Below are 137,662 nucleotides of genomic sequence, written 5' to 3'. Positions count from 1 at the left end.
AATTCATTTTGGGGGGGGTAAATTGTTATTCAAACAGTATAAATGCCATGCATCCCTCAGTCCATTTCATTACATGCATGGCGAAGACTTGCAGACCTTACAGTTGTCCAGATGACGATCACTGACATCTGGCTGTTGGATGCTGCATTGAAGCATATTCATGGAAAACTGACTGGAAGGGAAAACTGTAGTAGGAAAAGCTGCACAAGCAACAGATATAGTCACAGCATTAAGAAGATCGTCGAGCAAAGCCAATTCAAGACCTTGGGAAAGCTTCACAATGAGCATAGTAAGGCTGGAGTAAGTGCATCAAGAGCCTCCATGCTCAGACATCTTCAGGAAATGGGCTACAACTGTTGCATTCCTAGTTATCAAGAAAGAGACAACATCTGAAGAACCTTACCTGGGCTTAGGAGAAAAATAACTGGACTTTGCTCAGTGGAAAAGTAATTTCATTTAGGTCCCAGGGATTGTAGGAAGAATGCAGAGATAGATGCAAGGAGAAGAATGCATGATTAGAATCCATGTTGTTTAAAGCCCAGTATGATGCTTTCATATTTAGTGATGATTTGGGGTGCCCTGTCATTTGCTGGTATTGGTCCACTGTGTTTTATCAAGTCCAAAGTAAATGCAGCTGACTACCAGAATATTTTAGAGCAATTTATGCTTCCATCTGCTGACAAGCTTTATGGAGAGGATTTAGGTTACCAGCAGGATGTAACACCCAAAGGATCTGTTGCTAGACACCACAGCACACACCTGGAGGCCCTGCAGAGCCACACCATGAGGGGGCAGAGCTGCCCAGGAAGCAGGCCAACAACACAATATTGGTCACCATATTTTGACTGTTATGGCTGATCAGCGTTACAGCAAGGATTTTGAACGAACTGACTGTTTTTACCAGATGTTTTATTCAACATATTCCTTACCAAACAATCTTTATAGGATAATCGGTTACAGTTTTGTTTAGCATTTATGGTATGTTAAAGAAAAGGAGTCAAAGTTATAAGCATGAAAAAACAAGTAATTGAAGAACTGTTTTAAGCCTTCTTTTATTTTATTTTTGACTAGCAGAAGAGGTGACTGTGTAATGATATACACATCATTAATGTTTACATTGTATCTTTAGTCAACAGGATTAAAATATATTTTTTTCTTTATCTAAGTTTTAAACTCAAAGTGAAAACTTCAAAAAAGATAGTGTCGAAAGAAATCAGACAGCTGATTCCACTGTGACTTTTCATGTTTGAGATAAATTACTCTCAGAGTAGCGTATCTCCAGCTTGGTAAATACATTTAGCAATTACCACTCCACAGCATACATATTAGCAGAATATAATATTTCTGGCCATGTGGTCATAATGTTGTATCATCACTCAAATTAATGATTTATTAATTCATTGTGTGTAATTTGTCAAATGCAGTATGAAGGCAGCATTAGGAACTAACAGCACAAGTATATGAATGTGGCACAGAAATACGAATGGGATTTTTTAAACATCTCATCACTACTTGGTTGAGAGCAGTTTCTGTGGTCAAAAACTGACACTGATAAAGCAGAAAAATTAACAGCTATAATCTATAAATATATGCCTTCACTTCACTGTACAATTTTTAAAAGTCTGGAATTTGCATGTTAGGAAAAAAATAAACAGTTCACCACCCAAATCATATGTGATAAGTGGTGGTCCCGTTTCATTTTATGGACACGCAAAGTACACAGGATACAAAAAGTGATTATATATTTTTCCAGCGCCTCTGCAGGCTCATAAAATTGGCAATGAGTACAGAAAACTCATTTAAGTCTACAATCAATAACCAGTAAATGCATGCACATACTAAACTTATATTGTATAGTTTGGATTTGCAGATAGATCTTCATGGTGTATTAACTGTTATTAACTGATAGTTTGAAAAAAATATAAAGATTGTAAAAATACTGGGATAATTAACTGCAACTTAAACACAAAAAGTCTTTCAATTTCTTTAACTGTCTTCATCTTCCTCATCATCACTGTACTCCACCTCTTCTGTTCCGTTTGCCTCGTTAACATCAAGTAGTCCAGAGAAAAAGTCGCCCGCTCCGCCAAATGCTTTATTGCTAAGTGCCTTGAGACGTCCATCTTTTTTCTTCTGCTGTCGATAATCGCTAACTCTCATCGCAGAGAGTCCTGAAATGTCCCAGAACTTGATTAGCTGGTCATGAGCACAGCTGGCAAGAAAGCGTTTGTCCCACGAACAAGCAATTTCTTCAATAGGTTCACCGATGTGCTGCCCCACACTGCCAACAACGCGATTGGGCAAGATATTCACAGCTCTGCAGAGGAGGTAAGGCAGAAAAAACTAAATCCAAATGTATTGATATGTGCACAATTTTGGACATGCAACATAATTTAATTAAAACAATAACATTTGGTCTTGTAAAAAAGGGGCGCCACATAGCAATGTGCTGTAATTCCTATTGTGTTTAGCCAATTTGGATGTAAATACCTTCACATTACAGTTTGAAAGCACTTTGCGCTCATATTCATTATTCAATATACTGTGTTAGATACAGTAGCTAAAATAAGTAAATAAGTTCTTTAATGTCCAGACCTTGCTTTAGACTTAATATATTAATAAAATGTTTCTTAAATGCATCATAAAATGCATCTGCACTTATATTTTCACTGTTAAGACACTTTGCTCCACACTTGACCTTCACAGGCATGATGTCCCATGAAAACCAAACCTCTTCCTTTACCATTTGGGAAAAAAAAAAAACCTCAATATATGGGAGCATGTTTTTTCTTTTCATATTTATTTGGCTGTCACCACCTTAGCATAGTAAGTAATCAATATTACACATCCCAGTGCTTTTTTTGATAAGATCAGTTTATATTCTTTGTATTGAGCTTCAAAAAAAAAAGAGATTCTCTGCCTTGTGAATCTGTTTCTCTATGGTTCCCATTTCTCACTGGGCAAATCTGCCTGAGAGTGAATCACAGATGAGAAAGCGAAAGAGTAGATTGGATAAAGATTAAGTTTTATCTTAAAATGACTCGAGCGTGTTAAAATTCACTTATACAGTACCACTTCAGTGCTGTTATTTGTTAGATTTTCTAATTAATATCTATTGATGCAGGTGTTTGTTTACATTGAGCAAGTAGCTTATTAAATCCGGCACATAACTGTTTATAACATCGAGTTAACTCAACATTTTGATTCTAGTGCACAACAATGCTCTCTAAGGTCGTGTTTTAACACAACCTCACCATGGACTTCCACATTACTGATTTTTGTTACTGTCATGGTTTTGGAACATATGAGACAACTGTCTGGTTTTAAATTAAAATTGTGAATAAACACACATTGATCTGTCGATTCATCTTTAAAGGTTTTGTTTTCAGTTTAATTTTTTTGGGTAAGACATGCTGTGTTGCACATTGAACAGTGAACAGACAGAACCTTTCGTTTACTTCTATAGATAAATGAAGCCAATAAGAAAAAAATCTGTGCAATACTAAGTCCTCCACCCCCCTTTACTGCTTCCACAGGGGATTTAAGAGAGCAAGTTCTAGCATGGTGCTGCTAATCATCAGCCCTTGATTAATCAATAATCAACAGGTGTGCAGACCTCTATAAAATCAGAAGTTTTGGCAGTTTGCTGATCTGGAGCATTCAGGTGTGTCAACACAATGCCAAGAGGGAAAGACAAGACAAGACAGCAATTGTCTTGGAGAAGCAATTGTTGCTGCACATCAATCTGGAAAGGGTTATAAAACAATTTTTAAACAATATGGAGTTCAACATTCTACAGATAAAAAGATTATGGAAAGAAATTCAAGACAGCTGCCAATCTTCCCAAGAGTGGCAATGTGCAGTGCTCAGAGAAATACAAGAAAACCCAAGAGTTACATCTCAGACCCTACAGGCCTCACTGAGCATGTTAAAAGTTCAGTATGCTTGACAGCACAAGAACACTGAACAAGTACAGTTTGTTTGGAAGGGTTGCCAGGAGAAAGCCTCTTCTGTCTAAAAAGAAATGATGGAAGCATGACTGAGGTTTGCAAAAAAAATATCTGATCATGATGGTTTTAATGTTTAGCAAAAACCAAACACAGCGTTACAGCAGAAACACCTCATACCCACTGTCAAGCACAGCAGTGGAGGGGTGCTGATTTGGGCTTGTTTTTGCACCCACAGGACATGAGCACCTTGCAGTCACCTGCCACAACCAAAAACTCTGCTGTTTAGAAGAGTATTCTGGAGGCAAATTTAAATTCTAAAACTTGATCAAAATTGGGTCATGCAGCAGGATTTACTTTGGGAAGCCAAAGATACTAAACTTTATTATTATTTCTTAGCATCACCGATCACTGGAACTAACACAAAATACTATTTTCACAGCATCCATGTCGTGGATCTTCCAAAGCATATTTCCAAAGCATCCATGTGGTGTGGTCTTCTTCTAGTCATAAATTTTTGTCAGAATCAATCAAGTCCCGACACATCGCTCTAAATCAAGAGGTGTTTTTTGGATACACTAGTTGCTAACAAAAAAATTGGGGGATGTTAAACTTAACAAAATAGTTTAGACATGAAAAGATGACTTTACCAGAGCTAAAAAATAATAATAATAATAATAGAAAAAGTTGAGTAACTTTGGCTTCCCATCCCAGAAAAATAATAAAATAAAGTACAATATTATGACTATTTATTATTATTATTATTTTTTTTTTAACCTTGCATGTCCCCTTACCTGATGACTCCATCCATTGAGGCAGTACACAATATGCTGTCGGTAACTGGTACTATGCAGTCCACAGACTCTGCCTGGAGGGCAAATCGATCACTAGTTGCTCCAAATCCGTTCCAGTTAAAAATGTAGAGCATCCCTTCACTGGAGCCACACACCACTTTTCTCCCACGCTGTAATTAATGAATAGACTTAGACAGGTGAAGTTACCATACAGTATTTGTTTCCTCTTAAACATGATCATCATGTTAGCATTATGCTGATGTTTAGGTAATGTTTTTGGTAGGTGATGTTTTTCTGACCTTCCAGCAGACTTAATAGGTTTTGTTCTTGTTTCACACTTAAATGCTTAAAACATTTATGTAACTAAAAATAAAAAAGTTAGCGCATTTTTTAAATGTTTTTTTTTTGTTTAATTACGGAGTGGTGACATTTTGATGAAAAATTTATAAGCTATGTGTGTAGGTTACCTTCATGATGGACACAGAAGTGAGATCCCCATCCTGGATTTCAGAGAGCAGTTCAAATCTTCTTCTCTTTAAATTGAACACACCCATAGTTCCATCACCGCTATCAACCCAGAAAATAGGCAAAATCAACATGGGAAAGAGAATTAGTGGAGAATTTTGGTGGATAATATTTTGTCTAGAAATATTATCAAACACTACTTAATCACTTTTTTTTTAAACATGATAATGAACACATTTGTAAAAATAAATCAACTATCAATGTCTACTTGCTATAAATAAAATTGTCCACACAAACATTTGTATTTGACTATACACTTACAATTACTGATTTAACAGGTATTCATAGTCAAAGAGACATATGGACTGAGAAAACTTAGAGATTTAGCATATTTACATAAATTACGCAAACACCTAAGTAACGTAGATTTATCCATAACTTCTAAAAATGCAGTAGTGTAGTGCATCGACATACAGTGAAACCTCGGATTGCGAGTAACACGGTTTGCGAGTTTTTCACAAGACGAGTGAAAGTTTTTTTCAAGTTTTTTTTTTACTTGAAAAACGAGCAGGGCTTGGTTTACAAGTACAGAGTATCGTGTATCACGCATGCGCTTCTTGTTTTAATGCCGAGCGTCACATGATCACAATTGAGACGGGTTTTTCTCTCTGTTGCGCTGCAGAAGTGGGTAATCGTCTCCCCTGCTGGGTCTCTCACTGGTATAATTAACATCCGTGCGAGCATTTTATCCCTCAGCCTGTCCTTATGTGTGTGAACTGGCACGGTGTCAAATTACGCGCACATACACACACACACAACAACAGACCCAAACACACACTTAGTGCCTGCGCGCATAAACGGAAACACTTATCTGTCTAGATTTACTTTTACTATTTTTTTAAAGGTAAAGTGCTGGTTAATTTGTTTTATTTTTACTTCATAATTTGTGTTAATTATTTTTATGTATTTATTTTTTTGGGCTGAAGAACGAAAATGAATTTCTATTATTTCTTATGGAAAAATTTTATTTGGTTTACAAGTGTTTTGGAATACGAGCCCGGTTCTGGAACAAATTATGCTCCACTGTAGTTTAAAACCTCCTATTTCTGCCTTAAGAGACTTATTTAGCTGTGATTGGCCGTCACCAACATTCATGCGAACATAAAAACAATGCATCCAAACTTTTTGTAAATTTTAAAAGTAATGTTTGATTTTAAGCAAACAACTAAAGCACAACTTTACTAAGAGATGACCCAGTCTATTTTTAAGGTGTATACATTAATCTTTGAGCTTGATACCTGGATGTAAGTAAAGTCCTCTTTGCTGAATCAACAGCTATGTCACTGATGAAGTCTTCGTGGTGTTTCAGGGACATGAATGAAGTGCCTTTTCTCATATCCCACACTTTGACAGTGCCCTCATCATCCCCAGTGGCGAACAAATTCTCATCAATTAATAGCAAAGCATTAACAGGCTTGCTAAACAAAAAAAAATAATCAAATCAGTTTTCAGCAAGAGCTCTCAATGTACAGTATCACCCCATCACCCAATTTTTTTTTTGTTTGCTTTAGAAAGCTTTGAATCATAGTTTTACGTGTCAATCATTACCAAGTTTGTAAAATCCTGTTTTGTTTTGAGAGAAAGCATGCTCAAAGAAAAGTGGCAAAGAAGACACGAAGTGACATTATAAAGTAATTTGCATATTCCCAAATTCATTGTGATTACCAATTACAAATTAGGGTATATGGGACAGCAAAATTTTGTAAATGCATCCAATAGAATAGAACACAATACAGTTAATCAGAATAGATCGCACAATTATAGATTATAATTTATTTTTTATAAAAATATCTCAGCCTAGCCATTTTTTACATGCAATGCAAGGACATAATATCATAAGTAATATAAGTTTTAGACAAAAAAACTTTCGTATATTAAGTTTTGTTCAGTAAGTTAGTTAATTAGATGCCAGCATGTTAGAACTGATTGGCACGTAGCAGCCATATTGTTCATATAACTTAAAATGGGAGAAACTCTCGAGTCATTTAACACCAGCTTAGCTTCACTGAAGCTACTGCAATTTGGTGCAATTCGGTTCTGAATAAATAAATTGCAAACTTGGGGTCAAAATGGCAAACTTGGAAACAAAATGTGGTAGTTACAAAACTTAATAGATTAGTTTTGCTTCTTGGCCCATGATTATTGAGATATCTGCTGAAATTAAAACTCACCACTGTCAGGTTGATCAGGCTTGTTTCTAATACCTAAGTACACAGTGGTACAACAACCCGTTGACCAAGTTTAATGCTTTTAAGCTTTAGGTTTTGGTCTACAGTATTTGTTAAGGAGGAGAAGAAAGAAGAAGATCCTAATAATTATTGCAATGTTCCAGGGTGCTTGGACCCCCTAATTATAATAATAGTACAAAAACCTATCAAAAATTAGGTCAACAAAATTAATTAAGGATAGAGAATCTTATAATACAAACGTTAAAGCTTAGTCAACTTTATCTGTCCTGTCCTGATATCCTTTCTGCATCTTTGGTGACTACACAGCTAAAAAAATTGTGCTTTGCACACAAGAAGAAAAATCCTCAACATCAAATTTCCTACTAACAATTACTGTATATAGGAATCAAAGTATGGTTTGTGTGTCACATCACAAACACATAGAGACATATTAAAGGAATAGTTTGGGTTTTTAAACGTCTGCCTTAAATCAAAATTCCTTTTATCAGCATATGTTTTGGGGAAAGAGTGTTAAATTTGTACTAAATACACCAAAGTTATGAACGATACTTGATTTAGCTTAGTGGGACTATGGAATCTTTATACAAATTTCAGTTGAACTTTGGAAACTATTTTTCAAACTTAAATGTACTTAAATGCACCTCAATTTTGATTTAAGACAGACTTGAAAAACCTGAACTATCCCTTTTAGTGTAAATTGTAAGTGTAAGATGGTGTTCTGGGAACACCCCCGGGAGCACTTTAACTGCTTGTCACATCTCATGTAATTATAATAATAATACAGATTCACATATTTTTGTAATGTACAGATTCAGCAAATAAGGTAATACCTGTGAGCTTTAGGAATTCTCTTAGAAAGTTTTCCAGCCTCTACATCCATAATGTGAACAGCCTTGTCTTTGGACACACTGAACAGTTCTGGTGAGAGGGAAACATAAAGGAACAAATCCATAGTATGGTACAGCATAGCACACAAAGATTAACAAAGCTTCTACTAACAGACTAACTTTCTCCATCACTTGAAAAGGCGACTTTTCTGCAGGACTTAAGGTGATGTCCAGATGACCACAGCTCTTTGTTCTCCCCGTCATTGCAAGAGTATCTGTACCTGCAATGTAGGAAGGAGTATTTAAGTTTTGTAAATACTTTCATTCAATTCTAGCAGTTTAATGTTAATCAAAAGAGAAAATGTAACTTCATTAACAAAACAGTTTTGTACATGGCAGTATATCAGTACAGTATTTAGCATGCACCACTTCTCTTGGAGGTAAAAAGGGAGTTCTGAAAGACCTCTACAAAGGTTCTTTAAACAGTTCCTCTTACTTAAAAGCTCATTCACAGTTAAAATTTAGGGTTAAGAAATCCATAATTACTGTAATCCATACAATCATCTATTAAAGCTTTGTTTTTCAGCTCTGGTCCTGGAGGATCACCTGATGTGTTTTCTCTGCTGCCAGCACACATGATTTAACTAATTAACAACTTTTTTCTGAATAGAGGTGAGTGTGGTAAAGCAGAGTGAACACTTAAATATGCAGGAGGTACTCCAGGAACAGGGTTAAGCAGTTAGAGTTCTCTTTCATGTTGGCTAAACTGCACTTGCAAAAAAATTGCCAAAGAAATGTTCCAGAAATAGCACAAGTTGATTTAAAAAGAAACCTACAAATATATATCTCCATCAATGTCTCCAGCAGCAAGGATATTTTCTTTAGGATGGAATGCCAGTGAATTAATGATTGCCTCTTGCTTAATGTCTTCTGGAGTCTCTCGGATCTTCTGCGTTTGAGGTTTTGATGTTTCTTCCTAATAGGGCAAAGAAGATCAATAAGTCAATTATAAGACAAATGCTTTTAATCTTAAAGCTCAGAAACTGAGTAGGACAAACTGCCAATTTTTAAAACATGTAAACATTCAACACAGGACAGTAAAAGAGAAACAAGTATAATATTTATTATACCACAATTTCAAAATTCAGTCCAGTGTTAAATAGTAGGAGATTAAGCCTTTAAACTTAACATGAAAGCTTATAATATTTTACTTACCAAATCATAATTTAGCATATTAAATGAGTTCAGTAGGTAACATATCTTGGAGATTTGACCACTTACATTTTCATTCTCACTCACTTATCCTGAATTCATTGTCGTGGATGGCCTGGAGCCTATCCCAGGAGAATTAAGGCACGAGGCATGGTACACCCTGAACAGGGTGCCAATCCATCGTGGGGCACACACACAAATACACATTCACACACCTGCAGGTCTTTGAACTGTGGGAGGAAACCGGAGTACTCAGAGGAAACACACCAAGCACAGGGTGTTTGTTTATTTTATCTTTTTGCAAATTCAACCTGAGAATCTGCATGAGTGTGTTCCTGGAACTCACCTGGAACAGTACTGCTAGAGCATGGTGTCAGCAACACTAAGGTCATGGATATATTATCTGCATGTTCTAGAAGTCATTTCGGTGAAAGTGTCTGCTGAATGAATAACTCTATAAATCTAGGAGAGTGTTGTTGATTATAACACATTAGAGGCTACGGCTATCATTCTCATTATAACAATTTCTTTTTTTTTTTTTTTTTTTTACAGCTAACCATTAGCCATATAAAGCTATGCCATGTTTGGGGAAGAAGTTTCTCATTTCAACTTTACAACAATTGAATTTTTCTGATTAGCTTGAGAGCTAAAGGTCACTAGTTGCTAACCACTGAAGACTAATCTTGCCATTTTTAAGAGCTAAAAAACTGCTAGAATAGCCATTGTCATCAATGCTAATTAGCTACTCAACACCGACAGAAGCCAACCTGTGAGCTAACATTTTGTCCCTGAAGAAACCAAAAGCGCCTACAATGGGCACATGAGCATCAGATGTAGACCAAGGAACAATGGAAGACGGTGGCCCGGTCTGATGAATCTTTTACATCATGTGGATGGACGGGCAAGCGGGCAGACGTACTGTGATACTAATGTTTGGCTGGCAAACCTTGGGTCCTGCCAATCACATGGATTGACCTACCTAAACATACAGTGCCACCTACCGAAACATTGTTACTGACCAAGTAACAACCATCCAAGAACAGATTGGTGACAAACAATGCCATTTCCACACATGGCGCACCTTGCCATATGGTACAAGAGGTTTGGGGAGTAAAACATCAAAATTTGGGTCCATGACCAGGAAACTCCACAGACCTCAATCCAATTGAGAACTTGTGGTCAATCTACATGAGGCGGGTTGACAAAACCCCACAAATTTAAACTCTGATTATGCAGGATGAGGCAGGATGTGACCCAGAAGTTGATTGGCAGGAGTGCTGGAGTAAATTGCAGAAGTCTAAAAAATGAAGGGGCAACACTGCAAATATTGACTCTTTGCATAAACGAATGTAATCGGCATTAAGGACCTTTGACACTCAGGAATAGCTTGTAATCTTACTTCGGTATGCCATAGTAACATCTGACATAAAGATAGCACAGAAGCAGCAGACTTTGTGAAAATTAATATTTGTGTCATTCTCAAAACATTTGGCCATGACTGTAGAGCAGTTTGAGACACGCTTGTGTCTATATCTGTGATCAATATTGCGAAACGTAAATATCCTGCAGACTTACACAGCAAAGAGCGGACATTACAATGTTGTTAAGAATTAATGTTAATAACTTACTGTAGTTTCTAAATCACTGAGTATTTCTTCCTCTGATGAAATCTCGTGTTTTAGTGCGGCAGCCGCCATCTTGGATGTAGGCTAAAATAATAAACTTCCAGGTTAAAGGTCTTCAATCTACGGTGGCCCGGAGGACTCGCGGATATCAAATGTCCACGAGAAAGAATTCGTTAATTTCAATGTTTGATTTGAGGTTTAATATTGAAAATTATATAATAATATAATATTAATATATAATATTTCACCCTTTCGTGGCAACCACAAAATAATTTATTAAAGAGAAATAAACCGTTGCTCTATAAGTAAGGTAATATTTAGTCATAAATGCCATACAGACATGTCTATGCAAGGATAACACTAAACATATTTTTGAATAATGTGGCATTAAAAATACATACAGTACTACAGGCTGTAAAAATACATACAGTACTACAGTAGGCTGAATCTCCCACTGTCTGAGTGTACTTAGGTTTTGGCCACTAGATGTCACTCTTACACAGTCGCAGTGTGGGCCAGGTACAGGCTGCTTGTTACAGGAGCGTGAACAGCACAGCAAAGCACTGGAAATAGATATAAATACATTTATTTTGATTTACAAGCGCTGTTCAAGTCAAACCGGGATTTGTGATCAAATTTCTTGTGAATGAAGGAGTAAAACTGATTAACATTTACAGAAGATTTCAAATAGAGCACATATGAGACTCTTAGCTGCAGTCAAACATCTGAATGGTGCAAATATTTTAAAGAAGGCCATGCTTCTTAAATGACAATCCTGGACAAGGTGACTTAAAGACCAGTGCAGTCCTTCTCATGGACATTCTACGAGTGGCCTTCACCTCGGCCTGTAAAATCGATGGGTAACTTGTCACCAACTTGTGGAAGAGATGCATCGTTCTGTGGTGATGGTACACATTCACAAACACCACTTGCACATCACAGGAACTCGGCTGGGAGTTACTGCCACATCCGCGCTCCAAGCCATTTTCCACATGTTTGGGCCATTAAAGAAATTCCTGTGAGGGCAGCATTTCAGACATGATACAAGCAGTCCAGTCATTGCTCCGGTGTACTAAAAAAACCTTTCTACCTTGATGGAATCCAAGAACTAATAAAACGCTAGAATAAGTGCTTGGTGTAGCAGGGGATTATATAGAGAAATAGTGTTTTTACTTTTATCATTGTGTTCTCTTAATCTGCACTATCAAAAGTCCTGGTTTGACTTGAAGGCTCCTTGTACATAACCATTCTTCAGACTGATCTGTTATTCATTAGGAGGTGGTAAGACCCTCTTCTGGGGGGTAATATATATATACACACACATACAAAACCTCTGTATAGAGTTACTCCATTATCTGTGTTAACCATTTTACAGCGTACAGCGTTCTCAACAAGAGGTAATTCCAAGGTTTTTTTTTTTAAGGTAAAGCTGTGGATCTGTTCTCACTCTCACTTTCAGGTCCTGTTTCTATTGCACTCTTAGGCAGAATAAATCTTCAGGATAGTTATTTTGTGGAGTAGTGATACTGTGTCATAGAATCAGTGTGAAACCTTTTAAGCAATCCCATGGGCTTCTCATTCAGAAGACCCATTGTGTGTCGAAAAAGAGTGTAATTTCACAAAATTTTTACTCAATTTTAATCTGATTACTGATCTTTGCTATGGATACTAGCATGTCTTGAAGAAAAGTCAGGAACTGATTAGAATATAATTATAAACAAACATGTTGAATATCGCCGCGTAGCCCTCACCTCAGTAGTGATCAAGTGCTTTGAGCGGCTGGTCAGAGACTTCATCATTTTTTCACTACCGGACCCATTGGACCTGTTACAGTTTGCTTACCGCCCGAACCGCTCAACAGATGATGCCATGTCTCATCTCCTCCATACATCTTTCACTTACCTGGACACTCGGAAGGGGAATTATGTTAAAATGCACTTCATCGACTACAGCTCAGCATTTAATACCATAATTCCCTCCACACTCCACCAAGCTGGAGCACCTGGGACTCAGCTCATCTACAGTACTGTATGTGTCAGTGGATCTCCAATTTTCTAACTGGCAGACCACAGGCAGCAAGGACATGTCTCAGCCTCCCTCACTCTCAGCACTGGAGCCCCCCAGAGTTGTGTTCTGAGCCCCCTGCTGTACTCTCTGTACACATACGACTGCGTGGCCACTACCAACTCCACCACCATCATCAAGTTTGCTGATGACACCGTCGTGGTGGGCTTGATCACGAACAATGATAAAGGAGATTGGAAATCTGGAGAAATGGTGCCAGAGGAACAATCTCCTCCTGAACGTCAGCAAGACAAAGGAGCTGATTGTGGATTTTAGTGCAAAGCAGGAGAGGAACCTCTATCATCAACAGGAGCCGAGTGGTAAAAGTGGACAGCTTCAGATACCTCGGTGTTCACATCACGCAGGACCTGTCATGGTCCTGTCACATTAACACCGTGGTGAAAAAAGCCCAGGAATTTCTCACTCCTGAGCTCAGGAATTTCTACTCCTGCACCATAGAGAGCATTCTGACTGAAAACATCACGACCTTGTTCGGAAACAGCACCATGCAGGAAAGATGAGCTCTGCAGAGGGTGGTGCGATCAGCTGAGCAGATCATCCGCACCTCGCTTCCTGACCTGAACTCAATCTACAGCAAGCGGTGCTGGACCAAGGCCAGGAAGATTGTGAAGGACCTCAGCCACCCCAGCAATGGACTGTTCTTTCTATTGAGGTCTAAAAAGCGATTCCGCTACCTGAAGGCCAACACAGAGAGACTGAGGAGGAGCTTCTTCCCGCAGGCGATAAGGTCTCTCAACCATAACACCACACAGGACTAATAGCTTTTTCTAAAACATCCACAATCATGACATTGGCTCTTGCACTCATCCTGGACACTCATGGACACTTATGGACACATTCATGCACACTTCGTATTTATGTTTCATACTTGGATTATGCACACAAGTCACTTTAATAATAAGTACTTTCATGCATAGTTCACTCCCCAGTCCTTTTTCATTATTTAAAAAAAAAATCATTTTTTCTATATTTTTTCCATTGAACAGATTATTTTATTTGTACAGAAATATTTTTTACTTTATTTTCCGAGCTAAATTTTATTTTCTATTTTATTTCTTTTTTATTCATATCTATTTCTTATAAATAAGCTTTTACTTTTAAGGTCACTGGTGGTTGTGTAAGCATTTCACTGCATATCGTACTGTGATGCAAGAGTTTAGAGCATTAAAATGTGATACAGAGGCTGTAAAATGTACAGTGTGATGTATAGTGTAAAGATGAACATACTGTAAAACACAGGTTGTAAATAATAAATACAAAAATAAAGCGACATGGTTCTCAGATCAAATTGACCGGTTTACGATTTTAATACATAAAATAAAAACATTTCCATCTCATAAACTTATAAATCCTGTCTTATTTTATGTAAAGAACAGTTGATGGTGATACAACATGATGGTGGTACAACATGTTTGACTGTAGACAGTAACACTGGTGTTCCAGCAGCTTCCAGTTTATGGCAGGAACAGTTGATGGTTCCTGCCATACCTTTTACAGTAAACCAATTTCCTCTTAGTTGACTGTGAGTCACAGACCTACACAAGTAGCTACACCTTTTAATAACTTGTACTTCTAGACAATTATTCAAACTGATTTTGGAATCTGCAATTGTTATATATGCTTAATTGGGAGCCTTGCCAGTGTGTGATAATGGGGAAGCCTCAGACATCAAACTGGCAATTGGTTTTTCAGATATGTCAGGGAGAACAAGAGTTATTATTACTTTTTAAAATGTATAAGTTTACCACGACCAAAATAAGGGAATGACGTCTCAAACTGAGCTTTTTTTTGTTTTTTGTTTTATTTTTGGTCATAGAAACAACTGAAAACAACCAGAAAAAACACGTGAGCTGCGCTATATCTTTGGGTATGTTGCCCATTTTTAAAAGTGTTTGTATGTTTGTATAGTGGGTTAAAATAAAGAAGAATTCAGTTTATCATATTGCCTAGGCTGTACTAAAAAAAAAAGGATATGTCACTCTATACTGCACAATCCTGAGCCCTATATATGTTTAAAAAGCTAACGATCCTGTTTGACAGTCATTCTCCCCCAGAAAAAGACAAGTATTGCCTTGAAATTCACACTCATGATTAGGATATGTAAACCTTTAACTGCCACTGTAATCCCTGTTAGCAAATGGTTTTCTTCACCCATAGTAATACTAATAAGATGACTAGTTATTACAAAACTTGGTCATGTAACACTGCTAGCAGACATTAGGACTTGCCAGAGTTGTTGCTAATTTCAGTTAGTTGGCTCAGTGTAATTTTGAAAGCTAGAGGCGGGAATCAAACCCTCAACCTTGGGAGCGCAAGGCCACAGTGCTAACCACTCCGCGACAATAGCCTGCGCACAAGGACTTTGGACACGAGCCTTGGTACACCGTGAACAGGGTGCCAAACCATCGCAGGACAACAAAAAAATCACAAGAAAACAGCCTTTTTACTAGTTTATTGCTTTCACTCTATTCAAGATTAAATAGACACATGCACAGACTTTGTGCATGTGTCTTAAAAGTTCGCTCTTTTTTGGGTAATGGGGCTTACTGAATGCTAAAGAAACACAATATTATAATGTAGAATCATAAAGTCTCACCTACTGCTTCAACCCACTTTCTTGACCACCTTGATTCTTGACCACACATATCCAGTCTGCCTTGGGCTGCATACCCACATCATTGCTTCAGTCACTCTGGGACTCCTTAATTATTCCTTAACGTGTAGAATTAAGGATATGGTTATCCCAAATCACATATATTTGCCTTCAAGTAGCCAATATGGGTGGCTGCATACAACCAAATTTGGAGAAGTCTTAATGTGGTTCTTTATAAAGGCCATGAAACCAGACAAAAGTGAAAAAGAAACTACCACTACAACCTGTGGCCTTTGTCTTATTAGTAGCTCCTTGTTCGCTGCATAGACACATTTAAAAATATGTAAAAATAAATAAATAAATAATAAATTTTTTTTTTGAAAACCATGATATTATGCAATTACATTACATTCTGATGCAGAGCACATATCTGTATACAAACATCGGTCGTTTTCCATTTGATTTGTGTTTACGTGAAAAAAACTTAAATATTAAGTGAATTTCATTTAAAGTATCCACCTCAGTATAAGATCAAAGTAAAACCGTGTGAAATTCAAATGTTCCATATACTGTGAGTATGTGTGTTAGTAAAGCCTGCTCTGAATATATTAATTTGAACTTTGCACAGATTACTGAATTCTAAATACACTTTCCTTAATCAAATACTGTACAGAATGTTCTCCTGCTACTGTTATGTTTATCATTGGTTACTTTCTCTTAATATGTATCTGTAAGCAACGATCCTTCTAACAACAGTTTCTGGTTGATTTTAATTTAGTCATTCTTTTCATCATAGTTAGTGAACTCCAGACATCACCCTTAAAATCAAAATATTTTATTTGCTTTAACAGTGAAGATAAATGCTGGATGTATTCCTATAGCCTAATGGTATCATTTAAACCATAATGCATCTCATTAAGGCAAAACGGCTGTATACCAGCATCCTCAATGTCCCCTTCCAAACACAACACGTGTGCATCCCTGAAGGCTTTTGGTGCTGAACGCTCCCACAGTGAGAGGAAGTGTGGCCCCTTCTAGGTGTCTTGCCTCTAGCACTTACTGCCCTTTTACGTTTGAATGTCAAGTCTCTCCACGCATAAAATGAATTCCCAATGATACAATTCCCAATAAGAGCTTGGCAAATTCCTGACAAAAATATGCTCACTTAGTCTAGGAAATGATACTTAAATGGTGAATTTTACAAAATTTTGTTTATTCATCTTTAAGGGTTTTGTTGGAAATAGGCACTGTTCGGGCTGTCTCTTTTAAAAATACTGTTGAAAAGTCTGTTAGAGTTTCTGCTTTTGTACGAGTTACTGTGAAGCTGTTCTATAATTTTATACTTTAAAATAGCTGCTACAGCATTGTTTGCTTGAGTACGTAAAGGTGTTTTTCTTTAAAGTAGCTTTGTTTTCAGCTTGGGCATTACAGACACACACCAATACATACACACATACATCATCTCCCATAATAATAAAACCATTAGCATTTAAACCACCTACTGTACATTTTAGGGGTACCCTTGTGTCTTTGAGTCACTCTGGCCCCTCTGGGTGTGGCTCATCTACCTTAACTTTAGGTTAATATGTTGGGCTTTTTGAGATGCCGTTCTTCTGAGGTGACAGTATATATGGGTGGGTTCCTAATATGTTACAAAAGTGCTGTAAATTAAAAACTGAAAATTTCAAAAGTTTTCAAGACTTTCTCTTTCTTTATCTTCCACCGAGGAGGCCTAACAAATTGTCTAGTATTATGTTACCAATGTTAGGATTTATGAAATGCTTACAAATGCTTAAAAGCACAGCGTGGCCATGCTTGACAAATTACTACCAATAAATTGTCTAATGTTCAGTTTGTAGAAAATAGTGTATTATATTACAATCTACACTGGAATGCAGCCAATTGGTTACATGTCACAAGCACAAATCTCACTTAATGCACAATAACATTTTAAGAACACACAACAATGTGAATCAGGAACAAAACAAGCATTATTTATTTACCAACATTTCATTTTAAGGTAGGTGGCTTTTTAGCTGCATGCTCTTAGATATTTATTCCAACACTGGTCAGGGCCAAAGCAATATTCTCAGGTACACAGACCTGTTCATATCAGATAAGGGATGTGTGTCTTCTACATTATATACTGTATGTATATAACAAAGTCTTACATCAGGTATTGAGAAATAACAGAAATCCATTTTTTTGCTTTTAAATATTTTTTTGCAGCAGAATGGAAACATACTAGTAATAAAATACTAGTACATCCTCCACCCCCTCCTCCATCTTACTTCAAAGAAGACCAAGGCCAGAACAGTGTTACATACTGTACAAGTTGAAACACTTCTCTTTTGAAATGCTAGATTCCTGCATAGTCTATGTTTGCATTTAAGCATTTTATTTTTTTGTTGTTGCTTAAAATAAATGCTAAATTATGCAAGAATGTAGATCCCAGGCCAGAAGATGACAGTCACTTGTGTAAGATTTAACAAACAGTCATTTTTATTAGGAACTATTCCCCAGTGGCAGGCTTTGATTATCACATTCAGTTATAATATCCTGACTAGCACTATCTGTCCCCTCTGCAGGTTCGGAGCTACATGATTGTTGCTCGTTTTTCTGAGGCCCATCCTTTCCCTCGATAACCTCCCCTTCTTTGTGACTGTCACTCTCAAAGGTGGTGCTTTCTCCTTGATCGTTGTCATATATGATGTCCTCAGGGTTAGGAGCAGGCGGACAGAACTCCTCATCAGGTAGCAACTGATGAAACACTGATTCAGCCTACAAACACAAAAATACAGATAAAAGAGTCTGTATTAAAAACAAGAAAACTATAAATAATTTATTAAAAACAGTTCTTGTTTGAAAGGGTACACATATTGTACAGTACAAACCTTGTCTTCATAGGAACAATATTTAGAAACATAAATTAACCAAGCAACACATGACTAAGAGTTTCTTTTTTGATACAGTTTGTAAAATCACAACATGATATAAATTTAAATCTACAACATATAACCATATCAAGTCAAATCAAGTGGCTTTTATTGTAATTTTAACCATAGACACCTGATACAGTACACAGTGAAATGAAACAACGTTTCTTCAACGTTCTCAGCTGTCCTACAGCTGTCCACATTATGCACTGTAGGGTTTTGCAACACGAGAGAGTGCAGCTCCCAAACCAGGCAACATATTACATGACAGACCAGTTTTCAGATGAAAACAAACAAACAAACAAACAAACAAAAAAATAACGTAGGTTCCTAGATTTGGCAAAATAGAAATAAGCAAGTGTGACAAAGTTATAAGAAGAACTCTAGCATATTTTACAGCACACACAGTAAATCTTAAACCTACACGCTCTTCTTTGGAACCAGGTCCAAACAACAACCCTTTGCACATTGTGCAAATTTACTGGGTTGATTTGCATAAGTACATTAAAACAAACAGCAGTCATCTCTTTTCCTGTCCAAGATATCCAACTGCTGGGAATTATGTATCGATCAGTTCCCACTGACTAAAAAGTCCTGCACCTTGGCTAAATTCTTACCATTCTTTAATAGACATAGTTTGTTAAGCAGTGTGAAAGATGAGAAAAAATAACAATTTCAACTGGAAGGAAGTCATTTAAAGTAATTGCAAGCATAAATATCAGAGCACTCGTATATCAAAGCGAATGTCCCTATAAGAAATAAAGGAAACTCTGATGATTCATTCCACAACCCCAAAATAATCATATAAAAATAATTAATACAAAATGTATAGTAAAAATAAATTAACCTGCAACCATATACATACATACACGAGCCAGAGAGGAAAGGAGTTACTGTGTACGACTAGAACGACTTTCAGACATACATATACACACATGCACACCACTTTACCAAAAGAGACTATTACTCACACAAGCGCATAAACACACACAAAATAAAAAATTTTTTATGTATATACATGTGGTTATATTGTTACAGTAAACAGTACACGCGTGCACGGATGTTGACTATACAAGTGATACACGCACGCACGCACAAGCGCCGAGACTGAGCATGAGAGATAATTACCCCCAATACCGCTTGTATTTCAAGACCTTGCTCGTTTACCGAGTTTAAATGTATATACAAAGGTACTCGCAATCCAAGGTTTCTGTATTGCATTGTGTATCACTTTGTGATTTTTTTTTAATGGGTATAGCATGTGTATGTTGATGCAGAAAAAAGGCTCCACATTATAACCCTAACTCGATACTGTGCATAAATGTCCCACTGAGTGGGAGGACAAAAACAGAAAAAATTGGAATAACATTAATGTGATGCGTTTTATTGTTTCTTTTCCAACTTTTATCAACCTAGGTGTCTTAGCATGTCAAAAAGCTATTTAATCACTCATTTCGGACTCACCAAATTAATAGAGTAATCACTGCCCAAGCCGTCATCAGGGCCTGTGCACACATGGACGTTACTTGGCAGATTGTAGCTGCTTTTGTCAAGGCCAGATGTATCCCGGATGTTGAAGTACAGCACCCACAATACCACAGGCTTCTCTGATCCTGCACAAATCACAATCAAGAAGACTACATTGAGTGACCAGAGACACAGAATGTTGATCGTGTTAAATATTTCTCACCCATCAGATCCTGTAAACTTGCTTAAGAAAAAGGCACAGTTCTGCTCCTAGCCTCCATGTAATTTAATGGAGCAGTAGGCCAGAGTCCATATCTGGCTAATAAATACATAAGTGTCTGAATAGATGCATGTTTGGTGTGTATCAAGTTGAAAGTGTAAAGAGGTCACACAGTATTGTTACCTTTTAATTACACAAGAACCTCCAAACCAAAGAAAAAATTGAGTGTTAGAGAAAAAAAAAAAGGTGTCCGTCTAAAATGTCAGCATGGTCATTACACCAAAGGTCACAAAGTTATGATGCATTGTCCTTTTCTTGCCCAGAGTGGCCTGATGATTTGCTTACTCATTAAAGGTGGTAAATCTATGGCTACAACTAGTTTAAAGTTTTGTGACTGAATGTGAGCAATATGAGGCATAAAAAAATATGAACAAATTTACATGCAAAAAATTAACAAATTTATATGCACGCAGATGTAAGAAAAGGGAATCATAAACACAAACAGGGACGTCATAAAAAAACGATTTCAAAATATTTTTAAAAGTAAATCAGTATTCCCAGCTTGTTAATTAATAATACACACAATTTGTAAGTTAATCTGTGTGGTCTGGGTAATAAGTAGGGAATAACACACTACAAACACACTACATGCTATTATATTACAAATAATGCATGCTCAGGTGCTGTTATGCTAATTACACCTAAACTCATTAGGTAAAATACAAGTTTATGTTGCATACGAAAATTTAAGAAGCACTATGAAGTCCTAGCACAATCCATGTGTCTCCAATAGAATTAGTTCTACCTACATTTTTATTTTACCCATCAGAATTTTTATGCTTTTTATAACAGCTACATTTGCATGTACAGATCTACTTACAACATGAATGAATAAGCATCTGTTTTCCTATTTATCTTTTCTGCCTAACTACTTCTCCTATGCTAGGTTCTTCCTCAAAATCTATTCTGTAGGAATACAGATTGCCTCAATATACAATATTGAGGCATCTTAAGACACAAAGGTCTTAAAATCAGAAGCTCTGGAATAAATCTTGCAAAATATGAGTGTGAGCCAAAGAGTTTCTATACTTCGGTTATATTAAAACTTGTTGACCGCGTCTTATGAGCAGCGTCTCCCCAGTCACAGCTGTGCAGGTGTGAACATGTTACAGTACATCAGTTCATGGTAACTACTGTGTAAGTAAAAATGGATGTGCCATGTGATTTGCACAAAAAAGAGCAGCATGCAGTTTTTGTGTGTGTGACGTTGTATCTGCTGCCAAAACAATTCATGGAAGATGATAAACAGTTTGGATATGTGCAAACAAAATTTGAAGCGATATTCTAAGGAAGATGAATTTTTTTTTAAAGAGAATCATTATTGGTGACAAGACAGAGTATGAGGAAACATCCTCAATCCCAAACAAGAAAAAGTTCAAAAGTCAACCATCAGATTAAAAGTTAATGCCTATAGTTTTCAGGGATTATCCAGGGCCAGTACTGGAACATTATCAGGAAAAAGCTTCAACAATCAGTAATCAAAACAGTACTTGTTACAGTGAGATGCATATTGAAAAGCTGAAAACTAAACTTAGGATTATACACAAAGGACATTGTGATCTTGCATGACCATGCACATCCACACACTTCTGCCCACACTGCCTAAAACTTCCTTTTGAGGAGTCCTGATCTAGCTCCATCTGACCTTTCCACTTTTGGTGACTTGAAAGCAGCCCTATAAGGATGGAGTTTTACTTCTGATTGCACACCACAATCAAAGCTAAAGGGTCCCAACTAAATATTGAAGTGAACTATATTTTATGGAAAGAGAGTGCCCTACTATACTGGGTCTGTCTGGGTTTGACAAAACAAAGAAATTTTGCCACACACATATGATCAGTGTTGGGTGTAATGCATTACAAAGTAGTAAGTACTCTACTTGGATTACTTTTTTTCGTGAAACGTCGGGCGGTCACTTGCGGCGGCTCAGAGAGCCTAAGACCGCTTATCAACTACGCGGTTTTGCGGAGTGGCTGTAAGTACGGTTCATCTTCATTTATTATCATGGGTTTTGGCGCTGTGATTGCGTTTCCATCTTTCTGCACATAAGCCCTCGCGGAAGCCCGTGAGATAGGGGTATTACGTGAGATAGGGGTATTAGTAGTTAACAGATTATGGGCCAAACTTCACTGAGTAATAATGGTAGAATAATTATAATGGTAACTACTCTAACCAGTTACTTTTATCAGAAAGTAACGCTGTAATTTTACAGTAAAAAAAATGTAATTTTGCAATGTAATTAGTTACTTAAAAAAGTAACGTCCCCCAACACTCGATATGATTAAAATTTTATACACAAGAGCAGTCATTTAAAATTCTGATAGGAAATTTACAGTAACATAGTACAGTATTGTAGGAATTAGTGTTCATTTTGTCAGCTATTTTGAATTTTAGACTTAGCTTCAGGATAAATGTCCCTGTTAGTCTTAATCATATTTTGTCAATTTTATCCTATTTTTGTTAAGTCAAATTATAGTCGACTAAAAGTGTTAGCTACAAAACAATAGCAACAGTATGGACAATAGTGTTTTGAACCTTTTTTTATATAAGAATTTACACATTTGGACTGTTGTAGGGATAGCTCATATGAGTCAAAAACATTGTCTAGCCTATTAGCTTATTGGGTTTGGCAACTGTTTAACTATAACTATAACTATTTTACAACATAATTATGTTAACATGTGGTAACATAATTACCACAAAGAGGCTGTAAAACCTTTTTTATGATACGCCTTGATGCGTCTCTTCAGGTTTGTAGTATTTTATCCCAGCAATTGTGTGCCCACACTGTTTCCCCTCTGATATTACTTCATATTGGCTTTTTTTCCTCTCCAGTTCAATATAAAGAAAGTAACCCAAATATCGGCTCTTCTCTTTGGCCACCGTTAGGGAGAAAGCGCTCGCTGCTCCTCCCGCGTGCGTGAGCTCACAGACGCCCCTGATTGGCTGTAGAGCCAATGTAGGAGCACGAAGTACCTCTCATCCCTCCTCTCTGAGAGAGCTCGGCCAATCAGCTCTCTCTAGGCCTCCAGCTGTGAGAGGTTACAGCATCAGGGGTGTCTGTGAACAATAATAGGGCGAGCACTTAACCACTGCGCCACTCGGAGGCCCTAAATTTTTTTTAAACCACATTTTAGTCTTTTTTTTTTTTTTTCAACAATACTGCATGCTGATTTCGGCCACTATTTATTGATATTTGTGACGTCTCGTCATCGGAAAAAAGGTCGTCAACAAACTTTTTCCGTCATTATTTTTATTGATCAAATTAACACTAGTAGGAATTTAATAATACTTATTGTTCTTTACGAAACTGTTCAATACACATATAAAAACTGACAGGAGTCTGTTTCTAACATTAATGCTGAACCATATGTGAGGGAGCTCTAATTTACAACGACAAGTGAGACAACAAGAGAACAAATAAACCCTTAACATTTCAAGGTTTTTTTTTTAATAGTGACAAGTTGATTGTAGTGAAGGATGCTAACAGAACAATATACTGTTTTACGATATACTGTGATATACTTAAAAAATATATATTTGGTACAGAAGGCTTTGTTAACAATTACAGAGGTCAAATGGTTCTTGTAGTTCTTCACCAGGTTTGCACAAACTGCAGGAGGTATTTTGGCCCACTCCTCCATACAGATCTTCTCTAGATCTGTCAGGTTTCGGGGCTGTTGCTGAGCAACAAAAGATCTCTCCAAAGATTTTAGGTCTGGAGACTGGCTAGGCCACTCCAGGACATTGATATGCTTCTTAAGGAGCCACTCCTTGGTTTACCTGGATGTGTGCTTTGGGTCATTGTCATGTTGGAAGACCCAGCCACGACCCAGCTTTAATGCTCTGACTGAGGGAAGGAGGTTTTTGCCCAATATGTCACAATACATGGCCCTGTTCATCCTCTCCTTAATACAGTGCAGTCGTCCTGTCCCCTGTGCAGAGAAACACCCCCAGAGCATGATGCTTCCAGCCCCATGCTTCACTGTAGGTATGGTATTATTGGGATGATACTCAACATTGTTCTTCCTCCAAACACGACAAATGGAGTTAAGACCAAAAAGTTCTACTTTGGTCTCATCTGGCCACAGGACTTTCTCCCATGACTCCTCTGGATCATCCAGATGGTCCCTGGCAAACTTCAGACGAGCCTGGACATGGGCTGACTTAAGCAGGGGAACCTTCTGTGCGATGCAAGATTTTAAACCATGACTTCTTAGTGTATTACTGATTGTAGCATTGGAAATGATGGTTCCAGCTCTCTTCACGGCATTGACCAGCTCCTCCCGTGTAGTTCGGGGATGATTCTTCACCACAAGGAATTCAAATTCAAATTCAAATTTTATTTGTCACATACACAAACATACACAGTACGAAATGTAGTGAAATGCATTATACGACTGCCATTGACCCTAAAAGAGAGTTAAATTTTACAAATAAGAAATAAATATGAATAAAAGAAATACGATAGAAATTAAATTACAAAATTAAATTAAACTAGGAAAAATAGAACTAAAAATAAAAATAGAAATGTGCTATGAAAAAATAGAACTAAAAATAAAAATAGAAATAGGATGTACAAAATAGAAATATACTGTGCAAATTGAAATATACTGTACGGTGTGTGCAAATATGCATGGAACAAAGTGTCTTAGTGCAGAGGTTATTAAAGTGTCTTTGTGCACTGGTCCAGGATGTAAACGTAAAACTGTAAAATGTAGTGTAGTTGTGAAGGTAGGTGTGCAAAGTTATTAAAGTGTCTTTGTGCAATGGAGATCTTCCGTGGGGCCCCAGTCCAAGGGACATTGACAGTCATCATTAGCCTCTTCCATTTTCTGACAATTGCTTCAACAGTTGTTCTATTTTCACCAAGCTGCTTGGCAATTGCCCCGTAGCCCTTTTCAGCTTTGTGAAGGTCTACAATTTTCTCTCTTGTGTCTTTTGACAGCTCTTTGGTTTTGCCCATGTTGCTACTTAGACTTTGGCTGATTGTGGGGTGCACAGGTGTCTTTATGACAGCTAACGACCTCAAATAGGTGCTACTAATTTAAAATCATGAGCAATGTGTAGCTGGACTATTTAAAAGCAAAATAACAGGTCTTTAAGGGTCAGAAATCTGGCTGATAAGAAAGTGATTAAATACTTATTTGACACAGTAATTCACAAGTAAATTGTTAAAAAAAAATCATACAATGTGATTTCTGGATTTTTCTTTTTAGTGTCTCTCACAGTGGAAATGCACCTTTGCTAAAAATTGTAGACACCTCCATGATTTCTAAGTAAGAGAACTTGCAAAATCACAGGGTGATCAAATACTTATTGACCTCACTGTATGTATTTATATACATACATATATGTACATATATACATACATATATATACACACACACACATTTACACACATACATATATACTACCATAGTGTATATACACGTGGACAAAATTATTGGTACCCTTCAGTCACTGAAAGAAAAAAAAAAATCACAATGGTCACAGAAAAAACTTTAATCTATCCGTTCTTTTCACTTGCGTGAGCTTAGAGAGGCCCCTGGCTGCAGGAGGCTACAGCATCACCCAGGAATCAAACTAGCTATTTTAAGATGATCGGGCGGGCAATTTACCCACTAGAGGGCCCATGCTAACAGAATGATGATGTGACTCTCACCTTGTACAAATTCCTCTGTGGAGTTGCTGGGTACATAAAAGAGCCTGGAAACAACAGATGCCAAATCTTCATGAGCTGAGCCTGATGACGAGCAGGTCAGGTGGACCAGATCTGTTAAAACAGCCCACAATTAGGCTAATTAATAAATCTTTATTTTACTCCTATTATACTATTTATAAATACAGTTACAGCAAACCTTGGATTGCGAGCATAATTTATTCTGGACGCATGCATATTTTAAAGCAGTCGTATATCAAAGCTAATTTCCCCCTATAAGAAATAATAGAAACTAAAATGATTCGTTCCACAACCCAAAAATATTCTTATAAATATAAATAAATAAATAAAAAAAAAGTAAAAAAAAAAAAAAAACTGCCTTTTACCATTGAAAGGAATCATGACTAGTGTTATTAGACGATAAAAGAAGCAGGAGCAGGAGGACTACTGTGTAGAACAAATTTCTCACACACGCGCACACACATCTTTAGTAATTTTACTGCAACAGCGGCATGCGTCTTCGCAATCCAAGGTTCCACTGTATATCCTGATGTTCTTACTTGAGCAGTATAATAATTGATTTTCCTAAAAAGTTAACTCTTATTCATTATACAGTTGATATCATGTGGATATAATAGATTTAAAGTTAAACTGTACTTACACTGACTGTGTAAATTGCACCACAGAGAAAACAGTGACTTTCTGATCTTTCTATTTGAACCTTTAAAACTGAGTTTTACATTCCTTCTGCCCATTCATGTCAATTTCTGGAAAGCAATATCTGCTAATTACATTTTCTTCACCGAGATAAAGTTATTGTTTACCCATTCACCCTCTGAAGCAATGGCTGATGATAATATCAGTGTAAAATATGTAACAAAGGAATAACAGTCATCAGAACAGCAATAAGCAGTAATTTACTGGCAATAAGCTTAAGCCATAACATATTCCCCTTTCTTCCAAATTAGCATTTTAAATTTGGAAGAAATTAGCATTTTAAAATAGTCATAATGTTTTGAACCACCCATATAAAAAAAGTATGTAGTACCAATTCACTGTATTGGTTTTAAAAGACCATTTCATATTGAATTAAATAAGGAGCCTTTTCCACATTCCTGAACTGTTCACAGAATTGTCCTGAATTTAAGCTTTTGACAGTTCTTTTTACTTGAGCATTAGCTGTGAAATGATAAGATGCACTTATGAATCACCTCGGACTCCACTTTGAACAATGCCAAACTCATGCTGAGGTGTCATGAAAAGGCAGCAGACCCCCCAGCGGAAAAACTGAAATTTTGGGGGAAAAGGGTAGTCTGAATGCTTAGAAATGTCACAGCGAGAGATTGTAAAAATTGTCATGGTTCAACTATCAACTGTTACACATTAGCTACTACACAGTAATTTTCTGGTAATATCACCGTATGCAGTGTAGTTTCTATTACTGGGAGTAATGGTACAACCATCTGGTTCGGTGCGCCTTGGGATCCGAGTGAATGCAATCTTGCTTTAACTTGTGCTGGGCAAAATTTCTTTGTTAATTCAACTTAATTGAATTAACAGGTACATCACTCATGACTTTGCAAGCAACAGATTCAAAGAACATTTCAAAGATATTTTGTAGTGGTTTAAAAAGTCAAGGTGAACAGGTTGATCAAATTATAATTCAGTATCACATCCTAAACAGGAATTTGCTGGCCCAACTTGCATCATTTCCAACTTTGGTGCACTTGACAGATGAATTGAAAACAATGTTCAGGTTTTGTTAACAACATACAAATCAGCTAACTTGTACAGTATATGTATGTTTCAAAAATACATATCCATTTTCTTTCTCGAAAGGTCAGTATGTTGATGAATCTAAAGCTACAGTATATCTAAAGTATAATAAATTATAATTGTAGATGTTTTTCTTGATTTATTTAGCAGCTATATCACTTCGATGTCACTTCACAAGAAAAAACTTTGATTTGGGAATAAAACAGGACTTCTGTTTCTATATGTATATATTTTCTTTAAGTGCATTCCTTATATGTTGAGGCAATTATGGCAGGTTTGCTATATTTTACAAGTTTATACAAGTTAAATATATTAACCTGTTAAAATCAAAATAAATGAAAAACATATCCGGCATTTTACACTACACTGTACCCAAAAAATACTAAAGTATGGCTTAAGCGTACCATTACACCTCTAGTACTATTAGTCTGCAGAGTTGAACATGTGTACATATGGTGCGATATGTTTTTGGTACTGGTTTTGGATTAGCCTTATAATACAACTTCAAGCATGTCGATGAGTTTGAAAAGTCACTGGTTATTTTTTTCAAACCACATTGCCTCCACCAAGTTCAGCAATATCATGTTAAGTTGTAATGATGCAAGTTCTTAACTTAATTCCAGTAATTTCTTTATTTTTTTCTTTGCTTAATGCATACTCTTCAGTGACTTTCTTTTTGCCAGGCAGTGTATTTATTTATTTAATGAACAGGGATAGATTTAGTCATGGATTTCGTATTTTGTAAAGCACACTAAGTGATATGGCTAATGCATCCGTTCATTATGATTGATAATTCATAAAGATTGCAGGCTACCAACTGCTGACACTATAACAACAGTTACTGGCATGGGTAACAGATTCAATGTTAAGACCATGGCTAATAGCTGTCATGCTGTGTCACTTGCTGTTTCTTAGCTAGTCTCCTGAGAAATCTGTTTCACAATTCAGGTTTTATCCAATTTGAAAATTAAAACCTACAGGCCACAAAGTACATAGAGCTAGTCTTGCTGCCTTGTCCAGAGTCATGCATTATGTTCAACTTACAGGTTCCAGGCATGCACGTCATGGAGGCGGAACTGAGCTCCACCATCCTTACAGCTGGAGAGGAAGGCTCAAGAGGAGGCACTGTAACCAACGAAATCTGCACAATAGACATGCAAAGATAATAAACAGGGCAAATGTTAGAACAAAATACTATTATAACTCAATACCAGACAAAGCTAAGCATTTTGGGTTTGCCAACAGTTTAACAAATACTGAAACCATCCAGAGACAGCTGCACACATGAGGATTAAGAAAAATATCTCCAGGGAATGAGGGAAAATAAACATGAATGAAATGTGAAAACAGCAATAAAGTCTGATGTAACAAATACTGTAATAATAATGTAAGGTGATGTGCAGGTCATGCAGGTCCTCCTTGACTCGCTGATCTAGTCTATGTCTCATGCTAAATTAGCTTAGCAGAGCTTCTCATCTCTTGGTCTGTCTGTGTCTTCTCTGCTAGCAACTTCCAAGACTGTGTTCTGTGAATTTTTGCCAGAAAAAGCCATCGAGAATAAAATACACCTATTTACTGTACTTATGCACTCTATTTATATTTTAATAAATTATTTTAATTAAGATTTTTTCTTTTATTTAAAACCAGCAATTAAATTGAGGCTGGGTTCCTTTTTGAGTGTGATTCTACCTTCTCATTAAGAATAAACTGATGAAATAGGTTTAAATATTTGAAAACAGACAAATAGTGTTCCAACTGTTTTACAGCCACTCAAAAACATGTGAAAGGGTAAGTTAAGCATTGGAGAACAGTTAGGCAGATTGTGAACACAATGTCCCATTAGCACAGTTGAATTTTAAATGTGTAAGTAATGTTATCAACTGTAGGCACAAACACAGCTTCAGAGTTCACTAAAATGTTGGCCACCCTTGAAGTGGTAACATTAGTTTAATTTTACACTCCATTATTGTTTACCTACTGTAGCTAAAAGAGGTTACAATGTGAATTGACGACAAATAAATGCAATTTTAATAACCTTTGATTACCAAAAATACTGCTACGTTAAAGATTTCAATTACCAATTGAATGACTGTAACAACGCAAATTAACGTCAGCAGTGTGAAATCACTTTAACTCATTGTTTAATAAGTTAGATTAAACTGTTTGCACTGCACCGTACATCCAGCATTTATCTGCGATTCACATTTATTTTTAAAGAGGGAAGGAAGTAAAATCTCATGATTTTTGACAATGCTCTGACAGCACTGGTTCATCTTGTTCTTGAGACACTTTTTGCAATTGCACTAGTTAAATACAAAGTACCCTACAGTCATATTGAAACCAAGCATTTTGTAACCAAACTTTTTATTAAAATATTTCAATTTCAAATGACAATTCCACTAAAATAACTTATTTGTCTAATAAACAGTTGCAGTGCAGTGAGCTGGTTTCACTGTAACTGTAGAGGACTTTGTATTTAGGAAAAGTTATAATATTGTATTATTAAATGCTAAAAGAAAATGTGCATTATAGTTAATGAAAAGTAAGTAAAACTAAAATTAGAGTAAAATTAACTAGAACTAACCACAATTAACAGGCTAAAATGTGACTAAGAATAAAACTAAATTAAACTAAGCTGCCAAAAATCATTCCTAATCATAAGTAGTCAGCATTAATATGGCCATATCACATTTGTACAGTATAATAACTGTAAGAGAGCAATCACAAAGCTTAAAATTCATATTTCCTGCTAAACTGTTTTGGATATCACTCTGAAAGGTAGTAAACAAACACTACTAGGATAAAAAAGAAACAATACTACAACAGCAGAGAGAAAAGCAGCCGCTGTTCGTAGTACCTTTCAGTTTCCCATCTTCCATTCATTTTTAAGTTTTATTAGCAGACAACTCAAGCAAAACCTTTGAAAATGTCCATAAATATAAATAAAATAGGATCTATAGAACATACCTGAAATTTAAAAAAATTAAGCTGAAGGCTGGTGTAATAACTTTGAATAAAATAAAACCCTTTCTCCTGTGGAAAGAAATTCTCTATGTACTGTAAGCAGTTACAGGTAATGCAAGATGCATTTTAATGCTCATTTAATGCATCTCGACTGTCCACTTATGATGTGATCACCTACTGTAGGATGCGTTATAATGCCACGTGTGATCGGGGCCAGTAACCATGACCTATAGACAGTACGAATCTTACGATTTTACTTCTGTAGGACCAAAAAATAAATAAATAATGCTTTTATATTAAATGGATGTTATTAATATTCATTAACCCATACAAGTTAAAAAAAATCTATTAGATCAAGTGGACTGACTGCAAAGTGCAGAAATTATATCTCTGGTTAAACCATTAAAATGTGTTGTATGAATATTTTGCTTTGTCAAAAAGTCGTGTTATTTCTTACTTTATTTACATTTAAGTATCAAGTATGGAGTTTGTTTTGTTTCAAAAGTTTTAAATAAAAATAATGACTCCATCTTTAACTTTTTTTTTTTTGCTTTTTTTTGCTGTACTCTTGCCATTTACACATTTTTTAAAGCAACTGAGAAGGTGATATTTACTCTAAATCTCTTGGTCATGGAGTGGGTTTAAGAGTTTAAGATTTAAGAGTTAGCCACCTCCAGCCCATTAATGGTGGATTTGCATCTGGCATGGAGGAACAAATGCTGCAGAGAACACATCAGGGAATTTCTATTGTACTGTAGTTGCGTTACAAAGTTGACACAAAATATAGGGGTAGCTAGAAAACTGTTCATAGATGTGCTTAAAGGTATTGAAGCCATTATCTCTTACTTATGTAAATATCTTAAAAAACTATGGCAATTTTTTATGAAATAAAAATATAATGTACAGTACCATGTAAGCGTTTGCACTTCTGATCAAATGTTCTGTTGCTGTAAACAGTTAATTGAGCAGATGGTGAATTGCATATGGAAATGCAAACCTTCCTCCGATGTGCTTTGGTTTGGAAGCATGGAAGTATGGAAGGAGGAGAAATGGGAGGGAAAGAGAAACATGGGGAAACAGGAAAAATAAATAAAAAAGACAGACAGACTAGCCACATACAGTAAATCTGTTCAAGTACCTGCTGATCAGACTCAGGTAAAATTGACCGGTCTGTAATGACCACTGCTCTGGATATCTGCCTGTAACAAAACACAAAATTCAAATAACAAAGACAAATAACAAAGACAAAATTCAAATAAATTAATTAAAAAAAAGAATTGTTACATATGTTATGTTTACATAATTCAATAAAATGTCTGTCAGTGTGTGTAATAATAATAGATAGATAATAATAGATTGTGTAAAAGAAATGTAAGAGTGAGAGAGAGAGAAATACAGCTGCAGAACATTACTACAAGAAACGTTCAAGTAAAACCACAACTTTAGATTCTGCAAAATAGCAATACATAAAAAAACAACAACTATATATATCATATGTAGACTGTCTGTTTCATGTCTGACATGCTGGGCTCCCAACAATCACTTTAATGGCCCAAACATGTGGAAATGGCAAAGTCAGGACTGTATGGAGATGTGGCAATAACTTCCAGCCGAGTTTCTGTAATGTGCAATTGGTATTCTGAAGGGCGCCAGAACGCACAGCTTGCTGTGTATGGGGCTGCATAACCATAAAGTTAAAATGCCCATGCTGACCCCTGTCCACCACCCAAAGCACTTACAATAGGTACAAAACTATTAGAACTGGATAAAATGCAGCGTAAGAAGGGGGCCTGGTTTGATGAATCACGCGTCCTTTTACATGATCTGGATGGCCAGGTGTATGCAAGATAAAAAAGGCAAGCATACGGCATACAAGCATATATTAACAGATAAGCATTGCACTTAACTTTACTGATATAACCGGCAATTGATTTTAAAATGGCACTTTTAATTGTTCCAGAATTTAACTTGAGGAGCGCACAGAACATACAATAAATTCCACTAAAGAACAGTCAGACACGTTAAATTGTTTCTATCTAATTCACCTGAATTTGGCTTCAAAATTTAATAGGACAATTTACAGAAGTCCTTCATCATTTATGCAAGCAAACTGCTTTTGAAGGTGCAGGTTAATAATTCAGAAGATATGCCACATAGCTGATGTCATCGCACATGGCACATGTCATTGTTTTTGGCAATATTCATTCTGTAGGTTTCAAAGAAAAAAAGACTGTACTAGATACATCTACAAATTACCAGTTACCAGTATCCACTAGACCGAACATCATAATCCCTAAACAAATTCTGACTGATTAGGGCAATATATATGTTACTATGGTACATACACTACGCAGCCTTTTTGAATTGCAGGAAATTAAACTGATTCATACCATTGTTTACTGTCCACAGATGTATGATCAGGTCACATGATAACCAATTTAACAAGTCAATACAGTACATGATTTGTAAATTTGTTCTTGATGATGTTCGAAATTAGCATACGTGAGTAAGAACCCCAGTTTTTCTTAGTGGTCCTGCAAGCCTCCACAGGAATCACATTGTTCGAATCAATGTATGGGCCCAAGTTCCATAGCATCTTGCATGTCTTCAGGGAAAACTGAAACGAGTGACCTTCAAATTAAACTTTTTTTGGATTTTTTCCTGATTTTCTCCCTAATTTAGTCGTGTCCAATTCCTCCTACCGCTCAATCGGGAGGGCTGAAGATTATCACGTTTCCTCCCAACCACGTGACGCCACCCGACCACATCTTTTCGAACTGCCCGCTCACGCATCGTTGGGGGTGGAGTAATGCACTCGGAGGACAGCGCTATCCACTCCTTTCGCTTGCGTGAGCTCACAGACGCCCCTGATTGGCTGTATTAATGTGGGAGCACGAAGTACCCCTCATCCCTTTCCCTGTGAGAGAGCTCGGCCGATTAGCTCTCTCTAGACCTCCGACTGCAAAAGGCTACAGCATCACCATAATCACACACACCTGGGCAAATACTACAAAAGAATTTGCTAGAGGAACAAGATCATCAGTCCCTGCTATGTTACAGGGGTATACAATGTGACTAGAAAAATTCTGCACCAGAAGTTGAGTTCCAAATTACTTGTTGTATGGCAAGGAGTCTTTAAGGTCTTGCAGCAGGTTGGGGATGTTGTCGGAGTTTAGGCTAACACATGCACATCATGTTTGCCACCAAAACACCAAAACGTCCTAAAAGGGGGCAGCCCAGGTGTGGCAATTGTAGTTCCTGAGAGGGCAGAGCTGGGAATAGAGGAAAGTCCCATGGCTCTATGGTCCAATCCATGTGTGGCCCATTTCTCCCTTATCCCTTGTGGTGCTCACGTCTCATCATCACAAAGAACTCAGGTTGCATAGTTGCAACATAAGTTTTCTGATGTGGTTTTTCCTCTACCTGGTCATACTAACCTCACAGAGCACCACATTGAGACAGAAAGGTGTGGTGGTATGCAGCAGTCAATACTGTTTGTCTAGACACAAAAAAATAAAAAATACAGCTGGCCTACACCATGGAGACACAGTATGGTAGTACTCTTTGACACAGAAGTAGTAAGTCTAAGCTATATTTTTCAGAGCACTTTCTGTCAGTTCTGTAGAACTGTTGGTTCCTAAAGTCAATGTTTTTTTTGTTTTTTGCAGCCATGCTGACAATTTCCGAACCTTATCTGTGTAGGCTGACTCATGTCCATTTGTGATGAGGTCAATTACAATGGGCATCATTTGCAAATTCAATTTTGTTGAAGAGATGAGCTAGAGTGCAATCATAGGTGTAGAGGCATATAGTAATGGTCTCAGTCCACAGACTTGTGAAGAGGTGGTGCTGAGTGTGAAAGCAAAAGGTGGGGGCCAAAGCTAATAGTTTATGAATAGTTTTGTAAAGTAGTCCATTAGCCAGATAAAGACTGGTGGTGAAAGGTAAAAGTTAGACAGTTGCTGACTAGTAGGACTGAACTGATAGTATTAAATGCTAAGCAGTAATCTACAGTATGACTATCATCCTTATAGATGAATATCGCTATGGCGAGAGAGTCATCTATGGACCCGATTGCTCGATAAGCAAACTGTTAAGAGTTGAAAGTAAAAGGTAGACTTTTTATACATTGTGAAACTACTACAGTCTCCTGAAGTACTTCATAAACAGTGAAGTTGGTAGTTCAGATCATCACAGTTGTTTTCTTTGTAAGGTGGCTGTTTTTAGACAAGGCAGAATGAATTCTTGTGTTAGAGTAAAATCAAAAAGTATAGTGAAGACTGTGGCAAGCTGATCCACTTATGATCCACTTATGGTTTTCACTGACCTTAGCACATCTTAAAAAAAAAAAAAATGGCTTCTGACAATGAAATATTGCCATTGACAGTCGTGGACAGATGGGCTGTATACCAAAGGAAACTTTATTACGTAGCCCTCAATCCTCTTCGTATAGGTGCCTTAGTCTATTTGAAACTCATCATCATCATGTTGGCTCTGGCTTCACTGTACAGGGCCATGTCATCTGACCTGAAGGCAATGCCACAGTATCTAATGATTTACCGGATTATTTGTCATTCAGGGTTCATATAAAATACCATGATATTTGTCACTAACACCACTAAAATTGTCAACAAAGTTTTTGTATGATTTTGTTTTTTTAAGTCCTGGCATATTTTGGGTATGATGAAAACTATAGTAATTGTAAATAAAGCCATTTGCAGCTTTAAAAAATAGCACCAACTAATTTCTCGTAAAAGTGATGGATTTTAAATTTGTAAGAAAGATGCTCAGTAATGGAGGACTTCGAATGGATGGAGGCTGTTTTCTTAGCCTCCCAATTAGGTCTTCGTTTATGCTTTCTCTCCCTCTGCTGTCTATGCCTCCTACTGTACTAGGCATAATAGTCCAAGAAGAACTTGATGTTCCCACTACATCCACCAGGATATTATGAGTCAGAACAAGAGTCTTTCTGAAGCCGTGTTATCATGTAGTTAAATGTAAAGAATTTTTTTGTGACTAAGAAATAAATAGCTGGACTCAACTTTAAATTCCAACATATAATCACAAACAAATCCTTTCCAAATGCTTTCTAAAACCTTTTCTTGTCTGATGAGCAACCTTTCCACCTTGATTGATATATCTGACTTTTATTACACTTTTAAAATAACTTGTACTAGTAAAGATTTTCATGCTGCTTCTTAAAAAGAAAATAATGTTAAAATTGATAATGCTTTTGTGTCTTTTGTTTAAGCTGAGCTCTATTTAGCCGAACACCCGGGAAAAATATGTGGATAGTGATCTATTGGCAAATTATGGCATACCATATTACTAACATCCATACATCCATACATTCATCCATCCACCTATCTTCTATCTATCTATCCAACCATCTATTTATCCATACATCTACATTTCTATTACAATGTACTGTATCCCACCTTTTTTTATCCTCTCTCTAACAAATACCCACTCTCCCATCCCTAACAAATTTTTAAAATGACAAATTATTTTATTGATTTAATTAACATTAAATTAAAGTTAATTATCTTTTAATTCTACTTAGAGCCAACCTTGGTAAAGAAAAATAATAAACCTGCTTGTTAAAAATACATAAAAAACAATACATAATTCTTCTTTTGTTTCAACTCACTTGTATGTTGTTTGCATTCTCTGCTCATCTCGAAGGTAGCTGTCTTCCACCACAAAATGGCTGCAACTAATTCGCTGTCCATGTGTGTCAATCACAGCTTTACACCTACAAACAACAAAGAATTCATAGGAGATGGACAAATGGTATTGGGTCTGGTCCTACTACTGATGACACTGACATATTAACATTTCAGCAGAAAATATACAGTACACAAAAAAAATCCAAATTTTAATAATGCTATATTATAAATTAAAGTTTTTTTTCTTTAAAAAAAAAAAAAAGGTCAACATTCAAGTTTTGATGTTCTTAAATTTTGTTGATGCAAGTGTATTAGCAAAAGTCCAGGGCAAGTGTGCTGACCTTCCCACTCTTCTGACAGACAAAAAGAGGAAAAACAGCGAACGTAGGGGAATCTGTCAGCTTGTTATGTCAAGAGTTATAAATGTGCTTTATAGGGCTCATTATCCAAACTAATGGGCTAGGGGTGACATCCTTGAAATGGACTTTCACAAAACAATAAAGGGCAAGGTGAGTGACTCAATGCCTGACAAAAAGTGTGGCCATCATTACAAACCTCCCTTCACACAGGACTGAATGCAGTACAGAACCTGTTTAGGAAAATGAAGATTTATTTACAGAGGGGAATTGACGGAGGCTAAAGGCTTCATCAATTGCCAGGAGCTATGGGACATAGGCCACAACTCTGACACACCTGAACTCTCATAGCATAGCGCACACTCCATGATTTTTTTTTCCCTACTGTAGAACTGAATGGTTATCATGGGCACATTGCTTGGTGCACGGTTGTTCATTGGTTATAAGAAAAACAGGTTAGGTTTGTAACCATTTCATGCAAAATGTGCTATGATAGAAATGTCATTGTTCATGTTACTTATCATACTCAGATCTGTAAAAAAACAAAAAAAAAACAGGCAAATTGCTGCTGTAACTGGTCCCAATTAACTATCATCTGACATATTTAAATACCTTGTAATTAGAAAGTAATAACCTAATTACAAGGTAGCTTTCTGTAAGGGTTCAATAATATAAGATCACTTTCCAATTTCCAGATTGAAATTTGGAAATTGTTGTTGAAATGCATTCAAATATATTTTAAAGTTTACTCCATCTCTTCCCAACATTTATTTAAAGTACTAAAAGTTTCACATGACCAGTTCCCACTTTGTATATTATGATGTTCAAAAAGAATTTAAACTGAATCTGAGAGGTAACCATGCTTTTAAGTGATGCAAAGTTTTAAACACCTTTTTTAAAGGTAATATATATGTTGTTAGATACCAAAGTATTTTACACACATCAAAACAAACTACACATGATGCTGGGCAACAAAAGAGGTTAAAAAAAGGTAAAAAAATAATAATATTAATAATAATAAAGTGATAAAAGAAGAATAGACCTTTAAAATACAACAAAAACTGTGACACAGCTGAGAAGCAGGCCCAAACATAACCATCCAACTCAAAAAATGATCAAGCAGACCATCAGCCTCACTAACAAGTTTGGCAGGCAGCTGACTTTCTTTGATGCCAACATGGCAGTTGGGCTCCGAGGTCCCATAATCCTCTGCTGCATTATTAATCTAGGTCTACCCTTTTCAGCTTTATGCCTATAATAAGTCAAGACGTAAGGTGGTAATTTATGATACTGGGGAAATTAAAATCATTGTTCAGCCTGCCAGACACCTTGCCAACTCTTCTTTTTTTCTACTACCGCTTCACCTTCATGGAACCTATTTCCTCTTAGTGATGTATGGCACAAGTAGGGCTGTGCTGACACCCGGGCACCACAGCTGCAGGGCAGCAATCCTCTACAGTGTGCCCTCCGAGTGCATCTTATGGACTGAATTAAAAGGCCTAATGGACATGTTGGTGTGGGACATTCTGAACCCTATGCATGGCACTGACGAGGGAACCAATGGACCAGAAACCACATCCAAACTTTAGCAGTGAGTGCCCCAGGAGAATTATGTCAACTGCATAGTTGCAATGTTCAAGATTTATATCATTAGTTGACTGAATACAGTAAGTCAACAGAACTAAATAAGTGAAAAGTGTGTACAAAATTCAGTGACAAATATGGCACACAATGCAGGAAATGCTTAAAATATTATTTGTGTATACACTGCATACTACATAAATGTATATACAGTGGGGAAAATAATTATTTAATTTTCTGTAGATTGTGCCCACTTACAAAGAAATTAAGGGTCTATAATTTTTTATCATAGGTTTATTTTAAAAAACTGAGACACAGTAACAATCAAAAATAAAAAAAACACATTATATGAATCTCAAAAATGTAGTTGCATTTCAGTAAGTTAAATAAGTATTTGATCCCCTACTATCCAACAATATTTTAGGCTCCCACAGACTGGTTATGTGCTCATGTGGTACATAGATTCATTTATGAATGACAACAACTCATTATTTGTAGAACAGCGATCCATCCACAGAACTCCATCCTTCATTCAAACCTCACCACCATGGGCAAGATAAAAGCTGTCAAAAGACTTCAGGGATGAGGTTGTAGACCTACACAAGGATGGAATGAGCTACAAGAAGATCAGCAAGAAGCTTTATGAGAAGAAATCAACAGAGCAAGTATTCGCAAATGGAAGAAATACAAAATAACCATGAGTTGCTCTGAGTCTTCTATACAAGATTTCACCCTCATCAATGTAGGGATAATGATGAGAAAAGTCAGGGATCAATCCAGAACTCCACAGGAGAAGCTTGTGAATGATATCAAGGCAGTTGGGACCACAAATAACTAGTAATACGATATGTCGCCATGGATATATACAATATATCCCCAAGTTTTCCAATGAACAGACAAGGTTTGGAATAATGTCATGGTCAAATAAGATCAAAATTTAGCTATTCAACCCGACTCGCTTTGTTTGTAGGAAGAAAAATGCTGATTGAGTCCACAAGAAAACCATCCCTACAGTAAAGCGTGGAGGCGCATGCCTTGGGGCTGTTTCTCTGCTAAAAGTACAAGCCTATAAGTTGTTAAAAGGAAATCGCTGCTGGATCTGGATGTGTGTGGATGGACCTCAGCTACTTAACAGAAGAGTTTAAAAAAAAAAAAAAAAATTAAAAAAGAGGAGTACAAGATTTCTTTATGGTGCTGCTGCCCTTTTTGAACAGCATGTGGTCAAATGATGTATATAGTCAGTAGTTAAGTGCTTATGATTTAGCTGTTTAACACTGCTGGTATACAGTCCTGTCTTCATGACACTGGTTGACATACAGGCTTCCTTCAGATGCCAGAGGAATTTTAACAGTGTTTAGAATGTTGTTTCCACTTGTAAGGGTGACTCCAAGGAACGTTAAACTGCACAAAATTGCTGGTTGCCTTATTTCATTTTGATCACATAAGGTAGGAATAATCAAACCTGATCATGCCAAGCATGTGGTAGTATACTACTAATAAACATTTTAACATTTGGGCAAGATATTGTTCTGCTATAGTTATTGGTTTATATAATTTTATTTTTGGTTTGGTTATTTTTGGTTGGTATGCTTGATAACACTATCAAGCATACACAGCAGATCCATACATGAAGTGACACCCATGGTCTTATCAAAGTGTAAAACTTACAATAAAATCAGCTATCTACTGTAATATACCTACTAAATGTTTGTCTAAAAATGTAAAAAACTGGTGGGTATTGGCAGTAGCCATGAATTAATTTTAAGAAGGATAAAGGAAAAAATTTGTAAAAAAAAAAAAAAATGTGTGATTTGTACAGCTCAGCTGCATTAAATGACACGCTCGTTTTTTAGTGGATGTACAGTAACAGCAAAAGGTGTGGTGATGGCACAAGGTTTTTGTTTTAAGGATTCAGTGCACAAATTGGCCAATTTCACCAAAAATAAAATTATATAAACCAATAACTATAGCAGAACAATATCTTGCTCAATAGTTGTGCAACAGCACAAACATACTCACCATGTGTCTCTTTTGCCAATGTGCCATTTGGTACTATAGCTCTGAATGCTTTGCAGTGATTGTACTGACGTTTCTTCCTTCCTTGCATGTCTCTAGCTCAGAAGGCTATACAGTTGGCTTATATTTTATTAGGGGTTTCTGCACTAATTCATTGTTTTTAATATGTGGGAATAGAGTGATCCATGTACATCCTAATAAACTGTCAAATATAATGATCAGCGATAACATTATGACCACTGACAGTTAAAGTGAATAACATTAATTATCTCGTTACAATGGTTCCTGGAAGTGGTTGGGATATATTAGGCAGCAAGTGAACATTTCATCCCTGATGTGTTGGAAGCAGAAAAAATGGGCAAGCATACGGATTTAAGTACCTTTGGCAGGGCCAAATTGTGATGGCTAGACCATGGTTAGATAGTCAAAACTACAGCTCTTGTGGGATGTTCCTGGCCTGCAGTGACTAAGACCTACCAAAAGTGGTCCAAAAAAAGGGAAACCAATAAACTGGCAACAGGCTCATGAGGGCCAAGGCACATTGATTCACAAGGGGAGCAAAGGCTCATGTAGTCTGATCCAATAGCAGAGCTACTCTAACACAAATTACTCTAAAAGCTAATGCTAACGGTGCCAGAACACAGTACATTAGAGTTTGCTGTGCATGTGGCTGTAGCTATAGAGCAACCAGTGTGCCCACAATGATCCATTTCCAAAAGTGCCTACAATAGGCATATGAGCATCAGTACTGGATCACAAAGGAAGAAGGTGGATGGTGGGCATGTGGATCACCTACCTGGGCAAGATATGCACTATGGAATGAAGGCAAGCTGGCAGAGGCAGTGTGATGCTTTGGGTAATGTTCTGCTGGAAGCCTTAGAGCCTGGCATCGCCCGGCTGGACGATGTGGCAAAAATTTATATCACGATATATTTTTTTAATTTTGGTCGATACAATATAATTCCGATATCGATATGGACAATATTGAAAAGCCTCAGGAAAAAACTGCAGAGGACACACACAATGGATGTCTGCAAACTGAAGTCTATAATACCTCCAGGCACCTCCTATTAAAATCATATAACTTTTTTTTTAAATAAAAACAGTACAAAAAACTTTTTATTTGTATTTAGCCTTTACAAACAAAATGTGAAATAAACTATCAAATAAATAAAACTCTCAGGAGTGTGTGTGTGTGTGTGTGTGTGTGTGTGTGTGTGTGTGTGTGTGAGTGAGTGAGTGAGTGAGTGCGCCCACTTTTCGGCTTCGCACACACAGACACACACTCTCTGGCTTACGCACAAACTCCACTCTGTCGCAAAACACGACAGAGGAAAAATGGATCTTTACCCTCTACGAGACTTGCTTTTGCTTTATACGCGCGCTGTACAAACACGCTAACAAACAAAATTAAATATGTTTCACACACGTGGTCACAGTGTTATAGTAAACAGAACACGTGTGCACGAATGTTGATTATACCCGTAAGAGACGAGCACTAAGACCCAGCAGGGGAGGCGATTACCTACAATTCCGCAGCGCAAGAGAAAGAAAAACCGTTGGCTCATATATTCAAACGTATATTGAAATATCGGAAATGTGTAGTATCACTGTTATTGAAAAAATATATATATCGCAATATATATTGATATCGAATTATTGTCCAGCCCTATAAAGAGTTATGGAAACATATTTCCACTTTTGTGCACCAAGCATAACTTATTTTTCATATATCCATTATCCATATTATCTTCTGAAGACCTCTGTAATGCAACACTAATAAATGAAATCTGCCAGCAGAACACCACACTACCTCTTACAGGGTTGTTTATGAGCTTTAGAGTACTTTCTGCTTTCCAGTTAAGGGTCAAATCGGCCATCTTAGCAAAGATTTGGACAGATGAAGTTCAAAGTCAGATGAATTAACAGTTTTATTTTTATATTTTTTAATGGGTGTTTGGTTAAACAATATAACTAAATTATATAAAAATAAATTACCATACACCCACCAAGTGACCTTCAACCAGAATCACAGAAATTAGTATACAGGCAAAACAATTTTTGGGGGAACACAAGGAAATTAATAAGGTAATAAAAGAAAGTGTAAAAAGTGTACCTGGAAATTCTTTTAAAAAAAATAAATAAACCTGATCAACGGTGCACCCGAAAAGTATTCACAGTGCTTCACTTTTTCCACATTTTGTTATGTTACAGCCTTATTCCAAAAACATCCCCACAGCATGATGCTGCCACCACCATGTTTAACTGAAGGAATGGTATTGGCTAACTGATAAGTGGTGCTTAGTTTTCTCCAGACCTGTTGCTAGGCATTTAAGCCAAATAGTCCAATCTTTGTTTCATTAGACCAGAGAATTTTTCTTGGAATCTTGGAAGTCCTTCAGGTGCCTTTTGGCAAACTCCAAGGGGGCTGTCATGTGCCGTTCAAGAAGAAATGGCTCCCATCTGGCCACTCTACCATACAGGCCTGATTGGTGGAATGCTGCAGAGATGGCTGTTCTTCTGGAAGGTACTGCTCTCTCAGAGAAATGCTGGAGCTGTTTAAAAGTGACCATCCCATTCTTGGTTACCTCCCTGACTAAGGCCTTTCTCCCCCGATTGCTCACTTTGGCCAGGCAGTGTGCTCTAGAAAGAGTCCTGGTAGTTCCAAACATCTTCTACTTACTGATGATGGAGGCCACTGTGCTCATTCGGACCTTAAAGGATGCAGAATGTTTTTTTTACCCTTCCCCAGATCTTTCTCTGAGGTCTACAGACAATTCCTTGGACTTTATGGCTTGGCTTATGTTCTGACATGCACTGTTAACTGTGGGACTTATAAACAAGTGTGTGCCTTTCCAAATCATATCCAATCAACTGAATTTACCACAGGTTGACTCCAATCAAGTTGTAAAAGCATCACAAGGATGTTTGGGGGAAACAGGATGCACCTGAGGTCAATTTTGAGTGTCACGGCAAAGGCTATAAGTACTTACAGTACTGTATGTACATCTGATTTGTTTATTTTTAACATTTTTAATACATTTGCAAAGATCTTAAACTAAATGTAATTCATGGTGTAATTATAGGTTATTGTTTGCAGAATCTAAGAAAAATAAGAATAAGTCTGTAACAAAGTGAAGTGAAGCTCTATAAATACTGTACTTTCCAGATAAACTGTACTGTAACTAAATTATGACAACAATAAGCCTTTGACCCTTATTAAAAGCATTTTTGTTGAAGCTTGATGCACATTATAAGTACAGATTAATCAAAGAAGACTCTCAGTTTTGTAAGAGGCACCAATAGAGGGTGTTTTGTCTTTAGATGAAAATCAATTAGTGGAGGTAAGGCCTCAAAAAAACATCTGCATCGCTCATTGCTGGCCCAAGTGGCAGGGCTTGTGATTTGTCTTCTGAAGTCAGATGCTTCAGGGGGCTGCACACTGCTTTCTCCCTGAAAATTAATTAATTCTATATCTATCATTTTAACCCTTCCCTTCCCATCGCATTCACTCTCCTGCACTTTTTCTTAACTCTGTGCTTACTTTTCTTAGCTTTTAATGCTGGGGTCCATCGTAAGTCAAACACGGTATGCTGTTTTTTATAATTTCTAAAAATACAGATTTAAAAAAATATATGTTTTCATATTATTTTGAAATATGCATCGGAACATAGGCAGTGTACCTACTGGATCTCTGAGGAAGTACTTACTTGCCCGACTCCTTGTCCACAACCAGACACTGTACAGAATGCCTCAAACAATAAATGCCTCCAAAAACAGCACACATTCTGTAAAATGAGAAACACACATTTTTAAAAATATAAACACAAACTGTTTTTGAAGTAAAAATTAAAAAATCCATAATTACAATGTAAAATATTCATGACAATCATATTTTAAGAGTACATTTCTAAGTCTTTTGTAAAGGTTTACTAAGTAACAGAACACAACACGTACACGATGCCAACAGTCTCAAATGTTAATGTCTCTTCTTGTAAGTAATTATTATGCCTCAAATAACAATATTAAAATCTTGCTTGTAACAACTCCGTATATTAAACTGGATACAAGTTGTTAAATAAAAGCTATCCAATATTTAAATATATTCCAATTCCAAATTCAATTCCAAAATGTAATGAATTCATCAGTGATAATTTAATATAAATCATTAAAAGATTCAACCACAGACTACTGAATTATAAACAGAAAGATGGATGGATGGATGATCCAGAACATATTGCCTCTACCACCTAGTGGCAGATACATAAAAATGTCACTATAGTCACTTCTCTGCTTCTCTGCTAGTTAACTCAGTATGTGTAAAACGAATTGTATATAAATGGACGAAACAGGCTTTGGAAGTTCCATTTTATAACCACAAAGAGAGGGTATTCAAAAAATGCAGAGAATACAATCCAAAAACAGATGAAAATAGCCCTGTCCCAACAAATTAATCTAAAGGTAGACAGCACATATGTCAGCTATCATCTGGGCATCTCATGTCCTCCACAGATAACCACAGAAGTAGAGAGGGAGTCTCATTGCTGAAATTAAACTGAATTGACAGATGTTTAAGCTGATATTACTCTAATTAACAGCCTAATGTCAGTCATGATGATGGACCTAAGGATGACCAAGGGGAATCTGCCAGCTGCTTCCAGCTGTGATAATGCTGCCAGCACCAACCCCCCCAATCCCCCCCCCCAAACCCCCCGCGCCATCCCCTAGTGTCCCAGCACTTGCCCTGCAAAATCACTTGCCATCATAAGGCTAAATTATCAGTTGTTAAAATCCAGTACCCTCACACTGGCCCCCATCCTTTATAGCCTCTAAATGGTATTTCAGGCCTTATCAAGGTGGGATCAGAAGATGTGATTTTTTTTTAATATGCGAGCAAAACAATGAGGGCCATTAATAGCTAGACACATTGACAGCACACTCACAGATGATTTATGAGTTTGTGTATAATTTGATTATGCTATTAATTCCACTGATTACAGCTGCAGCAAGTGTGGAGAAGGTCACATCCAAAATAAATCTTTGACAGCTCCCCACTTCTCTTCATCTACACCCTCCCCCTTCTCACATAACTCCACTAAACAACTGCCTCCAACTAGTTATTTCTGTAATTAAAAGGTAATGTAACAGGCTGCACAAATAAGCCGCAGGGCTCTTCAGCAACATTATACACGAGCCCAAAATAAATTGAATGGAGCCTTGTAAAGATGGTGGTCGCCTTTTTTTAATCCATAGGAATTTAATAGGATTGATTTTTTAAAACAGATAATGGCTTGGTAGACCCATGGGCTATTAGACAAGACAAATAGTAGTTTGTAAATTGATAAGGCAAAGTGTAAAAGTAAAAGAATAACACCAGATTTATTTGGTATCCCTTAAAAATAGGGGAAAAAAAGATGCAGTTAGTTGTTTTTCTATATATAAATATAAGGTATATTCTTTTATTTCAGTCTTGTCATTGTGTTACAAAATTAGATTGTGATAATGCTTCTTGGTCTAGACAAATGTTGTCAAATGCAGTATTTGCAGTATCATGTCAGGATCAGCAATAAATTACATTGGCACTAAAGACGAAACTAAACCAACAGAATTACTGCTCCCCTGTCAGGTTTGTTAATATTATTAAAATCTAGGTAAGGTGTGGCACTATTCACTAAATTAGAGAGGTAGTGCTTGATGGTTCATAAAAAACAAAGGACAAGACTACTCTCATCAAACACCATCAACGAAGATTACATTCTTTGCTGACACTGGAAAGACAATTATTGCCTTTAATTAATATATTCCCTTTTCCATTAATCTGGCAAAAAGGCAAGTGTGCAAGAGGTTATTTAGAAACAAAAAAGGAAACGCTGTCAAAATTTGAAGGATAATGCACGCAAGGATGACAAAATATTTCATCACTTTATTAGCGGTGGCTGTTCACTGATCTGTGAATAACCTGAGAGAGAGGGAGCTTTATTGAGTTCATGCCATCGTCTGTCCATCCATCATGTGCAAGCAGTTATCAATGTGATGGATAACTCCACCTTCTCTTCTTTGACCTGCCAGTATAACCATATTGGGCTGTTTTTCTGCCCAAACTGGATTGCTATTATTCGGACTGTGTTGGAAAAATGTCTGGGCAGGCAGACTAAATTTAAAGGGATTTTCTGTGTAAGATGTTTGATAAGGTTTTCTTTTCATCTCTTATGTGAGTTTTAAATCACTGGGCTAGTAACTGTCCAACAATCTGGTCTGATTTTTCACATAGTAAACTTGGGCCCTTACTGTATGCATCATTGGTGCAAATGCACAGGTACAGTTTGTGGAAACTGTATAACCGTCACCATGAGCCAGACCATGAGCTTTCCCAAAACTCTCCATAAATATTCATTACTGGTTTTTTTTTTTCATTAATGTTTTACTGTTAAATTTGAACATACGTCTGTTTATACTCAAACGAGTATAAACGAGCTTGTGTGTTAAAGTCTGAGCATCCAAGATAAGTATAAGTGTTCCTGCGGAGTTGAATATTTATTTCTCCTGGCCAACCTACATAACAGAAACAACGGGCAACCGACACCAGTGTAACAGGTCTTCCAAATGTCAAACAACTCAACTACCCACTTTTAGATAAACTGCCAAAAATTAAATCCAGTTATTATGCATATTTGTTTATTTAAATGAAAATAAATTTAACTAATTAAATAAATAAACGTACAAAAATATTAAAAACCTTAAATTAATGTTAGGCCAAATTTACTGAGCAAAAATTTTAATTAAAATATTGTCTTTTGTTTGCTCTTTTCTTTGGGCCAGAGTCCTCCTGCTCCTGTTCAAACTGACAGGAATCTGTCCCCTCTGCTGAATCACCTTGAAGTTCCCCTCCATCTAAACTACCAATTTCACACTACCGCTCTCCAAAGACCCATAGTGCTAAAAGCAGCCACCCAATATACTGCAAAGACATGGACATTTACTTCTGCTTAGTGCTCTGTGTGTGTATTCAAAATTGCATACTGTTTAAGTATTAAATGCTGTCTGATTTATGAATTAGTTAATTTCATCATAAAGGAATTTTTAAGCATTTAAAATAATTTAACAGCATAGGACAGAAGAAAGGAAAAAAGAAGAAAAAAAGAGTAGTCATCATAAAAATCTCTGGGCCATGTTCAACTTAGAAGTCAGACTTATCTCAAAGGTGCAGAGAGTGTCTCACCTGCAAAAGCACTGTGGGATTTCACCTAGGCCATAAAGGGGGAACAGGAAGGGTGTATTTCCATAGCGACCAAGACAACACAAGAAGTGCTGCATAGCCTTCAGGCCACTGTTGGTTGGAGCATCTTGGCTCACCATGGCAATGGAGTACAAAATGAAATGCTGTAGATTCTCTGTTAGGTTCTTATGTTTGAGAAACTCCAAAAATGGCATCTCTGAAAAACCTGGATAAACAGATTAGAATTTTTTTATAACTCGCCTTTTACCTAGTTAAGCTTTAAATTTAGGATTATCAAATATAAATTCCTCATAAAGTCTAAATGCACTAATTTAAAACAGACATGCATTAAAGAAAAATACTACATACAGTGAAACCTTGGATTGCGAGTAACTTGGTCGAGCAAATTTTTCAAATAAAATTTTAACTTAATAAATGAGCGAGGCCTTGAAATACGAACAGTACACACGCACTTTGTCTGCTGAGTGTCACGTGATCACAACTGAGCCAATGGTTCTTCTCTCTGTGGAATTGTGGGTGATTGTCTCCCATGCTCAGTCTCAGTGCGTGAGTCACTTGTGTAGTCAACATCTGTACGCACATGTACTGTTTACTACATCACCAATTTTTTTTAATTTAATGTCTAAGAGTAGTGACTGTTCTTTAGTAACTGTACTACAACCATGGCCTCCAGGAAGAAAAAATGTTTAAAAGGCTGTAGCAGTGTGGGAGACAATTCTAACGGCAATGCAATCCTCAAACATTGCAGTCCTCAAAAATCCTCAAAAGGAGGCAAAAGCAAGTGTTACTAGTAAGATTCCAGTTTGCCGACAGAGACACACTGTCAGAGAGCAGTAATTCCGTTAGAGTGTGTGTGTGTGTGATTGAGTGAGAGAGAGAAAATTGTCCTACATTTAGCCATTTGGCAGACGCTCTTATCCAGAGCGACTTAAATTATTATTTTTTTTATCTCATTATACTTCTGAGCAGTTGAGTGTTAAGGGCCTTGCTCAAGGGCCCAACAGTGGCAACTTGGTGGTTGTGGGGTTTGAACCTGGGACCTTCCGAACCGTAGCCCAATGCCTTAACCACTGAGCTACCACTGTTCTACACAGTGGGCCCCCTCCTCCTTCTCTCGTCTTACAACAGCCATAATTTTTTTCAAAAGGTAAAGTGCAGGTTGATTTGTTATATTTTTACTTTATATTTCATATTTACAATTGTTATATGAACATTTTTGTTGTTGTGGAACAAATCACCTTAGTTTTCTTTATTCATTTTAATGTACAAATGCTTTGAATTATAAGCATGCTTCTGAACGAATGATGCTCACAATCCAAGGTTGAACAGCATTTATTTAATGCTGCTAAATTCTTGAATATGGGTGTTTTAATTCATTTAATTAAACATCCTGGCTCTGACAGCAGTGTCCACTGAAGTCCCGTTGATGAGGTGCATTGATACAGACAGGTTTACAATTGAACCTAAAGTTAACATATGCCTGAGTATTCAATCCCAATTCACACAACCTCCTGTGTTTCTCTACTAGGGAATATACTTAATTTTCTTTACATTTAATTAAAAAATAACAGTTAAAAGATTTATTTCAGCTATTATTTAATATATTTTAATGGGTCAAAGGTTTACATAAAATATGTAAGTACCTAGTGCCCCTGTTTTTTTGACTATTTGAACTTAAAGGTAGAAGACTTTTTTTTTATTGATCAATCATGATAGAAAAACAAAAATTATAAAAGATATATTGTAAAAAAAAATATATTCTGTACATTGCTGACAGATTCACTAAATAATAATAATACTGTATATCTCTTCAGATTTTTTTTTCACTTTTTCGTACTCAGCCTCACAGACAGACAGACAGACAGACAGATTAATTGAGTAACAGAAATGACAGTCATACCTTGAAATTCCTCTTGGTGTTGCTCAAAGTCCAGGCAAAAAGTAAGGAATTTCATCAGCATACGCTTTTCCACCACTGTCAGCTGCTTACTGCCAAATACGTCTGCACGCGAACACGGGACCTTAAGGAGATTTGGACCAGGGGTGGAAGGGGGTGGAGTTGTTTGGGGAGAAGACAGAGGCAATGAGAATCCATAAAACATACAAAGCAGAGTGAAAAATTATCCGTAAAAAAAGGGTGAGTGAGAGGGAATAGAAAGAGAAGGAGAGAGTGAAAAGAGAAATAAGGCAAGGAGAGTGAGAGACTCAGCAAAGGTCACATACTGTAAATAGATAAACTTCTTGCATTAATAATTTTACATTTCTTTACAAAACATCTCTACCAACAATAGAAATAAAATTTGACATCAAGCAGAAATAGTTATTTATATGAGGGGTGTTAAGTCAAACTAAGACTACTGATTGCTGAGAGTAAAAGTTAACTTTATTTCTCTATAAAATCCCCTGCTACACTATTACGCTTGAATACCATCAAGGTAGAATGTTTCAGGACTCCCTGGAACTCCTTCAATGGCTCCAACATGTTGAAATGGATTGGAGCAAGAACAGTACAAGGGATATTGCAAAGCACACTAAGACAAACTCCTGTAAATGGCACAGCGGGCAGTATAAGGTCACACAATGTCCTGCAAAAACAAAACGCCTTTGATAAACAAACCAGGTCGTTTTGTTTGTTTTTTTAATAAAGGAAAGGCCATTAAAGGACTTCCAGGGAGGATGGCATTTCAGACGTGATACAGACAGTCCAATCATGGCTTCGGTGAACTGAGAAAACTTTCTACCTCAATGGTATCCAAGCACTAGTGAAATGCTGGGATAAATGTAATAGTGTAGCAGGGGATTGTATAGAGAAATAAAGTTATCTTTTACTTTTTTTACAGGCAGTCCAATGAAAGCTCCAGTATGCGAGAAATATTTCTACCCTAACGGTATCAAATTACTAATGATAAGGAGATAAGTGCATATAGACAGGGTATTATATAAAAAAATAATTTTTACTCTCATAACTGTGTTCTGTAATTTTGCACAATCAAAAGTCTCAGTTTGACTTGAAAACACCTCGTACAGATGTTAAATATCTGGTGATATTGCTGGACCACTAGTGTCCATTCATACTGAATTTTTTTTTTTTTTTTTTTTAAGCGGTCTAATCTTATTCTTTTTTTTATTTCATTCAACATTATTTTTTTATAGATTTATTATTTTAAACTTTAATTTAGCTAAGTATTCAAAAGTAAAAAAGGTGGCAATAATGTTTAAATGCTTAAAACATAGCTTTAGATTTAGTCTACACTGATTAACCATAGCATTTAATCCTTTGACATGTAAAGAGAATAATATTGATTTTCTCCTTACAGTGGCACTTGTCAAGGCAGCAAGTAATGAATGTGCAAGTGTTGAATGAAGGAAAAAATGGGGAAAATGTAAGGATCCTGAAGAAGGGCCAAAATGTAGATTTCCAAAATTTGGCAATGTTCTGCTGGGAAACATGGGGTCTTGTCATTCATGTGGATGTTACATCGCATCTCCTACCTAAACATTGTTGGTGAGCAGGTACATCACTTCATGGCAACAGTATTTCCTAATGGAAGTGGCCTCTTAGCAGCATAATGCATCCTGCCATACTGTAAACATTGTCCATTTATGGTTTAAGAAAGATAAAAGAGTTCAAAGTGATGACTCTGTCTTAATTTCTCAGATCTCAATTTAATCAACCATCTATGGAATCTTACAAGACACTACAGATCTAGATCTGCTGCCAAATTCTGGTGCCAGATACCACAGCACACCTTCAGAGATCTAGTGGAGTTTAGCCTTGACAAGTCTGGGCTGTTTTGGCAGCACAAGGGAAATTATACAATATTGGGCAGATATTAATATGCTAATTGTCTTTCACCAGAACAAATATATGTACCGATGTCAACAAGCAACTTTCTGCATTAGGCAACAGGCAAAGCTCTTTTTACAAAACATTCCACCCACATACAAACCACCTTTAAATTTAAAGTATCTGTAATTAACCTTAAAAAAATCCATCTTAAGCATTGGTTGTGCATGTAGTTTTTAGCTTACCTGCTCTACTTTGCCATTATGACAGGTCAGGATGCAACTGATGTTCTTGAACTCAGCATAACGACTGACATTGGACTTGATGAGAAGGTCCACCAGTAAGCCACGGGAATACAACAACTGTAATATAGTATTAGATAGTAAGTATTAGATAATCGCTACAATACACACAATAAGTGTGCGCGTGTCTGTGTGCGTGTGTGCTTACGTGAGTGTGTGCAAGCGAAGGTGCGTGTGGTTTATATCCTGATGGTATTACTGCCAAGCCTAACTACAGCAGACTAGAACAATAGAAAGGTATTTGACCCATCATCAAGAGATTAAATCTAAAGGAACCAACACAGGCCAAGAGTCCAAGAGTATGCCATGCGTACTCTTTCAAAGTGGCATATGTTCTCGACACTAACAATGACAGCAACACTTGCCAATCATGAGTAAGTGTGAGCTCAGGCATGCGGAAGGGGCAATTGTTGTTTTTTCTGATTGTGCTACATTACCCTTGATGTGGCACGATCAGCTAGAAAAGGTGTGGTCAGTTGACGTCATGTGCTTTAAAGAATCATGTGAAAGCTTTTGCCCTCCCTGGCTGGTGATGGGAGAGATAGGTGTAAATAAAGATGGGTGTCAAATAGGTATGAATTAGTGCAGATTAACCCAATTCCAAAGAGACGTGTGCATAAGTAAAAGAAGAAATAGTGACCACTTTACAGTATAAGCCTCTGGAGGTGGCGTTAATCAGTTTATTAGGTTTAGGGTCAGCAACATTATGTGGCAATAACATGAACAGCTGATTACTTAAATCTACTGAATGGTACCAGGTTATCACATCAAAGAATTTTTCTTCCCTGATTATCCAGGGCAACAATACCAAAATTTACTGGGCTCAAATTGTAAAAGTGTGGTTCTGGGAGCATGAGAAATCATTTTTCACCACAAGGTCTCGACTTTAACCCAACTAAAAAGTCTTTGGGATTTGCTGAAGAAGGCTTTACAGAGTGGTTCTTCTCAAATTATTAATTATGCATTTTGTACTATACTAGAAACATTTTAATTGAACCACATGAACTAAAATAATATTTAAAGCCAATGTAAGGTGCATAATCTGACATTTGAAACTTTATGTAAATATGTAGTATTTCACCCTACAGAGTGTGAGACACTATTCAGACACTCACCTTAGATACAAGATCGATGTTAAATCTGCGCCCCTCCTTCAGTAGCTTTGCATATGTTATTTTCTTTTTCACTTCTACTGCTTGCTCTTGGCTTCCTATTGGCTGCTCATCTTTTTTGCCTTCCTCTAATTGGCAGGGTTCCTGGCTCTTATACATTTGCTCATTCACACCGAGATTCTTTGTATCAGCATCATCTTGTGCACAAGCACTGAAAGAATCCACATCTTGAGTTTCTGTTTGGCAGTTATCTATCTCCTCAGCTGCTTTGAGCAAGATAGTTTCCACAGGAACCTTCAGTTGCTCCTCGTCCTCAGACTCTTCGCTACAGGAAACAAAACAATCAGAAGGATCAGAATCCTGGGACAGCCATAATTCATCACCCTTGGAGCAGACAGGGTTAAGGACCTTGAACAAGGGCCAGCAACTTGTTGGAGCTGGCCTTAAACCGCCCATCTGTAACTTAGAGTCTTAACCCACTGATCCCCCTGCCTGTTATAGGTATGTGTAATTTTTGAATAATTAAAAAGCTGCAATAGTGCGTCTGAAAATGATAAGCAATAAAATAGAATATCAACTTTAATCATTAGAGACCCAGACTTTATCTTGAAAAAAAAACTTCACTTAGAGCGTATTAGCTTTGTACCTCCAAGTTGAAAATGAGACATTTTCTATTGTTTATTTGTAATTAAAAATTTTTTAAGTTCAGCCTGTACATAAGAAATTATTTATCCACTAGCAATGTCTGCCTATCTATAGTGTCTGTATACTGCCTGTGATTCCAGAGAGAGAGAGAGAGAGAGAGAGAGAGAGAGAGCGCATGAGTGAGTTGAGAGGCTGCAGCTGCGCCTGCCCCCTGCATGAGAATCTCATAGGCATAGAGAATGTAACAAGCGTTAACTCCAAAGGCAACAGCACTCCCGTGCTACTTTTATCTATATCAGAGAAAATGTAGGTGGTAGAGTATTGGCTACATCTGGTGATTCATACTCTACAGTAATTTCACACTGACAAATATAAAATTGGTACCTAATTTTTAAAATTATCTATTTCTAATATTTATTACTACATTTTAGCTAGCCATTGGGCCATTTTATAGAGATTATTCAGTGCATAAGCATCTACTATATTAATAATTAATAAAAAAAGTTATCTTACAAGAAGCAGAAGCAATATGCTCTGATGCTAGAGAGGTCTGACTGGCAGATGTGAAGTGTACTTTACAAAGGCAGGAACCCCCACTGCCTTCATCACAACGCCATCTAGTCAGGCTAAACATCTTTCAGATGTCAAGCAAAACTGGTAGATTAGCCAAATTGTTCACAGCGAGCCAAGTTCAGCATCACCTTATCTCACCAGAAAACACTCATCCGCTCATGACTATTCTGTCTGTATTGCTACTAGACTATGCTGGGCTCCAAAGAAAACATTTCATGTAAGGCCAAGCCCCATCAAAGACATATTGAGAACAATATCCAGCACAACCACAGATCCGATGTGTGCTTTATCCCCAGGGTCACAACATGCCGATGTCATGCTAGTAGTGTAGCAGTAACACAGCCTATCTCAATATTTTATGCTTTTCATGTTTAATGCTTGTTTTGCACCACTGCTTTAGCAAAGCCAGTCAGTCAGAAAATTTTGTATTTGTATTGTATATAAAATTATTGTAGGGTACATGTTAGGAAAACAATGTACAGTGATGTATAATGTAAGTAATCTGCCACCAGATAAGGAAGAAACAGCTTCAATCAGGATCCTAGCTTTGATAGCTAGTGATGGTCAATAGTAAAACAAACAGGTTATTTAAAATTTGTCTACAAATGCATTTAGCCTCTTAATTCTGTCATTAATGTGCACCAGATTTATCTATTTAACTTTTTAAATAAACAAAATGTTCTTCTGGGTGGAGGGTCCAATACACTTCTCCAGGGTCTAAGGTCTACACACCACAGTCAAACAAAAGTCCTGTACGAAACATTGAATACCTTTAACTCCCTCAGGAATTTCTGCATTGTCTGAAAATGTGTGTTTCAGCTCTAAATGTTATCTCAACAAGCTAAAAACAAGCCCAAAAAACAGCAAGCACGACAAGTAAACCTCAGGATTTAGCAAGTCACCAGTTATGGCTACTATCAAGCTGGCAGTCTGGCCTATTTTTTAACTAAATATAAAAAATAAAAAACAAGGGTTTAAGAGATAAAAATAATCCTGTGGGAGGAAACTGGATTACCCGGAAGAAATCCACCAATCCCTCCCTGCACACAGAGATGAGAATCGAGCCTGGCCGGAAATTGAACCCGGACCCTGGAGGTGCAAGACGACAGTGCTAACCACACAACCACTGTGCCGCGACATAACATGCTATACAACAAAAAAAAAAGAAAAAAAAGCTAAAAAAAAAAAAAAGGAGAACCTTTTATAAAATAATACACAAGGACCAGAGGTTCACCGTGCCTCTGGTCCTGCAAGACGCAGATGCAGAAGGTGCACATAGATTCTGAAAACAGTAAAAGTAAACAGACAAATGCTGACATGGCAATCAGTTTTTCTATTCTTTTCTAAACTCTCATATAAGACTGTATAAAGCAAAAAAAATGTGATAATTTATTTATGAATAATAAAACATGTTTTTAAAATCTCCTCTGTGTGCTATAAAACTTTCATTTGCAGTACTGAACTTTGTAGCTTGTTAGCACAAGTGCTACCACTTACATAAGTAAGCATAAAGCCCTGACTCTGCATAATAAAGAAGCTCATTCATCATAAAATACTGCTTATATTACATGAGGTGAAAAACATTTAAAACTTAATCAAGCCCACAGATTCTCCTCTGAAAAAGAAGGTTCTTCATTATCTTGAATCAGGAGAGGCCACATGCATTTTAAAAGGGCCATGCTTCTCCTAATTGCCGTAAGACACAAAACAGTGAACAAAAGTGCAGGTCAACTTCATTACTCAAGCAATCGCAGCATACACCTGAAGTAAACACAGAATTTCAGCAAGCTCGGGTGATAAACAAACGGCATTAATTGAGCAAGGCAAAATCTAGAATCAGTAAATAGAAACTAAATGCTTTGTAATGAACTAGCTTAAACACAGATCAAACATGCTAAAATCTAAATGTGGTTTGAAAGTCCTCATTTTGTGTGTGTGAGCATGTGTGTGTGGTACATTTAAAATGCACAGTCAGTAATAATGTGAACACAAGAATGTACTGTAAGCTTTTAATTGGAGTCCATTGTGCCCATGTTTGCTGTCTGCACTGTGTTCTGGAAAAATGGAAATCAATGCTGATTCCATCCTAGACCTGACAATCGCAGCTAATGTCAAGGTTAAAATAATAATAATACAAGCTAGCATTCATACTCCCATGTTTAAGCAAGCCGAAGCTAGAACTTTCCCCATGTCTTTAAGAACTGAAAGACTCAAACACTTTCAGTTTTTGGTAAATTACAATGCTGATGGCCTGTGAATGTTAAACTGAAACATTACATTGTTTATAAATATGTGTATTACATAGAGTCATACAGCACATTGTATTTAGGCAGCTTTTTAAAGCTTAGCCATGAAAAATTTTGTTCCATTATAACTTACAGCTTTTCTTTCATGACATTTTCATGCAAAGCATTTGCATAGATCACACAAACACTGTTATTATTGAGCTTCATTTATCATTTTAAATGTTATAAATCTATTGAAAAAAATTAAACTCCAAGGCTCATTAAGGCAGCGTTATGTTTTATGTAGCAACAGAGTTTTATTTAGCTTTTTCCATTAAGATATAGACAGCACGATGGCTTAGTGCTTAGCACTGTCGCCTTGCACCTCCAGGGCCTGGGTTCGATTCTCGTCTGGGGTATGTGTGCATAGAGTTTTCATGTTCTCCCTTTGCTTGGTGGGATTCCTCAGAGTACTCCGGTTTCCTCCCACTGTCCAAAGCCATGCAGATTAGGCTAATTGGTGTTCATGAATGTGTGCGTGAATGTTGACCTGGGGGTCCCACCATAGTCATAAAATGGGAATAAACATAATGTTAACACCATTGCCCTCCACGCTTTCTAAATGGATAGATGGATTAAGTTTAAAGAACAATGCTAGTTTTAAGTAAGCCTCAAAGCAAACAAGGCTTGTGTTCAGCTAGCCCAACCCTCTTCCATTAAGGAAGGTCCCCTTTAAAAGATTTAGTATAGACATTGTTAGGACACCAGAATGAAGTACACACTGCTCTGATGTAAATTTCAGCAGAATCTGCAACAAAATACACAGAATTAGTGCCTCATTCAGCATTGTGAAGGCACTCGTGCCAGTTATTTTTCAAGTCAAGTTCCTAAAAGAAATCCCGACAGACCAGGTATTTATTTTACAGTAATAATTAGGGATTACACCGATTTTACCAGTGTTACCATTTCGTAAATAAATGGGCTGGTCGAATAGTTTAATCAAACCTTAAATTTTATTCACGATTAAAAATTTAAATAGGGATGAGTGGCTCAAACCCTTTTTATTTGCAGTACGAGAGGTCGCAAAAGCCTTACTTGTGTTCCCATGTAGGATGTGAAGGAAATTTTCACCTCCACCCAATTGACAAGACCTCACAGAGTTAAGATGAATTTAAGGGTTGACATGGGTATAATCAAGTGATCCTACAGCAATTGGAGCAGTCCCATGGTCTTGGACACCAAGGCTGAAAGGTTGGTCCATTTTGTGCAACGTCTACATTTTATACCTAGCAAATGCTCTACATTAACGAACTGCTTAACTGTATAAAAACTGGACACACCCTCTATGACATCACCCATACAAACAGCAGTTTAAAGCTTAAAATTTGTTGTATTTCTGTTAGGTATTTTAATATGGGGCTCTATGTGTATTGACTTACTTTTGTTTTTGCCCCTTCCTTTTATATAAAGCTGGTTTCACTTAAGGGGTAGTGCCAGATCCTCTTGACTCCAATATCCAGATAAAAAAAAGCTTTTACCACTCTGATTGGGTTATACCAGTGTCAAGCTTAGCATGTGCTTCACCTACATAAAACACTATGACTATGGTGCTATTTACTGTACACAACCACGTTTATTTCATGGGTGCATGAGTGAGGCATCAAATCAACCCACCCTCCATACGAGTAAAGACATGTTTATCTAGACTGACTAGATGATGATGTGCTTATGTTTATAAGGCAGGAGGGAATCATGTCTGGCATAATCAAATACTGCATTTGGGGGTAGAGCACAAAGAGGCATTACAACACTATTCCCACTTATGCCCCAGTACAGAGTACTGTAGTCAAAAAGAAAGAGAAACAATCAGGTTCTTGTAGTTAATTTCAACTTATATGAGTATATGCCCAGACACATTTATGAGATATTGGAAATAATACAGTATACTGATATTTCAAAAAACACTATTTTGGTCATATGCCAAAGGCTGAAGAAAATAAAGTCAGGACGAGACAAAAAAAAAATGAGAGTTTGATTGAAAAAACAATACCTGGCATAAGAGAATACTTCCAGATTGGAGATGGAAGAGTCTACAGAGCTGAGAAAAACCACCTCCTCTTCTTCCGTGATTTGATCGTTCCACCCCTGTTCTGACTTGGTGCTTGGAGTTTCTTGCTGTGCCTAAAGATCAACAAACCAAAACATCATCAGCTGCATATCAAAACATAACCTGAAACATCAAAACTACTTGAGCACAATGTCTCTCTAGAAGTAAGGAATAAAAACCTTGTACTCATCAATCCATGACAGCAGGCCATTGAACGTAAAGCTGGCCCAGTTTCCCCCATAGTAGTTTCTCCTGTAATGCATCAAATACATTTTTTTGTTTAGTTTTGATATGTATTAAAAATGTTCATGCATAGAAACCAATAAAATTCTGTAATGATTAAAGTATTTCAGCAGGGCAGGACTTTTACCATGACTGGTAAAACTGGTTTGTAAAAAATGGTTTTACATGTACATTGTAAAAACATCCCACTTGTGTCTACACTACATTACCTTCATGTAATATTTGAAAGTTTCTCATGACATGATTTTATACTTAACTCTTACATCTCAGCCTGGGAGACAAAACTAAACAAATGATATAATAAAAAGAGTTCCTCCATTATAATACTATTACGAGTAACACCTACAATATACTATGAATAACATATGTTCAGTTCCTTATTATAAGAAACATAGTTTCTAATAAACCAGTGGTTCCTAACTCTACTCCTGGAGGACTTGCCTGGAGGACATTTTCCTGCTGCACCACACACATAACTATTCAAAAATGGCTGTTAATTAGCTGATTAGTTAAAACTGCTAATGCTAAAATATGCAGGGTAGGGAGTCCTCCAGGAGAAGGGTTGGGAACGACTAAAATAGACAACCATATTTGTTAGTACACATTGACTTGGATGCCACCGGTCACAGAACAAACAAAAATCAATATCATATTTTAAAGATACAGCTCTCTGTTTGTAGCTGACACATTCTATAATCAGCTATGTAGAATCTGCTTTTCATGCTAAGGTTTTCCAAGGACTATAAAGGACCTGTCTGACTTTCGGTATAGTGGGCCATCCTATACAGTAGTCTCCTCATACACAGGTTATTTATTGGCAGGAAATGCCAATGAGATCACAGTGGTTGCAACAAATACCATCAGCCTCCAGTCTATTCAGAGCTGTCCTAACCAGCGACAAACTCCAAGACTCCAAGACGTACATCATCCTTGGGTTACATAGAAAAGATGCACCCAACAGTTCAAAACACAGGGTTTGTATAAACTTATTTTGTTGTCTACAAAGCACACAGTTTTTTTTTTTTTCACTAATTCTATATCTGTGTTGGCTAAATAAGCTTTTGTAGACCCTGCCTACTTGTATTCTGAAGAAAACAGAAAACTCTGTAAGGACCTCCAAGAACATGTACTGTATTCCAATTCAACAACCTTCAACTTTTTACTAACACGACTGGTGTTTTTAATATACACTGATTCATCATAACACCACATAAAATTCGCACATGAAGTAATTAATTATAAACTATACACTAGTAAACTGCTGGCAGGATCTCGGGAACCCAAGTCTTATATTTGTTCCATGGGTAAGAAAGGCTGCACAGGCCCAGCAGGCAAAAGGCCCAAAGCCGCTGACGCAGCCTCCAAATCCCCCGGGATTCTAATTCAGTTGCATACCTTTGGGATGCACCAGACAAACAAATCTGATCCATGCAGACAGCCCACAGCACAAAAAGAACCTGCTGCAAACATCCTGGTACAAGACACCATAGTACACTCCCAGAGATCTTAAGGAGTCATGGACTGAGCGGCCAGAGCTCCCCCGGTGAAATTAAACAATATTGGACATAACGTTTTGCCTCCTTCATTGCATTGGGCACATCATAGGGGGAGCTCTGTACAACTGCAACTAAACACGTCCTAGTCTGCATTGACTAATGTCCTATATATGCAGCCACCGATTTCTACTGGTAGCAAAACAGCCCTATTGGTGTAGTGTTCTTGGGTCTGAATGCCTCAAGTTTACTCCTTAAAGCACACTTCTGGTCAGAACTTTCCTAATAGGCTAGTAGATGTCAAGACAGCTGCAAACTTTAGTTGAAGGTGTCAATTTTGGTGCAAGGGCTTTTTTTTCTTGAATGCCAGCCGTTCATTCTGTACTGATATAAACTTTGCTTGACAACAGACAGTGACACTGATGTTCCAACTGCTTCCCGTTCATGGCAGGTTCGTGGGTTGTTCCTGACCGTTTGAACAGTAGGTGACAAACTGTTTGACTCTCCTTCTAAACCTTGGACTATGACTACACCTTACTGTTACTTAAATAAAACTTGTTTGAACTGACTTTGGAATCATCAGTTGCTTATACATCGTCTCTAGAGGCATTCCTGACATGTGTAAATCTAACTTTCTCACATCTGCCCTGAGCCCCCTTTGAACTGTGTGTTTGTCAACCCACTGAAAGCTTTCAAGCAAACGATTTTTATGTTGCACAGAAAAGCTACCAACTGGAGTCAATCATCATCACTGACAGGAGATACCCTGGACTTGAAAATTTAAAAAGTGTTTTTTTTTTTTTTTACAAAATGTACCATTTAAGTGGGTGTATGGATATTATTTGCTATTATTTGTCATTTTTTACAATTTCTACAAAATCTAAAATTTAAATGGGTAAAGGGGTACTATTTGACCCTCTAATTTTGAAGCTGTGGTAATCACACACTCACTCACTGTCTCAGCCTACCCCAGGAGACTTAGGGCACAAGCTAGACACCCTGGACGGGGTGCAAATGCATCAAATGGCACACAAACACACTACAACAAACAATTTGGGAAAGCCAATTAGCCTAATCTTTATGTCTTTTGCCTGAGAAGCAAACTTCATGCACACAGATGGAAGGTGGGAATCAAACCTGGAACCTAGAGATGCAAGGTGACAGCCCAGCTGTGTTCCAAATTCTTGGGACTATTCTCTATTAAAGATGTACTGTATGTTGGGTGTATGGATATTATTTGACCCTGTTTGTTCTCCCCCCAGAAAAAGGACAGGTTAAAGAAATCAGCTAAAGCCCAACATATTCATGGTGAGCGTGAGTAAACTTCAGACTGCACATAGTTTTAAAGAGTCTGACTTACCGGTCTAAGTGTAGAACTCTCTGTCCTACCCGTGAGCATGCAGCAGCAATGACAGATTCAGTAAGGCCTGAAATTAAATAAAGATAGCATGCATTGTCACTGAGTCTCAAGCTCACTCTCCTTTCTGACAAATTACAAAATGAAATGTTTAATTTGAACTTTGCCTTATGTTGCCAACCGGCCAAAGCATTCACAACTGCATGTGACTGTTAGAGACATGGCCAGAATATTGTTTAAAGAGTAAGAAAAATTATTAATGCCTTTATTTATTTCTACTATGAGTGAATAAGTAATTTAAAAGACCTTTGGTACGTCACAATGAAAATAATATTTAACATTCTTATTAAATAAATTATTCTCAATGACAATTTGCTCATACACAACTTACAGACCATCAAATACTCACACCAAACCTGCAGTTTCTTATCATAAAACTGATTAGGCTCACATGGCTAACGATGATATTACAATATTCTACCATGACCAATGATTTTAGACAAATCTTACCAAAAAATAGAATTCTTTTTAATTGAAAGTGTACAACATATTTTAATTTCACTATAATAAAAGTGTATAGTATTCCTACTCAAATAAATACAATTCTGGCATTCTGTAATACTGATACAATTTGAAATGCAAAACACTTAAAAGTACAACCCCTTATAAAGTATGGAAACTCTTACACTCAGATGATAAAACATGCATTAATATGAGTAAAATTTTAATTTGTAAATATTTATCTGTGGCCAAGCCTGAACTTAGCTGTTCTAGCTGATGTACATTTAAGGTCCGTTTCTTTAATTTTTCCAGTCCCATCAAAAATATCTTGTGCTACTTTGACCAAATAAATTATTCATTTATAAGCCAAATGTTAAGTAAGACAGGTTTGTGTATTTGTGTGTGAAAGAGAGCCTTAGTGAAACAACGTGCTGCACACAACTGAACAAATTGATGCCCATTTTAAATAATAAAAGTTACATTAATATGCGCCAGTCACTTGTTATATTGTAAAGGACCGCCACAAATAAGTCATGGTATGGGAAACACTGGATTGTGTTGTAGGAACTGTTTAAATAAGACTTAATCAGATACATTTTATTGTCAGTTTCTCATCAATTATTAATAATTAATCGACTACTGATTTTCAACATGTCCGACTGTCAGTAGGAAAGTATAGTCTGTAGTCTGTAGTCTCATCTAACAGAACAGACAGATGAGGGGGCAGGGCTGTTAGTAAATGGGTCTATTGAACCTACAACAAAAACACCTGTTGACTAACATGACTAACATTGGGCTGGTACAGTACCTACTGTAGCACACAGTCTTTAGCAGCAGATCCTTTAAGTATCGTGCAACACTTATCTAAAGTTTCTTGAAACCCTTTGCTAGGAAAAAATATGATGTCATGTGTTATTTCTTTATGTCTCAGAGAGCTAAATCCGTAGGCGGTGCATTTAAAAAGGGAGCCTTAATCGATGACTGTAAAACAGTGGGAAAAAGATGGCTATTCTTTTGCCTGTTTTTTGCTCCTTTATTGTTGGTTCAGAGACCATTTTGTGGTGCGGACACAATTGTGTAACAAATTTAGACCAGCATTTCTTCTTGTTCTTTTTCAACCTTCCAAACAACTGAACTGAATTTACCTTTTATGTTGACGAGTCTCTTTTGAAATGCCGAACTGAAAGATTTCATAAAACTAAATGCTAGCACATCCTATCACACTGCTAAGCTAAAAAAATCGCCAATTTGCTCTTGTGGCTTTTCTTCTGTGGTAATTAAACTGCCCGATTGTATAACAGAATGCTGATGTAGAACTGTGTAGAATATTTGGCTAAACTGAACACACGTGAGTGAGTTCAGGCTTATAGGGAGAGCACATCACTGTAAAGCAAATGGATGCGCTGGATAAATAAAAAAACAAAAACGTTATTGTGGACTGGAATGCGGCACAATCATTCTCTGATCTTGATTATCTTGTTTTCATAATCCTTGAAATGCAATTAACTGCACAGTCCTACAAGGGGACGTGGAAAACTATTTCGACAGCACATTTCGAGCATCCATGTTTTATCATTAGGGATTTAGGTTACGAATGGGACCCATACTCTGATCTGCACAGATAATTGGTGTTCTCGAAAATGGATAAACATAACTAATTTGTGGTATCAGATTCATGTCTCTTTGCTGAATGAGTATGTGTGGTGCCAGTCACTGAGTCTAAGACACGGTCAAGATGAGCGGGTGGGATTGTCTGTTCCGTTTTTTTTTTTTTATTCGCCTCTAATATCTCTAATAAGCACATGATACAATATATAATTTGATATGATAACTATTGATTTTCTGATCACGATATTCCATTGCAACCCTAATGGGAACACCCGGTTAAAACACATCTGACATCAGATCAAGGAAAGAAAAATATTTCTTAAGTTAATTTGTTTGCCCATATAAACAGCCAGCATGTGAATAAGCTCCTCAGGAGAAAAGCAATGGACTGAGCTGCTTCTGAATGTTGAACCAATATTACAGACATTTTAAAAAATGTAAATAACCTCTTGCCACCATCTTTAATGTAATTTTTCCTGTCTGATATTGATTTTTCCTCCCATTATGTTTGCTTAAGACAAACATTACCTGCTATAAAATACTGGTGCCACACAGAGATGCTTGGCAATAAATAATAGATCACGGCCGGCAGGACTCTGATGACTGAGCAAAGCCCTGAAATGCTTTCAGCGGGAATTGTACGAAATCATAAATCATTCTTCATTTTCAGAGAACATTCCAAAATGCATTCTATCTCTGCACCTTGAAAGTCATTTGGAGCGTTATTTATAGCCAGAGCTGAAAGACAAGGAGAGAAGGACAGAAAGAAGCATGGGAAGCTAGTTTCTTCACTCCTCCGCCCTGTTACTCGTGTTCCTGCTATCCATCTGCTTATTTCACCCAGTCAGGGCTTCCTCTTTTTTATCTGGAAAATGTGTGTTAACAAGGTTAGCTTCATTGCACGAATGAATGAAGTATTGTGCTAAAGGCCATATGTAGAGAAATATTTGTAATTAGCATTAAAGAACAAATGAATAGTCTATCCATCTATAACTGTGCTCTATCCTAACCATGGTAGTAGTAGAGATTACACAAATCCCAAACAGTTACTGGCAATATCATTATTAAATAAAGAAAAACCTTTGGCCCACAAATACTGCTACACCATACTGCTCTTCATAAATCTTGGTTTGTGCAGAGCAGCACTATCAAGCTGGAACAGATTTGGTCCTGTGATTGCCAGGGGGCTTTCAGATCACATGGAAACAACCCATCGTTACATGGACAGTTCAGGATGTTATAACAAGAGAAGACGATACTAACCCCGCAGTTAATAAACAAATTACAAACAATATAGAAAAAAATAAATAAATAAATAAACTTTAAAAAATAAAAACACTAACAATTGACCAGGTGGAGCACATTTAAAATTAAACAGCCTTTAAAGTAAAAACATCAAACAAATAATGCACGAATCTACAGCATATATTCCAGGGTTTGATAGACTTCCCATTAGTGAAGGTACAACAACTATTAAAGTAGACTCAAAGTCCAAGAAACAAGCAAGAGATTAAACCTTACTACGCCGCAACAAAGAATGTAATACTGAGTCCGATGAGGTGTTTAAAAAAAAACTGTCAGAACATGAAGGCCTAGCTTGTCTCCTCTTCTTCCTTCATTTCTAAATGCATTACTAGTATTCATTCTGAACAGTAGATTTTTAAAGATGCTTAAATAAACGTGTGTTAAGTGCCAGTGCTTTAACCTAATTATTCCCTTTAACATCACCCTTTCCTCACCTGCATGGCTAAGCTCTGGGTTTTTTTTTTACCTGCCAACATTTCACAATGAATGATGTAATGCGTGACCCCTCAACTTTTGCACTTTATTTACATCCTAAAGCCATATAAACTACCAGGCCTTGCTGCTGAACCATCGATACACACATGCTCGCACACACATACTGTACACACAGAGCAACCCGCTAAGCTTATTGAACATGTATTCATCCAAGGCCTTAAATATTTCCTCACAGGTTTTCATTGATGGGTTTAAAACACAAATTAAATCCTCTTGCAGGTTATCTGTACAGATGTATCACACACAGACAAGTAAAATTACCCAGCTTTCCACGTCTATGCACTCTTCAACTTGAATGGCATATACCAGGCAGACACATTAAGTCTGTCGAGTACTTGGCTTCCTACATCCTCTGCCATCTCGTCTTTTCTCCGCTTGCAGCACACACTCATCTCTGCCTATCTTGCCCAGATCTCCTCCTTTTAAGCTCTTCCACAAACTTAACCAGTGTTTCATTTAAGTGTTTAAGTAGTGTGGAAGGTGTCAAAAGCACTCCAGTTTACTGTGTGCCAGGTTTGACACGTGCAATCAGTTATTTGGTATTGTTTAAATGTGCTTGGTTTTAAAGTAAGAAAACTAATGTTATAAGAAACTGGGTACATTTAATTAATCATTAAACTTTGTCCTAAAGGATTAAAATTGTAACAAAATTGGAGAAAATGTAATATTGAATAAAATCGTTAAACTTGTACAATCAAATCACTTCGGTATCGTGATAATATCGTATCGGGAGGAGACTGGTGATTCCCATCCCCTCTGTATTAAGCTGTTTATAAAGCACAAAGTGTGTGTGTATATTATATATCTATCTCACCACAAAGTCTGTCAATCAAAAATTATATACAGATACAAATTCCAGCTTGTAATTCATTTTTCATTCATTATTTACAAGTCACACATTACGTCAATAAAAATATATCAATTCAACATCTTTTCATTGATGTCTTGGTGCGTCCCCCTGACAACTGGTCTCAATGTATCTGTTTTAATGAGTCGTGGTAAAATATCCACTAAACATCTACAAAAGTAGTAAGTTGCATATTGACCTGTCTGTACTGAAAATCCTGTGGACTGAAATCATGGCCAGGGTACACTCTTGATTTTTGTTCCATTAACAGTAGACACTATTTGATTCAGTTTAAAGTTGGACACTGTCTTTACTACTTCAAGTCTAAACTGCACAAGATTTATCAATCAGATAAATACTGTGATACTATACTGTGTAGATTAGATACTGTGCGATTTGTTCAATTGTTGATCGTTATTAAAATGTAAAACGAAGAAATATATGAATTCAAAAATTATATTCAAGTACATTACAATAGGTCTTCATATTAAGCTTCTGCTGTCCCATTGAGCTAAATCGAGTTGGATCTTTTAAAGTTATGGTGTAATTAGTACTAATTTAACCTGGCTAGGCATATAGCAGTTAAGAGTACAGCAAATTTGGGTTAGGCGTGCACAACCGTGTGGCAAGGATGCACAGTAATCAGCATTATAAGCATGCGTGTTTCTACACAGCAGTTGCCCGAGGCATAGTAGAAACATACAATGTGGCATGTGTTAAATTTTTTTAATTCAACAAATCAACCATCATTTAGCCTGTAACATCAACAGCTTGTATACAACTACACATGAGATATGAGTCGAAAACTAATCACTATTCGCATGAGCTAATAATTAACAGCAACTCACCTTTCAAATTAAATTGGTTCTATAAACAAATCATTAGTGTGACAGACACTGAACCTTCAGCAGAATATTGCAAAACAACTATGGTCGCACCAGAGGTGGGTAGTAATGGGTTACATTTACTTGAGGTAACTTTCGGCTGCTCCTGACAAGGGGTCGCCACAGCGGAATACCCAGAAAAATCCCCACTATGATACCCACTAAACCAAATTCAAATTTTATTTGTCACATACACAGTACGATATGCAGTGAAATGCTTAGACAACTGCTCGTGACCTTTAAATAAGACTATGAATAGCGAATAAAAATGAAAAATAAAATAAAAGGTAAATTTAACTAGGAAAGAATAAAATAAAATATAAAATTGAAATTAAAATAAAATAACTACAACAAAAATACACAATAGAGAAAATATATAAAGAATATATGAAGAAATATAGAACAATAGGAACAGCTGTACAAGTAGGTATATATTTATGTCATTTTTGTGTGGAATGAAGTTAGAATAAATGGTGGTAAAAAAAATGGTAAAAAAAAAAAAAAAAAAAAAAACTTATAAAAAAATGGCACAGGTTTTACGCCTAACCTCCCATTTTTTCCGGGCTTACTTTTGTTTGTGAAGAATAAACACTATTCTTACTCCGCTATATTCAGCTTCACTCGAGTCTCGACGCTACTTTTCGTACAATTTATTCTACACATTAGATATTCTTTTTTTGTCAGGGAAATGCAGCCGGTGGATCTACTATGTGACTGTGTTCCACCAATCAGATATAGCAACAATAATCACATGACTCTGTTTGACCAATCATCCGCAATAACAATTACCACATGTAGTCACATGACCACACACAAACTGGCAGCATAGCGGGAAAAAAATCTTCAGCCATGGTAGACAGAGAAAAATGGCAGAGGCATCTGTCGCCAATGCTACAACAGAAGAGGAGAAACACCACTGGCCTCATATAACAAACAAAAAACTTTCTTACACACAGTGCAAAAGAACAGCTTCATAATACGGTGTCTTCTCTGTCTGCCAAAATAGACAGACATTTCAGCATATAAAAGCCAGACTTCTAACCTGAGGAAAGGTAAGTTTAGCTGTTTTATTTATTGTTGCAATGTTAACATATATAATTAGCAAATAAGCCATAGGCTAAAATATAAGTTTCTTACATTTGTTCTACTGGTAAAGTTAGACCGCTTGTACATGTTTTAATGTTATTTTCTATGTGCTGAGCCATTTGGAGAGCAACTGAATATACAGTATATCTTACACTGGAAATAGTTTACACTGTTTCACCATACATATGTCACCTACAGTAGGGATTTGTTTTGAAAGCTTTATGTTGTGAAAAAGTGAAATTAGAAAATTTGTGTTTCTTGTTCATTCATTTGCTATTCTGTAAAGACATTTATTTTACTCATTTTATTATTTTATTTCATTACTTGTAAATGCCAGAATTTGTACTTTATTATTTTGTTTGGCTGCCTTTATAATTTAACAAAAAATAAATCAGACATTATTAGTCTTTTTACCAAATACTAATTTACTCTTATTTGAGTAATATTTTGGATGGCTACTTTTCACTTCTACTTGAGTAATATTGTTTTGAAGTACAGCTACTCTTACTTGAGTATAATTTTAGCTACTCCACCCACCTCTATACAGTGATAAATAAAGTGATTCATTAAATGGGAAACAAAGTGACGAGGATCGCACCACATAACACTATTCCAGCCAATCAGCAACAGAGGGTGTGTTCTTGCACATGCTCCAGAGGCTTCATGCACTTTCCTGCTTACCCTGATGCACCATCGTTCTAGAATAGAGTTAATCTGAACTCATCAGTCCACAGAAGAACCTTTTTCTATTGTTTCAAAGTCCAATCTTTATGCTCTCTTATGGACACAGCTGTTTAGTCTCAATGCTGGGAGTTCTGATCAGTGTTGATGTGGAAATGCTTTAACATTTACTATTTGGCACAGCTGCAACTTCAACTGTCATTTTTTTAAACTAATTTGTACAAACCGTTTAAGTGATCTCCATTTAAAAAAATTTTGGACCACATTTCTTCCATGATGCTGTAGATCCAAGTTTATTCGGGCTTATTTATTTATTTATTCACAGTAATGGCAGCATTTAAAAACTCAGCTCCAATATATAAAGTTGAGTCTCATGTTCCACTCAAATTTTATTAAAAACAATGCAACCTATTTATGACTTCATTCGATAAGGAATTTTTTAGTGTTTACAGTTAATTGTTTAAATAATTTTTATTTTACAGCTGACTGAATATTACTCTGAAAACTTCCTCACTACAGATATGCACCATAACATAATCTTTGACACTGTGTAGAAACTGAATAAGATGGACATATATATTTAGGTACAGGGTCACCACCAACCTAGCAACTACCTGGATCTGGTGGCTTTGCATAAATTCCTTTCAAAAGTGGGCCAGAGATCTTACTTTGTGCCCTTACAAACATGGCCTAATGATGTCACTCTTAGCCACATAGGTAGGTCCCCATCTTTTGCTTTCCTCCCTCCCAGTAGCAAAGAACAATGCACCCGTGCACGAGGGAGCAGCTTCAGCTGGCCAGGGGATCTGGCTCCGTTTTCATGCACTCCAAATAAGGACACTACTCAGAATGAGGACAGCATTTCCTGGGGTAGTTACATTAATATATTACGCTGTTTTTCAAACAAGGAGGTTACGTGGGTCCTATAGACATGGACTTGGACATTTGTGATTCCTAAAGTGGATTGTGGAGAATACTAGAGGATTCTTGAAAATAATTAGTGCAGTACATTCTAGCACAGTAAAAACTAGGGCAGGTGAGTGTTGGTCACTCTTGTTAACCTTGTAAAGTAGAGCTGGATAGCATTTGAAAAGAAAATGCAAAATACTTACTACTATGAAACTTAGTTTAAACCTTTATTTTTTAATTTGTGCAAAAAACACAAAAACCCTTACATGTCAATTACCAAGATGTTTTTGTTTGGGGTTAAACTTGGATCTTGGAGCTGTGATGCAGCAAAGACTACCACCAGACCACCATGATTTAAACAAATGAGTGTAATGAGAAAAACTTACATTTCATACTGTAAGTGAGTAAAACATTTTAAATTTTAAATACACTAAAAAAAAAAAAAAAAAGACACCAGCATATGGTCATTACTGGTTTGTTTATACTATAAACATTTTTTTGCCTTTCAAACTTACAGACAAAAATAAATTTTTAGGCACTCATGATTTGGTGAGAAAATGCATATGGGAAAAGATCATTCTAAGCATGCAGTCATTTGAAGCTGTGATTTTATTCCTTGTATTACTAAGAGGTACTCGGGTTTAATACATTGTCTTATCATCTTTAAATATACAGTGAAACCTTGGATTACAAGCATACAGTAATTCGTTCCAGAAGCGGGCTTGTGTTCCAAAACACTCTAAACCAAACTGAATTTTCCCATAAGAAATAAACGAAACTCAAATTATTCGTTCCACAGCCCAAAAAAATTAAAACATAAAAATAATTAACCCAAAATATAAAGTTAAAATAAAACAAATGAATCTGCACTTTACCTTTAAAAAAAACTGCAACAGAGCAGTGTTTGTGTACAGCAGAGAGAAATAGTGTATTTGTGTCTGTAAATGCAAAAGTAGGAGGGGTCTGTCTCTGTGTGTGTGTGTGTGTGTGTGTGTGTGTGTGTGTGTGTATGTGTGTGTATGTATGTGTGTGGCACGGTGTCCAATGACTCGCACACACACAGACACAAAGAGCAGGCTAAGCTTTGAGCAGAGACTAGAGAAAATGGATCTTTAACCTCTCTAATGAGACCTGCTTTTGCTTAACACGCGCGCTGTACACACACATACAGTCATATGTAAAAAAAATATATATGTAAAAAATTTTTTTTTTTTTTTACACGTACATACGTGGTCACAGTGTTATAGTAAACAGTACATGCGTGCACAGATGTTGATTATACCAGTAAGAGGTGCGCACTAAGACCCAGCAGGGTTCCGCAGCGCAAGAGAGAAAAACTATTGGCTTAATTGTAATCACGTGACACTCGGCGTCAAAACAAGAAGCACATGCGTAATACATGATATTCGGTACTCGCAAACCAAGACTTGTTCGTTTTCCAGGTCAAAATTTATTAAAAATCTTTGCTTTTCTTGCGGAATACTCACAAACTGTGTTACTCGCAATCCAAGGTTCCATTGTACTCTTTAAATACAGTCCCTTGCCGTGGATGGAAACTGATTTCTGAAATGATTTGAAAAGTTTCCAATTTTTTTTTTTTTTTTTTTTACAAATATTTGAAAAGTGTGGTGTGCATTAGTTTTCAGTCCCCCTTTACTTTGCAGAACCACCTTGCTCTGCATTTACAGCTGTAGGTCTTTTGAGGTATATCTTTACCAGCTTTAAACATCTAGAAAGTGAAATATTCGTTTTTGCAAAATAGCTCAAGTTCACTCATATTAAATGGAGAGTGTCTGAACAACTATCAAGTCTTGAAACAGATTCTCAATAGATTTTTGTCTGACTGGGCCATTATAACCAATTAAAATGCTTAGACTTTCCACTGTAGCAATGGCTGTATGTTTAGGGTTGTCCTGATGGAAGATGAACCTCCACCCCAGTCTCAAGTCTTTTGCAAACTCTAACAGGTTTTCTTCTAAAATTGCCCTGTATGATGTGCAGTGTTAGTTTTCCACCACACATAGCATTTTGTATTTAGGTCAAAAAGTTACATTTTGGTCTCATCCGACCGAAGCACCTTCTTCCACATGTTTGCAGTTACATCGATGTCTTGGTAGGTCTGCAGTTCTGCCCCTTGAAATGTTCAAAGCTTGGGATTTTTTTATAACCTAACCCTGCTTCGACACAACTTTATCCCTGATCTGTCTTAGTGTACTTGGACTACATGATGCTGTTGTTTGTTCACCAGTTCAATCAATCAAGAATGTAAAATAAAAAATAAAATAATAAACATTTATCCAAAGGGGGCAATTTAAGGCACACGGAGTAGTACAGAAAAACAGTAAACCACTGAACACAACCACTGAACACAACCATTGATGTCACAAAACATCTGCATTCATAAATTACACACAGGTGACTCTACTTACTGGATTTTAGTTAAACAGCTAGAGTAAAAGGAGGTGAATTTTTGTTGTTGTTACTCATTCTCAGTGTCATTATTTTTAACTTAGGAAGTTTAGCCCAGAATAATGTCTAGATAGACAGATAGAAAACAGCTGAAAGTGCTGTTACACCATTATGTGATAGTTATCTGTATGATTATGATGATTAACTGTGGCAAAACACATGTTTAAGGCTCACGTTCATGCTCTAGGACTGGCACTCAGGTAAGAAGCTAACCACAGATCACAGATGAGACTGAATTCTTTTAAATCAATCATAACACAGAAGGCAGAATTTGTTAAGAATTTGTTAAGAATGAACACAATGCTGTACTTCAAAACACAGGTTTTTTTTTTCCTTTAAAAGCCTGCCCTGTTGATCAGGCTCAATCACAGCTGATTCTTTAGTTTATCACTACACTGCCAAGATAGCACGGGCATCTCTGTTCTTGTGCAAACAAAATTTCATCTCAATACTTTGTTATATACCCTTTGAGGATTTAAGTCCCTGGCAGTGCAGTGTGTTACTGATGGTAGCCTTTGTTACTTTGGTCCCAGCTCTTTGCAGGTTATTCACTAGGTCCCCCAAGTAGTGGGATTTTTGCTCACAGTTCTTGTGATCTTTTTGACCCCACGAGGTGAAATCTTGTGTGAAGCCCCAGATCGAGGCAGATTATCAGTGGTCTTGTATGTCTTCTATTTTCTAACAATTGCTCCCACAGTTGATTTCTTTACTCCAAGCTGCTTACCTATTGCAGATTCAGTCTTTCCAGCCTGGTGCAGGTCTACAATTTTGTTTTTGGTGTCCTTTGACAGCTCTTTGGTCTTGACCATAGTGGAGTTTGGAGTGTGACTGAGGTTCTGGACAGGTGTCTTTTATACTGATAACAGATGCCATTAATACAGGTAACAAGTGGAGGACAGAAGAGCATCTTAAAGAAGAAGTTACAGGTCTGTGAGAGCCAGAAATCTTGCTCGTTTGTAAGTGACCAAATACTTATTTTCCACCATAATTTGCAAATAAATTCTTTAAAAATACTACAGTGTGATTTTCTGGGTTTTTTTTTCTTATTTTGTCCCGCATAATTGAGGTATACCTATAATGTAAATTGCAGGCCTCTCTGATTTTTTTAGGTGGAAAAACTTGCACAATTGGTGGCTGACTAAATACTTTTTTGCCCCACTGTGTGTGTGTGTGTGTGTGTGTGTGTGTGTGTGTGTGTATATATATATATATATATATACACAGTGGTGTGGAAAAACTATTTGCCCCCTTCCTGATTTCTTATTCTTTTGCATGTTTGTCACAAAAAATGTTTCTGATCATCAAACACATTTAACTATTAGTCAAAGATAACACAAGTAAACACTAAATGCAGTTTTTAAATGATGGGTTTTATTATTTAGGGAGAAAAAAAATCCAAACCTACATGGCCCTGTGTGAAAAAGTAATTGCCCCCTGAACCTAATAACTGGTTGGGCCACCCTTAGCAGCAATAACTGCAATCAAGCGTTTGCGATAACTCGCAAAGAGTCTTTTACAGCGCTCAGGAGGAATTTTGGCCCACTCATCTTTGCAGAATTGTTGTAATTCAGCTTTATTTTAGGGTTTTCTAGCATGAACCGCCTTTTTAAGGTCATGCCACAACATCTCAATAGGATTCAGGTCAGGACTTTGACTAGGCCACTCCAAAGTCTATATTTTGTTTTTCTTCAGCCATTCAGAGGTGGATTTGCTGGTGTGTTTTGGGTCATTGTCCTGCTGCAGCACCCAAGATCGCTTCAGCTTGAGTTGACGAACTGATGGCCGGACATTCTCCTTCAGGATTTTTTGGTAGACAGTAGAATTCATGGTTCCATCTATCACATCAAGCCTTCCAGGTCCTGAAGCCGCAAAACAACCCCAGACCATCACACTACCACCACCATATTTTACTGTTGGTATGATGTTCTTTTTCTGAAATGCTGTGTTACTTTTATGCCAGATGTAACGGGACACGCACCTTCCAAAAAGTTCAACTTTTGTCTCGTCGGTCCACAAGGTATTTTCCCAAAAGTCTTGGCAATCATTGAGATGTTTTTTAGCAAAATTAAGACGAGCCTTAATGTTCTTTTTGCTTAAAAGTAATTTGCGCCTTGGAAATCTGCCATGCAGGCCGTTTTTGCCCAGTCTCTTTCTTATGGTGGAGTCGTGAACACTGACCTTAATTGAGGCAAGTGAGGCCTGCAGTTCTTTAGATGTTGTCCTGGGGTCTTTTGTGGCCTCTCGGATGAGTTGTCTCTGCGCTCTTGGGGTAATTTTGGCCGGCCGGCCACTCCTGGGAAGGTTCACCACTGTTCCATGTTTTTGCCATTTGTGGATAATGGCTCTCACTGTGGTTCGTTGGAGTCCCAAAGCTTTAGAAATGGCTTTATAACCTTTACCAGACTGATAGATCTCAATTACTTTTGTTCTCATTTGTTCCTGAATTTCTTTGGATCTTGGCATGATGTCTAGCTTTTGAGGTGCTTTTGGTCTACTTCTCTGTGTCAGGTAGCTCCTATTTAAGTGATTTCCTGATTGAAACAGGTGTGGCAGTAATCAGGCCTGGGGGTGACTACAGAAATTGAACTCAGGTGTGATAAACCACAGTTAAGTTATTTTTTAACAAGGGGGGCAATTACTTTTTCACACAGGGCCATGTAGGTTTGGATTTTTTTTTCTCCCTAAATAATAAAAACCATCATTTAAAAACTGCATTTTGTGTTCAATTATGTTATCTTTGACTAATAGCTAACGGTTTTTGATGAGCAGAAACATTTAAGTGTGACAAACATGCAAAAGAATAAGAAATCAGGAAGGGGGCAAATAGTTTTTCACACCACTGTATATATATATATATATATATATATATATATATATATATATAAATATATTAAATATATATATATATATATATAAAAAACACACACACACACACACACACTACACTACCGTTCAAAAGGTTGGGGTCACTTTCTAACTCCATGATTGTTCCATGATTTTTATTTCTTTCTATATGTAAAAGAATTTTGAATGCGTCCAAAAAATGCATTAATCTCCTTTAAACAGTTAATGGTGAGATGTATCTGCTACTTATGCTCTGTAAAGACTTCATAACGCCTCTAATCTGAGGTGCTGTTAATTGGTCATTTTTCAGGCTGATAACTCTAAATGAACTTCTGGTCTGCAGCAGAGGTAGGTTTTGGTCTCGACCGCCTGGGAGGCCTTCATGAGAGCTTCATTATGGTGCCTGACGGATTTTGCAAATGCACTTGACAATACTAATCTTACAAGAACTATTACAGAAAGGCTGACCTCTGTGTCTTGAAATAACAACTAACTGTTGTTTTTGTGGTTGTTACGTAATTACCTAATTCCATATGTGTTATTTTATAGTTTTAAAAACCCCAGTATTGTTGTAGAATGTAGAAAATAAATCACTGAACAAAAACAAAGAAATTTGCAAGTGACCCTAAACTTTTTAACAGTAGTGTGTGTACACACACACAGTAGTTGGTGTTACAATGGCACCTGGACATGGGTGGGATATATTAGGCAATTTTTTTCCATTGGAATCAGAAAAATGGCCAAGCAAAAGTGCTACAAGGAAGGAAAAAGGGAGGGACTGAGTTATGGGCAACCAAGGCTCACTGTTAAACATGTTAATAAAGGCTGGTCTGTGTGGTCCAGTCTGGTCTGATAGAAGAGTAACTGTAGCTCAAATTGCAAAAAAAAAATAATAATAATAATGCTGGTTTCAATAGAAAGGCATCAAATCACCCAGTCCAGTTTTGGTGGCAAAAGGGGTGGGGGCTTACTCAATATTAAACAGGTGGTCATAATGCTAGAACTGATCAGTGTGTTGGATTTTGAAGAAAAAAAAATCCTAAAATATAATTATTGCTACACAAAAGGCAGGGTAGACTCTGAACGGGGTGCCAATCGCAGGGCACCACTGGTCATACAGTCACAGTGTATGTGCAACATGTATGAAACAAAAGATAAATTCCACAAATTGGTAATTTATGCTGCACACCAATCATGATTTAATCCTCACCTAATGTCCGCAAGGGGCGCTAAACTGGAAAGTGGTCCATTAGTGTTAGGACGTGCACTTCGCTATACAGTCACTGATCTAGGCGTGTACTTACACCGCTGGGTACAAGAGAATTAGGTCTCTTTTTTGGATTTTTCCCATTGCTGACAAAATCCGTCCACTCCTACAGGTTTCCTAAAACCGTCCAGCTTCATTATGTGCAGCGAAGAAATGTCTGAACTAACTAGCAAACACAACCCACTTGACGTCACATAATAAAATCTATTACTAGCCAATAAATTAGGATGGTCGCGTTTGACACTTGTCGATTCAATACAAATACCCTGAATTTTTTTGTTTTGTGATGTCGTATCCCACAATGTCACGAAGATCATATTTTCCTCTGTCAGCATCACGTAACATGAATTATTTCGTTTTCTAAATAGCATTAGCATTAGCTAGCAACCCAGTGTAGACATACCGATAACGTAGCGCGTTGTCGTCGGTTTTAGGATTACAACAATATTTATATTAAAAGCACGTGGTATAGATCTTTGGCAAAAATTACAGTGATGTATGTTCACTGAAAACGCTTTCCTACCTGTCCCGAGGATGATAATGTCAAATTCAGATGGGAGGTTGTCGGCTGCCATGGTTTAGCTGAAACAGTCACGTGACACAACAGAGTTACGCGGAAGCCCTCTGTCCCTGATTTAAATGACGTTTAGTTATAAAGCGCAGTTTACACAAAACAGAGCAAAATGATGTACACAAGCTAGAGAAAAAACAAGAAAAAGATTTCAGAAATGTATTCAAATACAAACTCATAAACGTAAAATATAAATGAAAATGCACATCTTGTATTACCATATACCAAACTTCTATCCATAGACCAAAGACACATTACTGTATGATAATAAAGCTGACTAGCTGATGATCTGAAAGACCTTGAGGTAGTGTGGTGGCATCAGTTCTAAATCCAGTTTTTAATCCAGGTAATGTCTTAAAAGCAAACAACATAACCTTCAACTTAATTTGTGGGAGACATGACTGACTGAGTTCTTTGTAAAGAGAGTTAGAATAGTTAATATAAGATACAGAATAAAATGAAGGCACAAATTATATCCATGCCCTTAAATGTTAAAAGCTCGAGGGTGGGAAAAGCTTGTATTTATGACAGATTTCATTTATTTCTCATATTTTAAGTTAAACGTTAAAAACGTGTGAGATTTTATTATATGTTAAAAAATACTTTCACTTTATTTTCACCACAAATAATTTATGCATTTAGTATGGTGGGCTTAAATACTACATCTGTACAGTAAGTAACGGTCCATCCATCTATTTAACTTATCAGATTTAGGGTTTATCTATTATCTATCTATATCTGTCTATCTATCTATCTATCTATCTATCTATCTATCTATCTATATTTTGAGTGTGCAATTGAAATCTACTTCGTAAACGCAATCTCAAACTTTCATTCCATGCATTTTAACCACGTTAAAATATCAGTTAATTTCAAAATTCAACAGATGTCATTGTACATTTTTTAAAACTCACTTATAAGTGTGCAATTAAATTCCACACTAAGTCACAGGCACATCTACTTTTAAAACTCAGTCTGTGATACAAAAGTTTTAAAAGAGATAAATAAATTCTATATTGCAAATTTGATAGCAGCTGTAAAATCATCTATTTAAAAAAAACTTACACAACAGGATGGACAGAACTGAACAAAGTTTTACAGTAGTCACAGACCCGTACCTAGACCAACACTTCAAGAAATTAACAAAAAAAGGCCCTAAATGAGCTCCACAACTGGCCACACAATCCCTACTATAGCAGAATTGTATTCTTGAGGTTTTACATTATTTACAGGATGGGTGAAAATTTACTTTAATATAATATTTAATGGCTATAGAACTTGTAGTATCACTGGAGTCATGATGAAAACAGTCTCTAAATAGACGATAGTAAATAGGATTTCATGTTTCCTACATTATTAGCACATGCATCGGCTACGAGAGACAGCACATGCAACATAAACAAAGATGGTGACCGCTTGACTGTTAAGCAGCATCCATTGCTCTTGTGCAAAGATCTCTTCATACAGTTAAAGAAAGGATTGCAACACTAAGTCCAGAGACAAATAAAAACAAAAAACAATGAATAAATTGTTATGCAAAGCTAATGACCACAGGCTGATGCAAGAAGACGTGGCCGGTGCCAACGCTAAAATTTAAAGATTTTTTTTAACTTCAATTACCAATTTTTAATAGCAAGTTACTTTCCACTCACCCTGTATAAGAAGGAATGGGCAATCCAGAGGTCAGAAGACAAAAGCGTATTCTGGTACAGTATCTGTGTGGAGGGTTAATCAAAAATATTAAGGAGCTCTACACTTACAGAAATTTTTGTCCTGAGCTGCATGGTGTACACAACTGAATAGATCTATTTAGTTGTATAGATAATAAGAAAATAAGAAAGCCGGAATAAATAAAAAAAGCAGAAATAAATACAGGCAGAACATTTATTAATGAAAGAGACTTAGGGGCACTGTCATTCTACTTGTATTTAGTTTCTAATAAGTGAAATCAAGTGGGGTAACTGTCATTCAACAGTTTTTCAAATTTATGTTTAAAATTATCTTCGTTGTGAAAAATACTCTCCCGGTATAAAAGATCAGCGTTTCATGAAAACAGTTCATTCTTATTTAAGTTCAGTTTATAACCTGATATTTGCCAAAAATGCTGTAGTAGCTTGGGAAAAGAAAGTTAAAAGTAGATTACTTGCATGTAATATAAAGTTTTGCTCTATGCCACTTTTTGGTATGCCCAGTATATTATGGTTACCCCATATAGCTACAGTATGTACAGCAGTTCAGTTGCCAGTATGAATGGAAGTGGGGCACCCATGTGATGTTCCACCATGTAAGTTAAATGGTAAGGCTTACAGCTGAGATTTACAAATAGTGAAGCTTAACCGATGAAATAATTTTTTCTCTGAACAGGAAATGCAGTCCCACCATATCAAATGCTTTTTCTGCATCCATAGGGAGGAGACACATTGATTCACATCAGGAGGAGAGTATGTAATATTGTGTAGATCTCAAATATTTAAAAATAAATGGGAATGTTTGACAAATCCTGCTCATAAATCCTTGATCTAAAATTATGACAGTTTTTAGGATGTCCTCAAGCAGACAGACTAAGACTTTGACTAGTATTTTATAACTACTACATTCAGTAAAGATATTGGTCTGTATAAACCATGGTCTTTAGGCTCTCTGTTTTAAAGGCCTGTTAAGTAATCCTATTGCCAGTGGTCCTGCATATTTGACTGCTGGTGTTGGAGATAACAGACTCATTGGACAGTCTACCTAAATTTGGTGATTTTCCAGACTGTAAATGACTGGGAACGCAAAAAACATAGAATTATAAATTCTTAACTTAAAGGTATCATTCATAATGTTATGATCTATTAACCAAGTTATGTTTATTTTGCTTCTCCATTATTCTTCTTGTTATTAAAGGCCTCCCCTTTAGTTAAAATAAAGCATACAGATTTGATCAAATGTAATGTAGACAACCTCGTCATCCACCAGCAGAAGTGGATTAAGTTGGCAGTTTATCCTAGCAGTTCTCCCACTAGGTTGATTTTAATGCTAGCAGTGCATGTCCAATGTAACTATGACTTGATATTCTCTTGACCAAATAAACGAGGGTAATTTACGATCAGTACCAAAGTAATCCATTCTGCTATATGTATGGTGTATGTGGATTAAAAACAACTCAATTCAATTCAGTTTTTACTTATATAGTGCTTTTAACAATGATTATTGTCACAAAGCTGCTTTACAGAATTAAATAAAAATATATAGATAGTATGAAAGTATGAAATGATATACACTACATGTCGTACGTTACATCCTGGACCATTGCACAAAGACACTTTAATAACTTTGCACACCTACCTTCACAACTACACTACATTTTACAGTTTTACGTTTACATCCTGGACCAGTGCACAAAGACACTTTAATAACCTCTGCACTAAGACACTTTGTTCCATGCATATTTGCACACACCGTACAGTATATTTCAATTTGCACAGTATATTTCTATTTTGTACATCCTATTTCTATTTTTATTTTTAGTTCTATTTTTTCATAGCACATTTCTATTTTTATTTTTAGTTCTATTTTTCCTAGTTTAATTTAATTTTGTAATTTAATTTCTATCGTATTTCTTTTATTCATATTTATTTCTTATTTGTAAAATTTAACTCTCTTTTAGGGTCAATGGCAGTCGTATAATGCATTTCACTACATTTCGTACTGTGTATGTTTGTGTATGTGACAAATAAAATTTGAATTTGAATTTGAATTTGATTTGTTTTAGAATATAACATGAACTGATTAGCAAGCTGAGGGTGATGGTGTCAAGGAAAAACTCCCTGAGATGGCAATAGGAAATGGCGGTTCCCATAATTCCTACTACACTTTCTAATCTATGAAGGAGAATACTTCGATCAAAGGTTTTAAAAGCTACACTGAGGTCAAGTTTCACAAGTAAAGAGACACAAACCTGATCAGAGGCCAATAGGAGGTAATTTACTACTTTAACAAGCGCTGTCTCTGTGCTATGAAGAGGTCTAAATTCTGACTTATACAGTTCATGTATGTTATTCCTATGTACCACTAGTCCCTGGTGGTCTAGTGGCTAGGATTCGGCGCTCTCACCGCCGCGGCCCGGGTTCGATTCCTGGTCAGGGAAGTTAAGTTTTTACAAAGCTTAAAATGGCCCAGCACCCACTTACCTCTCTGCGCTAATTACACCACGCACTGCACCACGTTCCCTCCGATCCTCCAGCACTGCTCGCCTCATCCCACCATCTCTCAGGGATCGAGGGCGGCATTCATCCAGCCTCTTTTCTGTTCTGGCACCTAGGTGGTGGAATGAACTTCCTCTAGATGTCCGTACATCAGAGACTTTGACTATCTTTAAACGACGACTCAAGACTCATCTGTTTCTCCAGTACTTGGACTAACCTCCCCCCCCGAAAAAAAAAAAAAAAAAAAAACTCTTCTTAGTTGTGTTGGACTAATGGCACTTAGTTATTAACCTAGTTAACCCAGTGTAAGTATGTATCCAATAATGTAAACATTAAAGCACTTTTTGTAAGTCGCTCTGGATAAGAGCGTCTGCCAAATGCCTAAATGTAAATGTAAATTTAAATGTAGATATGGGCAAAGCAGCAGTGCTAAAACCTTTTTCAGGATCTTGGGGACGTCCTTGCTCAGTGAAGATTTAACTACAAACCCGATTCCAAAAAAGTTGGGACACTGTTTAAATAAAATAATAAAAACAGAATGCAATGATGTGAAAGTTTCACATTTCAATATTTTACTCAAAATACAACATAGATGACATATCAAATGTTTAAAACTAAGAAAATGTACCATTTTAATACAGTAAGTTGATTTTAAATTTCATGGCCTCAACACATCTCAAAAAAGTTGGGACAAGGCCATGTTTACCACTGTGTGGAATCCCCCCTTCTTTTTATAACAGTCTGCAAACATCTGGGGACTGAGGAGACAAGTTGCTCAAGTTTAGGAATAGGAATGTTGTCCCATTCTTGTCTAATACTGGTTTCTAGTTGTTCAACTGTCTTAGGTCTTCTTTGTCGCATCTTCCTCTTTATGATGCACCAAATGTTTTCTATAGGTGAAAGATCTGGACTTCAGGCGGGCCATTTCAGTACCTAGATCCTTCTCCTACGCAGCCATGATGTTGTAATTTATGCAGTATGTGGTCTGGCAATGTCATGTTGGAAAATGCAAGGTCTTCCCTAAAAGAGACAAACGTCTGGATGGGAGCATATGTTGTTCTAGAACTTGGATATACCTTTAGCATTGATGGTGCCTTTTCAGATGTGTAAGCTGCCCATGCCACACGCACTCATGCAACCCCATACCATCAGAGATGCAAGACAAGTCAAGTCGGTTTTTTTTGTCACATCACGTTACTGGTACACTGGTCCCGTACATGTGAGTGAAATTCTTATGTGCAAGCTACACAAGCATTAGTGGTGAACAATTATAAGAATAAATATACATATGGATAATACAGTAGTATAAATATTGTGTAAGTATTATAAAAAAAATAATAATAATAATAAAAAAGTACAAGTATATATATATACACATACAGAATACACACACGTATACACGTCTATATATATACATACATATATCTACATATACCCATACACACACGATTGTGGGAGTGTGTCTACTTGTGTATAAATGTATAAGGAATGCCGCAATGAATGTTGTGCAAAAAGGCAATTATGTGCAGTATGGAGTGCATAAAGTGGCTTAGTGACTATAAAGTGACAGTGTGAAAGTGGCAGTGTAGTGTCTATGGAGACCTAATGGTCAGTGTTCAGCAGTCTGATGGCCTGATGATAGAAGCTGTCCTTCAGCCTGCTGGTTCGGGACCGGATGCTTCCATACCTCCTGCCTGACAGGAGCAGTTTAAATAGGTGGTTACTGGGGTGACTGGAGTCTTTGATGATCCTCCTCGCTTTCCTCAGGCACCGCTTCCTGTAGATGTCCTGGAGGGAGGGAAGCTCACCTCCAATTATCCTTTCGAAACACCGCACCACTCTCTGCAGAGCTTTGCGGTTGTAGGCGGTGCTGTTGCCGTACCAGGTCGTGATGGATCCAGTGAGGATGCTCTCGATGGCACAGCGGTAGAAGGTCCTAAGTATGCGGGGGCTCATGCCAAATCTCTTTAGTCTCCTGAGAAAGAAGAGTCGCTGCTGCGCCTTCTTCACTGTTTTGTCAGTATGAACTGACCATGTGAGATCCTCTGCTATGTGAACACCTAGGAAGCGGAAGCTGCTCACTCTCTCCACAGCAGCGCCGTTGATGATGATGGGGGAATGTGCACCTCTACACCTCCGGAAGTCCACTATCAACTCTTTGGTCTTCCCGACATTGAGGGAGAGATGATTCTCCTGGCACAAATGTGTCAGGGCACTGACCTCCTTCCTGTATGCCGTCTCATCACCGTTGGTAATAAGACCCACCACTGTTGTGTCGTCCGCAAACTTCACAATGATGTTGGAGCTGCTGATGGCCATGCAGTCGTATGTGTAGAGTGAGTACAGTAGAGGGCTCAGTACACACCCTTGTGGAGCACCCGTGTTCATTGTGACGGGGGATGAGGTGATACTGCCCAGTCTGACCATCTGTCGTCTGTCGGACAGGAAGTTGAGAATCCAGCTGCAGAGAGAGCTGCTCAATCCTAGATCTTGTAGTTTCCTGTCCAGCTTCGAGGGAACGATGGTGTTAAATGCAGAGCTATAATCTACTAGCAGCATTCTCACATATGTATCTTTCTTCTCCAAGTGGGTGAGAGCAGTATGTAGAGTCAGGGCTATGGCGTCATCAGTGGACCTGTTGTGGCGGTATGCAAATTGTAGAGGGTCCAGTGAGTCCGGCAGCGCAGAGCAGATTTTTAGCAGAAGTTCCTGACCAGCCTTTCAAAGCATTTGCTCACGATGGGGGTCAGGGCTACTGGTTGCCAGTCGTTTAGGGATGTGATGGTGGAGGATTTGGGTACAGAGATGATGGTGGCCATCTTGAAGCAGGCTGGGACTACAGACAGAGAGAGGGAGAGGTTGAAGATGTTCATGAACACTTCAGCCAGCTGAGCCGCGCATGATTTAAGGACACGGCCGGGGATTCCGTCAGGACCAGCGGCTTTGCATGCGTTCACCTGTCTGAAGCATTTCCTTACATCCTCTTCAGACACCGTGTGCGCACTGACGTCGTCCATGATGCGTTCGCTGTGCAGTCTTGTGTTGTTCCCTGTGTCGAATCTAGCGTAAAATATGTTTAGATCCTAACACCTGTTAGATCCTGTGCTGGTTTTCTCTCTGAAGTCCGTAATTGTATTCAGTCCCTGCCACATTCTTTTAGGATCATCAAATTGTTGTTCCACTTTGTCCCTGTACTTACGTTTCGCAGACTTAATAGTCTTCCGAAGTTGATAGGTGGCGTGTTTATATTCCAATGTGTTAGCAGAGGCAAAGGCAGAGTTCCGTGCTGCCAGTGCCATGCGAACATCACTGTTTATCCATGGTTTCTGGTTTGGATAAATTCTTACTGTTTTGGATGGTACAACATCATCTACACATTTTCTGATAAATCCGCAGACTGAGTCTGCATATTCATCAATGTTTTTTTAACTGACCACTGATAACAACTTGGGTTCTCCTTGTCCTCTTCAGTCCAGATGACATGGCATAGCTCTCATAAAATCCAAAATGAGCCAATACTTGGCATGACATTTCAAAATGTCATTAAGACAAATCTATATTCTATTCTGAACAAAATATCAAAAATTTGAAACTTCCACTTAATTGCATTCTGTTTTTATCCACAATTTGTACAGTGCCACATTTTTTGGAATCGGGTTTGTATTTTTTAACAAATAAAATATATTGGAGTTCAGTTATTTCTGGCATAATTGTTTGAACAAATGTATGGGTACAGAATCTACTATTTCGCAAAAGAGATAAGTGAAATGAGTTCAGTCTTTTAAAGTGGAGTTAAATATTCTAGATTCTGATCTAGTTAGTTAATCACCTGCATCAATGTTTATTAAATGTCTGGTTTTAAAGCCTGAATTTTTTTGCCTAATATTTACAATTTTGTTATTGGAAAATTTTATTATTATTTATTATTTATGAAGTCCTCACTACTGCATGTTATTGATGTGGAGATTTCTGCAGTGGCCTTATTTTTGGTTAATTTTGCTACAGTATTATATAAGAAACTAGGATTATTTTTGTTGTATTCTATAAGAGTAAAGAGATACATTGATCTAGCAACACTAAGAGCTTTGCTCACCTTCCATGCTATTTAAAATACTAACAATTAAGTTTGACTCCATTTACATGCTAGGTTTCAAGCAGTCTGTTTTAAAGTGCATGTGTGATCGGTATACCAGGGAGCAATTTTTTTTTCTCTAATGTCTAATGTTTTTTTAAACTGGAGATACATTCTGCATACAGTCGCCTGATCGAGTTCTGTGGGGTCAGACGGTGATCCAATCATAGTTGATAACTCTGATAACTCTGAGAGATTACTGATAAAGCTCTGTACAGTATTAATGTTATGTATGTAATGTTGTATAAAAACTCTTTAGTTATCTTAACGTTTGTTTAAAGCAGTAGCGCGGCAGTATACGTACATTATTACAACACACTTTAAATTAGATAAAATAGTGATCTGCGATATCTTTGGACTGTGGAATTGTCACTATATTTTCTATATTTAATCCAAAGGTTAGTATTAAATCTAAAGTATGACTAGCCTTATGAATGGGTCCTACTACACACTGGTTTACTCCTACTGCGTGCAGAATGGACTTATGTGAATAAGGGAAATCAATATTTAAGTCTCCAGCAGTTAATGCTTTATCTACAGAAATGACCAGGTTTGAGAGGAAATCCGTAAATTAATTAATCAAATAAATGCAGAATACAGCCCTGTGTCTGATAATAATAATTAGCAGAATCGACTGAGCAAACTATGCCTGATATGTTAATATAGAGAACATCAAATGCAATAAATTTGTGTGTATGGTGGTCAGATTATCATTATAAATAATTGCAATACCCCTCCCCCATAAGAATATTCCCTCATACTGGGATGGAAAAATGGCCATATGTCCAAGATTCAACATTCTCAAAAAATTTTTTAAGATTAATATTCAATTATTTGTCACTTTACAGTACAGTAAATTGATTTTTTTTTTTACATGTACCAGTTAAGGGCCTTGCTCAGGGACTCAACAGTGGCCACTTGGCATTGTTTGGGCTTTAAACCCTGGATCTTTAGATCAGTAACCCAGTAACACACAGTATTAACCATTTAAGCATTTAGGTTTAAAAGAAGATCTGTCCATATGAACAACCAAACTGCAGTTGAAGTCTGATATAGAGAAATATGAGTTTAAAGCTGCAGAGCATTAATATTATCCAATATTACCTTAATGTTGTTAAGCTGGCTATTCTGGTCTATGGTGGAGTTTAAGAAGATACACATCTCTTGTCTTCGCCGAAAATGTGAAGCGTAAAACAAGGTCTATTGACTCCCATACTTACCCCCCTGGAGAAGAATAATTCAACAAGAATGACACTACCAATAGTGTCAGTGACAGTAGTGATGGATTGAAAGAAAGTAGCGTGTATGAGAGGAAAGAGAAGAGGAAAGCAATTATATCTGATCACAATATGATAATAATGCTAATAATAAACATTAATGACAAAAAAGTAGAGGTAATAATGATTGTGATAAGGATAATAATAACCAGAGCAATAAGAATAATAACTTGACCAATTTTCTTTTTGGCTATCCTCATCATTTCCACACCCTCCCACCAACCCTTACAGGGAAGGCCATAGGCCTGGTGTGTCCAATATTAGCAAGAAAAGGCCAGTGGGTGTACACTATCATTCCACCCAAGTAGACACCATTCTTGATAGTCTGCTGGAAGCTAAGAATGACTAATTAAACAGGTTAAATCAGGTGTGGCTTGTGCTTGGTTGGAATGAAAACAACTGCACCCACGTTGGCCCTTTCTGAATAAGATTGGATGCACCTGCCGTGGGCTCACAAATGTAAAAATCTGCTAAAGTGTCTTAACCTAAAAAGGCTACCTGTAAAATAGCCCGTCTGTAAACAAAGGCTTACCTCTAGTTTTTCAGTGAACAATAAACATGGAAGAACACTGAAGCTTTAAAGTGTGCTTTCAGATGAGACTTCTGAACAATAACATTAACGTCAATCACAGTGCCACCTGAAGCAATGGTAACAGAGAAGAAAAAGAAGAAAAGACAGTGTGTCATTTGGGGGGAGGGGGGTGTTGTTCTTTCTACCAAGGTCAGTGATTAAGCTATGCTCTTATATGCGTTTTATAAATGGCCCAAAGCCAGACCCATTACCCTCCTGATCATAGAATAGTCTTTATTGTCATTGCAACAAGTACAATAAAATTAAAAGTGCCATGCCTCAATGCAAAAGAAAAAACCTTGAAAAAAAATTACACACACACACTCCCACAAAGCATACATTCCGTTATTGCACTATTCCACAGTGATAATTTTTTTTTTGCATATAAAAAAAAAACAACAACAGAAAAATGCATAAATAAATCTTAGCTTATTGTCATCATCATCATCGTGTGTCAGGCCACAAGCATTTCAATGTCTACCGGGTGTTTGTGAATGGATTCTGCATTCTCCTCAAAAGGATTTATCCTTTGGTCTTAGACATTAGATTAGACATGGTGGCTTGTATATCATCCAGTTTCTCATTAAGGGGCCAAATTGATGCTGGGAGAGAGACATCATGCTCATTTAATAGCACCGCTATGTTAACTTTGCTAACTCCATGGTCCATTCCCTTCTTTTTTGGTTTATTTGTTAAATGTATGTGTTGTAGTCAGAGCTCACACAATTCTGACATTCCTTATAGCTTACATGGTTAGGCTGTCAACTGTGTGAGGTGCTATTGCAAATGGCCAGTTCTACTGTATGTGTAATTTTAAATTGCGAATTGCAATCGCTCCACTTGATGGCACCATAGCAAATTGCACACAGAAATGCTAAACATGAAGTGGTCCTTTATATTCCCAGTTCTTTGTCATTTTCACATTAAAGTTTGGATTCCAAATGCCCACATGAATGACCCTGAGGGTACACACAAAGTTTTGATCAGTTAGTAGAAATATGTTGCTTATCCCTTAATTGCTGGTTTGCAACTGTATTATTATTATAATTTTTTTAAATTATTATATAAATTAGGTTGTTTACTCAGAAGCAACTTTGGCAGTCTCTGGCTGTTGCAGTAGCTCATCTTTGCTCTTCCACCATATCGACCTAATTTAGCATCTCTTACAATTCTGTCAAAATTGTACCTAATTTCACGAGTAGCATCTATGGATAAAGGCTGTAATTATTATTATTATTATTATTATTATTATTATTATTATTAATGATAATAATAATAATAATACTGTAATAATTTGTGGTGAAGCTGGCAAACAGGAAGTACTGCTATACCTCCTCATTGTTTTGTCAGTTTTACATTACACTGAATGGACTTGACAAGATGTTTTTAAATGAACACTTGGGTACTATTGCAAAACTAATCGTTAATGACTTCACAACAGCTGCAGATATTTTCACTACGCTATGGATCTATATGGTTGATGAATTGAATATGAAGATGCTATGCTAGATAAATACCATAAAGCAGCTACAAATCTTTTAACTCTACCTAATGCAGGGAGTAGCTTCACGTTTCTGTGTTAAGATCGGGGGTTGCTTCAGTTCAGTTTCTAAGTTTCACTAATAAAACTAATAATTGTCACATGTTATGTACCAATAAAATGAAGTCAACTGATGACCTGCATGTGCTTAATGACCATCACATCCTTGGGGTTTTTCGTCCCTAATTACACAGCTTATTCCAGGAATCTCTATTTCTGCTGAGGCAGACAGATGGCATAGTCAGAATTGGGCACAAACAGAAATCCAGCAGTTCAGATAGGTAGAGGTGGTGTAATGGTGTGAATTAATAGTGTGACTTTCAATCATGACTTGAAACTCACAGTTTATGTGAATACCATTCCTGACCATGTGCATGCCTTCATGGCACCAACCTAGCCTATCTTCTAATGGCTATTTCCAGCATCATAATGAGTTGAATGTGAGAATTTAGGATGTGATAGAGCATGAGATTTGCAGAATGAAGGGGCAGTCCTGCCTTAGCATGAGAAGATCTTTTTCATAGAGACTAAAAAGCACTTCTACACGTCTATCTGTATAATAGTGTCTGCTAAATGCAGTGAAGTACATTTAATACTATAATCAAGTAAATTAACCATATAAATTATATAAATTGGCCAAATCAAGGACTAACATAAATTTTCTTAAAGTAAAAAAAAAAAAATATATGATATGCATGGTTTTCTAAAACTCCTGAATTTTTATGAATTTCTGCTCTAAATATTCCTGCAAGGTTTTTACCTTGAAGACAATGAAGGGCAGGCTCAGCTTTCATCCCTGGCTGTTTAATTCTTCTCTTTGTTTCTGCATGATTTTTAGTCTTGTGCTACTCAGCACACATCTGTACTCTCTCATCTCCTGCTTCATCACCGCTCAGCCACTCAGTGAAACACAAAAGACTTGGTCATTAATCACCCACAGGTGCATGCTCATTCCTTACACATTCTCTCATCCCAGCCCTCCATTCACAAACCAGCACTCAACAATGTCCCCAACATCAAACTTCACAGGTGAATGGGATTATCAACATACCCAGGTGATTACAAATAAATGTTAATGAATTTTGTTCGAGTTTTGGGTGTACCCTGCTTTTTCTTCTTGCTTTTACAGTAAATCAGTTTGCTAAAGTTTGCGGGTTGCATTTTCAAATATACACAAAAAAAAAAACACAGAACAATTGTCTAGCCATGTCCTCACAGCATGGCTTTATTCTGCCTAGGGAACACTAGCACACAGCCTGCATGTATTGTACCCTACACACAGCTTCTTTATCTCAGATGTGATCACAGAGACAAGTAGATTGGTGCAGTTTTCATGAAGCTCAATTGTTATCTAAAACATTTTAGCTACATTACCTTAACCAAAGCCAGTCTAGCATAGCATCTTCATACCGTGAACCTGTAATGTTTGTCCAATTCAGATAAATTGACTATTCATTTTAATATTAGATTTTTAATGTTAGATGTCATCCTCAACATGTTCACAATAATAATATAGTGTGGATATACTGTATAACATCAAGTTAAAAAAAAACAAACAAAAAACAATAGGAAACAGAAGAAGAAGCCATCCTCGATTAAAACTAAATTGACCTATTCAGTTCAGGATATTTTGTCAGTATTTCAGAAATATTTGTTTGTAGATATTTAAATATTGTATAACATTTATTAAATTACAACTGCTATCATTGTTTGCACATTTTGTAAGTTGTTCTGCATGAGTGTCTACTAAGGGGTGTTGTCACTGCTTTGGTCTCTCACGATTTGGGCTCCGGCACACACTGATAGGGTTTTGCAAAAAATCTTCATCGCTTGCCATCGCTGTGTGCATTTGAAAGCAGAACTCCCTGGCTGCATTTAAAAGCAGCTTCAAGGCAACAAATTCCATGATATTTTCTGTAAGAATCAAGGTGTCTTTATCTTCCAAATGCTCATACCTGCTTTAACTACAGTCTTCTGTCAGTTCATTTGACTTTGATCTCTGCTTCAAAGAAATGACAGAGTTGTGTTTGTAGTGTTTAAGTGTTTTGTTGTCTGCTAATAGTTTTTCGTAAAGGAAGTCCCATAACAAGTCTGCACGTTTCTCTGGGAAGTTAAGAAAACTTGAATACCATATCACAATCTTTAATAGAACATATGTGATTTATTGCAAGATTACAGCAATAAACAAACGTTTAGCAATTTGATCAAAGTTGTGGCTCGTTTCCAATCACTGAAAATGCCAGTGAGCTTGTTTTCCTTCATTTAAGTGTAACTTTGAAGTCAAATTCAAGGAGACCTGACAGCTCATTTCATTTCTCAATCAGCTTTTTTTTTGATGAAGACCATCTTTGGCAGGAAGAGCTAAGTAGTGACAGAGTAAAGCAGAATAACACCATCTGTCAACAGCCCCATAAATACTCCAAATAAAACATCCATGAGGACATTACAGCATTATAAATCCCCTCATAAATGTAAATTAAATTTGAGATTAGTTATCAAAGCATAACCGTGCTTAAACATGCTGACCACTTGCAGAACTGATGTTCAGAAAATGGACATTAACATTGAGAAACACATTCGTTATCAATAATATTAGCTGACACCTTATTTCATAGACTACTATGATTTAGACATATTCATTTCTATCAAATAAATCAGGTCACCTTGAAAGACAGATGGGCTATTTGTAACACAGCAAAGCATGAAATAACAGCCATCTTCTGTGTAACATTCACCTTTATCATGAACTCAGTGGACGCTGACCAGAGCAAAACACTTTCAGCAATGGTGTAAGGTAGTGCCAAGTTAGTGTCATTTATTTATATATATTTATATTATATTTTATAATATAAATATATTATAATAATGAACACATATTATTAATGAATATACACAAGTAGACCAACTAAGCAGGAACTAGCGAATGGGCACAATGGGGACACAATAGAGAGATAGACCATTGACAAGACAGAGGAAGAGACAAGACTCAGAACAAAATGGCAACAAGGTAGGACATGAAGAATAAAAACCATGAACAATGTTCGGGGCACTGGGGAGCAAGACATGTTCAAAGCAATGGATTTAATAATAACAACAGAATAAGGTGGACTAGAATTCCTTTGCTGTCACCATATTAATGTAATGAAAATAGGTTTGCATCTCTCAATGTTATATAAGTCTAAAAAAGTTGCACACTCTAATATTTCTTTTGCCTTTTGTTTTGATTACAACATCATTTTGGCATCATTTCGATAAGAGATGTCACAACATTTATTTCCATCTAGATTGGCATTATTTTCTCTCCGAGATCTTGTATTGATAATGAAAGGGTCGGACTGCTGCACAAAGTCATCACCAGCACATCCCAAAGAGTGTTAATGGGGTTAAGGCCTAGACTCTGTGGTGGCCAATCCATGTGTAAAAATATTCTCTCATGCCACCTGAACCACTCTTTCACAATTGGAGCCCGATAAATCCTAGTACTGGAATATCTTGGAATATGTCTGTGCCATCTGGGAGTAAAAAAAAATCCATTGATGAAAAAACCGGGTCATTCAGTATATGTATTTTCATAAACATTTCTTCATTGAAGATGATTATTTACTGAATGATAGTTACAGATTTTCTTAACCCAATCTCCTTCTTTTTCTTTTTTTCACGCAGGACAATAATTTGACCCGTCTGAAACAAAATAATATTTTTGCCACTACCACAGGATATGTCTCCTGACATGGCTGTAAGGCAACATGGCATATAAATACAAATAATACTGTTGTGAAAAAGCAACCAGAAGTATAAAGTGAAACAGAACTGTATAAGCGTCAAATGATGTTAATGTGCAAAATTGCATCTGTAAATTGTATAAACCAATTGAATGAACAAAAGTATGTAGGATGTTGTACTGTCACAATGAGATAACCGAATGTAGCCAACTAGAATTAATGGATGCAGTAATGATATAATAAAAACATCTTTACCCAAGTACGGTAACTCCTAAATACAGCAGTACTACTAGTACTGTAACTAGCTAGTAAAATACTTTGTGGAATTTGCACATCTGTGTGTAATGTTTACAGTATATATTTTTATATGCAGCTTTTAAAACTAGTTTAATATATATATATATATATATATATATATATATATATATATATAATCATTGTGTGTTTTTTCCATCATATTTATACCTTTAGCCTGTGTTTTAGTCTGTTTCTTACTAATTTTATAGAAAGTGCTGCACAAATAGTCAGTGCTACTGTTTTCCAGAATCTTAAGCTCCCAATGCAATCAATATTATTAAATCATCACCAGCAGCTTTCACGACTGAAATTAAGTACGTAGAGTATACTTAAGAAACAAGCTTGTCCATTCGTTAGTAGCATTAAAAGGTAATATTTTACCATAAATTAAGAGTCCAGCAGCATTTTTGGCAAGTGTTACAGCCTAAATGGATTGCTAGTCCACTTATCTGTGTAATGTATTGCAGAGTGACAATGATATGATAACTGTAATAAATTTAAGGGACACTAAAATAAAGGAAAAAAATTACAATAATTTGAAATTTATTACTGATGTTGATTTGTTTACCCATTTCGTTACCTCATAAAGAGATGGTGATCACAGCCCACTGTACAACTTTGAAATATAAAAACACTAACATGAAGACCTAATAATAATTAAAAATAAAGGCTTTAACATTCAACTCACATTGTCTGCCAGAAATGTATAAGTGACAACCACCAGCAAGAGGATATTTGCAAACTATTAAATATTCCATTACACAAGAAAACTGTGAAAACAGGAAACATAAAGTTACATGTGTACCTAATGCACCTCAACAAAGTATTGTAGATTGCTACAGTAGTGATTTGGCCTGTCCTGTGCTAACCCCTGTGCCACCACGCCCCTAATGATATACACTGCAACGCAAATGTTTGAAAACACATTTTAATTCCATGGTCTTTTCAAAATATGCAGAAATCTTCTGTTAACAGTTTATGTTGAGCTGTTTGCTACTTATGCTCTGTAAAGCCTTCATAACAGCTTTAATTTGAGTTGCTGTTAATTGGTGATTTAATTATATAAGGCCATATGTGCCATTTCATGTTTTAAATATTATCTAGCATAGCAAAAATAAATCGTACCTTGTGCTTAAACATTTTAAAAGCTAGCATTAATAGACCCTTCTACAATGTTACAAACTAAAATGTTAAAAGTGATTTAAAACAATCCCACTTTCTATGGTAATATATCTATCTGTACACTATAGAGACAGATTAAACATGGTAAAATTAAACTTTTAATTGTAACTAAGAATAAGCAATTTCCCTCTGGGATGAAAAGGTTTTTTGAATCTTTGAATCTAAATTTCCCATAAATCAGTAATATTAAATGAGCAAAAGTCAGGGGACTGACAAACAACTTAACTGGGCAAGTTAAGTTCTGGAAAACCAGAACAGGATGAAAAAAAATTAAACATATCACTTTGCATGACATTGCATTTACTTTGCAGTGAGTGTGTGTTTTGAGACTCCTTAAATACTGTGACTGTATCCTCTGCTAGAAGACCTGGCTTGAATGTAGGAGAAGTAGAACACCCGGCATAGCACATAAAGCTAATATGTGATGATATTGATGTGCTGGAGGCTCTTGAATGGGCTGATGTACTGCAACCCTGGAAGGATTGTGTCTAGTCCACTGGATTTTTCACACAGAATACCTGTAACACATGTCCTTCCTCCTGGTATGTTCATTCAACTGGGCTATTAACCTTGAAATTATATCAAGTTTATCAAGCTTTAAAATGATATCAAGTCAAATATCAAGTTTAAGGAAACTCTTAGTTTCTCCATAAAACCTCTTATTGCACAGGAATTGAAGACAGTGGCTACTCACATTGACCTCTGGAATGCCAAAGTACCTGAACACATGTTAGAGCTGTTTTGAAAGTGATGGGTAGCCAGGCAATAGGATAAGGCACAAAGATTTAATGAACCAGTTAACAAACACCATGATTGTGGTGTTCTTCTGCAAAGGAGAAGCTGTGAGATTGACCGTGGGATAAGGGTCTTTGGGGCATGGACAGTGAAATGAGCTTTCCAGCAAGATGACCTCTTGAAAAACATGTCTCAGTCGACTTGATGGGTGTTCAAATGCTTAGCTGCCTTGATGTATTTGAAATATTCTAATCATCACCATTTTGAACACAAACAATGTTTATGCTTATTTATGTCTTTCTGCAGATCTGGGAAAAGAAGCTCAAAGCATTCTGAACACTTGTTGAAACAGCTGGAGCAAGTGGTCATATTAAGTTTTTGGCCCCAGTGTGAGGTCTTATCTGTGAGGAGGTTATGAACTCAGAGATCTTAGTACTTAAAAAAAAAATCCCCTTCTGACTTGTGAAGAACGTTGAACACTGTAGTATGAAACACGAACATTACACCGTCTCCCTGGAGTATTTATTTAGAAGGGCAACAAACGTGACAGTGTGTTGGAGTGATGGCATGGGCCATACGGAACAAAATAGTGTGAAACTATGTCACATGAGTGGTGAATTGAGTTTGGTGCTGGTGCAACAGTTCTAGCTCTTGCTTCAACTCACTGATGAACTCTTAGTTTACCAACCCATTTCATAATTTAAAATTACTTGATACTGTATGTCCACAAATTGGCAAAGTATTCTGTCAGGAAGATTGCCAAACAACATAAACTTGACAAGGCAGGAGCAGGAATATGGAAACTGAAAGTGAATATTATGTCAATTATGCTTGACATATATATACTCTGCAAAAAAAGAAACGTCCTCTGACTTTCAACTGTTTTTACTTTCAGTAAACTTAATGTGTAAATATTTGTATGAACACTAAAAGAGTCAACACCATAAGACATAAACTAAAAATGTTTCATAATGTGTCACTGAATGAAGGGAGGCTCAAAATCAAAAGTACCAGTCAGTATCTGGTGTGGCCACCAGCTGCTTGAAGTATTGCAGTGCATCTCCCCCTCATGGACTGCCTATTGCGGACAGTCTGAGTACCGATGGAGGGATTGTGTGTTCCTGGTGTGACTCGGGCAGTTGTTGTGGCCATCCTGTACCTGTCACGCAGGTGTGATATTTAGATGTACCGATCCTGTGCAGGTGTTGTTACACGTGGTCTTCCACTGCGAGGATGATCAGCTGTCCTTCCTGTCTCCCTGTAGCGCTGTCTTAGGCGTCTCACAGTGCAGACATGGCAATTTATTGCCCTAGCCACATCAGCAGTCCTCATGCCTCCCTGCAGCATGCCTAATGCACATTCACGCAGAAGAGCAGGGACCCTGGGCATCTTTTTTTGGGTGTTTTTTGCAGTCGGTAGACAAGTCTCTTTAGTGTCCTGCGTTTTTAGAACTCTGACCTTAAATGCCTACTTTCTGTAAGCTGTTAAGGTCTTAACGACCATTCCACAGGTGCATGTTAATTAATTGATTATGGTTAATTGAACATGCCTGGAAAACATTGTTTAAACCCTTTACAATGAAGATCTGTAAAGTTATTTGGATTTTTACAACATTATTGTTGAAATACACAGTCCTGAAAAAGGGACGTTTCTTTTTTTGCTAAGTATATATGCAAAATTACTGGCTTGAACAGACATACAGTATATACAGTACTTTGTGTGTTTTGAAGGTCCTTAAATAAAGTGCAGAGGTATACTCAGTAGTCAGGTGAACTTGAGCATGTGTAATGGGAGTTGGAGTTGTAATCCACAGTGAAATACCTGATGCCTCTTCTGGCATAGACATGAAGTACTGTTTGGCCATATGACATCACTGTGGACACAACCACCAATTTTATTGTATAGTAGGAATGTGTAGTTATAATGTTAAATTGAAAAACAAATGCAAGAGATATTTTCCAATATCATCTGTGAAAAAATGCACTAATATATTTATTCAAAATGTATTTATTAATGATTAAATAATTAATGGACTGAATGACACATAAATCACAAAAAAATACATGTTCATATTAGCATACACATTAAAAAAGTGCACATACATTTTAGGGTGGTGCTAAAGGTAGCCTATAAGTAGAATGCATATGTGTTCTGTGGCAATGCAATTCAGCCAGATATAAGATTTACATATGAAATAACGAGAGGCAAAGTACAATTGAAAAGCCAGGTAAAAATGTGTCTAATTTTCCCGACTAGCAACAAGCTTTTTAATTTCCACAGGTTCTTGGCAGGAATTTGCATGCCATTTAGGTACTCATTACAATATTAATCTTCCGTGTGAAGTTGCTGGAGCTCAGAGGTTAGGTATGATTCCTATATTAATTTTATGGCAATTTTTGACTCCATCATTCTCATTTGGCAGGCGTTTGATTTTAATCGGGGCTTTGAAATTATATGTCCAAATTATGCTGAACGTACGAAAACAAATTGTGATAATGCAGGCCTAACTGAATTCTGTCACGTTCAGAAATGCATTTGAAGTAAGTTCAGTAAGCGGTGTAAAAGTGTGTCAGGTGACCCCGCAATTCTTAAAATTACTCTGATGAAGTAAACTTAGTCTAAGTGTATACACTAAATATTTATGTAATATTTTCGTCTTTAAAACGTGATGTGCTTACTAATAATATATTTCTTACAAAAAAAAAAAAACTCTCATCGACTAGTTTTAATCACCATGCACGAATGTGAATAATTCCCCTCATTTCGCCTTGTACTGAACAATAGCAGCGGGTAATTCTCCCGCCTCACAGCGCCGCATCCTGAGCTCGAGCTGGAGCTCGTGTCACACTACAGAGCTTCATTTTATTCCATGGCTTTGAAAATACACGAACAAATCGTTTGGTTGTACGAAAACAAAATGTATAAAAGTAATTCAGTTCATACAAACATTTGAATTAGGCTACATAAATTTAATAAACTTTTTTTTTTGTAACATAAACTTATGGTACCTATGAATAAATAAAACATACACTAACACTGCCCTCTACCAATAATGTGTGTGTTATTATGTTGGTATGCATAATGGTAGACATTATCCTATTGAATTAAATAAATCATAAAATCAATCCCACGTTTTAATTGTAATAAAAATACTAATAAAGCAGTTAGACGACTACTTGGCTTCCTGCGTCCCTATTAACGTGAGCCTTAAAGGCTATTTCGAACAAAACTGCTGCACCAAGCAACACATAGAAATAGAAATAATAATAATAATAATAATAATAATATTAGCAGTAATAGTCGGCTGGTGATAATAATGCTTAGTTTGTACCTCCGATATACTTTCATTTATTTTATTAATGCTTTCTAAAAGTGTTACAAGTTGGCTGATATAAGTCAGAGAAGTTTAAAATTGCCTAAAGAAGTTGAACATACGTATCTGCGAGAAAAAAAGTGGATTTCATTTCATTTTTCCTCACTGTTATAGAAGTACTGTAGCTCTACACCTCGATTTCTTGTGCAGCATGTGCTTGGCGACAGCGCATCGTTTTTGCGAGGATGCTCACTGAACAACTGCGCGCAAAAGTTTGCGAAAATCATGGTTTCTGAATGAAAAACTGATCAATTTGTCTCTCTCACAAGTGTTAAATTCAGTAGATGCGTGAAACGCGGCAATTAATTAATTAAAGAAAAAAAAGAAAAACTGATCAAACGAGTCAGAAGCACGCGCATGTGCTGGGCCGCGAACCTGGTCTGTAGCATATGGATGATGATAGATATTCCGTAACAGTCATTAAAGTTAATGAGTGAGTGTTTTAATTAAGAGGACGCACAAAGACAAACCGAGCATATGCGATTCTCTGAACAGGAGATTCAAACCTTTAAACTGATCATTTGTTATCCTGACATACGTCTAGCCTGCTTCTTGTTTGACGCAACAAATGTCCTATTTGTATAAATCTGTTCCCTTGTTTTCCCCCTAAAGGTATTCAAGTATCGCTCTGCTCCGAAACTTCTGTTCCGCTACGCGCCGCTAATAACAAAAGGAGCCTGACAGCAGAGCGCCAGGAGGCGAAGGCGCGCATTGTAGCGCCGCTCATTGGTGGAAAGAGGCGTCAGTTCAGTCGGTGGTGGGATTGGCTTAATGCATCCGCTGGGTCGCTGTCCTCTTCATTGTAAACCGTCCCGTCCACGAGGAGCGTGCTAGTTTTCTCTGTCGCATGAGAAGCACCGCATGAAATAAAGCGGGGAAAGGGGGAGCGAGCAAAGCAAACTGGTGCGTGCGCGCGCGAGAACAGTATCAGGAAAAAGGAAAAAACAACTTAAAAGAAAGAAATATGGCCGTGTCGGCAACTCCGCCGGTGCTTTCTCCGAGCTCGACACCGGGTGCGGGCGCTTTATTCCGTCCTGACCAGCTTTATTCCAGCCCAGCCGAGTCTCCGCGGCTCACCGGCAACATGATCAATGCGTTTCTCAGCAGCGGAGGAGGCGGCCATGCGAGCAACAACGGCCCCATCGGAACCAGTAACAGCAGCAATAACGAGTGCAAAATGGTCGACGTGCACGGGGTCAAAGTGGCCTCGTTTACGGTAGAGGGACAGGAGCTGATCTGCCTACCACAGGTGTTCGACCTGTTCTTGAAGCACCTTGTCGGCGGCCTTCACACCGTCTACACGAAACTCAAGCGCCTGGACATCTCGCCAGTGGTGTGCACAGTGGAACAGGTGCGCGTGCTGCGCGGCCTCGGCGCGATCCAGCCTGGCGTGAACCGATGCAAGCTCATCAGCCGTAAGGACTTCGAGGCACTCTACAACGACTGCACGAACGCCAGGCGAGTAACGCAGTTCAGCATGGCACAACACAAACTTCAGTCCTAGCTACTATTGAAACTTTATTCTTTGCATAGCCAAAGTCACAGTTCTGTGTCACATCGCGAAACTTCAGGAGCACTTTTTACTTGTGTCCTTTATTGTTCTTTTTACTGCACAGTGTCGCAGTTCAGCAGTACGCCGAATTTCGGGTGTAGCTTCTAGTTTTATCTTTTTCTTGTATGCACTGAGTATAATCCAAGCTTTTGCAACTTCCACTAAACTTTCTGTTTTAGACCAGTACTCTAACGCAGCTTTCGAACCGAATTCAGTGGGTTGATGACATACACCGGTTTTGTGCTTATATTGGCAGCATTTTAAACAACAGAACAAGGAATGAAAAACTTTTCACCGACCAGATTTAAATGTATGCTCACTGACCATACAAACCCCTTTGCAGCATCGTGTTGTAAACTATAAACATTCAGACAGACAAATAAATACATACTTAAATAAACAAGTAAGCGCTGTTTATTTTTGTTCGTAAAAATATTTGCCCTGACAGTTCTGCAGGAGGGATTCCTCACACTTCATGTTGACTTTGTTTACCCTTGAAATTAGCTTGGGAGATGCAGTGTATGCGGTTTTAACCTTGTTGTTAAAGTTGTGTTGTTGATCGTCCAGCGTAGGCATAAGTGATAAGGGTCCGTCCACGTGCCATCGGGTACATCGGGCGATGCATACACCCCACCTCTTCTGTGGCAGGTTCTTACGGTGTCGGGTACCCAGCTGCGGGTACAACAGTGCGCGCTGGGGCTCCAACCAGGGGGGCATTCTGATCAGCAGTGCAACACCTTAACCATCTCCCCCGACCGTCCAGCGTGAGGAGCTAAAACTTCTGCGAAAAGAGTAAACTATGTTTATAAATAAATAAATGAAAAGAAAGCGAACTAAAACTCTTACATAAGTTGGCTTTGGAGTTAGTTAACGCACTTTAACACAGCAAAAAGCATGCAGTGCGCACACTGGCCATTCTAACTATACAGCTTGTTACTCTGATTTTAAATACCTTTAGTTGTAATATGATTTTTAAAAAAAATAGGAATTCTATTCAAGTAATTTTTTTTGAATGAACATAGAACTGGTCATGGTACTTAGAAAAGTTTGACGTGATCTGTAGTATAGAGAAAATCGTATAGAGAATAGATAGGATCTCAATTCACACACGTGCACACACACTCACAGGATCTGTGCATTATTGTCTCATTTGCCCTTCCTCACGAATGTTTATATATATATATATATATATATATATATATATATATATATATAGAGAGAGAGAGAGAGAGAGAGAGAGAATATCAGTAACCAATATTTCCAAAAAGTGAGCTTTTCCAGTACATAGCATGCTCTTATCTGCAGGTGAACTGGATTGAATTTGAATTTAATTGCATCATTTCCATTTTTATTTAAGACCACAAAGAGGTTTGGTTTATTGTTCAATTGATTATCTTGCTTTGCTTTGTCAGTTGCGGCACTATTAATCACTCTGTTAAACAGTAGGGTGTTATTACCATTTTAACAGAAGACATCTTGCCTTATTTGCTGATAGAGGCCAATAGATTACTATAAATACATTGCCCTAAGCACAAATAAGTTTATAGTACTACTACTATTGCGGCCTATCAACCTAGCCATTGATAGAGCGATGCCAAGCAGTTGTAAGGAATTAAGGGATAGTAGCCTATATGGGAAATAAGTGACCATCTTTTATGTAGAAGTATTTATTGAATACACCCACAGAATGTCTACGTGTGTGTGTGTGTGTGTGTGTGTGTGAGAGAGAGAGAGAGAGAGAGAGAGAGAGAAAGCATCCAGATGGTGTTTTTTTGCTCAGGGTTCGGTAATTAACCTTTTACCGCAGCCCCCTCTTCCTAACCACAACCTTTAGAATCCAACCGTTAACTTTATTGGGTTTTGCACTTTTCACAATCGATTTGTCTTGCACACCCATTCAACACAAACCATCAGACCTATTTTATTCATTTTAATTTTTTGCATTGCATACGACTGTCAAATATTTAGGCCGGAGTGTAGACATTGGAATTAAATTGGTTTAAATACGTTTAGTTTAATCTCTCCCCTCAATCACTCTCTCTCTCGCTCTCTCATTTGCTCACCTTGCTCAAAACGCTGTTCCGCTCTCAGACACAGCACACAGCTAAGCAGTTAAGTATGGAGCGAACACTTCACATAGTGATCAGAAGCATTTCCACCCCGTCTTTTTAAAACACGCCAAGGACAATTTAAACACACGGAGTTAAAAAAGCGCCCAAATCAGCAGAGGCAGCCTGCGCTCCTAACAGCCTGTTTTTACGAGTCCGCTGCTGGCGATTGATCTTCGGCTTTAAAAAATACATTCATTATTTATTTTACAATATTTTGGTGAGCTAAACATTAAGCTAAACCAATTTAAACCTAAAGGATGAAGCGCCACGCAGAAGCGGGAATAACACTAGAGAGAAACACATTGAGTTTTCTAAGCTTTAATTCAGTCGAAAACGGAGAAACTCGTGTCCCAAACGCAGTGTTCTAAAGTCTATACTAATCTGATTTCCTCCATTCACTTATCAGATTTTTTTTGTTGCTTTTTTTAAGTCTTCAAAACCTTTTGGTTCTCACTGTTGCGATCCTCCTGAGACTTTAAAGAAACAGATTAAAATAGTATTCCTGATGCGTCTGATCACGTAAAGGGCCTAACCTGTATAACGGATGTCAAGCGTATTTTAAATATTGTTGTTTGGAAATAAATATTTTAATGCAATAAAAAAAAATCTTTGATGCGAACATTAAAGTCAATAAAACAACACGGCTTTAATTGCGTGCATGTTTATTAAATTAATAGTCATGGCTTTAGTGTTTAAGGGCAGGTGAATGATAAAGGTCATGGTGACAGTTGCTGTGCGTGCTTGTGTGTGTGTGTGTGCGCGCGCGCGCGCGTCTGTGAATCGATCAGTGACTTGTGCGTCAAGTTGCCATGCAGCGTATAATGTGCGAATCGGTCGGGGTTCATACTGACACTCTCTCCGCTCCTCACACAACACCTCGTGTTTCTTTAGCCTCATTCAGGCTGAACTTTAAATGACCGATGTTAAGTAATTATTGGGGATTTTAGGAAGATCTGACACAGACACATTCACAATGAATGGTGGATAGCAATGATTCATCCTCAGTTTTCCAGATTTATCTTATTTTATCGTTCGCTTCGTCTGATATTTCTATGCAGTAAATTAATAAGAAAAAGCCCTCCTCGGCCCGACAGAGACCCAGAGGCCCATTAATGACCACCTCATGAAGTCCAGCCGGAAATCATCTCTCACCTTAGCTACACTGCATCCGCTGCGTCTGCGCTCGCGGTGTTTTCTCGTGTCCGTGTGTGACTGCGTGAACAAACAGAAAAGCAGCTCTTCAGGCAGAGAAACTTTAGCAGCAGCTCTAAGCATTTGACAATACCTCAGACATAACTTATTTATGTTTATTATATTATCTGTTATGTTTCAGGGTGCTTTTTGACGCTTTTTATCGAACAGTTGGCCATGAAATGGGTTTTATATATTAAGACTAAAATCCAGCCTCTTTTTGAAGTTAACATTCCAATATCAACGACCTTTCCCCGCGTTAGATTTATGGCACTCCATTGTAAAAGCAAAGGTTGAAATACTTTGAAATTTTATTGCCATGTATGGGGGTGGGGTTGATGGGGTTAGTTAGCTCCCCTCTCTCTCATCATAACCCCGCCTGTGACCATGCCAGCCCTCATTTACGCGTTAAGACGCAACGCTTTAAACCGGTCCTGCGCGTAACCGACAGATTCAAGCAAACATGCGGTCAGTTACTCACAGGAACGCGCCGCGCGCACGCGCCTCCAGTCCGCGTGCACTTTGGGGCGCACTGTTTTTTCTGTCTAATGTGGATTTATCCGTTTTAGATTTCCTCAGATCCTAACAGCTGCTTCATAATAGTTTTACCTATTGTATTTTTTGGTGGTTACTGATTATTATTAAGATGATTAACTGAATAATAATTTACTGTAATGTTTAAGCTTGGTTGGTTGTCTTCTGCTTCTAGCCTTCTATTGATAAACTGGTATGTCTAATTTTGGGGCATTTTTACAGTACATAGTTAAGAATATAAAAATCCAGGTTCATTGTTGTTAGAAAATCTATCAAAACCTTTTATTTTATTTAAATTTTGGTGTATATAACATTGCAATTAACACACATTATCTGATAAAAAAATATAATTTGACTGTCATTTTGGAGCGTCTCCATAGTGCATGCCACATGTCAGTGCAGTACTGCAGTGTGCATTGCCTCATACCCAGTCATTGACGATGCTCATGGGACAAAGAAAGACCATGCTTATTAGTATGAACGTGAACAATTTACAGCATTGATGTAAATTAGACTACTAGTTTGTTTATGTATCTGAAACTCGAATAAACTAAGTGGGATTAAAACACTGTTTCAGCACATTTTAAACCATGTTTGAATAACATTTAAATGCAAACACAGAAAACAATATTTGGATTACTAAACTAATACAGATAGTGCATAGTTACACAACTAATTCACATAAAATCTGACATATTTGTACTATTATATATAAATTATATAATAGCATGTACAGTATGTTCACATTAAGCTGAGAGACATACTGTAAAAACAAATAATAAAAAAAAATGTAAGGAAATATAACCTTACGTCATCATGCACCAAACTGTTAGGAACAGCGTGAAAGTGTTGCATACTTAATGCTAAATGATTTGCATTCAGAACTGTTGACTGACCTCTAGTGTTTTTGAGGTGGCATTTGGAAAGCTTGTTTTGATTTTATGTCATGTGTTTTGAGAAATGACAGGGGACAGGGGATTGCACACTGTGTCCAGATTTGCATCTTGGGTGTGTTGCTTTGTGATTCAGAGAGTTAAATGTGACAGACGGAGAAGACTTTTTAAACAAGATGGAAAATGACACCTCTGCCACTCACTGCAGGAGAGTTTTTGAGGAGGCCTGCCACAGCTACTGGTGTCATTTTGACTTTGAGTCTCCTTCCTGCGCTTAATGACACATCTGCACCCGGCCTATATTTATTACAGTCATGTAGAATAAAATTGATTGTCTCCTAAAATTAATTTTTGCTTTGCCTCTAGCAGTGCTTTAATGGAGGACACTGGGCTCCATGCAGGAGTATACTGTTTAATCACATTAATATCACAGCCCCTAGGACAGCTAAGATAATTGTACAAACCAACACAGAAATATGCATCTCCAACTTTTATGATGGAATTATGCAAATGACTTATCTAAAGCCCTTCTGAGCACTAATCATCTAATTAGGGCTGATCTTTTAAATGGTTATTTTTTGTATGGTGATTCAGAGAAGAAGCAGGAAGCATAAAATTGAAGATGACACTGAAATCAGTGTTATGTGGAAGTAGATGTTGGATGAGATGATTAGGAGATGTTTAAAGACTTGAGATATAAGCTCTCTTTAATCCACAATTGCTGCTTTTCCATTTTTCCCCCCATTTGTTAATCTCAAGTTTTGACACTAAGCTTTGATAGGTGTGAAGGGCTGGAAGCTGGTTGTGGGGGAAAAAACAATCTAATTTAGGAAACGTTAGAACCCAGTTTACATGTGCAGCATTACCTCTTTATATGTTAAGGGTAATATATGGGTTATGTCTCATTCACATTCAAGTTTCTTGATCTTGTGGTTTTATATCAGATAGGTGCTCAGTATCCTAATTACATGGATGAATATTTCATGACAGCCTGTACAGCATAGCTACCTGTGCGAATAGCAGCTGTCGGGCGTTTCGGCTTTGGGACAGTGAGCCAGCGAGTGGTGGCTGCAGTAGTAGCTTTAAGGTTCAGGTGAGCACCTTAAATAGCCTTGGTCTGATAAAAGAATGTTCTTTCCCCACTTTAATTTTTTATGGTTGTGTGATCCATATGAAAAGACATCAGAATTTCCATTGGCATCACATAGCTACAGGTGGGAATATGCATGATCAGGCCAAGCACAATTTAAACATAAATGTCGATTGGGCAATACTATTAATCAAATATGAATAATGTTTGTTTGTATGTTTATTCATATATGTGTATGAATGTGTTTGTTCCATCAAGGCAGTTTAAACCTTAAAGTGCACATTTATGAAACTGAAACTGTTATAGTGTCTTATCTGAGACCAAACTGATCAAAGGTTAACACAATTACTGTTTATTGCTGTAACAGAAGTCACAGAGTGACTCGAAATCTATTAATAATCATGTTGGATGTCAAAAGTGCTGGTTTTCCAATAGAATCCTAAAAATAATTAAGGAAGGAAATAAACAAACAATATGGGAGTAGGGCAGTGAGACTAATGAGAAAGACACACTCTGTGGGTTTGTGTTTGTTTGTGTGTGTGTGATGTTTCCCATAAAATTAGATTCCATTGTGTTATTATTATATAATAATAATATAATAAGGAGCCCAAGTACAAAGTACTTTATTTACCAACTGATCCATATAAAAAAAAAATCTATAAACTGTATCATCTAATTGAAAAAAGTGACCTTACGTGTTTTAACACTTTAAGCGCTGGCCTCACAATTCACATCTTCACTGGCCAATTGAATTTGGTACTCAATATTGACTAGCAGTACAGTGCACTAACAAACCTGCCTTTGATCCACTTCCACTTCTCCTGTCTTATAAATATTATATAAATAGTATGATGTATATTATTATCATATTATTATCACAATATTATTAGATATAACTATATATATAACATATAGCAATACATTAAGGATTAAAAAATTTACATCCAGTGTTGATTTTGTGGCAGGCTGCTAAATGTAAATCGTTGTATTGAACACTGTATATGGTGCTTATTTTGGATCAAGAGAAAACTACAGGTATGCAACAACATGATCTGTTTAATTGCTCCAGTTAGATCTGTGAAGAATTTATTCATTATATTATTTATTATATCAGTGCTTGCCAAATCCATGCCAACACTGACACCAAACCCAAAACTAAACTTTAGTAACCAAGAAAGATTTGAGCTCATTTAACTTTTTAAATAAAAACTACATTTTTCCCCTAAAAATCCAATTTCCTGTAGTGTACAGCTGAATGGGCAGTGTGGGGCAGCATATAAAAAAATTCACCACTCTGCAAGATTACTGTAATCGTAACATTAAAAAACAAGATGTATAATTGTTAAAGATGCTATTTAAAACAATGTGGATATGGACTGAAAATAAGATGTTCATTTGTGCATTTCTGTGGATGCATGTGTATATGGTATGGCCAAGATCGAAACCTGCGTGCACTAACAAAAACGTTGTATATGTATGGGATTTATCCCCCAAAATTGAGGCAACAATTTGTCACCAATTTGTGGTATATATTTTAAATTATGTTTCATTATGTAATGTTTAACCCATTTTAACAAGTAATATCTGCACTGCACATGTTGTGCAGCCTGCGATTTACCCCTTGACTTTACCCCTCGGCTAATTCATTTTTAAAGTTTGAGCAAAAAAAAAATCTTATAAGAAATTATAAATCATATCAATATTTTCTTAATCAAAGTCTCAAACTGCTACACAGCAGAAAACACGTCTCTCAAACAGCCAGTAACAATTAGGTAACAATAGATAGGGAAGTCTCCAGTAGATAACACTTGTTAGTGATAGTATTGCAGAAATCTAACTGTGTTAGAAATAAATACAAATAAAGTAATGTCCACTAATGGCTTAGAGGTTAGCACTATTATCCTCCATCTCCAGGGCTGGTGTGTATGCGAGGAGTTAGCATGTCGTCCTTGTGCTTGTTGGGTTTCTCCTCCCGTGTCCTCCTACAGTCAAAAGAGTAATATAGGCTAAATAATAGTGTTTCCAAAATCCCCCTAAAGTGAGTGTTTGAGCTTGTGCTGTGTGAAAGTTTGGTACCTATCAATCCAAAAAACAAAAACAACAGAAAGAATAGTATATTATTGGTGTAGAAAGGTTACTTTCTAATATTTCTAACAAGTAACTGTGTGGCAGTTGAATCGGAACTAAAATAATTATGCAACTGAGCATTTGTTATGAATTCATGCGAACTTATGCTTATTAAGTTCATTTCAAGGCTTCTAGAAATTGACTCAATACGCATAAAACATGTCGAATTATATAATTCATAAGCAGGATTGGTAAGGTGGATCATGACTTAAAACACACACACACACACACACACACACACACACACACACACAGTCAGAGGCCGGTACAGAGTTGTGACATTAAGTGTGTAAAATAGAAATACATTTTGAGCATAATGCGAATGAGAGTTTGATGGTGCAAGTGAGTGTTCAAGTGAGCATAAATAAAATCACAGAGTTTTATGCTCAATTTGTATTGTCATACTATTCCAGCTCCACCATGTACACTGACTAGTCTATTTAGGGTTGTCTCCTTGCTACATGTCATATGAGTGACAGCGGAACGCCGTAAATGACGAAGAGAAATGAAAGAATTTATTGAGTTGTGTGACTGAATCATTTGATAATCTCTGGCCTGATTGGTGAATTAATAGTGTTTTGTTTTACACTATGTGAGTGTGACCAATGAGTGTGACTGATATAGCATCTGGGATTGTTGTCAAGTAAATAATTGAACACGTGAATGCAGCGTGATCTGAATGCAGGGAGGTACATGCAAGTAAATCTCCATTACTCAGAAATTAGATTGTATTTATGTATGAATCAAGATTATCATTTTATATATATATATATATATATATATATATATATATATATATATATATAAGAAATGAAAGTCAGTCAATCTCAAAAATCTCAAAAATTATCGAACGCTATAATTAAGTTGGCTCTCATGAGGAATGTCCCAGGAAAGAAAAGCTAAGAGCTACCTCTGCTCCATGGGATAGATTTATTAGAGTGAAACTACAGATTTACCACAACGCAGATTAGAACCCACTTAAACTCGTAGTTCAAGTGGCAGACACATTTCAACCTTCGCTGTTCAGAGGAGACTGCGTGAGTCAGGCCTTCATGGTCGATTCACAGCAAATAAACCATTACTCCCAAAGAACTACAAGCAGAAGAGACTTGCTCGGGCCAAGAAACACAAGGAATGGACAGGTGATTTTTGGTTTTAACTGACGGTTCCTAAATGTGTGGTTCTTTCTGTGAAGCGTGGTGGAGGAGGTTGTTGTTATACTGTTAGTGACTTAGTCAAATTTGTGTGCACACTTAACCAGCATGCCTACTACAGCTTTTTGCAATGATATGCCATACCATGTGGTCTGCTGTTAGTGGGACCATCATTTGTTTTCCAGCAGGACAGTATCCCCAAATACACCTGTAGGTTATGTAAGAGCTATTTGTTCAAGTATGACAGTGATGGCGTGTTACATCAGATGTCCTGGCCTCCACAATCACCCCACCAAATCCAACTGAGATGGTTTGGAATGGGTTCGACTGCAGAGTGAAGGAAAAGCAGCCAACAAGTACTCAAAACCTCGGGGAACACCTTCAGCTCCTTCCGAGGCTGACTGAGAGAATACCAAGAGTGTGCAAAGCTGTCATTAAAGCAAAAGGTGACTATTTTGAGGAATCGAAAATCTAAAACATATTTTGGGTTATTTAACATATTTTTATTGACTCCTTAGTTCCATGTTTGTTCTGTCATATTTTCAGTGGTTTCAGTATTCATATACAATGTTAAAAACAATAAAAAGCTCTCTGCTGAACCCTCTATCAACAAGGTGACTGTCCTCAAGACTAACGCTCACTGGGAGATTTCCCATATTGCATATCCTGAATAAACTCTAGACTGATGTGCGTGAAAATCCTGTAAGTGCCAAATCACAGAAACCACATTTTTCCACTTGCTGCTATAAAAATTTCTCAAAACTGAAGGCTCCTATCTTCATGTCTTCAGCATTTCACTGCTACCACATAATTTGCTAGCCCGGATTAAACTGGAGTGTTGCCTTAGGAAAGGCTTCCGTCGTTAAAAACCCGTTGGTCTGCTGTAGAGATCCACCCTGTACTATCTGGTCTCACTCTTTTTCTTTCTCTTCCTTTCTCATCTTCATGCTGTTTGAGTCCATTACAAGATGCATGAGTTTTTATTTGCCTGTGATAAATAGACTGTCAGCAGGCACTGGTAGGAAATAAATTTGTCAGCTTGCATTTTGCCTGCCTAAAAGCCAGGACTTTCAGACTCAAATCAAGTTGGATTAATTCATCCCTGATGACATAATGACTGCAGATGTACCAGCATTTTTCACAATGAACTCAGGACGTGATGAGTTGATAAGGCTGACCTGCCCACTGCCTGTTTTTAATTACCTCACAAGAATGCTTGTGTGTCTGGATGTTGATTTGTGCCTCGTCCAGAGTGGGCGTAATCATGCTCCTGTCTACCTCCACTGATTCTAATCTTTTACTTTGAGAAATTAAACTACATAAGCGTTTGGTTAGTCTCTCTCTTACTGTGTGGGTGTGTGTGTGTGTGTGTGTGCAAAATAAATAAAAATAAGGAATAGTTTCTATTCTATTCCATTCAGGAGATTCAACAACTACTCAGTCAGTAGTATGATTACCTTAAATAATAAAAAAATAAAAAAATTTTGTGCTCTTTATGTAAACTGTTGTGAATATTTTTGAACATCTTAGTAAACAGGTTGAACTCATGGCTAAAGATATAATCTCAACACAGTCATTTTACAATGCCAAAAAACAAAGTCAAAAATAACCACAATAATGCTGGCTTTCCTTACTGGATGAAGTGATCCTTTGCGTTTTGAAATCATCTGTTGTTCATTAGCATGGCTAAAATGTGACTAAAAATTTGCCGTCAGCAGAAAACAGGGTTGTGCACGGTGACCTGACATTCTTGTAGTGAAGCAGCATAGACTTTTAGCATTAGCTGGCTATTTCCACCGAAATCAGTTTTGCACTTCATTTCAGTTATCATTTGGTCACTCGTTCATACACCTCTGTGCTGTACGGAATATTTAAATGCAATACGGTAGGCTAATGTAACCTTTGGTTATAGCTTAGGCTTGCAGTTAAATGAAAGAGCATTGTGTAAGAGCACAGGACGTTTCTTATAGAATCAGCCAATTAGAGTCCTGCTGCAGCACTTTGGAGGGCATTTACTCTATGCACCCACTTTCTGGACAGTGCAGGCACAATATTATGCGTCTGGAGCATGCACTACTATGTGAGCCTGGCTGTTTTGATTAAAACACTGAATATTTAAAGTTAAAGATTTACAAAATTAAATGTATGATCTTTATTAACTGACTAACAGTTTTTGTCCTTGACTAACCAAACTCAGATTAAGTAATTAATTAATTGATTAAACAGATAGTTGTTAAAAGTCGTAGCCCTGATCAGTTCTGCCTCACTTGATCTAGACGTTCTACCGATGAAAGAAGGATCAACATCGATTCTGGGCTTGCAAACATGCTGGTTCTGTAAGTTAGGACTACGCTATAAAGCAGGTTGTTTAGTCCCATTAGGTCACATTATCACATACTGTATGTCTAGTACCTCCGTTTTAATTGTCCCTCTGGGGAGAACCCTAAAACCGAGTGTTTGCCTATCTGAAAGTGCACCAAGAACACCTATAAGGGACCTCAAAAACAAGGGTTGGTATATACTAGGACAGGAGTGAAAGAAAAATACATAGAAAAAAATCTTAAAAAAATAAATATGTAGAAGAGAAATAAAAGTCCCTTTATTTTGTTTAAGTTTGGCAAGATAAAAAAAAAAAAATTAATAAAATCCTGAGTGACTGATATACTCCCAACTTTGCTTAAAGACATGATTTTAGTCCCACCTCCATGCACTAGGTTTCTAACCTATAATAGACGAGACCGGATCCTTGTCATGAATCATAATGCAGAAGGAAGGATTTCTTACTCTCACTCAAGCTTGGTAAATGAATCTGCCTAACAGCTTTGCAATTAATCAAATTTTAATTTTCAATAATCATCATTATTTATAAATCATTTAATTATATAGAAATGTGTTGTTGACCGACATTAAGAAACACATTGTTTTAAACTGCACTAAAACACGACAACTGGCTTTGAGCTCTAGGTTTCTAATCAATCACTGATAAGAATGAATTGTTGTAACAAACCATATTACAGAAGGTGGGATATCTTAACCTCAAAAAAGTTTTGCAGTTGATTTTTAAAAAAATTATATATATATACTTTAAATAAGTATATATATATATATATATATATAAGACACTCCAGCCGTCTCAGCTTGTTCTCTTGTTATTTTTTATTTTCTTATGTTTCTTCTGCTAGGTCACTTAAGCGGTTCAGTAGGCATGAGATATGAGGAGGTGTGAGGAGAGAAGTTCTGTAGGAGAACTGTTAAACGTTATTCTACTAAATAATCCAGTTTGGGTTTAGTTTTTGTTTTAAAATCTTATTCTGAGCTCACCAAGTCTTTTTTTATTCTTCATTTTCATTCTACATTATTCAACAACAGAGTAAATACCACACACACACACCCGCACACACACGCGCACACACACACATTGTAACCTGATTCACCATCTCTTTAATGCCTCACTATGTTAGATGATCAGCATCTATGTGTCAGTGTGCGTTGTGTGTGTGAACAGGACATAAATGGATGGAGTCAGCATTGGGTGTGTGTTCATGCATGTTTTTGTGCAAGCTGTGTGTCTCCGTGTATGTCATTAATTAAAAATATTTCCTACGCTCCTCAGGCTCACTTTATCTTTAATACAAATCCAGGAAATGTGACGAAGGTCTCATTCCGTTAAACGACTCAGACGCCTATTACCTGCAGTTTAATTCACCCCAGTGATCGGCTGTATGAGGCGTTGAGGATGATGTGAAAACCCAGCATTGCTGTCGAGCATCAAATGCACAATGCTATCCGTCTTTTGGCCTCTGCCATAGTATAATTCTTTTCCTGTAGTGTGTCTGCTTTCCCAAGGTGCCTCACTGGAAGATTGGAGTGTGAGGGATGGCATGCTCACTCGACCTCCTGGTTCCATTGAGGCTTGTGGGTAATGGCTGGGTCAGAGGCCTTTTTGATGTTTTATTGAAAGATCACTGCAGCCATCCCAACTTTTTCCTGCGTGTAAATCAGGATCCTCTGTGGCAGAGCAGAGTATGGTTTCTGTCAGGTAGCAGCAGGAGAGGCTCATCTATCTATCTCTTACTCCCCCCCCCCCTCCTCTTTTACCGCCTTACACCAAGTCGCCCACAGATAGTCTGCGTACAGCATGCCTGTTTTCCGTTTTGTTGTACGCAGTGCAATTTGTCTTTTACTCTGTATATACATGTATTTGTGGTTTTGTTTGTGTCCATTTCAGCGCAGTATAGCTTTCTTTGTCATAGATAAACTGCTGAAGCAGCACAAACTGCCTTCTTTACTTCTCGTGCTTTGCGCATCTGTTAATGACTGAGTTGATGTAGTTGAACATTTACTTAATAAATATGTCAGACTTTAACTGCTTTCTTTGCTCTCATCCTCCCTCGCTGCCTCCCTACGGTCTTCACCTCCGTCTCGAGTGTTTCCCAGGGCTTGCTGTGAAATAGCAATTAGTTTTAGATTTACGCCACAACGACAGACACTGGTATATAAATAGAGGTTAAACACACAATTTACATATTAATTTCATGATTCATTTAATCAATGATTTATGTGGATATAGATTGCTTTTAATCTGCCTCTCTGAAGCACTGTTCTCACACACACTTTCTCTCTTCTGCTGCTCACTAAGCATGACAGAATAGAGTGGTGGTAGGATCTCTCTCTCTCTCTTTGTTGTTCTATCTCTCTCTCCCCTCTCAGCTGTTCAGTGACTTGGAGAGGAATGCGAGTCAAACAGCCCTCCTAATTGGTTTAATTTTTCAGTGCGTGCGCCGATCCTGACACTCTTTACCGTGCTCCGCCATATCTTCTCTTGCTCAGTGATTGCTCTATTTCTCTCTCTCTCTCTCTCTCTCTCTCTCTCTCTCCCTTTCTCTCTCTCTCATTTGGATTTTTCTCTCTCTGTCTCTGATTTTCATTATTAATAATAGGGCAATAATCTGGCTGGTTAAAGAGTTGATAATGAGAGCAGTAGTAATGGTGATTGGTGGTACTGGTTGGATGTTCAGAACAGATTGCTCATATTGAGGCGAGTACAGACATAATTGAAGTATGATTGAGACACATTCACTCATTTTGAACAGCTCATTGCTGGAGACAGCAAGGGACATGTGCATGAGGAAATCGAGGAAGATAAATTGGCGACATTTTGCTGTATATTATATTACAATGGAAGTGTGTAGGGCAGCAAATTTTAACTTATTTGTAGATTTTTGTGGTGAAAACCGCTCAACATCTGCCCTACCCAGCTGAATTTTTTTTATAAATGTGTATGTATGCACTCGAGCTGGTCAAAATATTAGTTCAGCGTCTTTAACAGCGGTGTCAAACTGGTTGGAATGGAACCTGCACCCACATCTGCCCTTTCTGGATCATTTCGACACCCCTGGTTTTTATCATTGATTATAGCCCGCAATGCGGTGTCCAACAGATGTATGAAAATGACCTCTTTCACAGTTTGAGTCCTGCAATATGCCTCTGCCCTCAAGGAAGAAAAACTTAGTAACCTGGTCATACAGTGCATTCAGGTCATTCTTTTATTGCCACATAACGTTGCTGAGATTAGACCTGACCACCCAAAGCACCCTCAGCCCATGACACTGCCTCCAGCGGCTTGTACAGTAGACTGCACATGCACATTTTACCCTGATGCGCCCATGGTTTTGGAACAGGGTCAGTCTAAACTCATCAGACCACATGACCCATTTTCCATCGCTCCAAAGTCCAACCTTTATGCTCCTTAGCAAATTGAAGCCTTTTTCTGATGAGTTTCACTAAAAAGTGTTTTTCTTATGGCCACACAACTGTTTAGTTCCAATTCTGTAAATTCTTTTCACACTGTGCATGCAGAAATTCTCTTACCGTCACTATTAAACAAAACTCTGAATTATATAGTCAGTTTTGTACAGCTTCACAAAGTGTTCAGACGATCTTCATTCATGATTTTTTTCTTTTACAAAGGTTTACAGTTCAGCACTATCCTTCTAAGTTTTGATAATGTGGTTTATTGTTCTAAACCCAATTCCACACTCAGATCATCTCAGTTGCTTTTGCACTTTTTCCCAAAATAATTTCCCTTCCAGTTAACTTTAAAGCCAGGCATTAGAGCGATGATGTTCTGTGGCTTCTTGTGGAGGGTGTCGCTAACTGTCTTCTGGACAACTGTCCCGTCAACAGTCTCCCCCCTTTTATGTACTGAAATAGAAATATGCAGTATTTATACTTTATTGAATAGTAATTTACTAATCAAATTTGAAACGAAATATTCTTATATTTTGGGATACTGGACTTTTAATCTGCGATGGATTGGCACTTCGTCCAGGGTGTCTCTGCTTTGTGCACTAAGTCTCTTGGAAAAGGGCTCCAGGCCCCCCGTGACCCTGTGAAGCCGGTGTAGATTTTAATACCTAAAAAAAATATATATATATTTTTGGAGATCAAATCACGATTTTATTAAATTAGGTAATTTTAACGTAAATATTTTTGTTTAATCAGAGATAAGTTGCCTCTTCCATTGTTTAAAAGTAAAATTTGGTTCATTATTTATAATATAAGGACAATATTTTTTATGATATTTATGAAATATATGTTTTTAATTAAAATTAATTTGTAATTAATTTGTAATTATAAGAGCCATACGATGAAGATTACAGTTCATCTTGGCACAGAAGGAACAAACTGAAATGATTTATTAGTGTTGACATCAATATGTCACTGCAGGGTTAGACTGGAAGAAGAGCAGAGGAAAGAAAGGGAACACAAAAGACTTGGAGAGTGAGAGAAAAAGGAGAGAGAAAGTGAAATAGAGAGAGATGTAAGGTGCAGAAAGGTGCGTGATAGCTGCTCATCCTGCGGAAGGTAAATAATAGGCTTTAATTATTTGCTGGCGGAGCTGTTGAAAGCCCGGGCCGATATTATCACTGGGACTCCACAGCTGCTATGACGTGTGGCTGTGAATGTTAAAGGTGTTAATGGAGGTGTTGGTGTGCGCGGGCGTGTGTGTATGTGTGTGTGGGCGTGCATCTTTGTTTTATCAGATCGTGGTAAAGACACAGTTAAGAGATAGGAGATAGGCGATAGGGGATTGTTAGCCTTACTCTCCACACCATTAATTTTAAAGTGTCCCTCTGGTGTAGGTTCCTGTTATCAATATACACATCCATCTCGAATGATCAGTGTTTCAACTGCTAATGTGTCTTATAATTAGCATTAAATGACATATTTCTACATGAGCTTGTGTATATTCAATATGCCTTTATAATACGCCAAGTGTATATATAATACAGCAACATGATTTGTGAAAAAACTATGTATGTGACAATGATAATTAACAGAGCGCATATTGTATTAAGAGTAATTGCATTATTTTGTTACACTTTTCCTTACTCATCTTGACACGACAGCTTTATTGACAGCATGGTCTAAAGAAAGACAACACTCATGTTGTACACATATACACATATATTAAATATGATGGTTAGTGCTCCCTGACAGTGCTGCATTGTATATGTAAGCCTCTCTGATCACAGATCTTTCTCAATTAAGCTCGCTGCCAGGCTGGCATACACTCATGTTGGCATGGGCACAGCGTGGGTCTAAGGAGAGACATTCATGAGCCTCTCGCCTGCCGTAAAGCTCAGCTCTGTATCGCCTCCCAGTGATAGGCACTACTGGCCTTTTACAAACCCATAACTCATGTATTGGTCCATACATGGGGCTTTGTGTGTGCACACTATAAGCAATGCTTCTTGTCAGATGTGTGTCTTGCGTCGCAATAGCATGCTTCACAACCACTTCAGCTCATTAATTTTCTCCTTAAAGTTTCCTGCATCTGGGCCTGGCGCAGTGTGTGTTTGTGTGTGTGTGTGCGCGTGTGTGTCTGCTGTGCTGGGGCTGTCTTGTGCATTTGGATGAGAGGGGAGAGTGAAGCTTCCTAATAACTCTGATTTCAAACCCACATTGGCTTTCCTCTAAATAGCCGCTATACACACACCCCGCGAAAAATCCACTTCACACTCGTTCTCCTGACATACATTTTTTTATTTTCAACCTGCCAACATTGTCAAGGCTATGCTAGGAAAGGACATCAGCATTATGAACATATGTATGTGTGTATGCCTCCTTGATAAATACCGAGCAGAACACGTTCTGTCTGTCTGGTGTGTGAATGGGCATGTGTGGCAAACAGGCTGGCAAGGAAGCAGGTCAGGGTTAGAGTTTGTGCAAGGTCACATTTAAAACACATCGGGGTTCGGAGGGGCCCATAAATCAGCTGGTGCATATGGCTGCCCTCTGTGCTGCCTGATTTAACACCTGCACCCAGACCTTCCTTGTCAGGCCTGCCGTTCTTTATTACTAAGTCTTGGCTTGCTATGGCACTTCATCCCTCCCCCTCCTCAGCACTGCGAATAGAGTTCACCTTTAAAAGAAAGGCAGCAGTAGCTCTCTGTCCTCTCTTCTTCTGTCACTGGCTTGCTTTTTCTCAGCTCTCCGTCTTTTGTTTTCTCACCCCCCTCAGAATAGATCAGAGTTCAGGGAGTGGTCAGTTTTTTTTTTAAACATAAAGCAGGGGAAATGCAGGGGGTTGTGATTTAGTAATGGCTTCGCTATGTGTCGAAGAGGAAATAGGATGTGGGTGCGTGGAGCGTGGCCTTACATGTTGTGGCTGTGATACACAGTCTGGAGGAGTGCTTAATATGTTTGTTGTAACTGTGACTAATATTTTACAGCCTGATTAATAAATAGAAAAAAATTAAAATGAATTTAGATTTGAAAAAAAAAATGAAAATGTGCTTAATAAAACATAAAAAAAAATTACATTTGTTTGTTTTAGGAGAAAACGTTATCATATTTTTTTAACAAATCTTTTTTTAAAACAACAACTTTTTAATAACTTTTATGGCCACAGTTTTGAGGTCACCGCTGCGAGCAGGTGCAATGTCTTCCATCTTGCATGACAAATCAGGACCTCACTAATTAGGAAATGTATGTTAAATAATGGAGCTCACCGGAGGTTGAGCTTCTGCTCTTTTGTCATCCATAATAGAATCCTTCCTTTAATTTCTCCAGGGCGGAGGGGCCTGAGGGGCCCTCGAGGGGACATCACTGTATATTACTGAGTAAAATACAAAATGATGGAAAATTGGTGATGTGTAATATTAAAATGAGTCAGAACAAGCAAAATGAGTTAAAAGCTCAGTGATAGGCTATTCTTCTCCTATTCTTTTTCGGCTAATTTGGGCTTTAACAAAGACTAATGGACATAGGCTGCAGTCTGTGCGGCTTCTGTTTTAAATCAGGAGTTGTTATTCAAGGTATAAGTGCATTTCCTTTGTGTCATACTGACTGATTCATTTGTGTATCAAAGTTTTGTGTCAACTTACTGACAGGATTTATTTGTAGAGTTTTGGTAGCTCCTTAGAAAATCCCTAAGCTAAGCCCTTTAGCATAGCTCTTGAACATGCTAATCACAATCACAAACAAAAGCTGTTGTCAAATTGCGTTAACATCTCACACAAAGTGCTTTTTTTTGCGTGTGTGTGTGTTCCTCACGGTCTGCCTTAATAGCAGCCTTGGCAGCTTAGGAAATAAATCGCAAACAATTTGGCCACCCTGTCATAATGCGAAGGCGCTTGTCAGCAGGTTCTCAAGTGCAGAGAAGGAGAGTTTAATTATAATGTGAGACGCGTGGCTCGCGCCTTCCGCTGATTGGCAGGTAGCCTACTCGCCCCGCCCCATCCTGAGAGGAGAAGAATGCGGAAGTAGTTTGACGGCTAGCACCTCGACGGCCCACGCTTTGTTCTTATGAGCTTGAAAAGAGCCATGCGAATATTCCTGTCAGAGACTCACCGCCTCTTCTGTCAAACTCGGTGCCATTTCTCCTGCTAAAAACACACTTCCTAGCATTGTTAGACTTTTTTTTTCTCCCCTTCATAACTATTTCCACAATAGTTCTCAAAGTGATGAGTAGCTATTATTTGCCTACTAATACTGACACATAATTGGACAGTTTCCGCCAAAATCTGTGCTGTTAGGCAACAGCGTTGTCAGAGCAGCGAATGGGTTATGAGATTCATTTCCTTCAAGACATTGTGAGGTTGTCATTCAAAAAGTACTCATAAATAGTTGTTTTCAAGCTAGATGAAAGTTTTTTGTCACCTCAAAGCAAAATTTTTCTTCCAGAAAGTGGCGACAGCAGGGCAGCAGCCCAGAAGATTTCTAGTTTGTTCTTTGAATATTAGCAACGATGTTTTATTGATTAAATAGCATCACTGCTTTAAAAGCTGCATTTAACAAAGAGTAGGACTTGACACGGGATTTGGCAGGGAAACGTTGACCCACTCGTGGATCACTTGTTAAAAAAATATTACTTTTACTATTTACAGTTGCAAAATGACTGAACTTTTCATGCCAGCCTCATGCAGAACTACATACTTTTCCTATATAATTGTAAATGACTGAATAATTAATAAAACTCACTAAATAAAATGGTTTCAAATAACTCAGTAAATAATGCAGTATATAGAGACAGAAAATAAATAGCCAACTCTTCTCACATAGACAAATGACTTAATCCCCTTAATGTGACACTTTCTGTACCTCCCGCTGCCTCTTTGCATCAACAAACACGTGACACCCCTGTACGTCTCCTCCAAACCTCTCCTCTGTATCTTGTCGTTATGTCTCTATGTCAGTGTTCTAAATCTTGCACGATCCCTTTTTTTCAGATCCCTATTTCCCGGTTCATCTATAGCGCTTGAACAGTCGCACCAAACTCAGCCGTCTACCCGATCGAGCCCTCCAGCCATGAACAGCAACCATTAATGTAAATTCTTGAATAAGGCCCTGATTTAGCAGGCAATTGACGTATGCCAGAATGCCGTTATCAGCGTGCGTACGATATGAAAATGACTTTCGTGTGACGTGGCGCAGCGTGTTATTAAATTGATTACACACATGATTGAACCAATTTTATGCTCGGTCGTGTGCGCCCTGTCTCTTTCTCTGTCTCCTCCTCTTTCCTCTTCTAGAGTGCAGCGCCTCACAAATATACTAAATAGCTCTTAGGGTAACAGCACATATATTAGGCAGCCTAAATAAACTGAGCTCTTTTAGTAACTAATAATTTTGTGCGATGCACTTTAAATCAGTTGTTTCTAATATTATCTTATTTATGGCAACTGTAGAACATCTAAAATATTTTTTGCTCTGTTCCTGCAATAACCATGTGATAGTCATTTACGTTAACATTAACAGGGAATTTTTTGAAAAGTCTTGCATTAGATACTGAACCAGTATGAATTTTTTTTGCATAAATAGTAATGTTTATACAGTCTAATATTTTTCATCATTATACTCAATTTTTCAAAACTCTTCTTTATTCAGTATTACAGAATTACACATAATAGTACAATGTCTGTTCATCATATAATTATGATGTTAATAGGTGACGCAAATCCACACAGAGGATCACAGAAGTTGATATAGTTCTCAGCACTTTTCTGGTACATCCTTGATCAAAAACAGTGACCATTAGCGATTGGGATAAGATCATAATGATAGATGATAAACCTTTTGTCATTTTGTCAGGGAATTGCTAATAGTCATTATAACACACACACACACACACACCTCCATTTCTACAATGCATGCTGTTCATAAGAAATTGCTGCATTGCATTTAGCACAGCAGGCTTCTGTCTTTCAGATAACGTGCACCTTGACATTTGGTCCTCCTTAATACACCTCTTTGTCACAATCGCCGATGTAATTGTCTTCTACAGAGTGCCGTGCTTTTAATTAAAGTGAGTGGTACGCTATGACAGAAATGATTTATTACACACACTCTGCTACCGACGCACGCACACACGCGCATACACACACACACACACACCTCTGACTGTGAGTCTACACACACAGGGCAAATTAATTACACCAAATCAAATTACACAGCAGCACCAAATCACGCTGTCTGTCTGCATGTGCCGCGGCAGCACCAACAAGAAGTTTATTAAAAGCAAAAAGGAGGAAAAAAGGGACAGAGGAGCAGGAGAGTCAGAGAGGTAGAAAGTGAAAGAGCAAGTGATAGATTAAGTAGAGTATTATTAGGGCTTAGTTGAAGAGGGTGACTTAATTATGGAATGGTGTGTATTTGTGTGCGCGCGTCTGAGTGTGTGCGTGTGCATCTGTGTGTGTGTGTCCGCGTGTCTGTCTGTGTGTGTGTGTGCATCCATCTGTGTTGGTGTGTGCATCTGGATGTCTTGTGTATGTGTGTGTGTGTGTATGTGTCGTCTGCATGTGTGTGTGTGTGTGTCGGTGTGCACGTGCACTGAATCATAGGTACAAAAATGCACTTCACTGCATATTAACTGTTAGATTAATGCATTCTGCTTATTTTTTAAAGCCCAAGCTTTGTTTCACTGAATATTTCCGAGTGTGGTCTACACTTCGGTGTAGTGTTGTTCTTTAGCAGTTAAAAAAACCTGATCAAAAATTTCATAGGACAGTTCTCATAATTCTTTTATGATCTTAGATAAAGCACATATTTATTTATTTTATCTAATTTGTGACAAACTTGTTTCTGTTTCATTATAGAAGGCTATAGAGAGGTTTTTGTTCCCTGCTGTTACTGTGTTGGTAAAATAGATTCGAGCCATGCACGGAAGCCGTGCTCACAGCAAATAGTTTAATCATCTTAAGCATTCTAAATTACCCTGGATGCATCTCTTCGGCCTGTTTTGGATCGACTGCAGGACAAAAACTCCCCCTTTTCTATTAGACCTATTTCATGTCATCTTTTTTTTTTTTCCAGAACAGAACAGTTGTACTCAGTATCCCCCTCCTTTTTATTCACTCGAATAATACACAGAAAACATCCTGTTTTGCCTCCAAACTTTTAAATGTTAATTAATTGTCCCATCCTGTATGCCTGGGAGGAAAGGGCTTGGGAAAAATGATTACAGGGAAGGGAAGAACAAACAGAGCTCCCTTATGTTCCTCGCTGTTGTAAACTGTGTTGCTTTACACTGAGATAGACTGACAGTGAGTAAGATGGAGCACAGAGAGAGTACGTTTTGGGTCCATGATGCTGAACTGACAGTAAAATGCTACGTTTAGAAGTGTGTGTGTGTGTGTGTGTGTGTAAAACATCAGAAAACTCATTACTGACAGCTAACATTCATGATAATACAGAGCATACTGTATGAATACACACAGTGGCTGTTTTCATAAACTACACTTTTACTCATACTGAGGCTCTCTTGTTTCTTTTAAAATGAAAGATACACTCTTTTGGGCCACTCCTGTGATTTTAATTAAATAGAGGTCATGGAGGTGTACAGTTCACCTCCCACGTTTAAAGGAATTTAATCTGCAGGCACACACATACAGACGCACTGGCGCAAGTGTCTTTGTGTGTCTCTGTGTGTGTATGTGTGTGCCTGTGTGTGTTTTGTGTGTGTATGTGTGTGAGTCCCACAGTTTAAGCCATGTCACTCACAGCCGTGACCCATCGTGGCCTAGGGCGTTTATGAGATCCAATGCGGAAAGTTGATTTGTGTGTGTGTGTGTGTGTGTGTGTGTGTTTGCTTTGTGTTTAAACCTTCCAATTCCTATGTGCACATAGATGCATGCTGGCTTTCATCATATATTATTGTGCTGTGTGTGTGTGTGTGTGTGTGTGTGTGTGTGTGTGTTTGTGACAACAAATAAAAAGAGAAATGAAAGTCCTGAATAAACATATAGTGCAAGTTGTAAATAATGAATACAAAATGTACAAAAAAGTACATTTAGTTTGATTTCATTAGGTGTCTGTGTACAAAGTGAGTGTAATAAATTGAATCAATTGCGTTCATTTCCTCAAAATGAAATCTCAAATGCTGTACATGCCACAAAAAAAATCTCAGCTGAAAATGTTCTCCTTGTTTGATTAATTATCGCTTTATACAGTTTTAACAGTTTGAACTGTTATTAGATTTTGTAAAGCATGTATCGACTGATAAAAAGAGTAGGTCACAACACCTATGGATTTTTCCGCCCACGGCATCGGGCACGCAGGATTAATTAAAAAATGAAGGCAGCTATACGAATGCAAGTTTGAGGTAATTATTTGAGGTTTGTGCTGACTCCATCACCATTGAGACTCGTGTCATGTTTAAGTGCTCGCTAAAACAAGTATTCGTCCCATGCTCGATAGTTTATTGTTGATCACTGCTTAGCGGTTCACTGCTGAGTCTAAGAGCAGAACAGCATTTTGAGCAAGGTTAGAGAGAAAGCACGAGAGAGAGAGAGAGAGAGATTGAGTATTATTAAAATTTCCTGAACAAATACAAGGTAATTGGCTTGGGGCAGCAGGGTAATTGGCCTGTTCAAAGTCAAGGGATAAAAGGGGAAGGAAAAAAAAGAAAATTAAGGACCAAAGATGGAAAAGTTAGTGGAAAATGTTAATATTGCACTATTGGTTAAAAATTATGATGACACAGCGAGAGCAGGATGCAAGCAGAGCAGATGAGAGCGAGAGAGAGAGAAAGTTGGCTAAAGGTAAATAAGCATATTATTAATGGACGATGGTTAGTGTGAATTCTCTCACTGGATAATATATTAAAGAGCCAAGGAGCAGTGGTATGAAGAAGAAAAAGGTGTTTCTGTGCTGAAGTGTTACGATTAGAGGAAAAGAGTGGGATAAAGGGCTAAATCATATCCATCTGAATAAGGGATAATGCTCGCTTGGAGGTCAGTGGCTCCCTGGGGGTGGAGGGAAGGTGGAAGAGTCGTGTCATGAAATAATTACTTAACACTAGGTAAATAAAAAAGAGAGCCCTCACAGACATGCATTTTGAGCCAGCGCAGACACCTAGAGCTCATCAGTGTCTGCGTATGCTCTCTCTCTCTCTCTCTCACACACACACACACACACACACACACACACACACACACACCACTCAGTTACATATCCCCACCTAGCCAAGATTAGCCAAGTAGAGAAGCAGGCTGTATTAGGTTTGACCTCCTCTGGGTGAGCTGAGATTTGATTAAATGGATGCCTGGGGTCATAACCCCATCTAAACACACATCAGCTCTCAGCATTAATCAAATAATGCTTCAAAAATATTGACCTGGCCACCACTCCCCACCTCGTCTTTTCACACCCACACGAACCCTGCTGGGGCTCAACGACTATCCCTTTAAGACTGTGTGAAAGTGAAAGATTAGCATTTCTTCACCATGAACTTTTTAGTAAAACTATTGATCTTAAATGTTATTCCCTGTTAAGAATTTTCTTTAAAGCTCAAAAAAGCAGGGATCTTCGCAACAGGTTTTGAATACCTAGGAAATGGATTATTCCGGTTAAGCCTTACTAAGCTTAGAATTAAAATCATATTACCTTATATCTGTAAAAAAAAAAAAAAAAAGCAGTATGTTTTTCTAGGCCATTCCTCTACGTAGCCCATAAATAACACAGGCTCTTTAAAAATAATGGTTTAATTACTTTTTAAAATGTACTTATATGTTAAACCTGTATGCTCATTGTCAGTCATAAACAACCATTATCATGCAATGTGTGCATTATAACAAATATTTCTTTAAAAGACCCCACTTTGAGTCGCGGCAGCATCCCAGAGTGTGTCACCGCTAACTTTTCTGATATTCCTGGAAGTAAATCAGTTAAAATATTACTAAATAGAGGTTGACAACTGTAATAGTGGTATTTAACACACACACACACACACACACACACACACACACACACACACACACACACACACACAACCACACACACACACACACACACACACAAAATAAAATGTATACCATGGCTGCATCTTCCATCTTTTATTCTAAATAATAGATGTTGGTTTTATTATATAGTACTGTGTGGGTTATTGAGTCAGCACAAGAACATTTAGCAATCCCCTCCAAAAGTATTGGAACGGCAATATTAGTTAGTTTGCTTTTTTTGCTATACACTGAGGAAATTTGTGTTTAAATGCTGAGTATATTTGAGCTTTTATTACCTTCTATTTGAACCCATAATTTTTATCCATCAAAAGTATTGGAACACATGACAGATGTTTGTTGTTGCTCAGGGTTGCCATGTAAGATTGACTGTTTAAAGTAGTAATATCTCTAAATTCTCATTTTAGCCCTGTGCATATTGCCTGTGAAGACTGCATTTGTTGTTAAAAAAGGATAAAAGGACATGAAGTCCAGACAGCTGTCTGCTGGCTAAAAGCAAGCCAGTTTGAAGCTCAGAAAAGAAGGAAAATTGATCAGAGCTCTGGCACAGAATAGTCAGTGCAAAAATTTGGGAGGTTCTAAAAAAGAAACAAACAGTCAGACAAGGAACAGGTCAGCCAAGGAAAACAACAACATTTGATTACAGAAACATTGTAAGAGCTGTGAAGAATAAAAAAAGATCAAAACAACAGTCAGTAACATCACCAACATTATCCAACACAAAGGGGTGAACATATCACAGTCCTCCGTTTGATGAAGAATGTGATAGCAGAAGTACAAACGCCAAACCACAAAATGCTAACCATCTAGGACTGTCTCAAACACACACATCTAGAAATCCTGAAATATCCGTTGTAGCTGCAACAGAAATCGTTTTAAAGAAAAGGGTAAAACATTAGTGGAGTCACCACCTGGTTGCCCTGGGCCTTCTGAAAGATGGGTATGTCAGCTTGTAGATCTGAGCACAAATTACCCAATTTAATGTGAAAATTCTTTGGTTAATATAGGAATTTTGAATTTTGTGCGCTTTTGCAAAACACTATAACTCCACCTCCCAGAGTTTTGTCACAATCGATAAATCAGCCTGTAATTTAGTGTCAATATTATGTTGGTTAAGTTTTACTAAAAAATGTAACACTTGTGCTTTGATTATAAATTTCTTGTGAGTAAAACAGATAAATTTATAATAAAAATAAATACATTTATACATTTTATAAACAAAGTCAGTACTCCGTGTAACAATTCTTTGAGTACTGTACATTTGTGGTCGCATAAAAATCATTTGTCAAAAAGAGTGAAAGTGCAGATATGGCGTTTATCGCACACACTTTGTACACACTTGAATTTCAGAAACTAACAAAGTCAGACATGGATGGGGATGAGAAAATAATACACAAAAGGAATCAGCGATTTAAACCACAAATGCAATGTGTTTTTTTTTTTGGAGTAGATTTTCACATCGGCCAAAGCACAAATAAGAGCACCACTGTCAAGAGTCTGAAACTTTGACCATTTGTAACAGGATTGCAGTAAGTGCACTTGTATTTGCTTCCACATACACCAATGGTTTGGCAGACTTTTTAATCAACATACAGGCACATGATCTTTGGCTAGTGAAGTGATTTTAGGTTTAAAAAGACCTATACTGTAAGTGTTTCCACAACAATCCCACATGCCCATTTATGAATTCCCACTGCCCATGTAGTGTATGAAATACATAGGGCACTATATGTTGAATGGGTAGTCATTTAGGATTGAACCCTATTTGGCATGATTCTTCTCTTTTTATTGTCGTTACCAGGAGAGGGCGAGGTACTGATTGGACGAGCTAAACCAAATAAATTATGATGGTGAAAAAACAGAATGCTGAAAGCCTTGAGAAAATGGGAGTCAACAAAAAGATTAATGGCTGGTGTGAGAGTCATACCTGCCCATAGCAAAATTTTATTGCACAGAATGAGCTTTTTCTTGTCTTATGAGACTTAATTGAGCTGTCTCATTACAAGCTCGACTTTGTCTTTTCTATTTCTCTTAAACCCCACTTAGGAGAAACAAAGAGACATAACTGAGACACAAACCGAGGCATACTTTTGAGAATCATTTGAAAAATCTGAGATGTACATGAGAAACAGTACTGCATTTGAAGGAGAAGCAAACGCAAATAAGCCATAAATAAGACCATAATGAGATTAGTTAGATATAAATTAAATGCATGAAACACAAATGAGAAATAATATAGTTTATTGAAAATATCAAAAATCCTCAATTAATAACATACAGTGTAATAAATTTACAATTCACACAATATAACAGACACCAGCAAAGTCTGGCAAATCAAGACACTAAATAATACAAAATGTCACTCAACCTGACAAAAATATTAAGTGTCACACTGCTCAACCCAAAATATGATTTATACAGGAGTTACACAAAGGGCACAGCATTGTGACAATCTTCCAGTAAAAAGAATCAGTCAAAAAGGAGATGAAAATTTTTAAAGGAAAATTGGTTGCTCTGTGTATGTAAGGGCTACAGGAACAGGGCCAATGACAGAAAAAGTTCTCTCACTGGCTGCATCAATCTTCTTTTGTGGTGGATGTCCAACAAGTTTGTCCAAAATCTGCAATTCCTGAAGCTGCTTAGTATCTAATGGAAAAACACACACACACACACACACACACACACACACACACACACACATTTGAGATTTACCCTAACATCATTTATCTAGTCTATTCCCAACTTTTTGAAGGTTGAGAGGTAAGCTTGAGCCTGCTCATGGGCTGGTGCTTACCTGACTGATGATATGGTGCTGATGGAGACTCCAGAACATTCTCCTGCATTTTCTTTGGTGAGATTTTTGGTCTCTTGAGGCGGCATGCTTCTGAAAAGAACCCAGTTAAAGTAAAATTTATAACGGATATAAAGGATAACCTTTTGACATTTAAACAAACATATCGGTCTTTATTTTTAGAATATAAGTAACTGCTGTCTCTAAAGTTACATGTTCTGGTAACAACTGTTAAACTGAACACTCTGTAATAAAACTACTGGTTTTCAAAAACTGATCATGCAGTAACATTAACATACTATTTTTAAAAAAGAGGTAAAAAGTAGCTTAATATGTCAGACCACACTGGTTAACTTAGGGGATGCCTAATAATAATAATACTGTAACCAGCGGACTGATTTTTACCATTAAAAAAAAAAAACTTTAAACTTCACAAGTGTTAGTTATCTAGATATGCTAATCCACATGCTAAACCACCCACGGGAAGCATTTGAATTCTGTTTGCAATTTAAGAACAAAGTAAGCTGTGTAAATTCCAGCTAAGTATACCACAGTTTTTTTTTTTTCCACAGGCTCTGTGGTTTTAACTTACATTTTGACTCCTTGTCAATAATAATTAATTTTAAATTTGGCGCCAAAAAGTAAAACCCACCAGGCAAAGTCAGTGGTGCGCTACCGCCACCTAAATGTCTGGATGAATGATGGATGAAGTGGTTTTTGCTGACTTGATCCCGAGGTCTGACGATGTTCTGCACATTTCTCTAACACACTGGTCACTTGAACATTTGCAGGCTTACGACATGTCTGGGAGAAATTGTGGAAAATTGTGACTTTAATAGAATCTATATGTACTGTAGGCTTAATTGGGTTGACCATGAGAAAATGTTGAATATTTAGTCATAAATGTATATCAAATATAGCTTCACTTCTCGATATTTTTTTTTCTGTATATTGTATTTTAGTTCTTTTGCCAGTTTAATTTCAATAAATTAAGAAGCAAGATTTTAAAATAAAACATTTATCTATTACAAAGCAATTTTGAAATTGACCTTAGTTGTTACCAACCTACATATTCACAACCTACTAGCCCTACCCTCCATCTACCTGTATGTTAAGAGTAAGATAAAGTATAAAAAAAAGTACCAAACACTCTTTAGTGTAGATGGCACTGTTTGTCAGAGAACCCTAGCCCTTAAACCCCAAAGCATTTTAAGTCATTCTTGGCATTATGTTTTAATAAATATACTGTATATGAGTCAGGATTGTGCAATTTAGAGTGACATTTTTTCAGCAGAATATATTCTTCAATATAAAGAACTCAGTATTTTTCTATTTAACTAATAGATACGCAGATGACTAAGCAAAAATTTCAGAAAATCCAAATGCACAGTTTACAAGTACTGTATACTTTATGTGTGGAAAACACTGATTTGGGGAAACAAAAAATATGTGAGTCTCACACAAGACAAATATGAACTATCTCTGAGATTTGGAGGTAATAAGCCATATTTAAAACACGTTTAAGATTGAGAAAATGGCTAAAATCTCATTCATGTATCAAAGACGGCTCATTTCTGCATATGTAAGTCGCACACAAGACAAATGTAAACTATCTCTGAGATTTAAAGGTAATGAGCCACATCTAAGACACCTTTGAGAAGTTGCAGAAAACGCATAAATCTCAAGTCTCAAAGATGGCTCATTTCTGTCCAGGAGACAAAAAAGAGATTAAAATGAGATGTCATATTGGAGTTTCTTTGCTATGGATGGGGAAATTTGTGTTTTTGTACTTACGCTTCACTTAACAGTTAAAGATTTATGATTTGTGTGGGGGGCAAGGAAACAGCTCACTGGGCAATAGAAGTGTGGAGCAATTGCTTAAACAAGGTTATTTTTCAGGACGTTATTATGACATCTGTGTACTAGTTAAACAGCTTGTGGATAGGCTGAAAAAAAACGGCAGCTAATTTACACTAGCAATAAAATCAGCTTCACCTTTAGTTATTATCTAAAAATATTTACTACAGACAGTTAAAAAAGCCTGAAATTAAATGGTTTATGGCCATTTATTTACATTTATAAGAGCAAGCGAGGCCCTTGTGGTTATTACGAGTCTGCTGTTTGTTAAAACCAAACTGGAATAATAAAGATAAGAGATGGTGCAGGAGGAGAGGAAATTTCTGCGCTCTCAAGTAAACACAGCTCTGCAATTTAGAAAAGTTCATTCAGTAGTCACTCTACTTATATCTTTTCTCCTCTGAAATAGGTATAACTACATACAGTCCCCTCTTAAAGTATTGGAACAGCTATATGTTTTTCAGTAAACTGAAGGCATTTTGGTTTGAAATTAAAAGGTGAGTATGAGACAGTAGGTCAGAACCTCTCCTTTAATTTACTGATATTCACATCTTAATGTGTAAAACAACATAGAACAGGGTACATTTTAATTCCTACTTATTTTTATGTGATCTCTAACACTGGGCCTTGTGTGTTTTTGTTGCTAAAGCGTGCCATGTTAAATCTGGGTTTAAAAGGTTAATAGCTCTAAATTCATACTCTTCGCACTCTGGGTTTCACCTGTGAATACTGCATTAGTTGTAAAAAGAATAAACCAGCATGAATACTTAAGAGCTGTCTATAGAGTTAAAGCAAACTCTTTTCAAAGTGAAAAAAACAACAACTAGCCAATAGAATTTAGGAGAATAAAACAAGCTTGCTTTAAATTTCCAGCCGGTGTGCACAGAGTATGCTTTGATATATGAGTGCTTTGGATTACAAACTTGATTCCAGAATGAGCTATGCTCACAATCCAAGGATTAATTGTATGTGTTTACTAAAAGTATGGCATGATAGGGGTGTGGCCCAATCGCTGTGTTATTTATTTATCGTGTTATTTATGTTTGTGAGGTCAAATTTGCCAAGATCTTTATTTGATCAAGCAGCTGTGTGCTGGACAAACAAGTGTGGAGGCTCCACAGCACAACTTACAAACACTGCTACTAATGTCTTGGTGACAGATACCACACCACACATTTAGAGGTCTTGTGGAGTCCAGGCTTTGACAGGTCAGAGCTTTTTTGGGTGAAGGAAGGAGGACCTACACAATATTGGACAGGTGGTTGTAATGTTATGGATGATTGGTGTATTTCTGTAATCATAATAAAATATAATTGGACGGGAAACCAAAAAACAGAATTGTTCATTAAAGTGCTTTTAAACACTGTTAATTTAAACTTTAAATTCTGTAGAAGGATCAGGAAGATAAGGTATTTATAAATCAATTTTTGCAGAAACTGAAAATGTAAATAATTTCACCTACTGCACTCGATTGGCCATAGCTTCAAACTAACTTGTGTGACTTAATACGTGACTTGATATGACAGATTACAATTGTGATCTAACCTTTCCAAGAAAAGCCATACAGGATAAAGATGAGAAAGAGAGAGAGAGTGTGTGTGTGAGAGAGAGCAATATAACTTTTTCATCTTTTAACATTTGTACTAACTTACATCATGCTCTTTAGAGTTGATCTGGTGATTTCCCTAGGTACTCTATCAAGCAGCATATGTAAAGGAATACATGGTCATTCTAGGGTTGTCTGACATGGCAAAAAGAAATATTATACTGTTATATAATTTCACTTTCATCCCTTTATTGTGCAGAAACCATCAAGATAAACTGTCAGATGAGCATTTGAGTTAACTCAAAATTTTGAAATAAGATATTAGCAAACAGAAACCCTGTTGAAGAGTCTTAAGTTACTGTAGATAGCCTGAAACTCAACGATTATCTCCCTCGAAGTGTGCATATCCAGCATAGACATAATCTGTGACTTTAGATGCACCATAGTTGTTCTGTAAAACTCATCCTAGATCTGAAAGACAAGCCCTTGGCCCGCTCATCAGGGACAGTTTGATCATTTTGATTTATACATATTTCCTCACACATTTTAAACTCATTTCCCTAATTTTCTTTTTGATTTTGTAAAGCTGCTTTACGACTTTCGCCTTGCACCTCCATGGTCCAGGTTCGATTTCTACTTCTGTGTGCATAGAGTTTGCATTTGCTTGGTGGGTTTCCTCCTGATACTCCGGTTTCCACCAGGTGCATCATGGTACGTTTCATTGGTATCCCAAAAGCAGCTTTCCTAAAGATTGGAACCAGGTCTATTTTTTCATAGAAGCTGCTTTTAGTAAACTTCAGAATGCAGTTCACCAATCAAATAGTGCTTTTGCTTTTTACACAACTAAACAAATAAGTACATCAAAACCTACAATGTAACTAAGAGAAATAAATGAATGTATAAAAATCAGTAAATAAAATGATAACTATCAGGGAGATATTTACATTACAATACGAACAAAGTGCTACATAAAAGTACAGATAGACATGGTGTTTTTTAATATGACATTTAAATATGAGGAACTTTATTCCTACAAATAAAACTAAATGTTTGTGACATTTTATTTGTAATTTGTAGTTTACCCTACACACTGTATAAATGCAGATCATTTACTGCTTTCTGTTTCACCCAAATGAGGATGGGTTTCCTGTTGAGTCTGGTTCCTCTCAAGGTTTCTTCCTATTACCATCTCAGGGAGTTTTTCCTTGCCACTGTCGCCCTCGGCTTGCTCACCAGGGACAAACTGACCATTTTGATTCATACAAATTCACATTTCATACAAACTTAAATAATTCTTTTGACTATGTAAAGCTGCTTTGCGGCAATGAAAATTGCTAAAAGCGCTATACAAATAAAATTGAATTGAAATTGAATTGAATAGTTGTACATTCAAACCAAAGATGCATATACTGAGCTGCAAAAAAATACTTTGATTTAGATAAAAGTGTTCAACTATTTAAAGAACGGTCTCTAAACAACCATTGGCTGAGCATTTTCTATTATGAATATTCATATCAGGCCAGTTGTCAAGTCAACACTACCAGTGGGGCATAAACCTACTCAAAGGAGGAAAGAAAACCGTGTCGCGGAAGCAACATCAGAGATTTGCTCCCGGGTGGAAATCTGGAATAAGAGTCTTTAATTGGATAATTACTGCCGTGATTAATATGTTTTAGCTGTAACAATTCTTTTAACCCTAACTGAGGCAGTGAGGAGCTTCTCAATTTTTAAACAACCATGTTGAAGGCGTATCCTGTGAAGTGTCTAATTATTGGCCCGCATAAAGCAAAGAAAACAACTTCCATGAATAAATGCTAAAATCAATAAATCTTCCTGATACTGGGTCCCTGAGTTAATGTCTAAGACTACCATCAGTCTGAAAACTCAGGAGGGGTGGTTCTTTTTGTGTGCGTGAGAGAGGATTGCTCATTTACGTAATTAAGGAAAAGGTAGGTCTTTAGATGTGGTTTAAGTACCGCCAGTGACTCAGCTGTGCAGACATCTAGAGGAAGTTCGTTCCAACCAGCACGGTGCCAGAACAGAACAGAGTTTTGATGCATGTCTTCCTTGTACCCTGAGAGATGGTGGGACCAGTCGAGCAGTGCTAGTGGTATGGAAAGAGTGTGGTGGAGTGTGAGGTGTGATAAGTGCTTTGAGGTAAGTGTGTGCTGGGGTGTTTTTAGCTTTGTAGGCAAGCATCAGTGTTGTGAATTTGATGCAGACATCTACAGGAAGCCAGTGGAGGGAGTGGAGTAATGGGATGGTGCAGGAGAACGAAGAAAGTTTAAACAAGTTGTGAAGCTGCATTATGGATCAGTTGCTGGGTTGAATGACACTCAGAAGCAGATGTGCCAGGAGCGAGGTGCAGTTTTAAAACTAGAGAGACTGAAACTAGAGAGAAATGGAAAAATCATTCTAATAATTTTTTTTTTTTTAAGTTTGCGATATATTTGTCCTGTCATTTTTTTATGTGTGTGTAGGTGTGTGTATGCAGACTGACCTGAGGTCATAGGACTCTCACTTGTCCTCCATCAATTTATCTTTCTTTCTAGCCTTTATTCCCATCTACTCCCTAACTGTGGGTGCCTGTATTTCATTTTCAGGAGATGTACATCACTGGTGTTTGGCTAAATGGCATTTACTTCTTTTCATTATTCTCGCTCTCTTTTACTCTCATTCCATTGACTCTTGAGCCAGATTATGAAAATAAGACAATGAGAGAAAAAGTTCCCTGTCTTAATTCTAATGCTGCTTGTATCTACCTTGCATTTTAGATTTGCCTGTCCTAGCCCCTCTATCTGTGACCTGCATTCATTTTGGCCCTTGTGTTTAAACAATCTGGTAAAAGACCAAAACTGGACCGCAGGAGTTTCTTGTGTTTATTTTATTAGACTGTCTACATGACCATCTGCTTAAGACAGTAAAGGACAGTAATTGCGTTTTTCCCTCTTTTTCTTCCGCATATTCACTATAACCACAAAAATGTGCATGTTTGCAACGATGTATCTTTTGAAATAATTGAAAGTAATGTTCATACAGTATGTATTTCTTAACTCTTCAGATGGTGTAATGATAGAAAAAAAAGCTGTTGGTTTAATTACCTTGTTGTATAATTATGAGCCTTCAAATCTGGCGATGTGCAGATACATGGCATTTTATTGTGATAAACTGAACAATTCAGATTGAATGTGCAGACATATTAAATTGTCTCTGCTGTTCCTAATAACAGAAGATTCATTCCATCTTTTCAACCTAGAGTTAAAATGCATTTGGATGAAAGTGCACTTGAGCATTATCTCATATGTCTGAGTGTTTACACATCTGCAGACTATGTGAAAGTGGTAAGTTTGCTTCCACTGCAACAAGGTGAAGCTGATGGCAACTTCAATAATTCACTAAGCCTTTGATATTCATTTTTATGGTGGTCTGTCTGTGCACTGTTTGCCACCACGCTATGATGTTAGCATGAATAATGCATGCTGTATGATTTTACACAGGCTTCAGGTAACAGAAGAAGAAGAGGGGGGGGTGTGATGTCCTTGGGCCTAAATAATGTGGGACACAAAAGTAGACCCATAAGTACATGAAATGTGGTACATGTGTCCTCAGTACCTCCAGATAAATATGTTTCAAATGAATGAACCCTAGTGCCTCTATGCAGTGTTTAGTTGTAAATTTTTTATTTATCACTACTAACTTTTCTGGAATCTCATGCAGGATGTCTTTTCTGATGTAGGTTTAGTAAAGTGCACACAGTACATTTCATGCACATAATATAACTAATTTTAAAAATATGTCCCTTAATGTCCAGGTGCTGTTCTGAGTCAGCAGGTTTTCCACTCCAAGTATCCCCTGACCCTTTCATGACCCCTTTCATTACTCACATTCCAACAAAATATTTGTTTAAAAAGAAATCAATTACATTTAAATCTCTCTGAAAGCGGGCTCTGTAAGAAAAACATCGGCTGCCTTGTGTTTAGAGTGCACAGTCCTGCTTTTTTTTCATCCTCGATTCTTCTTTTCTTCTGCCATCTGCCATTTACATTTTTTTTTATTTACATGAAAGTAATTAATTAATTAGACTACTTGGATTAATTAAAGGTAGGTTGCGACCCAGCATGTATTATTTTTATAGCACCTGTTTTTTTAAACTTCTCTGAGCAGGAAAAAAAACCCTAACTCGTACTCATACAATGTAATCCGTGGCGTGTTTGGAGACTGAAATCGTTATGGAGTAAAGAAAAATGTGGGTAAATAATTTTGTGAACTTTCGGCCCCTTGGAAGGCAGGCACTTGCGAGGCTTCTTGGTTCCATGCGGTGAGGTGGATGGGAAACAGACAATGCTGGGGGTGTTATTTTCTATTCCACTTATCCTCTTGCAGTGGTTGGAGAGAAAACCATGTGTGTGTTTTTCAAAATGATTAACTTGTCTGGGGATTTTGAGAGCGAAGCCACTCGCGTATACCTTACTTTGGGGTCAGTGGCTTTTTATAAGGCCTTACCTACTGTGAAAGCTGAAAAAGATTGAACCCCACGCCTCCTGTATACAGAACGGAGGATCCTGTGTGGTAGTTCTGGATGTCAGATATTCAGTTGAAATGACAATAATGTTGCCACCTTCATCCCCATATGCTCCAGCTGCTTGTCATAGGATGTAAGAGCACAAGTGGGTATGTTAATTAAGTTTCTATTTATGGGTGGTTTCAAGAACTATTTATAATTACGTTTTCACAGTTCAAAAAATAGAAGACATGATGTGGCTTGCAAGATGAGGTACACTAAAGGCCTGAGCATAGTACTAAAGTAAATATCGCTGCCGAACTCATTCTCAGCTCTATGCCTCGACAGGGACATACTGTATGGACTTTATTTTTAAGGTATCCTTAGTTAAATCTCCAGAGAGGAGTCACAGTTCTTTTATTTTCTTACTTTCTAATGACAATTAAAACAGTACTGAGAAGAGGTGGGAATATTAAAAACTGATAATCTGAGATCTGATATCTGAGAAGATAAAAATATTGATAATATTTGTATAGAGTAGTTATTGAAGTTACTGCAGCCTTTCTGTAAGCTTGATCAGCCCTGCACTAGTCCTTCTCTTTTGACTACTCTCTCTCTCTCTCACACACACACACACACACACACACGTACGTACATCAGCCATAGCATTAAAAGCATTACTATTAAACCCACCTATGTTTTAGGTTCACCATGTGCCACTGGGGTGGTTCTGACCCCTTGATGCATGACTGTAAAAGACCTCCGGCTGTGCTGTGGTGTCCTTTGGATCATTTGGGTGCTGTGGGTTGTGAGTTGGGGCCTCTGTGGATCTGACTTGTTTACTGTGAGACATATTTGTTTTGGGTCATTCTTCAGGAGTGCGCCTATTAAAAGTGTGTGCGTTCGTGTGTGCACAGCCACACAGGGTGTCTAGATGAGGACAGAACACAACTTGCTTGTAGTGGTTCCCTGAGGGGCCGTCTGTAGCATGCGATTTAGTACATTTTCACACACAAATACACACAGACACACACTTCTACAGGCAACGTGGACAAGGCAGTTATCCTGCTCAACATACTGTATCTCCCCCTGAGTTCCACCTCCTCCTGACCTTGTGGTCGTTTCTCATTATTGCTAACACGCTGGATTATTCCATAAGACATTCATCATAAAGCACAACGTTTAAGATACAGCTCTGAACATATTTACTATGGTACCTAGCGGTATATATAGAGGTATTGTTGTCCTGTGCAAGCTAATTAGCGATCTGAAATGCGAGAGGCCTACTGTGATTGGATTTATTAACAAGTGAACTTTTCAAATATGGGTGCCACACTCACTTGTCAGCAAACAGGAGTGTTGTTACATAAGTAACTTTTGTGTGCTCAAAAACACCACATGATCTCTATCTCTGTCAGTAATAACACTATTCGAGCACCACATGCTGTTGTGTTGGTGATGGTTGCTGTGGTGATATATAGTATAAATAACCTCTTGCAGGCTGACCAAAACTAGGCTTATTATTTCCTGCGAAAAAGGTGAATCTTGGACATAAATTAGTTTTGGGAAGTGCAATCTTTGGTGTATGCATGAGACAACATACATTGTGGTCAGAGAACAAACTGGGTCTAAGACAGATGTGGTAATGAAGACTATTTCTTTCCACTTGTCTCTGAGCAGCACAAACAATATCAACAACAATAGACATTGTTACAAAGCTGCCTAGTGTCTAGTTGAGATTTTTTTTATTGGTGAAGGGGTGCTCGCTGTCACGCTGATTAGAGTTGTTGCCTCACACCTCCAGTGTCAATGATTCAGTCACGGCCTCAGGTTACTCTGTTGTTTGTGTGGGTGTTCTTACATATCTTTTTTAGTTTATTTTGACACATACTCCAGCATCTCTTTTTGTAACTAGTGCTTCAATTTCTTTATTTACAGAACCTGAAGCTTTGACCCATTCAGCTTGTATAAATTAAGGTGCAGATGTGCAAGACTCTGGCATATAAAGTATAAAATTGCTTCTCAGAGGCAGCTGAACTGAAGACCTTAAGAAGTGACTTCATTAACACGGCAACGTTGCTTTGGTTAGCTTTTAAAAATGAAGTCAAAACCGAGGGATATCGCCGTGCAGTTGGTGTCAATTAGGAGCAGCCCTGAGGTTTTTGCACAGTTGGCTTCACATATAAATAGCTCTGCTGAATATTAAAACTTTTACTTGGCTTTCTATTTCTGCCCTTTCCTGTTTGATTAGTAGCGCTATCCAAATATGTCCTGAAGGATTAAGGAAATGGTGAGTTGGGAGAAAGTGATAAAATGAGACTTCAGGGTTATCATCTGTGCTGTGAAACCAGCATGTGATGTCTTGATATATATATTTTTTGCTACTTAGCTGTGGCACAATCTCTTCCTAACTTAAGCATTGGTTAAGATTTTTCCAATCAAAAACTATTTTGAGGGCTCTTCCTGTCCCCCTGGGACTATGCTACTTTAGAGCGTGTCTATGA

At 37.3% G+C, this 137,662-nt stretch overlaps 3 protein-coding genes and 1 non-coding gene across 5 annotated transcripts in view; 2 read left to right on the top strand and 2 right to left on the bottom strand.

The window, feature by feature from the left end:
• Positions 1-1,362: 1,362 nt before the first annotated feature.
• Positions 1,363-11,192, bottom strand: wdr55 (WD repeat domain 55). Its single transcript, XM_053477950.1, has 8 exons — positions 11,123-11,192; positions 9,119-9,258; positions 8,463-8,563; positions 8,286-8,373; positions 6,505-6,684; positions 5,209-5,308; positions 4,742-4,911; positions 1,363-2,317 (listed from the first exon to the last, which is right to left on the bottom strand). The coding sequence occupies exons 1-8, from the start codon at positions 11,189-11,191 to the stop codon at positions 1,987-1,989; spliced, it is 1,179 nt and encodes a 392-aa protein (XP_053333925.1). The 5' UTR covers position 11,192; the 3' UTR covers positions 1,363-1,986.
• A 6,578-nt stretch (positions 11,193-17,770) lies between these two features.
• Positions 17,771-77,078, bottom strand: chm (CHM Rab escort protein). Its single transcript, XM_053478926.1, has 15 exons — positions 77,005-77,078; positions 61,589-61,655; positions 58,672-58,744; positions 58,436-58,566; positions 52,946-53,267; positions 51,774-51,890; positions 49,642-49,762; positions 47,724-47,946; positions 44,215-44,292; positions 36,533-36,637; positions 32,021-32,081; positions 28,963-29,059; positions 26,146-26,256; positions 20,198-20,346; positions 17,771-18,578 (listed from the first exon to the last, which is right to left on the bottom strand). Exons 1-15 carry the CDS (start codon positions 77,054-77,056, stop codon positions 18,303-18,305), a joined length of 1,983 nt encoding a protein of 660 aa, XP_053334901.1. The 5' UTR covers positions 77,057-77,078; the 3' UTR covers positions 17,771-18,302.
• Positions 77,079-81,109: 4,031 nt separating this feature from the next.
• Positions 81,110-81,181, top strand: trnae-cuc (transfer RNA glutamic acid (anticodon CUC)). Its single transcript has one exon. It is a non-coding gene; the product is annotated as a tRNA-Glu (tRNA).
• Positions 81,182-98,851: 17,670 nt separating this feature from the next.
• Positions 98,852-137,662, top strand: part of dacha (dachshund a) — a 134,915-nt gene continuing 96,104 nt past the window's right edge. For both annotated transcript variants that reach the window (XM_053479098.1, XM_053479097.1), the window contains exon 1: positions 98,852-99,526. In XM_053479098.1, coding sequence (XP_053335073.1) covers positions 99,033-99,526 — 494 coding nt within the window. In that variant the 5' untranslated portion in view covers positions 98,852-99,032. The remainder of the gene's footprint in view (positions 99,527-137,662) is intronic.

Source organism: Clarias gariepinus, chromosome 19 (assembly GCF_024256425.1).
Source record: "Clarias gariepinus isolate MV-2021 ecotype Netherlands chromosome 19, CGAR_prim_01v2, whole genome shotgun sequence".
NCBI lineage: Eukaryota > Metazoa > Chordata > Actinopteri > Siluriformes > Clariidae > Clarias > Clarias gariepinus.
Note: the sequence above shows the minus strand (reverse complement) of the source record. Positions and strands in the feature narration are given on the sequence as shown.

Bases quoted from the DNA above. Each gene is read 5' to 3' on its own strand.
- chm (XM_053478926.1), bottom strand. From the start codon at position 77,056: ATGGCAGCCGACAACCTCCCATCTGAATTTGACATTATCATCCTCGGG. The intron at 36,638-44,214 runs GTAAGTACTTCC...TGTTGTTTGTAG, and splicing joins GTGGACAAGGAGTCGGGCAA to GTGTAAAGCTGTGATTGACA. The intron at 32,082-36,532 runs GTGAGTTGAAAC...GTTTTGTTACAG, and splicing joins AGAATGCAAACAACATACAA to GCAGATATCCAGAGCAGTGG.
- wdr55 (XM_053477950.1), bottom strand. From the start codon at position 11,191: ATGGCGGCTGCCGCACTAAAACACGAGATTTCATCAGAGGAAGAAATA. The intron at 8,374-8,462 runs GTTAGTCTGTTA...CCCTCTCACCAG, and splicing joins CTTTTCAAGTGATGGAGAAA to AACTGTTCAGTGTGTCCAAA. The intron at 4,912-5,208 runs GTAACCTACACA...CATTAATTACAG, and splicing joins CTTCTGTGTCCATCATGAAG to CGTGGGAGAAAAGTGGTGTG.